At 37.7% G+C, this 144,179-nt stretch overlaps 1 protein-coding gene across 4 annotated transcripts; it reads left to right on the top strand.

The window, feature by feature from the left end:
* The first annotated feature begins 25,380 nt into the window (after positions 1-25,380).
* Positions 25,381-143,317, top strand: syt2a (synaptotagmin IIa). 4 transcript variants are annotated; one of them, XM_066703567.1, is made up of 11 exons: positions 25,381-25,635; positions 25,848-25,911; positions 89,893-89,932; positions 122,600-122,825; positions 124,090-124,256; positions 128,043-128,174; positions 131,805-131,972; positions 134,840-135,007; positions 135,543-135,660; positions 136,803-136,936; positions 137,192-143,317. In XM_066703567.1, exons 4-11 carry the CDS (start codon positions 122,627-122,629, stop codon positions 137,405-137,407), a joined length of 1,302 nt encoding a protein of 433 aa, XP_066559664.1. In that variant the 5' UTR covers positions 25,381-25,635; positions 25,848-25,911; positions 89,893-89,932; positions 122,600-122,626; the 3' UTR covers positions 137,408-143,317. The 4 variants fall into 4 exon arrangements, with proteins under 4 accessions (XP_066559664.1, XP_066559668.1, XP_066559665.1 ...); XM_066703571.1 differs by lacking the exon at positions 25,381-25,635 and having other exon boundaries at positions 25,672-25,911; positions 128,052-128,174; XM_066703568.1 differs by lacking the exons at positions 25,381-25,635; positions 89,893-89,932 and having other exon boundaries at positions 25,672-25,911.
* The last annotated feature ends 862 nt before the right edge of the window (positions 143,318-144,179 follow it).

Raw genomic sequence — 144,179 nt, 5'->3', positions numbered from 1 at the left:
AGGGGTCGTGAGGAATGAATCGTATAACTCCATACAAAGTCAATGAAGATTAAATCAATCTTTTTTAAAAGCAGTCATTGTTTGTAAAGGCAATGTAGACTATCTTGTACAGTCTTGGTTCAATTTAGGGAAGAATTCTGCTGCATACATTAGGAGCTCTGTGTGTAAATTGACTCAATAGCAAATGTGGAGTTTAAAGTGTGCGTTGAATACTTATCTCCTAATTCCTCTGGGATTTGAATGTTCATACAGACTCCTGGACATTTCAATTTAAAGTTGAAGAAAAGGTGAACTGTGGTTTGGCTGTAAGAGCTTGCATAATGGCTGAATGAGGAATTGCTGAGTATCCCTACAGTAGCATTTAAATGGAAAACAGCAGCTGACCTTGATTACCATTTTTTAAGACATATTTGCTTTGTTAGGTAAGGGATGAATATCCTTATTAGTGGTTCATTAGCATTCATCTAACTGTGTCATATTTCTCTCTGCTTATGTGGTTTCAGGTTTATATTTAACCTTACCTGATTATACACTCACCTAAAGGATTATTAGGAACACCATACTAATACTGTGTTTGACCCCCTTTCGCCTTCAGAACTGCCTTAATTCTACGTGGCATTGATTCAACAAGGTGCTGAAAGCATTCTTTAGAAATGTTGGCCCATATTGATAGGATAGCATCTTGCAGGTGATGGAGATTTGTGGGATGCACATCCAGGGCACGAAGCTCCCGTTCCACCACATCCCAAAGATGCTCTATTGGGTTGAGATCTGGTGACTGTGGGGGCCAGTTTAGTACAGTGAACTCATTGTCATGTTCAAGAAACCAATTTGAAATGATTCGAACTTTGTGACATGGTGCATTATCCTGCTGGAAGTAGCCATCAGAGGATGGGTACATGGTTGTCATAAAGGGATGGACATGGTCAGAAACAATGCTCAGGTAGGCCGTGGCATTTAAACGATGCCCAATTGGCACTAAGGGGCCTAAAGTGTGCCAAGAAAACATCCCCCACACCATTACACCACCACCACCAGCCTGCACAGTGGTAACAAGGCCTGATGGATCCATGTTCTCATTCTGTTTACGCCAAATTCTGACTCTACCATCTGAATGTCTCAACAGAAATCGAGACTCATCAGAGCAGGCAACATTTTTCCAGTCTTCAACTGTCCAATTTTGGTGAGCTTGTGCAAATTGTAGCCTCTTTTTCCTATTTGTAGTGGAGATGAGTGGTACCCGGTGGGGTCTTCTGCTGTTGTAGCCCATCCGGAGGTGGTTGTACGCGTTGTGGCTTCACAAATGCTTTGCTGCATACCTCGGTTGTAATGAGTGGTTATTTCAGTCAAAGTTGCTGTTCTATCAGCTTGAATCAGTCGGCCCATTCTCCTCTGACCTATAGCATCAACAAGGCATTTTCGCCCACAGGACTGCCGCATACTGGATGTTTTTCCCTTTTCACACCATTCTTTGTAAACCCTAGAAATGGTTGTGCATGAAAATCCCAGTAACTGAGCAGATTGTGAAATACTCAGACCGGCCCGTCTGGCACCAACAACCATGCCACGCTCAAAATTGCTTAAATCACCTTTCTTTCCCATTCAGACATTCAGTTTGGAGTTCAGGAGATTGTCTTGACCAGGACCACACCCCTAAATGCATTGAAGCAACTGCCATGTGATTGGTTGGTTAGATAATTGCATTAATGAGAATTTGAACAGGTGTTCCTAATAATCCTTTAGGTGAGTGTATATATGATGCACTTCCTTTAAATGGCTCTGCATTTGTCTTGCTTTGCTGTTTATATATACAATATATATAATAATATTTAAAACAAAAGAGTTACAACAAATTGCAAACTCAGCATAACAAATTCATATTTCCCAGTGAAAACGTGTTATTAAGTTTATCATTGGTAACTGATGGGATGGTTGATGTTTTGATCTGTAGATTAATTAGTTGCTTTGCTATTCCGGTGTGCTGATACATAATGAAGAGATGTATTGTACAGCTTGTATTTGAACAAAATATATTTGATGAATAAATAATTACTTGATAGAAATTTGAAAATTGTTTGCTTTTGGTCTGTTTAATTAATTGTATTTTGTAATAATGACCAAGAACAATATCTATGTATATGCTCTTATGTTACAAAACCTCTACTATATTGGTCAACAAATATTATTGCAGAATTTTGTCATGTTTTCTTGCAGTGAATACAATCTCTGATATCTGTCAGAAGATGGCAGTATGAGTTCAGTTCCAATCATCCATTCCTTGTGAACTACAGTACACAGACCATCTTTACATTATTAAAATGAATTAAGAATGCAGTATCAAGTATATACCATTTCAAAATTTAACAATTACTTCTCTCTTCTAAATACAAAATCAAAATCATAAACACACACACACACACACATACTATATATATATATATATATATATATATATATATATACAGCTCTGGAAAAAATTAAGAGACCACTGCAAAATGATCAGTTTCTTTGGTTGTACTATTTATAGGTATGTGTTTGAGTATTTTATTTTATTATATAAACTATTGACAACATGTCTCCCAAATTCCAAATAATTTTTTTTGTCACTTAGAGCATTTATATGCAGAAAATGACAACTGGTCAAAAAAACAAAATAGATGCAGTGTTGTCAAACCTCAAATAATGCAAAGAAAATAAGTTCATATTCATTTTTAAACAATACAATACTAATATTTTAACTTAGGAAGAGTTCAGAAATCAATATTTGGTGGAATAACCCTGATTTTCACTCACAGCTTTTGTTTGATGGCGTGTGACCATCCATCTTCCTCTTGATCACATTCCAGAGGTTTTCAATGGGGTTCAGGTCTGGAGATTGAGCTGGCCATGACAGGGTCTTGATCTGGTGGTCCTCCATCCACACCTTGATTGACCTGGCTGTGTGGCATGAAGCATTGTCCTGCTGGAAAAAACAATCCTCAGAGTTGGGGAACATTGTCAGAGCAGAAGGAAGCAAGTTTTCTTCCAGGACAACCTTGTACATGTCTTGATTCATTGCATCCTTCACAAAGACAAATCTGCCCGATTCCAGCCTTGCTGAAGCACTCCCAGATCGTCACCGATCCTCCACCAAATTTCACAATGGGTGCGAGACACTGTGGGTATAGACAGAGACCTGCAGAGGAAATGTGTTCTTTAATGTGACACAACCAAAGACAAAGACAATTCTTTATTAGAACACATATGTTCCTGATTTTCTAACAAAACAAAATCTAATGTATCCCCTGTATGTATTTGAATCATTTTGCTTGTTATAATAATAATAATAATAATAATAATAATAATAATAATAATAATAATAATAATAATAATAATAATAGGCCTTAGGCCTTCCAGTAAGAGTGAACATTAATTTTCATCTACATATGGAATATATATAGATTTTATTGTATTTCTGGAGATTAGTAGTTCTTTTCCAAAACCCTAAAGTGTAATTAACTGTAATGTGGATTAGAATAGAATCAGTTCAAGGCCTTGTAGGGTAGCCCTGAAATGTACAATTTCAATAGAGCACAGAACACAGTTGGGCATTATGGTGAAGATAGTTGTTTAAGGATGAATAATGGGAGAAATATGGTGTACATCTAAGGGACTGGGGATACAACAGGTTATTCAGGAGAGAGACACCTGATTGTGGAGTTAAGTGGAGCCGCTCTCTGGTCTCTGAGGCCAAAACCTTTAAAAAAAAGAGATTTTCCTGAATTGATGCAGAATCCTGAGACCCACTCAAAGCCTTTTGCTGTATTCGTATGAAAAGATGCAGCTATAGCATAGAAACAGGGGGATATCCACAGTATATTCAATTAGGTCTGGTTTCAATATTTTATAAGAAACCCTTCATAAGAGGTCTGAGTAATATTTACAAATTATACATTGCTGAGGATGGTAGCCTAAGGCTGCACCCGTTTGAGCAGTTTGTTTACTGAATGCAAAGATAAATATTGCTGTTACTCTTTATTTATTTGTCTGGTTGCTTTATCCAAGGCAACTTTACTAGAAGCATATAAGAAAGCATTGTTGGGGAATAGGTGTGATCTCCAAACTTAATATGAATAAATGCATTCATATTTCGTTTGAATGGATTTTAATAGACAAATGAATGCCTAAATATACAAAACAAATTAATGGTATCTTAAAACACTTAAAACAATTTTCTTCAAGCAATGTATAAAGTTCTAATTCATTGTCTTTTTTCAGTGTAGTTACCATCCCATGTTCTTAATAAGTTCTTAACGAAGTTCTTCGTAATTGCGTTACAACAAACATTTAATGACTAGCCTGAAATTGTATGTTTTCATTTTAATGTTCATGTTAATGAGAGACAGAAAGTGAGTTTTATTGAAAAATGTTTGATATATCTTTTTTAACATTTACATAATCAATGCGTATTACCTATTACATATTCATTTTTTAATTTATTATTTTTAATTTTATTAAATTGAATTACAATTTCTGATATATTTACATATTTATCTATGAATATATATATATATAAATATGTTGTTTGTTATGTATCGTCTCTATGTCAACACAGCTCATGTTGAATTTGAATTTAAATCTGAGAGCGAGAGAAGGGATCACTATATGATTTACTTTGACAGAATGGAAAAAACTGCACTCTCACTAAATTGCTTTACATCCCATTGCCTCCCTTGATGTAGCAGTAGCATTTAATAGTGGTCCTCACTTCCGAAAGCACAGGGAGAATCTTAACTAGGAGGTGAAGATCAAACTGTTTTAGTTTCCCTAGATTGGGAACATAAAACATACATTTGGAACATAAAACAAATGCTCTCCCAGTATGCTTTCTCATATCTCCACCCTCTTCCTTTACAGTTGGTTTCCACTTCCACCTCCTCTCCCCTCGGGACCCATTCCACAGGCAAGGGGAAGGTGTATTAATTCAGTTCCCCAGCTGTCTCCCTTTCTCTACTCTGACCCATCATCTATATTTTGTTTTTTTTTAATTGTAGACCACAGATTTAAAGCTAAACCACAGCACCAAAACAAGCAATAGATGCACTATGCCAAAGGACTTGCTTACACAATCCTGAATGTCTGAGGGAGGCACCAGAACAGACTCAGGCACACATTATACATGTTAGATGAGTAGAGACCAGACCCATAAGTACAGGAATATAGCATGATCACACATGAGCAATTGAAGTTTTACAACCAAATTGTTCTTAACACATGCTATAGTAATTTGGATGTCTGACATCGACTCTAAACACAATTCGTCTGTAATCCAATTCAGCTGGGCTTGGCTGGGGTCTATCCCCTAACCCCTTAATACAGGATGTGTATATAATTATATTGTTATTATTTATTAGAACACGACCTCACCCAGTTCATTCAAAATATACATAATTCAGAAAAACATGTTACAAAAGGCCAAAGAGTGCATCTAATATATTCCAGGAGGTGCTTTCAAGTTTGAGTATGGTCCAGGAGGGGAGGGCTGAGGTATCATAGCCACAGCTTGGACAGGTATGTCATGAGCAAATGCCAGGAGGTGGTCAGGTATTGGGCGGTTCTGACCTTAGTGTCACAAAATAACGTATTATGTTTAGTGATCACTGGGAGGAGGAGGGGGGAGCATTTTGATCAACAGCAGCTCTGGCCTTCTGAAAATCGTTGTCTACAGAAAAGGTCAGACTTCTAGCTAATTGTGGACAAGTGAAGGAACAGCCCTGGGTTAGGGAGGCTGAAGAAGGTGAGTCCCTGACGACCTCCAACTCCTATAAAAGTATTGCTTTTCCATCAGATTAGATGATAGTGTAGGTCATTCTTCAACTTGGGGGGTAAGGGTGGAAGACAAGCAAGCTCTGGAGTCAAGGGTGTGAAGTGTGAGCACAGTCTTCTAACACTGGAAGACCTGAGCGGTCGGCAGGGGATGTAGGAAAGATGAGAGTCTGCAGGTTGCTGTGTGCAATCTGATCCAGCCAGCAGTAAGCAGGAATCACAATCTTGATTTGGATGTGAGCTGTGATTGGGAGCTAGTAATAGAGTGGAATAGCAAGAGCTAAAGGGGGCCTTGAGAACAGCAGGGAAGCAGCAGAGCTGTGCATGAACTGTGTGTGTGTGTGTGGGGGGGGGGGGGGCATGTCATGTCAGACGGTTGCTGACCTCAGGCAAAACACTCCTGAACTCACTGGGAGCTGAAATTGTGAAAGTGAGTGCACAGGAGTGAGGCATGTAAATACTAGGGGTGGGCGTTACTGCCAATTTGCACATTGATACGATACCACGTAATACTGGCCGAGTATCATCAATACTGATTACCATACTGATTATATATGTATTATTATTATTACCCTGCAGATATTGTTTTACTGGGATAGGGTGGGGTTGGGCAGGGGAGGGGGGGTGAAGAATCAAAACAAAAAACATATTTCTTTAGAATTACCAACTTAGCTGTACCTTTTAAACTACAAACATTTGTTTACAATAGTAAAATATATATTTACCATTTAGCACATGATATTAGCTTGCAATCCACTCCAAGGGCCTGGTGCACGTTGATTTCAGAGTTTTATCCCCATAATGTTAAGAGACCAGATGTAAAGGTAGGTTATTCTTAATAATAAACAATACATGAAAAAGCAAATAGCTTTTATAATAATTGTTCAGCTTAATATAGCAAAGTTACAATAAGATTGCAAACAAATACACAAACAACAATTACATACTTTTATTTGGAATATGCATGTTTGTTTGACAAACCTCTGGAAACGAAATACATAAACTAACATAAAACATGAATAATTATATTACCGCAATAATAGCATTAACTCTGGAAACAAATAATAATAATAATAATAATAATTAGCCTGTTATTCAAGATGAACTAATGATTATACTGGAAGTTCAAGTCCGTCGGCATGCCCTAGGGGGAAATCTGTAGTTTTTGTACTTTTTCAAAAGTGGTTTTATGTAATATTGAACGCCTGATGAAGGCACGCATGCTCGAAATGCGCTGTTTTCCTTGTTCTATGCAATATGAACTCTAAAGATCATTTGTAAAGCGCGGATACATGTGCTATAAAAAATCAAGCAAGAAGTAGTATACTATGCACCCGTCATCATAAAACTCGATATACTTTAAAATCATCAGTTCCAATATATTATTGTATTTCTTATTGTATCGGTATTACCTGGATATTCATCAGTTTCTCAATGTTACAGCAGAGGCACATTCTTTATCTTGCATGTCTTTTTGTGCCTCAAGTTCAGCGAATTGTGCGGGATGCTTCAGCTTTACATGCTGAAATAAATGACTCGTGTTTCCCCTGCTGGGTTTTGCTTTGCAGATATTACAAACCGCTTTGCCCAACTGGCTTGGCTCAAGTAGCTCCACACCACACCTCGCTTTCTTACAGCCATGATGATGACGATGCACACCATTTATAATTTATCTGACAGAACAGACTTATAAGGGTTCTACTTTTTACTTCTTTTTTTTGTCCAATTGAGTTTACGGAATAGCTGTTTCCTGTCAGAACAAATACCGGCATGGCTTACAGAGATAGAAATGTGTATTCTGGAGCTTTCAAAAGGCGTTGAAAGAAACTTATAAACTTATAAACTTATAAATCTAAGAACATTGTTTCATTTTCTAATTACTGGCATTTCTGAGTTTAATTAACAAAGCAGTTTGGCTCAAGCTATTTTAGGCACATGATGATATAAATCTCCAAATCCAGAAGCCATACTCAAGGTAATCGAAGTAATCGGTACTTTTGCCAAAATATCGATGCCAAAAACCAGAAAGTAATATTGAAAGTATCGATTACTTTGGTATCCATCCGCCCACCCTTTGTAACAGCCAGATGAGATGAGATGACGGAAAAGAACAATTGCAAGAATTCTACTGCAAGCTGTGGCAAATACATTTCACTACTTCTTTGCCATTTATGTTACATTAGCAATTTTCAACTAGAGATCCATGTAGTCAACTTTGAGCCCCGGTACTGGTAGCCAGCTAGGGCCACCATGCCATCTAATCTGACGGAAAAGCAATACTGTCATAAGAGCTGCAGGTCATCCAGGACACATCTTCAGCCTCCCAAACCCAGGGCTGCTCCATCACTTGGGCATAATTATCTAGAAGTCTGACCTTTTCTGTGGACACATATTCTCAGAAGGCCAGAGCTGCTGTTGATCAGCACACCCCCCTCAAACTTATCACTAAACATAATAAATCTCTCTCATATCTGACCTGTGCAGCCACACAAAGTGAAACCAAACCAGTGGCAGGAGATGCAATTAGTCAACACTTTGTTGCAACAATATTGAGCACCCCAATGTGTCACGATGCTGTGGACTGCAGCAGGATGCACCATTTGCAGGCAGTGCTGGAAAAGTGCTATATTGGTTTAATTTAATTAATTGCTTGGTTGACCTAATTAGCGAAGCTATGGTTCACTGGCAAAATCTGCACTGTCTAATTACTGTAGGCTGAGATATGCTCCTTCTCTCTCAGACCTTTCAGTATAGGCTGTTGACCGCTGTTGCTATGCTGAATGAAGCTTTAATCTGTCTCTTCAATACCCGAAACCCATAATAGAATTAGATTATTATTAGTATTTTTTTGAAAAAGGCTAATTGTTTGTTTTATTTTTCTATAATACAAAAAACTATTTGAATTAAATAATTTAATGGGACATTTTTTTTTGTTTTCTTGCACACTTTGTACTTTAATTTGTGTTATATTTTCAGTGAGATTTACAATGCATGATTTGAATGATGCGCAAACGAAGGTAATAAAGTTTGGTTTGAAAATAACCAGCTTGATTGACACATATCTGAACAAATCAGTTATCAATAATTCAAACCAACCACAACCCACAGGTGGGCTTAAAAAACTTGAACTTCTGTACATTTTCAACATGAGTGAATACAAACAATATAAAATAGTACATTTAAAAACCAAATACAGCTATATCATTATTATTTTGTTCGATGTGCAAATTATATTGGATTCAACTGTAAAAACAGTCCAACAAAACAAGACCCAAGTGCCACGACACAGCGAGAGGTAAGTGCATTGATACATTGAAAATACTTTTCTTATTGCTGCCTTAATTAAGTAACAAAGTAACAATATTAGTCAAATACAAATATAAAGCTAAACTTTAAAGCATTCATGTATTTCAGTGAATTGCACAATTCAACGCGTTTAACAAAGTTTGGGCCAAGTCGTAAGGTGGTTGTGTACGGAGACTGGTCAGATGTTGGAGGGAAAAAGGAAAAATTTAATCAAAAAACACATTAAAAACTAGCGTATATTCAGTATTTACGGTTGCCTTGAACACTCTGGAAAAGGACAAGTATGAATCACTTTGAATTATTTAACAACCACTCTATTGAGCATATCTGGATGTACTATTCATTTTAATGAAAGTGAGCTGCCGATCCTGGCTTTATGTGCCAATGGGGGCAATAATAAGACGCTATTGCTGTGTGGTGGCGACAGCAAAACAAATGGGTATATAGGACCAGCAGAGCCCGCAGTCTCCAGTGCTGCCTGCCTGCAATGCTCCTTCAGCTGGCAGTAAATCAAAGCCCAGAACAGGCCTTATTTAAAGGAGGTTACTTTATTCTAATCACCACTAATACACCTTTGCTGCTGCGTAAGGATATCTCCGCAGGGACGCAGTGGCACAGTCTGGGACTCTGCCATGCTGCCAGGGTCCTTGGCACTCTTCCCACTGTGCAATAACCCTAATGTTAAAGCTGGCAGCCTTGGCGCTTGTGCCCGTCTTCTGCGGCCAGGGATCATACGCTTGGACTAGTCGATGAGGGAACCGCATGACCCCGTGTCCTCCCTCCCTGGGTGCTGGGGGCATTTTCTTGATTATGAAGAGAGCTACTGTAATGAAAGGGTGCAGCAGCAGGCACGGCTCCTCTCCACTGTGCCGAGGCCACCACCCGCATGGAACTGGCCACCCAGTCACTCGAGTACGAATGGCATCTCCACAGAGACAGGTTGCAGTTGACCTCATTTGAATGGTGTGAAACAAATATTCTTGAGACTTTCTATGCGGTTCACTGAAACGACCTTTGCTTGGTGCCCTCTCCGCACAGCGTAAATATCATCCAATTTTGCTCCCTGTCTTTAGAGCATTGATTTAATTAAAACGAATACAGTGGTAATAAGTAGTAATAAGGGACTGTGACGTGCCCCTGCCCTTCTGTCTCTGTTCCTCCAAATTGCCATTTTTCTCAGGAAAATAACTTGTTCCTTGCCTTTTAACATCTTCTGAACATTATTGGTATATAAATAATTACACTTTGTATTTTGTAAATGTAGAACAAATACATTTTAATTTCTTTGGCTATAAATGCTGGTATTTTTGTACACCCTAACTGTTCTTAGGTACAGGGGGGACTTACACCCCTGCTTCCCCAACCTCAACCCCCCCAACCCCCCCCCCCCTTCATTTTTTTTTGTGTGTTTGGCTGTTATCTATTGACAAAAAAAAAAAACCTTAATGTAATAAGATAGCAATGTCTGCAGCATTGCCAGTAGCAAGAACGTGTCCAATTTTAGGATCGTTTAAAACAGCCATTAAAGCATCACATTTCAGACTGTGGATTTGCAATAAGAAATGGAGTGCAGCAGAGGGAACAAGGAGGAAAATATACACAAAATACATGAATGACCTCTGACCTCTCCAGCAACAATCTCACTTTTACAGAGCGCTCATTTAGATGACATTAACACCTAAGTGCTAGCTTCTAGACAGTGTATTGATTGCAGTTTCTGGCAACACGAATCCGTAGTGACTCACAAGGAACAATTCCTCAAAGTGCACCTCACCTTTCCACACCCCAACCAGTCGGCTCTGATTAGGGAAGCCCAGCAACACTGGGTACTGGCAGAGCAGAAGAGAGCTCAAAAGCTGCTACACAGGCGATTGCTGGAGTGTCAGCTTTAACCGGCATCAATACACATTTCCAAGTTATGGTTCTTCACTTCCCATTTTATCTCTGTAATAGATGAGTTTGAGATTGCAATTATGTTCATTTATTGTGTATTTATTTATGTTATTATTTCCTTTATTTTTTGTTTTTATTCTTTTTTTGTGTACATAAAGCTGACAAAAGGAGATTTGTAAAGCCATAGTGTTGTCAGACACCAATAGTTTGTGAATATTGCTACAAGTTAGAATTTGGTAAGGTCGTAAATATTCTTGAATGCAATTGCTACTCGGAAGTTGTTTAAAGGTTTAATAATGTGTGGGTGTCTACTGAGTTGTTCATATAACCTATACAGATCCAGACAGAGAAAGTATTTATTTGACAGTATATAGTGGTTGTATTCAGTTCAGTTCAGCTGCTGAGTTGGTTTAAGTAAATAGGTTGTAGAAAGGTGATTTAGTCAAGGACTAGTAGGAATTCTGTTCCAGGTGGTGCCAGGTGGAGCCAGTTAGGTGTGAATTGGAGGCAGGTAGACAAAAGCTACTTAAAGCAGCTGTTGAGACCAAGAGGTGAACAGAAGTATACAAGTTGCCACAGACAGACACAGGAGAGTACAAGTGAGAGGCAGCCATCTTGTTGTTTGACTTGTTTCAGACCAGTCTTAGCATTGCTCATTTTGTTTCAACTTTGCCTTAATTGAAGTTAGCATTGTCTGTAGTTTGCCTTTATTGAAATCAATTCAGTTCAACTGAGTTGCTACTGAGTTGGTTTAAGTAAATAGGTTGTAGAAAGGTGATTTAGTCAAGGACTCGCAGGAATTCTGGTCCAGGTGGAGCCAGTTAGGTGTGAATTGGAGGCTGGTAGACAAAAGCTACTTAAAGCAGTTGTTGAGAGAGCTGCGCTGTTTCTCTGTCACAAGAAGTTAAGCAGTTGACAAGGGAACCAAGAGACTATAAACAAATGTAACATTTAGAAGCAGTGTCAGGTTTGCAGAATGATTGCCTTCCTGGATAAACTCATCCAAGAAGATTTCATTTGTGAACATTGTTGGCATGTTGAAATCCTAGAGATCAAGGTCTGTGATCTTGAGGCTCAGCTTGTTGATTTGCAGTGTATTAGTGATATGGAAGAATTTGTCAATCAGCCCATGAGAGAGATGGTGTGCATGCAAAAACCTAGGAGAGTTGAGACCTTAGAGCAGGACAGCATAGAGAACTGCTGGGTTGCCGCGCACATCCCTTAGAGACACCCCAAAAGCTAGAAGTGCCCAACAGGTTCCAACTGCTGGACACCGAATTGGACAGTGACAGCTCAGAGGGTGATGGGAGGGCAGTTGAGCACCAGAGCACCATGTTGTCCATTCCCCCCCAGAAGAGGGAGGTACTTATAGTAGGAGACTCAATTCTTAGATCACACAGTGCGTTCTAGTGATAAGGAGACCCGCATGGTATCTTGCCTGCCTGGTGCTCAGGTTGCAGATCTCCCTAAACTAGTAGACGGGCTACTGGCCAAAGCCGGGGGGAATCCACTAGTCATGGTCCACATTGGAACAAATGACATAGGAAAAGATAGGACAGAGGTTCTGCAAGACAAATTTAAAGACTTAGGAAAGAAACTCAAGAGCAGAACCTCCACGGTAGTTTTCTCTGAAATACTTCCAGTACCACATGCATGGGCAGGGAGACAGGCAGAGATTAGAAAGTTTAACACGTGGTTGAAATCTTGGTGTAGGGAAGACGGTTTTACATTTATGGAGCATTGGTTTTCTTCTGGGATACAGTAGATGGATGGTCTACATCTAGACAGAAGGAGGGCTAATACATTGGGAGAACATGTGTGCAGAGTAATTGAGAATCTTTTAAACTAGGGTCCAGCGGGCAGGGAGCTCTGACAATGGGAGATGTTCCACTAAGGAAAGTAAACCAAGGGAAACTGCTAGTAGGAAAGTCCTGAAATGTTTGTACCTCAATGCCAGGAGTATAAGGAACAAGATTTTAGACCTAGATACCACAGTTTTGGTATGTGACTATGATGTTGTAGGAGTGACGGAAACATGGCTTACAGCAAATGATGGGGATGAATACAAATTGAAAGTTGTTTAGGAGAGACAGGCAAAATCGAAGACGTGGTGGGGTAGCATTATATGTCAAAAATGACACTGAGGCAGAAGAACTCAAATTTGATCCTAGTAACGAAGCAGAATCTTAGAGGGTTAAACTTTTGAACAAAAGATCCAGAGGATTAGTGGTAGGAATGTGTTACAGACCACCCAACTCAGAAAGTTGGGTTCAGAAAGATGTTGCATTGTACAGTGTAATCAGGATTGCATGTAGCAAGGATGTGGCTGTTGTGATGGGGGATTTCAATTTCCCAAACATAGACTGGGAAAACCCAGTTGGAACTACAGAAGCAGAAATAGAAATGGTTGAGATGGTAAATGACTGCTTTCTAACTCAATTTGTCAGGGAACCAAAAAGGGAGAGCACATGCATTGACTTGATCTTTTCAAATGACCAAAATAGAGTCAGAGGGACACTAGTTAGAGAACCAATGGCAAACTGTGATCACAATATGGTTAGCTTTGAGGCATTCTTTCAAAAAACAAGGATCAAGTCTAAAACAATGGTCTACAATTTTAGAAAAGTAAACCTTGAAGGTATGAAGCGGCACTTAGAAGAGGTAGACTGGAGCACACTGGAAACAGATTCAGTTGAAAATGGATGGTTATATTTTTAAGAATATACTACTTGAGGCTCAGGAGAAATTTGTACCAAAACTTAGCAAATTGAGGACCAAAAAACAGTGGCCAAAATGGTTTAATAGAAGTATGCAAAAAAATATCATGAGAAAAAATGTTGTATAGCGCATACAAAATGGATAGAGATTAAAAAAAATACAAAGAATATTTTGAACTGCAAAGAGATGTTAAGAAAGGGATCAGGAAAGCAAAGAGGGAAATAGAAAGAAACATAGCTCTTGGAGCTAAAACTAATGCAAAGAGCTTTTTTCAATACTACAACAGCAAGAGGTCAATAAAGGAGGAAGTGAAACAAATAAAGGGCAAACATGGAAGTATCCTGGAAAACGAACAAGATGTGGCAAATGTTCTAAATGAGTATTTCACAGAGTTACAAAACAAAAAAACAAAAAATAAACAGATAACATGCCACAAGTTAACAACCAGTCCAGTCAAACCCTAAGAGAGATCAGGATAAATGAGGAGGAGGTACTAAAGGGACTAGCAGAATTAAAAACAAAGAAATCACCTGGGCCAGATATATTTCAGTATATTTCCAACAGTAGTTGGAGTTCGCGATTCTGTGATTAAGTGACCGCACATCATTGATTGTGGACAGCTGTTACCACCTCCACCATATCCATGCAACTGATCATGTACAGTTCATGTAAAGGAGTTGGCATTAAACTAATTGCACTCACAAAACTGTTAAAAGCAAGTATACCACTCTATACCTGCACGCCATTATTTATTTAACTTCGGAAGAGTCGTTACATTTAATAAGCTATGTTTTGTATGCAGTCATTGACAAAATAGATCCGTGATAAAATTGCTACTCCTTCCCGCACACTCCATGTCTTTGCCTAGTGACTAAATAAGGCGCAGACGCAGTGGGCGAACACAATCGCTTTTCTAGAAAATACGATGGCTACTTTGGGAGCAGGAGGTGAAACTATTGCGCTTGAGATGCCCCCTGCTTCTTTGAAATCAGCAGTATGGCAACATTTTGCATTCCATATGAGAACAATGTTTGTGTCGTTGATAAGAAAACTACAGTTTGCCATGTTTGCTACACGCGGATGTCTTACTCCGCCTCTGGTAACACATCAAACATGGCAGGTCATATGCAGAGGCATCACAAAGAAATTTATATAAGTGGAAAGAAAACATTCACTCAACCTACTATCCCAGCTACATTTAGAGCCAAACTACCAATAAAATCTACTCGTGCTAAAGAAATAACAAATGCAATAGTGAAGTTTATGGCAATGGATCTGCAGCCTTTTTCGGTGGTGGAAAACACTGGGTGTAGTGCATTTCCAAATATATGCCAAGGTGTAAATAGTTATATTAAAATAGGCAACAAGTGCTGGACATAGTTGCCACCAATTCAAAAAATGTTACATTGTTATTGTTGTAAGTGTTCTATTTTTGAGAGTTGTTCCAAGTTTAAGTGTTAATTTAAATGTTCAAAATTTGATATTTTTACATTGTATTTACATAAAAGTTGTTTTTAACAAAAAGCAAATGTTTTTATTTATATAACTGGGCCAATATTCTTAACAGTGGTGTAATCAGCACTGAAAAAAAATATGTAGATAATCAAAAATTGAGTCGAATCATGACCTAAAAATCGAAAGTGAAATCGAATGGAGGATCGTTACACCCCTATATGGCACTAAAAGTGCCTTATTGACAAATACTGTATCAAAATTACTAGAAAGTGGAGATATTTTTCAGTTTTGTTGAGATGCACACAGCTGGTTCTTATCAAGATTGGCAACAGTAAACAATAAAAATGTACTCCTGTTCAACCACAGAAGGAGCCCCATGTGTACGCTTCTGTTGAAATGAACACATTGTCTGTAAAAGAAGTGTATCGCTGTCATTGCACACAAGCGCTGTCCTTCTGTCTGTACATGGGAAATGACTGGAAATGTAATCACTTAAATTGGATGCAATGTTATGATATTCCAATTTCACAGTGCCTTAGTATAGCAGGTTAATAACATTAATCATTTTCATCATTTATCATCAGTGATTTGTGAATTAAATCTCATAACCCATTAAGACAGAAGTCAGAATCTTTAAATAAAATGTTTTAGTGTGATTGCGTAGGTGTGTCATTCACTTATAATATGTTATGGATTTTTATAGGGCTTATTTAAGGAGGGAATTAAAATAAGTATAATAAGTAACATGAGTCCTTACAGAAGATACAGCTAAATAAGAAATAACAGTAACACCTGAGGCTTTACCAGCAATTTTAGAAACATAGAAATAATTTTAGAAACATAGTACTTAGATTTTCAAAAAGCTTTTGATATGGTTCCACACCAAAGACTGATCCTCAAATTGGAAGCTGTAGGCATTCAGGGTAATGTAAGTAGATGGATTATGAACTGGTTGATGTATAGGAAACAGAGGGTGTCGATTAGAGGAGTTGCATCTAACTGGAGTGAGGTTGTTAGTGGAGTTCCACAGGGATCAGTATTAGGACCTGTGCTTTTTCTGATCTATATTAATGATGTGGACTCTGGGATAGTTAGAAAACATGTCAAATTTGATAATATTGAGTTGTGGGCTGACACCTGGCAGATGGAATTCAATGTGGACAAGTGCAAGGTATTACATGCTGGTAACAAAAATGTCCACTGTAATTACACTATGGGAGGAATGGATCAAGATGAAGTAATGCATGAGAAAGACCTAGGAGTCTATGTGGACTCCTCACTTTCTCCATCTAAACAATGTGGGGAAGCAATAAAAAAGGCAAACACAATGCTAGGGTATATTGTCAAAAGTGTAGAATTGAGAACAAGGGCAGTGATGTTCAGACTGTACAATGCACTAGTTAGAGCTCATCTGGATACTGTGGACAGTTCTGGGCTCCACACTTCAAGAAGGATATCGCTGCTCTAGAGGCAGTTCAGAGGAGAGCAACCAGACTTATTCCAGGTCTGAAGGGAATGTCCTACTGAGAGACTGAGGGACCTGAACCTTTTCACCCTGGAACAGAGGAGAGTACATGGGGATTTGATTCAAGTCTTAAAAATCATGAAAGGCATCGGCCACATTAAACCAGAGGAGCTTTTCCAGATCAGCAGGGACACACGCACCTGGGGACACAAATGGAAATTGGGCTTCAAGGCATTCAAGACGGAAAACAGGAGACACTTCTTCACACAGAGAGTTTACACAATCTGGAACAAACTCCCCAGCGATGTGGCTGAAGCTGAAAATTTGGGAACATTTAAAAATAGACTGGATAGGATCCTTGGATCACTTAGTTATTAATGGACACCAAACGAGCACGATGGGTCGAATGGCCTCCTCTTGTTTGTAAAATTTCTTATGTTATAGTACTAAGTACTAAAGCCTGGAACAAATCAAAATGTTGACCTACGTATACTATTCCAAGTTTTGATTTTATATATAGTAAAAAGTGGCTTCTGTCAATAAATACCACTGCTATTGGGTGCAGGTTAGTACTTTGTGATTCACAGGTGGATCAAAGTTTTGATTTGTTCTAGCCCATAGTTAATGATTGGAATTTCAGTGGCTTTCTCTTGATTTGTCTGATGCAAAATCATGTTTTGTCATGCAAGTTGATTCAGCAAGTATTTCCTCAAATGTTTCTATTGAAAGAAGATTTTGAGTTTGATTGTTGGGTCTGTTACCATTTTTGTTTTTATTATAGGTGCGGAAGAAACATAATTATACATGTCTATTACAAATAAGAGATTTTTTTTTTCCCCAGAAATTAACACATATATAGTATAATTTTAGAAGGTTATATTTAATGAATATTTTATACTTGACTCCTGTTTTACACTCTTGTCTTGTAGATGACTGAATTTCAGGATTGACATCTTTTACAAGATCTACCATGGAAGCTTTAAACAAGTCTATTCTAGTGTACAAGGATTTTCCCATATCTTCTCCCTAAGCATTTACAACTGTTTTCTTTCATCTTTCACTAAATGTTTTTGTTCCTCTGTAACTGCTTATGAATAATAATTCAACTTATAAAATCCATAGCTCAGAGAAATTAAATAAGAAAACAATCCTTTGAGATGAGATTCATTATGCCTAATTTTGTGCAACTGAGCTGCTGCATTATCTAATAAAAAGGCATTTCTGAATATAAGCTGTAGAAGGGCTTGTATGACTCTGCCTTTGTTGGGGTTTACAGTCTAAAGAGCATATGACATAAGAAAGTTTACAAACGAGAGGAGGCCAGTCGACCCATCGTGCTCGTTTGGTGTCCATTAATAACTGAGTGATCCAAGGATCCTATCCAGCCTGTTTTTTAAATGTTCCCAAATTTTCAGCATCTACCACATAGTTTTATCTAGCTAATAAAGTGCATATTTAATCTACTCAAAAGTAGCCTATTCACTATTGAGGCTGGTCAGAGAGAACAGCGTATCAGTTTGCCTAACATTAAAACCTTTGGTATCTATATAATAACATTTTGTGATGATGGCAGTTATGACCTACCAACTTATTTTGACTGGTGCCAGCGGGGATTCGAAATAATCGGCCCAGCATAAATATACATGGAAAGAGACTGTAATTCATTTAACTGACTTCACATCCAACAGTTGCTGTCATTTTCAAGATGTGTTTGGTTACTGCATAGGATTTAGTTTTCCAAAAGATGATAAATGGGGTAATCATATGAATGTATTTTATTTTATTTTGCATGTGAGATTTCTGTGATTCTCTGCTGGTCATATTTGTATCCAATTGATATGTGTAGGCAATCTTTGATTTAAACATCCCAATACACATAAGTCAGTCATGTTTGTTTCAGATGTTTCAGATTCCAGCAGACACATTTTCCATATAATCTGTAAATGTACACTTACTCTTCACACTACACAAACCTCTGAAGGCAAAGAGGTATAAAGGATATTTAAATCTGTTGTTTGTCTTATATTGCATTACTTGACTTGCAGGGATGTGTGCTGTTTATTTATGTATTTATTTGAATTCTAACCATTCTCTCTATATAATGCAGTGCTATGTAAAAAGTATTCTTTGAGTGTTTTTGTCCTGTGGCCCTAAAACTAAGAACATGAAAATTACATTTAAAGGAGCACAAAGAGGCAGTGCACCGTAGCTGTATTCTGAGTATTAAAATCCACTTGATTAATCAAGTGGTATATTTTTTCTTTACATCCATATTTGAACAGTCGGGCAATTGCTATGTCTGCGGAGAATGAATCACCCCTCCCACTCCAGTGCTAATACACTCATCTGTGTCTATAATCATTGATTATCTCTTGGGATCTGCCCAGGCAGCTGCAAGACAGAAACAATGTGATTAATTACTTTGAGAGCAAACATCAGGGCAGGCTAGGTTTTAAGCTAAAATCATATTTAAACTTGTACTTTCATGCCTGATTCAGTTATTTTGGCATTACCTTTTCTTTTCTCATCTTATGTATTTTTCATACAGCAGTTCCAAAGCAAGTCTGCAGGATTGATGTCGAGGTCTTATCTTCGATCCTCATTAAGGGGCGGTCTGGGAATGATACTGCCTATAGGCGAATGTAGAAACGGCATGAGAGGTATTGATGTTTGTCACAGCCGAGACTTGGGGAGATGTGATGCATTACAATGGGATAAAGAGCACATTCACCATATCCCTGAGATATCTGAGTCAACAGGAGATCGGCAACAAGTGGCTTTGTTGGTCAAATAAACCCAGTGCTCCGTGACAGATGGCCATTTTTATCTGTCAGTACTTCTTGAGTATTGCCGTTTGGTAGCTTAAAGGTGCTAACAAAAAATACCTTACAAATTATGTAGAATCCTAGTTTTTTGATTGCTCCTGTAAATTAATATTTGAAGACACTTTGTTAAAAATATGAAGAACATTATTATGATTTTGCATTGGGATTTGATTACTTTTTTCTGTTTAGGTCACTGGGTTTAGAGGTGTGAAGGCATAGCAAGATATATACATGAATAAATGAGTATTACATGATTATATTTTGTACTAAAATATTCCAAGGCATCATTAACACATTAGTGACACTTTGTTCATTTCTCCAAACTTCCTAAATTATCACATACACCATTTTGTTGAATGTGTGTGGGCAGTGCAGATTGTTAAGACTGAAAGAGAGAAGAAGTTAAGATTGATAATGTTCATCTCCTCCACTAACAATGTAAATTTTTGGACTCAGATCATATTTGAAAGAGAGAGAAGCATAAAAAAGAATGGAAAACTAATTTAACTGTGGAAATAATTCACAAAGTTATGACTGGAAGTCATTTCCCCCTTGTATAGTCATCAATTTAACATCCTTTCTCAGCATAATTTAAACCATGTTGAGTTGTAATGTTGTAATATCCCTGCTCTTTGGTTGCTTTGAAAACTTTAGGTAAGTCATTTCAGATCCAATTAGATGAATCCAAAGTCTACAATTTTGTCTGCACTTTGCTTTTTGTAGCAGAAGAACAGAAAAATATCACCCAGAGCTGCTTATATTAAGCATGTATAAATACTCAACTTTCTCTGAGGTCAAATTAATATCACTATATTTGTGAATGGTTGTTAAGATTAGTGAGAGATGGTGTGGTATACAATTTTATGAACAATGAACTGTTGGGGTAAAATTGCCCCCTATGCATTTTGTATACCCACTGTATAACTGTTAGAAAATATAAGAAACTTTCCAGTAAGTTACTAGTTAAAACTTGTTCACAATTATGTTTTCCCTGTTCAGACTTATCTGTGCGGCAGATGGAAACAATTTCTGCTGCCGTGGCCATTCTTTGGGTGGTGACCCAAACTATCTATAACACGTTCTTATCAGTACAGTGTGTACTGTGTTCTTGATATCAATGCCTCCCTTTCTGGACTAATTATAAAGAATACCTTATGAAATATTGTTTCCTGTGTCTCAGAACTGCCCCAGGACATGTGCCAAGAAAATATCATCCAGGTTTGGGACTGCCCCGAAACTCCTGTGAAATACTGCTTGTAAATGTATAAAAGGCTGTGTGAAACTTTCAATAAACGAAGAGAAACAATTTGACTTCAGTGTCGGTGACTTTCCTTCCTGAGCGCTCATCTCCTGCTGAAAAGTCTCCACTGTTGCTGGAAGCGCTGACTGGGGTGCCTGATTCACTGGAACCCGAAGGGTTGCTTCAACTGAAGCGTTGAACCTTAATTCAGTGGGAAAAAGAATTGATTATTACCAAATATGTCAAAACAAAATATGATTTCATATTCTCTCTTTTTCGTGTTCTCTCTTCACTCAAATCAAATGGTTCAAGCCACATATTGTCTTTTATTAGAATTATGTTGTTGTTTCTTCTTCTTAGCATCACAGCCCCAGGTTGTTGAGAGGACAAAAGACATATGGTGTGTAAGTGGTTTAAAATAACACAATTTGATGACTTTCCCAGCTAAATTTGTGCATTAAAAGAGGCCTGTGCTTTCTTTCAGGATTCAGAAATAAACCCTAATTTGTATTTACCTGAGCTTACCTGTCACTTATCTCTGTGGAAATGGCCTGTTAGATTGCAGCAAAGCACAAACTAAACCTTTGATAAAATATAGATAAAATAAATAAAAGTGCGAACAACAAGTAGTGCTTATTTTTATTTGTATTTTGTTTAGCACTTGTATCTAGAAAACATCATGGAGGTTCTGTTCTGATACATATGGTAAAACGGGCAGTACTATTTGTAATGTATATACAGAAAAAAAAAGGCCATTTCTGGCTGTCCCATGTGTGAGAGGGGGAGACTGCCAGAGATGACAGCACTTCTAGAGAGAGACTGGGAATTTCATCTTTTGCACCAGTGAACTGAGTCATTCTTAGCAGCCGCAGCAACATATTGTTGGCTCTCCTTGCCCAGCCCTCACAGCTGTCCTTGGCTTATTAACATGGTCTCGGAAGCTTGTCTGGTGAAAGGCCACACATACGATCTCTTCTCATAGCACTATCGGATTCCACAGTTCAGCTATTGATCTGAACGCTAATTGAATACCTTACACATCTCCTTTGAGGGGACGTTGTCTTCTCCCCCTCCTTTAGATACCAAAATTCTACCCACTGATCTTAACCTCTGCTTGGCAACACAATGCTCCTGCAGGTGTGACTACGCAGTCATAAGCAGATTGGTCAGGTATTTTCCTTATTGCCATCTGGTAAAGACAATGTGGGTCAGACTTGTCAAAGAAAATAAGAATTTAGGTTCGGAGTTATTCAAAGCATTTTATTGTTCAAGCAATTGCAGGGAGAGGCACGCAGGCAGAACTGAGCAGTTTATATAGATAATAACGTACACAAGCTTGATTCAAATATATTCCTTATATGGTGATGGTTGCGAAATGGAAACTTTCAGCTGCGACATATTTACAGAGTTTGAAGGTTGACAGTTACACTTATCCAAACTGTCTCACTCATTTACCAACCCCTCCCATACCCATCTGTATGTACTCAGCTTGTCTGAGGCCTACTGACTTCGACTCCCAACAAACTACCTGCATTGTATTTTAATTTTATGAAATCATTTTTTTTTTCAGATCCTCTTTGGAGGAAATGTGAGCCCTCTGAGGAAGACGGGTGAGTGTCCCAAATATCTGAAAGAGACATATAAAAATTGAAAAATATAATGTTCCTGTTCGATTATAGAAAAATATATATTTATGCAAGGGTGGATTTTGAAATCATTACAGTTCCTTAGAGTAGGCATGTAACACTGTTAATACAGACAGCTGCAATCAACCACAAGCTATAATGCAGTGACTCATAGTAAACCACTAGCTTATTCATGGTGAGCCACACATTAAATGCCTTTGACACTTTTTTCTAAGCCATAGCACCATTTTGAAAAGCATTCTTCTTGCCACACATTGATTTTCTATGAAGATTGAGCCTTTCCTTTTACAATACACTGAGAAGTAGCAAAGCAATTTTAGATTGTCTATTAATGTCACTTTAACATGCTGGGATCTGGGTGGTCTGAGCATGTTGCTGATAACTTAAGGATCAGGAATTTGGTCTGTGTCCACTTGCATATGTCAACCCATGTAGCCAATCATATCTACTTCTCCTAATAATGAGGAGATCTTTATCTGTCATAGATTGGAAGAAGCTTGTAGATGATGCTGATGATGCCGACCTTAAATTGATTCTTTATTTGCACAGAGATACCAGGACGTCTTGCTTGTCATGTTTTCAGATACGGTGTAACAGCATACCTTGTCTCAGGTTTGCATGGATTCAATGGAAACTGACCCACCCACCAACTGCAAATTCGAAATCCATTTCTTGTGAATGGATTTCCATTGAATTATAGGAAGAAGCCTCTGACAGATAAATAAGCTGCTATTAAGTGCTGTGTTTTTATTTTAAAAGAGGAGGATGGGTTAAAGTTCCGATTTGATCTGGGTTTCTAGTATCACCTTATCTCACTCTTTACATTTGTTGTGAGCCACTTCATTTACTGAACTAGGGTAAATTGCTAATCCTTATGCAATGTTATTGACTTTAGAACGACAAATCAATGTGCTGTGAAGATTTAAGGCCTTTGCACACTGGATCCGATGGTGCGTCCGATTTTTACGCGTGTGAAAAGATAAAAAAATGAGTGTGTCTGATCCAATTTTACATGTGTTAAAATTGACATTGACCAATAAAAAATGAGAGGAAAACATATGGATTGAAGGAAAAGCTTATGATCTGCGTGTCTAACCACAAAGAACTATACAAAGCAAATATAGACAGACAATATATGGCAAGTTATCGTGGAGGAGCTGGGCATGAATTCTCCTAGAATGTTACTTACATTATTTACAAAGATTTGCACTTTCAAATAAACAGTTTAATGTTGATCCATGCACTCTGTTTTTGAAGTGGCATAGGTGTAGTTAAGTTAACAGATTATATTGGTTACTGAATAATCATCAATATAGCTGATGAGTAGATATGTCAAACCCTCTGGTTCATTTCCACCTCACCACTTCTGTAACCTTGTGGACAACTCAGAAACAACAGGAAGGTATGTTATCAATATAGCCATTTTTACCTCATCCCCTGAAAGTGTCAAGGGAAGGGAAATCAAATGTTTTGAAAACTGAGTGTCTGCCTGCTACAGATGTCTCAAGAGCAGGCACCGCAGGCACAGGGTTAAGATCACTTTGTGTTCTGCTGTAGTCCAATCCGTCATATTTGTTGTTTCTTTTTCCAGTGCACATGTCCCCTGAATCTCATCTAGTATTTTCCAATGATTTTAATGCATTCTGATTCAGGATCTGTGCCAGGTGATTGATGTGCAATCGAGATACCTAAATTCTAATAGAATAAGAGAAAGGTCAATATGTCCACAGCAAACTTTCCATTGTCTGGTAGAACCACTTTGGAAATAAACAAGGGAGAGGCGGTCATAGCGGTGATTCAATAATTTGTCTTTGTTTTTGCCGATTTTCTTTATAGTGTTTTGCTGCTGGATGCTTTGAGACAGAGCTATCTAATGAGCTCAGAGACATCTAAGCAGTTTACATCAGTCCTGACCTCATGGATAACAATCCAAGATCTGTTGCCCCAAAAGCTTCTGATGTGTGTATAAAATGTATCCCGGTTTTCCATTCCCAAGGATTTACATTATGTGAGGTAGAGATAGCAATCCAGTCCTGACATGTTCAAAAGTATGTAGAAAATTGTGTCGTGTGTTGGCCATGACTTCTGATGATGTAATTGTGTATTTCAGTTGGTATACATTACTGTCCTTCATACCAGATTGCAAAGGCACGTTATAGAATTCAAATGATTGTAATCTACTAATTCAGAGACTAAGCAAGACTGTGTGTGCTTATTTTGGATACATCTACACAGTGTTTTATAAAAAGGTCAGGATTTTGATTTTGAAGATGACAGTTATGAACAAAAAAATGACCTTGAGTAAATCGAAAAGGAAACTGAAACTGAAAGCATCCCAAACAGGAATGCTGTAACTGCCATCTTAGGAATTACATAAAGACATAAATGGATGAATGAATAGATACTTAATTAAATATATAAACAGGGATGAATGATTAGAACTAGTACCATATCGCATGCCTCCTCCCAGAGCATCTCATACATGGGGAGGTTCAGTCGACTGCTGTACTGTACCCCCTGAGCTTTCTACGGGTAGCTTTTAATCATTCTGAAGGCAAACGCATTAGCTGCAATTGCCGCTGCTGTCTCCAAATCCCCGGGCCAGGAGGCAGCTTCGGCATCACTGCACCTAGCATCTAAGAGTCTTCCTGTACGTGTGCTACAACCAACTCGGCTTTTGTGTTATAAAAAGGAGCAACAATCTTCATGCAGAATTTATTTTCCCCCTCTCCACCCCTTCATTAAGTCCCAGTCCCTAAGACTGCAGCATGGCACGGCACAGTGGAGGAAAGCCGTGCCGAGTCCCGTTCCTCCATCCCCTTGCACCGTACCGAGCTCTGCGTCTGTGTTTGTCCTACCCGCTCATTGATTCACTTCCTCTACTCTCCTTCCCCCCCTCCCTCTCTCCCTCTCTCTCTCTCTCTCTCTCGCGCTCTCTCTCTGTGTATGAAATTGCAAAGCTCAGCATTCCTCTCTACAGGCACTTAGATGGATCGGCAGAAAAAAAGAGAAGGGATGGAGAGGGGGGCTGGGCAGCACTAGTGTAGAATCCGGGATGCACCATAAAAAAGGCCCCCTCCCAATTAAAGATGAGGACTTTTATTATTGAACAGCAGCTCAGCCAATTGGGTTGCAGAGCCAGGAAATACAGCAGTAAAACACCAGAGGGGCTAGTGGGAAAGAAACTGCAGTATATATATATATATATATATATATATATATAATTTTTTTCTACTCTCTTTTTTTTCCCTGATCTAATCAATTTAACACCACAGTCCCAAGGTTAGTTCTCTGGTGTGTGTGTGGTTTTGTGTGTGTGTGCATGCAGTGTGAGAGTGCAGTAAGGGCAAAAGCAGAGGTGGTTGCAGGGATTATGTGATAGAACAGGATTCTCTCTTTCTTGATTGCATAGAGAGGAGGGGGAGAGGAAAGAAAAAAAAGTACTGTATACTGAGGGATCCTGAAGTGCAGATTGTCTTTCTTCTTTCTTTAAGAGTCCCTCAAACTGTCCTGAAGGTATTGCAGAAGTTTCTCCCATCAAAAACAACTGAACACACGGTAAGATGCAGTTTAAGATTTAAAGCTGAGCTGGGTCATGCTGGTTTTGGTTTGCTTGTCTTTTTATTTTAATTTCAGTCGTTAGGTACATGCATTGAGGTAATTCTGAGATCTGCCTATGCTTACTCTATCCCTTCTGTGTCCTGTTAGATTGAGTGCACAACAGAAGAGCTGTTATTGTTACTGTTATAATTAATAGATTTTTTATTTCCAAGCATAGGAAGCAATTCAGAAAAAGAGCATCTCAGAATGGGATAGCTTTTTTTTTCAGTAGCTTTTAACTTGTAATCTTTGCAAAGTTGTTTCTTCTTCAGAGTGTGCTGCAGTGTCTAATGGCCATATAAAGATTATACATTCTCATAAGCACGAGATATGAGGCTTAGTTGGTTTTAACCCTTTCGCTTAAGCGCAATAGACCTAAATTATTTCTCACAGTGGCCAGACGCAACTGCTGCAGGCCAGTCATGATGATCATGTCCTGCAAAAGTGACCACAGATAGGCTAAAGTAAATACGTTAATGTATTATAACTCTAGGGAGGCATGCAGCATGAAAAGGTTTAAAAACTTTATACTGAAAGAAAACCACACTAAACGGCTCTTGTGTTTCAAAGTACTCTCCTAAATAAGTTAAGCTTTTAAGACATGGGAATAAGACAAACATTGTAATGCCAAGATCAGTCCTTTAAACATAAATACAAATTATCATTGATGAGCACAAGATCATAAAAAATTGTTGTATTGAAAAATGTATTTCCAATCTAAAACGCACTGACTTTCTTATTTTTGTTGAGCAAATCTAGCAAAGGAAGGATGTTTAAATAGAACAAAGGGGAGAACAAAGTGGTGCTTGAGATCGAAGCATATAATCCATGTTTGTTTTGCCATTGTATTGTTATTTCACTAACAGTCCACTACATGGTAAACGGAGAGCATATTGATCAGTCAAAGCCAGTCTATTTCTGTTTACTTTCCAAAACATTTTTTCTTGCTTGTTTTGCAAAGCTTCTCAGTGGCAATCCTTTTCAGCCAAAGAATAGCTGGTAAGAATGCGTTTGATCTTGACAGACTATCTGGCTGCTGAACCAATAGGGTTTTCCCCAGAGATAAGGGGTACGCAAATCTGAAGATCTCCCCTTATCCAGAGGAGCAGGGACTGAATTTATGAGCTGTGTCTCCCAATTTCTGAGTCTCTTATCCAACAGTGGGGACTTCAGCAAAAGAAACATCCCAAAGCCATCTGGAGGCAGTTATCCCCCAGTTGTATAGCTTCAAAATAGAATACTGATTATATTATTAATTGTAGACTTCAATGTTACCCACATATTGATTTATTGGATACCTGTATAAATATGGTCCAGTTGGCTTATCAGCATTTATAATCAGCTTATTCTATTTTTGCTTTGAAGTATACAAAATATACCTTAATTTCCATGCATTTTAAGACATTATTAGTTCCTGTTTCACCCCTGTATTAGAGAACCTTACAAATGATGAGAATCTATGACCTTCAAATGATCCTGTGAATGCCTTCTACTAGCCAATAGGGTGTGCCATTTCATCTTTAGTCTCTGAGATCAAGTTAAATAAAGTAACATCCAAACTGTACATCGCCCGGGATAAGGGCATCTGCTAAGTAATAAAATGTGTTCTAGAGGTGCAGAACGATTTCAACCCTACACAACTACACAGTTAACAATTAAAAATGTAAAATGTATATTTGCTGTTTTAGTGAACTGAATATACTGAGCTCTTTGCTTCTCCCATGGGAGATGTTATGCAGAATCATCTCAAAGACAATCAAATAAATTGCTTAATTTCAGTGCAATAAACACAAACATTAAAGTCATTGCGCATGTACCTTTTTCATGCACAATTTGAGGTGAGGAGAGCAGAGTGTTGTTGCATACCTAAAGGGTTTTGAAGAGGTGTTGTGTTGCATCTGCAAAAAGAGAAAAATCTGGAAGGCCTGACTGGGAATCCAGCCCTCTAGGGGAGGAGGAGAAAACATGAGAGAAAAATAAACCATCCTGAACGGTGAAGCTTTTCTGGTAAATCATTGTCACTGAATAGAGCGTGGTGCCACAAGTCAAAGTTTCATGATGAAAAATAAACCTCATTCAGGGCTTTTGAATAGCCATATTATCTCAGTGCTCTGAAAATAATGTTGAGTTGTCAAAGCTCATAACTCAGAGCGGCAATTGCCCAAGACTGATCGCAAGATATAGTTTTGTCAGACATTCTGTGTTGTTGTTCTTAAAGAAAGAAATTGTTTCTCCTCTAGGCATGTATAGTTCAAGGCCATGGCAGAGCATCTCTAGTCTATAGGGTGAGGTGTGATTTACATTTGAGCTCTCAATTACTCAGTTAGACCCATTACATTTCTGATTATTGCATTTTAACACTTTATCTAGGTCTCCATTTCATGAAAGTGGAGACATTTTTTTGTAGAATCTTGATACTGCTTGTTTTATTTTATGTATTTAATGAACATCCTAAAAGCTCTCTAGTGTCCCAACAGAAAGCTTTATGATAAATATACTAGTCCTTGTCAACTGAAGGGTAGTTAAGTGTTTGTTCCAAAAGGATCTCAATATTATGGAATTTGCCAGAACATGTACCTGTCTGATCAGAATGAAACATGCCTCAGTTTGTATAAATTAATGCTTGGGGATCTTTTACAAACCTGCTAGACTTGGGGGCTCTTGGAGACTCTGTCTGTACTGTAATAACATGAGCTGTTTGCTGCATTATTAACTATTGCAATTCTTTCAAATTTAGATTCAAACACGGTTCCTTCATTTTGTTGACAGAATTTTTAAAGTATTAAGAGATTGCAGCAGATTTATTATTGTTTATTTTTTGAATGATGATGATGATGATGATGATGATGATTATTATTATACTGGTTTATATGGAGATATGGACAAGTTTGGATAATTATTCTTTGGCAGCAAAAGAAAATAAACAACCCCCCACCCCTTCTGAAGCAGTCTTGTATTTGGACTCTTTGTTGTTAAGAAGAAAAATCCTCTCTGACAGAAAGATGCTACTGATTCTGGTTACCATCTTCCTTGAATCTTGTCTCTTAGGTAAATAAACAAACTGCACAAGAAAAGTAAGACAGTGAAAAACCTGAAACCCTCTGAGAGTCCTCTTTCAGACTCTAAATATTTTACAAAGCATCTTCTTTTCTTTTTTTTTGCTGATGATTGCAGTGTTAGGCAGGGAAACCATAATTATTTATATATATATATATATATATATATATATATATATATATATATATATATATTCTACAGCATGGCAGTTCTTCAAGGTAACTATTTTTGAAACACCATTATGTTATTTTTTTTAATGACTCTTACATAATCTTCAAAAGGCCAAACTTGCAGAGCATTAAGAGAGAACGAATGTCTGTGTGATGGTGCGAGGTGGAAATTACTTTTTTATTATTATTATTATTATTACTTTTTTTCTTATCATGCTATCCCTCATTTCAGCTAGCCATGATCGTTCAAAAGCCCATTTGGTCTTGTCCATGATAATCTTCAAGCTTCAAGTTGTAGAGGAATTGCAAGAAACAAAACACAATATTAGTATGTGTTCAGTTTGTTTTTGCTTCTTTTTAGAGACAACCTTCCCATGGATGGTTTGTATTCCTCTCTAAAACACTGGTAGTTATGCATAAGCCTGTCCTTATTTATTCACTCTTGCTTCCCTGTTTGTTTAATTGATCAGTTTAAGTTAGTTTTTCCAGCTACATAGTTTTGATTTATGTGCTATGCAAAACAAAAATCAGGAGCTGGCAATTCATTTGAATGATATACTTTAATCTTTAGCAAGTGATTCAGCAAGGAACCCTTTTTCTTCCTTCTACTGAATATAAAGTCATTGCATAACAACTCAAGAACCAAAACGTGTGCAGTGCTCAGAATACCATATCACTGCTCCGTAGGTTAATATTTATTTGTTTTGTTTGTCAAAGGTTTTATCAGTTGGTAAAGGAAACCCTGCAATACTTCTGTGTCAACATAGACATCAAAGAAATCAGGGAAAGTAAGGGTGATTAAGTCTCAGGATGCCTGCCTGACTGTATTAAAAAGCTAATGAATCTGATGGTAACACTTGGGCCACTGAACTCGACTTCCTCTACCATGAGATTATGGGGCTCCCCCATCTGCATAGTTGAACAGTACGATTCAGGTATTGCAGATGTAGTGTGTGGAGCTCCATGATCTATAGAAGATCATGCTGGGAAGCTGCTGTGCTCTGCAAACCATATTTAAATACAATTAATTCTGTAATGTCAGACTACTTTTTCTAGTTTATTTTTAAGGAGTGTAGTTGCTTCCCAAGTCCCAGTTCAAGGGGAACTTAATTTTGGCTCTGTTGAAGGGAAATCGAAGGGGCAAAAATGCTGATGCCAAGCTGTTGATACTGTGCTCAGCATTGTGGTTCCCCAGGATTGTCCAGAGACAGCCATTAAATTAATGTTCCAAATGCATCATCAGTGTGCTTAGGTTTATGGGTAATAAAAAACGCTGCCATGACTCATAGAAAACTGATGGCCTGCTTTGTGCATTCAGGGTGGTATTGTTATAGCTAATAAATTACAATCAGGCACATCACTCCCCCAAACAAAACTCCATTACTAGTGTACTGCATTTCAGAAAGTGGAGGATCAAATCAATATTAACTTTTTTTTTTAAACAAATTGCTATTATACAATTATAACCTTTGTTTTGTTTTTTGTGAAACGTTATCTATGTGGGGTGGGGGGATCCAGGAAAAGAGTGAACACACATTTGTATGTCTTTAATCATGCAATTCAACGTGCATCACAACAAAAAAAATACATTAAGCAACATAGTACATAGAATAGCATATATTGTAGTTGTCTATGACAGAAACATAGATGGTGCACAAATAGGAGAGTTAAATGAAACATTGTGAATGAGTATATTGTCTGACCAGTGACCAGTAAACTTCAGTGGCACAGCACAGGTGCATTAGGTGAGCACATACGACAAGATAGCATGAAGGCAGACCGGTAATGATGCGGTTTGCAAGAGCCTAATTAAACCAGTCTAGGCAAGTATATTATCTAAGTCAAAACACCTGTAGCAAATTATGTCATTACCAATACGTTAAGTCCTTCAAATTCAGCATGATTGTAGACACCTGGAGAAGCAAGGCACATTTATAACTAGTGATAATCTTAAGTAGGTATAATTCACATTAGTAACACTCAAAGTTATTGACTCAGAACAACATACACTTTTACAATTGTATTTCAACACTTTTTTTCCCCTTTTATTGGTGGTACAGGCACCAAAAAGCAGCCAGAGATGTGGTCACTGTAACATTAATAAACATTAGCAATATGCATAATTTAAAATACCAAGTTAATCTTTTTCCATCTTTTATTTTGCACATACTTGATTTTCGGAATAGAAGACATGAAGTTCTTGAAGTCACAATTAATCATTCATAATCATAATATGTGGGAGTCAGAAATCAAATTAAAAACGGGATTAGTGGTATTTATGTGGGGATTTTCAGAGTTTAAAAATAAAAAAGAATAACTTTGCAGACATCTGTAAGCATGACATGGATTAAAAGCAGTAGAATATGATAATAATAAAAAAAGTTAAATGTTTGGAGGCAAAAAGTACAAATGTCCCATGATGCACTTGAATCGGGGTCTCCTCAGTTCAGTACACACCCTTTCACCCGACCTCTTATCATGCTATAGGTGTTTTGTTTTTCTTGACCAGGTGTGTAGTGCTGGTAGTTGGTACTTCATTTACAAGCCCCCAGAGAGACCAGTCACACTGAGGTATATGCTAGCGTGTGTGCGTGCCCATGTGTTTTTCTCTGTGTGAGTGTGATTTGATCTATTGGTACTGCAGCAGATTGCAGCTGCCACATCCTGCTGTGTATTCTAGAGAGGAATGTGCAATTTCACTGCCTTTCCAATGTGCAAACTGCAAAACAAACTCCATTCAGACCTACCTATTCTCTCTTTGTAGTTCTGTAGCATGGGGCAGAATAAGGTGCTATCAACTATCGCATGAGACACAACAGGCTTCATTTTCTTTTTGTTGTGTTGGTGGAATCCTGAAACTGCAAGAGACAGGTTATCCCCCAGCTATCCATATTAATCACTACCTGCTCCCGTCCTCATCATGTCTCATGTTTGCCAAGTCTGTAGGTACCCATTTTATATAAAATATCATAATCAGTCGTAACCGAGCTGTGGAAAAAGAGATACCATATTCACAGATTGCTCTATCCACTAACCACTGTTTGTCCTCTATAACAAAACACAAACATGCTGATAAGCACCCTTCACTTTGAATTTATAGGCCTCAGATCAGCAAAATACAGCCTGTGTTGTAGGATTCAATCAGAATTCAAGGTTCATTTTCGAGGACATTTATCAATGCAAGAAAGCCTGTTCTACTTGACTTTGCAAAGAAAAGCTGAGATTATTTATTGTTGGGTTTCTTGTTATTTCACAGAGACTCACATAACCAGCAGCCGTGACACAAAATGTATTCTAAATTTGATCTTCAAAGGTAATAATATATATACAGTTTTGTGTATGTGAAGTCAGATATATTCAGCATTGTTTCATGGTACATTGTATATTCACAGCTCATAGTTTATTTATTGTTAATAAACTGTTGTTGTATAGAAAAAATAAGTCTCTTCTGCAGTTTTTAGAAACTCAGTGTTGAACCCATCTTGGAAATAGTTGGAAAAGTTGTTGAGATAAAGCAAATAGAAACAAGCTAGCTTGGAAGCACCATGTCAGGAAATTCCTGTGGCCGTTCATCCAATCAAAAGCTTCAAAAGGTGCAAGCTCTGCAAAGTTTGTAGGACACTCTTCCGGATGGAGGGGGTTATCATGGAAGCAGATGCCTTCCTGTTATGACATACAAACTGCCCGATCTCACAGTTTTCTTTAACAATGGACAATGAGGTCCATTCACTATAATGTAACATCTTCAGCCTTGATGAACAGGAAATCTACAAATGGATACTAAGCAAAATGGCAGAAATCTGTGGGTTATACATCCGTGGGTTATTCTCTTATCATAGATAAACAGAAGTGGAAGCGGAAAGAAGAATTTCAAGAGGACGTATCTTTAGCAACCGCCTTTTTGGCTTTGCTAGTTTGATAAATCCAATTTGCTATTATTTCTAATGCTAACATTAATATAAACATTATACAGTTAATATAAAACACTTTCCTCAACTTTACAATACAGGGTCTTCACTCAGTAATACTTGTATTAATTGTTTCTGGTAAAATATTTTTTAGTAGGTGGCCATCAATGGGTTATTAAAAAATATTGTTTTGGGGAGGAAAACCAGGCAAGTGATCCCTCAAATATGACAGTGAAAATAATGTAATTCTTACTGCTTTTTATCGAATGATTTTCCTTCTTCCTTCTCCCCTCAGGGAATTTCTGTTCCTCTCCACTTTCTTCTGTTGTTATTGTTAATATTTGTCTTGTCTTAGTCTCCTCATGACGTTAAACGCAGGCAGTTTCCTTAAGAAAGAGACCCAGTGAAGTCAAACACCAGAGAAAGTATTGCTTCTCAAGACAGGGACTTTCTCTTTTGCTTGTGAAGATTTAATCACTGTACAGCTAAGACTGGACTAGTCAAACAGCAAGACGTGTAATCATTGATGTTCTCAATCCTTATTGGTAATGCTTGTTGTGTGGAACGGTCTTTTAGGTGGCTCAAAACTCCCATCTAGTTTCAGTTAAGTAATTTGCCGTCCAATATATGTTTATGTGATAAAATGCTTTAGAGAAGAAGAAAAAAATACCCTGTCATTTGTTTGCAAGGCAGCGATGTCTTGTAAACTCTTCTAATCAGTTTGCGAGTTTGTTTTTCTTCAGTGCACTTGCTCAGTTCTAGTTTCCAGTTTTACTTTTAAAAAGCCGACTGCATCTAAGGGTATTTTTTTCAGTGTGTGCAGTTTAGTATAATAGCTGCTTTGCTTTTACAACTTCACCCATCATTTTATTTAGTGTTATTCTTCTAAATATGCAGAACCCAACAATATATCCTGTTAGTGACGTTTAATATTGATGTGGCATTCTGACAGTCCTTAGTGACGGAGCAGTACTGTACCTTTCACAGTAAGTAGCCTTGATTTATACTCCGACTGCAGGTCTTACTGGTATTGAAATACCCCTGGCAGGACTGTGTACATATCCATCATGTCAGTTGAACGGGAAATCCTATGCCAGGTCAAAAGTTACAATAATTGATTATATTCACCTGTCAGTAAGCAACATTAAACATGAAAGTGGATCACTCAAAAATACACCTATTAGCATTATGCTCGAAATACCACAACTTGAGGATTAACTGTAATTAACTGTAATTAATTAAGAATTTTAAATCCTCTAATAACCAGTGTAGTATGTTGTGAATACAATACTTGCATACAGAATTATGTTATTTCTTTGTAATGGAAGATAGTCCTGATTTAATTAACCTTAACATTTATTTAAGGGCAGTTGTATTTAAATAATCAACCAAAAAAGTGTTCTCTTGTAATGTTTACTATTTTTGAAAAGATATTGTCACACAGGGATGTTACAATTTGCACTCTCTGTGTTTTAAGTTGATTAATGTGTGTAGTTCTTTGGAAAGATTTTGACTGTTATTAAGAGGTCTATTAGACTGCAAGGCATATCAGAAGCTTCTCTTTTTGAGTTTTTTTAAAATGATCTTTTGTTTACGGGATTAATCTAACTCGTCTAGTGAAAAATTTGACATTTGCGAAAATTATTTAAACTGTTTCAAGGGCTCAGGTTAAAATCTAGATTTAAGTTATCCATTTCATTACAACAAAAGGTAAAAGCCCAGAAATGGGTTATTCATTTAAAGGAAAAAGCACTCAGAGAAAAACATTTCAGATATTTTAACTAGTAGTGTATAATCGGGTAGATTATAATATAATTATAATAGTATAATTCTATAAGATCATTTGTTATAGCACAAAATCAAGTTGGGTTTTCAGTAGCTGTGTGTATGAATCAGGGCAGACCAAACTGGATGCACTGCACTGGTTAAAGACGAGTTGAAATCTGTTAAAAAATCTCCTTAGCGTTTCCTGCAGCTCTCAGGCTAATTTGCTTCCCTGGGACTAGAGATGCTCTGAGTGGAAAGCAATGCATGTGGCAGTAGATGCACTACAGTATGCAGAAGAACTAGGAGTAAATTTCCATTAGAGTCACTCAGCCTGCCTTGAGTACGGAGCAGCGTGCCGAGCACATGGCTTGTAGTGAGATGCGGTTTGTCTCAGTCACGATGCAGAGGAGCAGGGATCTGGCTGCAGCCTGGCTTCAGATTGCTGCATTGAGCTGCATAATTAATCCAACGGGGAGGGGAGAAGGAGGCAAGAGGCTGTTTTGGTTTCTTGTTCTCTTTTCAAAATGTGCCATTCCATGTGCTCACAGTTAGCTGGTTCCTAAGCAGAGATTCACACATAGGCAGCCAGCATACATACCTGTGTACATTTACAGCGTGGTTTTCCAAAAGAGCAAGAGAAGAAAGTGTCAGCAATGTGATTTTTCATGCCTGACGTATGTAACCGAGTCACTTTCTTTGTAGTTTATTTATAGACTCAAAAAGCAGTTACATAATACGTTTCATATACACTGGGCTGTCCACTAGGCATTTTCAATTGAGGGCCACATGATTAGAGATCCATACGAAGTATAGCCTGCTAGCTAGCATGTCACCTGGCGGCAGTCAGTTACATTACAGTAGCAGTGGGCAGGTGGTTAGACCCTACTAGCCTACTAGCTCATTCAGTACAAAAAAAAAAAAAAAGCTAAAAATCTCAGGCGGGCTGCATTGGCCCCCATACTGTATGTTGGACACCCATGATATACACCCTTGGAAAGCAGTTTATTAGGTGACCTAAATGAGGTTTTTGAAATTATTTGGCAACCAACTTGTTATTTAGTTTTACTCCATAGTTGACTTCATTAAAATACTGCCTAGCTGACAGTGCTTCATCCTTGTGGTTATGGTCTTGAGTGTCTGTGCTGAAAGGGTTTATAAGGATGGGCAGTCTGGGTCCTGGAGGGTCGCAGTCCTGTGGGCTCTGTAGGCTTAATCATCATTTGGTTCAGTCGAGAGTCAAGGTGGAAAAAAAACCACGAGAGCCTGTGGTGCTACAAGAATCGGGTTGACAATCTTGGCTTTAGATTCAACCTTTTGTTCAAATGCATTTCGCAAATACTTTAACATGGTTTTTGTGTCTCTTCATCCCTCTCGGACTTCTGAAAATTACATTTAGTCAAACTCGCCTCTTTATGACTTTCTCCACCTGGGATTGTGACAGTTTGGAAGTGGTTGAAAAGGTAAGATTGATTTAGTTTGTAGGATGCTAATTGGTGCAGCTGTGATTAGAACATCTCCTCTTCTTTAAAGTACATGAATATTTCCCATGCCTTACAGTTCATGTCTGTTCAGAGCTGAGAAGGACATTGTGTAGGAAAATCCTCTGTTATTGCAGAAGAAAATACAAAGTTAAAGGAAACTGACTTCATAGAACCTATACCCTGTAGTTCAACATCATGGCTGACGATGGAGGGCTGGAATACTTATTCAGCTGTTTGTTTCTGCCCCAACAGTTTCCTCTTCCCAAACCAATTCACACTTCTCAGAAAACGAGTCATCCCTCCATTTCCCCCCCCTCTTAATGTGAGAGATGCATAGCAAGCAGGTAGTTTTTTAATGATTTCTATACCTGTTAAATTCCTCCTTACGTTGCTGTTACAGGGATTTGTCTTTTTAAAAGCAAGCCAGGCGGGATAATTTATTTCTGTTAACCTTTGGGAAAGGATACACAAGATCAATGTTGAATCTTTAATGTCCTGAGAGAGAGGACAGGACAGCTTAACACAGTTATGCAATGAGACATGTATGCATGTACAAGAGGGAGGTTGTTTCTGAAATACAGGGGAAGTGAAACTAGCTTCTTGTCAAGAAAATAATTATATGGTTGTTAGATTATTATGGTTATTTAAGTATTTGTTTTAATTGAGTAAGAGTCTCTTATTAAACCATAGAAAATGAATAAGAAGTGTCAGTTTGCTTGTGGTTCAGTGCAGGTAACATAGAAGATCGAGACAGTGGAAGGATGTGTGGACCATCAGGACTAGTCAGTCTCTTCTGACAAGCTAACTTGGTTGACACATCCATCTGTGAAAAAGAGGTGACCTCTGTTTTCACCCAGGCTGTTCTGCTTTGTTTAAGAAATGTCATGCATAAAGTTCTGCTGGAAGGCACAGTTCTTCTTCAAAACAGCATCTCAAAGGAAGCTGACACAAATTGGACGTTATTTAGACTCGCGGCTTGAAATAATAACATCTCCTAGATTCAGATTTTGGAGTGCTGCTGTTGAAACATAAAGAATTCTTAGACTTTCATGCATTTTATTTTGCGAATATTACACAGGCATCTGAAATGGGTACGAAAATGACTTTGCCTCAATGTTCAGAAACCGTTCTGTGGATTTGGTCTTTCCAGGGTTAAGAAACGGCTCTTTGGAAACTATTCCCTGAATGCAAAAATAATATTCAACCTCACTGTTTCTGCTGAATGGAAGCATTTTCCTGCTCCCTCCACCCCAAAAAGAAAAAAATTATGAAAGCAAAAGTAATCAAAGTCTGTCCTTACTGACTGAAGTCATAAGAGGGTATTGACATTTAGGGGAGGGAAGGAATTAATGATGTATATAAGAAACCTAATTTATTTTAGATATTGCAGACTTGTTCACTTAAGAGAGAGGTAGATCAATTGTAAATAGGCAGTGTGTGCCCTCTGAGGTATTTGTAATGCACTGTGCATACAGCCAGTAAGTCTAATCACAGCTTGGAAAGCCTGTGATGTTTTCAATTTAATTTTCCTCTCACTCTGGGTGAAAAGAGGGACTTAAAGTAATTACAAAGTTGTTTTTTTTACTCAGGCCAGTACTGCAAAAGCCTGGAACAGTTACCGTGGGGGGTGAAGTTATGAATGTGTAGAATAGTTTCACTCAATATTATATACGAGTATGATCAACCTTCCCCTACCCACCATTATTAACTTGTTAAAGCTGCTGATCTGATTTCCTCACCTATTTTAGTTGTTGGAGCATACGCGCAAAGGCTCTCCATTAATGTAGGACCAAAAGGGTCAGTAGAGAATTGCTGTCATATTACCAAGCTGCGCCCCTGTGTTTCGAATCAAATCATAGCATTTTTGGGAGCTAGTGCAAGAAGGTCTCTGTCTGGGTACCATTAAGACGCCACAGAGGGAGGCTGGGAGTGCAGGAGAAAAAGCCTTTACCAATTTCAGCAGCACAATGCACAAGCCTATTGTTAAGTGTGTTTGATGTCCCTATGTGTGTCCCTCAAGCACAGAGCAACAAAACCCTTTTAAACTCTTATTCCTTCATGTTATACCAGGCAAAAAAAAACATACAGCAATAGCATTATCCATAGCATTGCTTCAGTGACCAATGCCCCCCCCCCCACCCCATTCGGTTCACATGATCATTTAGAGAGATTTTTTATGAACACCAGTGTAAAATAGATAAAATGTATATATAGGCCTATGTATTTTGTAAAAATTGTAGGGGTATTTGTATTAAACATCAATAGCATCACACAAGGAAGTGGTTCATTCTCCTGAAACATTACAGAATATTTTTTTTACATGTCATTCTCTATTATATTCTTGTGTTAAAGTGTTATATTCTTCTTAAAGACATCTGTATTATAAAAGCTAATCAGCCAGCTACATTTTGTGCTAGTCGTGTGTTTCTGCCACCACCCCCTAAGGTCTTGATTGGAACACAGACACCAAACAGGTGTACAAGAAGTATATAAATAAATAGTATCTTGCGTTCTTGGTTGTTTGATATGTTAATTCTAACATTTCAACAATATCTGAATGAGTTCTGTGGGTGTTCATGAGAGTGAATGGGTGGATGTCACATTTTTAAAAAGGTGCAGACTGTGGCTATGTTTGGTATGTGTTTCATTCTCTGGCACATGGATTCACAAGGAAACCGAAATGGACACATACCTGACTGCAGACAAGTCAAATTTATTTAGCAAATATAATTACAGAAACAAAAAAAAAATGTAATGCTCCAATATACTACTAAGACACACATTTGTGCTCTCAGGATGATATTTTTGGCTGACGGAAGTCTGTCATAACCTGAATCACAAATGAGACGCCTTGAACAAATTTGCACATTACACTCCTGACATATAGTAACCCTTCTAAATTTATAAACTGTAATTTTCCTTCCACCAGTAGGTTATTTATAAATGCAGAATAACTGCTCTTATTGGATGCAGACTGCAAGAAAATATGTCCAATTCAGGTACCAATCGAACATGATTTCAGGACACTGCACCCGCAGATACAAATATACATTTTTTATTACATAACACTAAACATTCTCATCCACGTTTTTATGAAACCAACCTTATATCTGTGTAGTTTTATGCATCTGATAGTATATCAAGACTCTGTAGTTTATATTCAATAGTATAATGTGCAAAAAACATGTGTGCTATATAGAAAAAAAAGTAGTAAATAACCATCTAAACATTATCACAATAATATCAGTTTAAATTATGTTTATAATGAATAAGTAAGGCAGACAATAATCAATTTTAATGGAAACAAATGTGTGTGTTGACTACAAAGCATGACAAAATGGCATCTAAATAACTGCAACTTTCCGTGATCAAATTATTAACTACACGAAAATGGTAAGGATGTCACTATTGAAAAATCATATTTATTTCTGAATTTTGTATGCATGCTAACAATGTATGTTAAGATATATATAAATGTAAGGATGCACCGATACCACTTTTTCATTCCCGATACCATTTCCTAGTACTGAATATTAAATATCTGTACTGATCTGATTAATTTTGTTGACATTGTACAGCTGTATACATGACCTCTGAGTGGATGTGTTATGCTTGGCATCATTCATGTACATATAAAAACAGTAAACAGACACCAAGTTAAAACAGTAACTACTACATAAACTACAACAAACCAGTAAAAACAACATGACTGAATTGTATGCCATACAACTTCTTATTAACAACTCAATCTTAACTGAACATTTAATATGATAAGTAATTCATAACTTTGCAAGTATGTATAAACAAAACCATAAAGGTGCAATTTTGTCATAAACGGACCATTCACATGGGTATTCTCCTTTTTCGAGTGAGGCTCTCTCAAGCTGTTGACCAATGATACAGATCTATTATGCTAGAACACACCCCTAGCAGAAACTGGGAGGTGTTAAAAAAAAAGAAGTACACTAATCATGGCATTGGATTATTATAGGCTCTAAATGCCGATACTTGATCCCGTATTTTTGGCCAGTATTGGCTAAGTTTCCGATGCCAGTATCGGATCGGTGCATCCCTATATAAATGTTTTGTTTTTTGGAACTATTGCCAAGTTGGTCATCCTCAGTGGTGCCCTTTCTGTAATAAAGTCTCAAGTAATAACTGTTTTCAGTTGGGCTTCTATAATTGTGTATTCAGCTTGGTGCAGCCAAAATGTGCTTCTTCACTTTACTTTCTGACAGTCCGTTATAGGAAGACTTTTCGGAAAACATCCACATTACACATATTGCTTTTGGCCTTTTATTAGGACGCACTAAAACAGATGGTCTAAGAACAGTCTCTGCTAGGAGAGAGGCATCTTCCGGTCACCTGTACCCATGTTAATTTACAACAATATCAGTTGACTGAGTGAGTCTGTGGCTTAAATTAATTATTTCAGTTTTATTATCTGGTTTGTACTGCTGACGGCTGCCCACATCGAAAAGAAGCACAAATTGCATCAGAGAGGGTAAAGTGGTCTGCAAAAGAGATTTTTTTTATTGAACTGGCATGTTTAATACCATGCAATTCAGTATGACTCATATGCAAATAAATAATTCCATAATTTTAAATAAATACATCTTCAGCTGTGCACACACTAGAAAAGTCCTTCCTCTCCTCTTGCATTTTCTATTAGTATTGTACTGGATGTTATGCCAGAAATCTGTGCTATATGATGCTCCTTCTTTGTTGTTAAGGTATGCATTATCTATAAACATCTTTATCAGTGGTTTGAGAGTTAACGCATTATGGCAACTTTTTTCATTCATATTTAAAATAATAGGTTGTGCTTCCCAGTTCCAGGCAATTTAAAACTGGTAAACTTGAATCTAACATAAAAGTAAAACACTTCAGCCATTTTTTTAAATGCTTGCAAATAAAGGGTACACATTAACTACGAGGACCAATGATTCATATAACCCAGAAATATTTTATTGTTGAGCACACATTAACTTTTATTAAATGTTCAGAATCTTAATCACACTGAGAAAGTGTCAATATTACAGTGCCCTGATGTATCAATGGGTAGCAATGCATGCTACTTCTTTCCCATTTGCTACCTTCGGTTAAACAGTCCAGATGGCTCAATTTGTAAAGTATCCCAATATCAGTAGAATTTTATGAGCGTTATTTAAATAACTGCTGATGGTGTGATTGCACAGTAGGGACAGTGAATTTTATTTTAAATGGCAAAGGAAAGGTTATTAGACAAGACAGTACTGGCAGGAAGGCAGCACCTGAATCACAATGAGAAATGGCCAGTTCATGTTTGCTGTAACTTTGAATGAACTCAGACTCGCAAAAAGTCATTAGAAAACAAAAGATACAAAATGCTTGTTTTGCTTTATATATATTGTATGTCATTTAGAGCATTTGAACCTTTAAACCACCTGAAATAGTAATCTGTGTCAAGACTGCTTCTCTGAGTAAAGTGTTCTCTGTGAGAATGCCCTCAGAAACGTAGTTGAGTAGATTTGTTCAAAGATGCTCCTCTTTGTGGATTTCAAGTAGAAGTGAAAGGGGTCTGGGAAGAAAAAAAGGGCCGGCCTGTTTCTAATATTATATCCTGTCCCACTTCCTTCAGGGCTAGTGCTGGGCCAGGCTGTCCACTTGTAATTGTCCTCTAAACCCACTGGTGCGTTTCGTGCGGAAATTGGCTGTGTTGGGCTCGGAAATTTGTAGATGAGGTCGGGAGCCTGGCAAAGGTACCGTAGTGAGCTGCGGCTAATCCCATTCCGCACAATAACACTCGGAAGGAACGGATGCACCTTATGCAGCTTCTTGGACAATTTATTACTTGTGACTTGTTATACAAAAAGGTTCAATAGCGGGCTACAGATCAGGTAAATAGATGCTGACACATTTACAACACTGTCACCGCTCACTGTTGCTGCCTTGTGCCACGTTCCCCACTTACAGCCTTTCTTACATTCCTGCAGTCTGGTGCAGGAAAAGGTTTCCATAGTATTCAGTGCTCGGTTATAGCAGTTGTTTATATTTCCTGCACAATCTTGTTACTTTATTCCAGAGCCGAACTGAAGGAAATACCTTGAGGATGTATTTCAGTCGCACACCTTAATTTGTTAATAAACAGGGAGGCATGGCACCATGACAATTAAGTTTCACTGTGCACTCCAAGGTATTTTTTACAGAACTTTGAACTTTGTAGGAATGTTAAGCAAATCATAAATAAATAATAACTTAACTCACAAACACATATAAAATATGCAGTAAGTTAGGGGGGAAAAAATTAATATAACAGCTGCACACCAACTGACTTACAATGGTGAATAAATAGCTGAGATTCGTGCTCTCACAATCTGCTGTTTAATGTAGCTTGGGTCCTGACCCGGACCTGCCATAAAGCTATCAAATCCAAAGTATGTTTAGCAGCATCATGCTCCAATGGAAGACAAAAGCATTTTGAGTTCAAAAGCTTAAAATATTGTTGAGAAGATCTGTTATCTATGCCTTTTTTATTTCTAGCTCCAAACCCTGAAAAGGTACCCATGAAATAGTTTTGCTAGTGATATTTAAAAGTATCTTCCCCTCCTTATCATATCTGCTTTATTGACCCTCTTTATTATAGCCCCAGTACAACATACAAAACAATTCAAGTAGGTATCTAATTATCATAACAACAATAATAATAATAAATAATTAAATGCGTTTGTACATATAACCTTGATTATGCTATAAAGATGTGATTAAATAATAAAGTCCTAAGATTAGTTTCCTTTTGATTTGAACATAGATTTCTCTTTGGTGTGCCTACAAATCTCTAAGTGCAATAGATCGGTACAGGATGTAGTCTTGAACACCAGCCAGGTAACAGTAGAACTATAGCCTAGGGCAAAGATGTGTTAAAAGACAAATCTTGGCAATGTGTGATGCCCTTTATTTCTGAACAAACTTTTGTCTGAACCTCCGTAGGCACTAGGCTGATAGAGGCCTTGAGGAATCTTTGCCTCTTAGAATAGAAACAAAAAGCTGGTTGATAGACACTGGTTTGTGCATTTTTAACCAATTCACATACTAGAGCACACCTTTTCACTGAGGTAACACACCATGGGGCAGGATGACGCTCAAGGCATTATATAACGCAAGCAGATAGTTATTTCAGTTGGATACAACAAAATTGCTATTATACAATACAGTAGCATTCTGCTCATGTCAAAGCTAAACTTCGGGTGATGTTTGGTTGATTCAAAATTAAAAATCTTGTGAATGCTATTTCATGTTGGCTATAGGATTAGATAGACAGATAGATAGATGGATGGATATGTTAATTTACTTATGCACAAATGTAAACAGTATAATGTAATGTAGACATAAGGGTAAATGCAAGTGTGCTTGGTATGATAACATTGGAAACTAATGTGTGCGTGTTTATCATTGTTACCCAACCCCCTCTGTCTCCCGTCTTTATAGTTTAGAAATAACTTTTTAGAAATCAAATTGCCATTTCATGCTTGAATCCTCCGCTGAAATGAGCTGTAATAAAACATAAAGATGCATAGTGCACAGCAGGTGTCTGAACAGAAACTTTCACAGCAATGGGGGTGCATGCTGTAAGTTTGCATCGGCTTTTGAAAGTCTGGTGGATTTGACTGAAATGCTGTTGATATTCATTTAATACCTACTAAGCAACCACATGCCCCATTTTTGAGCAGCTTCCTTGCTGTGATCTCTCATTAGAATAAGCTGTTACCACTTTGTTGTTGTCATCGTCGTTGTTATTATCAATCTCAAATATAAAACAATAAACTGAGTGCTGGAGTCACATTAAACAAATGGGAACAATGTTCTTTATGGATTTTTTTTTTTTTAATCGATCCCTGCTGAGTTGTGTTTTGAGGATGAAGTCAGTGTAGGAGCTCACACAGTAAACCTTTTCTGACTTCTCTTAGGGATTTCAGCCTTCACTGCCTGCATGTTCAATTGAAATCAAATGCATTGAGACTCCTGTGTAGCTCGACAAGAAATAACCTCTATTCAAAGACTGCTGCTGGTTTGAGTGTGGGCTACGTTATAGCCGAACGAGTCTGGGATTCCCAAATGTGGGGCTCTGTTAACACTCTTTTGGCTTGCCTGTGAACCTGCAGAGTTGTTGGTGAGTGCTGCATTGGGTCTGCCTGTGCTGTTTGCATTCTGGACTTGCAGTGCAAGGAGAAACAGATGCCCTAACAGCACATTTTGGAGAAGGTGTCTGTTGAAACCTCACCCATGCTAAGGGCATCGTAGTTGTGATCCAATATGATTAACCTTTGACTACTAACAATTTGGAAGATGTAAAAATAAAATGACTGTAAAATAAAAATAAAAATATACATATTTTTGTATTTTAAAAAAGTGTTCAGTTTTCCTCTTTCTTTGCCTAGCAGAGAGAAAATGAATTCTTGCTTTTCACAGAGGGACATTTCTCACTGCTCTCCTGATAAAAGAGGCATCCATAAAACTCCTTTCAGGGAATCATAACTCCTGTGCTTTGAAGTAAACATTCACACTGGGCCGTTTCACCTGCACAGTCATCAGTTTTATCCTACAAACCAGTGATGGCTTTAATTAGAAAGCAACTGCAAAAAACATGCTTGTACTGCTAGCTTCTTTAATTAAGTGTAATACTGTACCAGTGTGAGTCCTGAGGACTAACAAGTAGCCAGAGGCTGATGATAAGATTAATAACTTTGTAGCATAATTTCCACTCCACTCCAAACCTCTTGTACCATTGTTGTCAGTCATGACTCATCAATCATTCCTTCTTGTACTTTAATTTAGATTTTGATCAGCTATATTATACAATTATACAATATGAACACCGTTTTTCTGTGCATCCTTTTCGCAGACCAGGCCAAAAAGTAGCCAAACTTTTAAAAACACCTCAAACAAATCCCACATTCATCCATTTCTAACAGGATCCGGCTGTTATCAGGAGCCTAGGTACTGCTAGGAGCCCTCTGAGAAAAATAAATAAAAGATTAAACTAAAATATACCAATAAAAATAAATAAAGCTGAAAGAGACTTAATGATTGAATGAATCTCAGTGTGCTTTTTCGCAAAGCTGTTCAGCTCTGTTGGCGTTTTCAGAGGGAAGCACTAGAGTCAATGTCAGCCACGGGAAGTTCACACTTAACGGGCAGCGACTCGGGCAGTCCAAAACATTTGCTTCTTACGTCCTGTCGCTTTGGATCTTGTTTGTGTGCAGTTCACCGTGGCCCAACAAGAAACTTGGCTATGTAGAGCAGGGACTCTCAGCAAGTATTTGTGTCTCATGCTTATTGCCATTATTCAATTATTTAGGGGGAGGATTTCTTCTTATTTCACTTCAGTTGCACCAGTTAGAATATAAGAAAGTTTTTCAAAGTTTACAAACGTGAGGAGGCCATTCGACCCATTGTGCTCGTTTGGTGTGCATTGGTATCTAAATGATCCAAGGATCCTATCCAGTCCATTTTTTTAATGTTCCCAAATTTTCAGCTACAGCCACATCGCTGGGGAGTTTGTTTCAGATTGTGATGCCTCTCTGTGTGAAGAAGTGTCTCCTGTTTTCTGTCTTGAATGCCTTGAAGCCCAATTTCACTTTGGGGCGCCAGGTGCGTGTGTCCCTGCTGATCTGGAAAAGCTCCTCTGGTTTGATGTGGTCGATGCCTTTCATGATTTTGAAGACTTGGATCAAGTCCCCAGGTAGTCTCCTCTGTTTCAGGGTGAAAAGGTTCAGGTCCCTCAGTCTCTCAGTAGGACATTCCCTTCAGACCTGGAATAAGTCTGGTTGCTTTCCTCTGAACAACCTCTAGAGCAGCGATATCTTTCTTGAAGTGTGGAGCCCAGAACTGTACACAGTATCCAGATGAGCTCTAACTAGTGCATTGTACAGCATTACTTAATCTATTTCTATTCCTCCCATAGTGTAATTATAATGGACTTTTTTATTACCTACATGTAATACCTTGCACTTGTCCACATTGAATTTAATCTGCCAGGTGAAATTCACAAAGATTCTTAGTATTGATGCTAACAAATTGGTTTCATTATACGTTCAATACTGGGAATAATTTAGGCCTAGATTCTCAACCTGTTCACCAGTTGTATACTGCATGCACAATTTTTCATGGCGGCTTCCTATTTGCCAGACATTTTTGGACTCTACTATTGGGTTTGCAGGTTGATCAAAATGTTGATTTTAATCTGGGCTTCAGTTTAGGCAGTGACTTATCTGACTCTGCCAGAATACACTATAGCAAGCATTTTATTTGAAAAGATTTAGTTTGGGGGAATGCCGGTAAAATACAATACAGAGACATTATTATTAATAATATTATTACAGTATGCAAATATGCTTAATGTGAAAAATATGTGTGTGTAATTAGTTTGGAAGGGATGATTTTGACTACTAATTTTGACTTGATAAAACAGAACAATTGAATAAAACAATGTCTGTCTGTTTGCTTAAGCTAAGGGAGCATTCCAAAGGGCAACAATTTAACATTCCCAAAGTGTGATGGAGCAGAATAAATTAAAATGCGGGGTATTGTCAGATCACTTGTATGCACAAAGGAGTGTGATAGCATTTTCTACTGATTTAATTTGAAATTAAAAATTGATAGCACTGGAAAGATAGTGTACATAAAAGGATCAGCCCAAGGGATTGAAACCATTTCAGATTTCCATTAAAACCTACAAATAAATATAATATTAAACTACAGCTGTGCACTCGAAAGGGACACTGGCATATACCCAAACCTAATTTTTGTCTTGTTAAAATATTAAAAGAGTTTGCATATATGTTGTTTACAATTGCTGAGCAAATAAAGAAACTTGAAAAATAACATGAAATGTATAATAGTAGCAGTGGTGAAATTTGGACGGTCTGTCTTACTGATAATATGTTTAGCTTTGGGATTGTAATCCATCCATCCATTTTCGAAACTGCTTACCCTGGTGAGGGTCATGGGGAAGCCGGAGCTGATCCCGGCAGGCATAGGGCGCAAGGCAGGGATACACCCAGGACGGGACACCAGTCCATCACTGGGCGGGATTGTAATATCTCCTTTCAATATCTTACATTTCATTGTAGACCATTTCACTGTATATGGAGAGAGAGAAAGAGAGAGGTAATATATATACAATTAAATGTTTTCTTCAACTAAAATGAATTAGTGAATGACATTACTTCAAAAGAAGGGTTCCAAGGCTTTTGTCTGAAGATCAATATTTGTGTGCATTGTGTTATACAATATTCTTTGGTTCTAATTAGGATTAGCTGTGCTCTAGTCTGCCTAAATATAGAAATGTTCAACATAACTGTTTCCAGGGGACCAAAATGCCAGGAATTGAACATTACTTGGTGTGCAAATGTGTTCAATAGAATATGTATCATATCTCATGAATCTTCTGAAATTTCAGTGTACGTATTTTTCTTTTGGCGGCAATTATCTGATTAGCTCAAGTCAGTACGTCTCTGCCATATTGATTTAGATAATCACATTGCTGTGTAATCCTTATGCTGGAAGTAATTGAATGTAATGAGGACAATTGGAAGGTAAACAGGTATCTTAATTGGGGGTTGGCTGGGTGCTGCTGACACGCAGATTGCTGTAATCACATTTCTGCAAATCTCATATGGTTTGGGGATGTATTCCCCAGATCTCTGTAGCAACTGCATCCAAGGGCTTTGTTTACAAAAGCAAAGGCTGATTTGCTAGGATATAAGGCTAGTGGAATAGTATTAAAGGTCTACTGACCTTTAATACAATATATATTAACATTAACTATGAAAGAGAACGATATAGGAGGGAAAGAATGTAACACTGACTTCTCGCAAAGACTGTTAGAATCAACTGAAGGAGACCATTTCAGACATCAAACTCTTTATAATTTTTAGGACATGTAGCAGTCAGATTTGCACTAATAATTAAGTATAATGGAGTTAATATAATATAATATATCATTTTTTCTTTATAGGCCTATAATCCTTTCACACTATAGCAGTTCTATATTTCAATTATGTTTTCCTGCGCATTTGTGATATACTACAGTCCTTCCTCATTATACTGCCAAGTCTGAAACAGGCATTGAAACTGGCAGTGGGTGGGGTTCGTATAATATGAGTGGTGGTATAGAGAAAAATTACTTTGTGGAAGAAACGTTCAAAAGTTAAAATGAAAGATATGAGAGGGTGGCATACCCTGTACTTTGAGTCCAAGACTGACGAATGACTCATGAGTTCCAAGGCACAGCCTCATGTCATTCACTTAATGGATTGCATTTTGATTAGGAATATGATCACATTTAATTTTGTGCATGAATCCCCAATGCTTTTTTCCACTTCAGGATTTGAAGAAAAGTCCTAAGGTCACTTGCACTTCAGATAAAAGTGCTCGTCCCGATTGAATATACAGATAATGGCTTCCAGAAAACCCAGCATGGTGCTTCTCTCTCTCCGCTAATTCTGCCCCACACTGAGAGCAGGGCTCCCAGTGTGTCTTGCAGACTAAGGCTGCTTTGAGAAGAGAAGCTCATCCTTTTCATGTGATTAACTAAGGAAGAAAATCTATACGCTGGCTGATCAAACTGTTTTCGTCGGCCAAAGCTTGCCTACTTTCAGAGTCACTGGCTGCACTTCACAGCGTTTAAAGTTTAAAAGCCTATATCAAATGCTGTCAATCATGGCACCCATAATAGAGGCTGTGGAGGATCTTTGTGGTAATTTGTAACTAAAAAGGTTTCTGCTATTCCTCCTTTTCAAAAGAATAAAAAAGCAGGTCGGCTTTTTGATGGTAAGCCAGCTGTTTTTCTTCCCTTCTCTTGTTTTTCTCTATATATTCAGAAACGTGCAGATTTATATCAGAAGGGGGCATAAACAAGACAAGACAGAAACCAGGGATCAGGATCTGCTGGCAGCTTTAGCCTCTCTACAATATTTATAATATCGAGTACATTTTGCCCATTTCATGTGCCTGTTGTATTGTTGAAATAAGCCTATAACACTAATGGCTTCCTTGTACACTGAGGGAGCCGTTTATCTCATTCCTTTTTTTCCTGTAATTAATTTACTTTTGTTATTGTTTCAAGTGTGTTTGTACTAAATGTTTTTATTTATTTATTTGTTATAAAAATGGCCTGCTTCTATTATTCGCCACTCTGAAATTGCTTTTGAATTGAGTCCTCAGGGCAGAATGTGTTGGAACGTGATGTCAGTAATGGACAGACTTTGTGGTCTGCTACTGTCTCAATCTTGTTATCTCTTAGCTGTTCTACTTTACCTGTGAATTTAAAAGGAGAAAGGTATATTTTAACACCTATATTTCCAAAATACATATGTATAAATTCAACACAGATTTTTTAAATTTATCTAAAGGCTTTGCTTCTTATTTCCTGCACCGCAAATATTAACATCAACTTGGAGGGAAAGCAACAAAATTAGTATTTTTTTTAACTTTACAGTTATGTGCCTTTAGCTTTGTTTACTAAACCATTCCTCTTATTGAGTTGCAGACATATTAAATAAGGCTATTGAGGATATTATTATTATTAATCATAATCATAACTAATAGTTACTTTGCAGCCATATCTGGTGACTGGTGACAAGGGTTTAACAAACACCACATATAAACGGTATTACAATAGTCACGTCACAGTGCATGTTACAGTGAGTCGAATTAAGCAGATTGCAGAGGTATACCGCTGTAATCTAAACAGATGCACCTTAGAGACATACCAAGGTGAGGGCATACTGTATATTTATAATGTTCACAGGCAGTTCGTTCCTCCACTGTGGGGCAAATGAAATGAGAGAGCTGGTTAAAAAGTTAAAAAGTTAAAAATAGAGCGTCACAAAGTCTAGCCCTTATTGGCTCATTAAGATGGATTTGAACATAAACACTATCGGCAATCTGAAAGGAGCAAGACAAAGCAGGTGAGACATTTTGTTTCCCTCCCTTGGTCTTTTTTTTTCTTTCCTTTGGTGGTATTCAGTCAAGGTAACCTAGATCTGTTGAGCGGGAAGTCTGTTTTCTGTTGTGTTTTATTCTTTATTCAGTGTTCAGGGTATGCAGTTGTGAAATGGTGAGGCTGAGTAATGATTTTCTGACACCCAGCCTTAACAGCCGCCCTGGCTTGCTCAAACCAGCGAGCTATTTTAGGTGCGAACAAACGAGGGAGAGAGAGAAAGATAGACTTGTGTATCTGTGAGCATCTGGGGCAGAGTGTCTGAGTGGCCTACTTTCTATGACCTTCGACTGGGGTGGCAAAGACACTGCAGTGGAACACTTCACAGCAGGGTCTGCAAAGCAAAGCTGGTTTCGAGAAATCATTACCATACAGATGACAGTCTATTAGTGTTAGTCCTGCACTTACGCACGGGACAACAATTTGTTTCCCTCCTGTTCGAAAATTTCACCTTCATGCCCATACACCTTACCTCTCCCACTCAAGCTTTTTTTTCCCTTTGAAAGCTAACACATTATCGTGTTTTATGCAGCAATTCAAAAGTATGAACTGGGTCTATTTTAGTTTTTTCCTTGTTATTGTTGCTAAATTCTATTAAAACTGAAAATGACAGGTTGGAAAATCAATCTTTCTTCTTTTCTGGATTTGGTATCAAAACATTTGACCATTTTTGTGTTAAAATGTTATATATTCAGTTGAGAACCCAAACATGATATTCTTTAAGCTGTCACATATTTAGTTCCTTGAAATAGTATGTGTGTACTGAAGGAAAAATAACTCTTTACACATGGGGAGGAGGTCAGGTTTTTCGGTATAAGGTTTGTCTAACCTTAATAACTCCTGCAGTCTTGAACAAAAGTAAATGCTTGTATCCAATGCACAGAGAAGCAGAAACTATAAAGCAGCTTATGACCTAAATCAGACTGAAATCAGACTGAAATCAAGGCTTCTGGAAATGAAAGACAAGTGGATCAAACCAGGGCACCACCTTGTTTCCTGCTTAACCTTATCTTAAGTAAGCATCATGCTGCTTTAAAGACACAGCCCTGCAGTTCTCACTCGACACTGCGTCCGCCGGTCTTTACAAAAATAAATGGCAGCAAACAACATTGGAAATGGCATCTTGGATGGGAGATTATCAACATCATTACTGCTGAGTTAGAAAACTGTCTCTGAAGTTTCCGCTTGACACATAGCATTTAGATTAAACCCACACATTTCTCTTTTATATTTATTTATTTATTAGATTTTTTTTTTGCTGAATTACAGTATGTCGATACCATGTCTGAATGTAAATTAATTTCAAGTACTTCAAACACATCATCCCTGATTTTGAACAGTTGATCTGCTGCACTAACAGAAAAGATTACAAGTTCGAACCAGTTTGAGAGAGGAGGCCATTAGTTCTCTCTTTCATTTCAGCATACTTTAAATTGGCAGCTCAAATTAAAGATTATCATCATTTTTTTCTTAAATCATAATTTCCTGCTAGATTACTAGCTCTCTAATTATGTAAAGCAGAAAGCTTATTGGCTTATTGGATTCATAACTGTTTTTGTGGCTGTTCTGGTTAGAAAGCTTCTCCAGATTACTTTAAGATTAAATGGAACTTGATTAGTAGAATTGGATTATGTTGATATTGATCATATTAATAAACATCACCATATCAAGTCAATATTTTAAAAGGGATACTATTATAGTGAACACAGGGAGCCCTCCTGTGTTCTTTAAGGACTTAAATTTGGGAAAACAAAAATCGTATTTCCTGTGTTTCCAGTTATACTCCAAATAGTAGGAGAAATTGACAACTGTTTATCCATTTTGCTAAATTAAATTACCGTAACCCTTTGTAACCCTAACCCATGTAACATCTGTCTCATCAAAAAAAATGCAGCCTAATCATTATTAATAACATTACAGTTTTTAAGAAGGATTTCCCTGCTTCTTTCTTTGAGCATGGTTGTGTATTATAGCGCAAGATCCTGGCTATGATAATGCAGGTATAACCATAATGGTTGTATTGCATCCATAATTCAAAACCATGAGTAGCTGCTCTGAACGTGTGCATAAATACTTCATTGACTGCTGAATTGATGAAGGTTTTTGTATGGCTTACCATGTGCTCTATGTCATTCCAAACAACCACTTATGTACACAGGAAATATGAAGGAGCACTGATCAAATGCCATTGTTCTCTGTTTATAATGCATTTCACTGTGCAAAGCCGTAACAGCTAGGGATTTATGTAGTATGATAAAAACAAGAAAGCTGAAGTCCTCTGTTGTAACTATAAGTGAGAATGATCGAATACTTCTAATAGATAGCTTGTGTGTTGTGTAAAATCTTGCTGTAGACTACAATCAAATGTATATGTCACTCATAAGTAAAACTAGTGAATTTCGACAAGACCCAACTGTATTACCTAAGGCTGCTTCTGATATGTTATACATGCCAGCATTTGAATGTTTAGTATTAGTCTTACAGCTTAATCTTTCGTTCATATGCATGTACGTATGCACACACACACACACACACACACACATATTTCAATTTAGCTTTTTTACAACTGTGCTGATGTTTCTTTTCTGCATTAAAGAGATGCATCAGTAATGAGAGTGTTAGCATTCAGATACTGTTCATTCTGTTACAAGGAAACAAATAAGATTCCTATTGCATGCAATTTGTATTGGTTTAGGGGTTTTGAGGTGGCAGTTTCTCGTACAGTTTGTCCTGTTAAAGCGGTCATCCGCGTTATGTGCTTTAAACATAAAGAAATAAATAAGAACTTAGAAACTTAGGTTAAATACTCAGTAGGAACGATACTTTGTATGCTTATTACTGACACATGTATTTCTGCTCCTTTCTTTCTCACAAGCAGATTCATTTTCTCTTAAGGACACAGTCAGTCTACTCATTAAAGGCTGCTGATTAAATCAGACATCCCAAGAGCACTGTGGCACCCAAAATGTTATCTGTTAAGGCTAGAAAATTATTTTCATATTTTGTTTATATAACAAAATAATTGCTGTCTGCAAAGGTGACTCACCAGATGACTATTACAGCTTATCATTTATATATACAGCTATATTTTAAATGGGAAATACCAGTAATGCATCACTCTTCACATCTCATCAAAAAAAGAAAAAGGACAGTAAAATACATAAAAACAGTAACTGTACATTTGTACAGTTGAAAGTATTCGCACAGTTACTCTGTAATTCATTTATTTGATAAAATGTATTAATACACAAATTATACTTATTTAAAATTGATACATTTTCAGAGTTTGTTGAACATGGATTTAACAATTAAATGTTCTTTTGTTTGTCTATGTCTGTAGGAAAAACAATGTTATATGCAGTCCATTTGATTTTTCATCCTCTGTGTTCATTGATCCATAAATACTGTTTGGTGTTTACAACAGTATTGTGTTCTGCATTTCTTAATATTTTTTAAGATTAAGATTTAATGATGGTCTGCCTCATTTACCACTACCACTCTTCAATAGCTAAGATCTAAACTTGGTCTCAAAAAATATAAATATTGATACCTGTAACAGGTCTACTGCTCAGCAAGATTTGTAAATAATGGAAACATCTGTCACCCTAAATCATTATTTTGCCTGCTTGGCAGAGTATTAACAAGGGCTTCCTTCCCGATTACTGCACTTGACAAATTGGCATAGGGAGAAAGGTATGAGGTATAAAAATACAATATCAAGATTTTGACATCTTTGCCAGCACAGAACAGTGTGCCCTTGTCTAAAATGTTTTACAGTGGCTATGTTTCAGCTATCCAATAAGAGGCAAACAATAGGAGACAACCTCTCTCACACCATCACACACACATTTATGTATATGTATATTTAATACAATGTCAGAGCTGTAGCGTAAGGTACACTTATACATTTCAGTTAAAAAAGTGAATTTAAGTATCACTTTGTCAAGAATCCTAGAATCTTGTAGAACTCAATTTCTGCAATAATTGGACACAGACACCAATTCCAAAGATATAAATTCTCAAATTTATTAAAAACAAAGATAAAATGTAGCACCATACTAGTTATACAAAAAAGGAAAAACTAATTAAAATTCACTCAAGATCAACAAATCAAAGACAAATCACTTCCGTGACCAAATCAAAGACCATGGAATGGCATATGATACCACACAAAACGTTACACAAAATTAAGAACACATTGACTACAATACCAGTTAGTAAGACGAAGGTGAGTCTCTCATTAGTATAGTTAGTCGGACATTAAATAACTAATGCAGATTAGTATTTAAGTCAAATAACTTCTCGTTATATATATATATATATATATATATATCAGTCTCATTTACGTTTGGGTGCCGAGAAAGATCCTATCATTTCTTGTTACCACAATTCTCCCTAATTGATTACTGTTCAATGATTAAGGATAGTGTCTATTAACGTGTGTCAATTTCAGACTAAACAGTTAAACAGGAATGAGAAGATATTTCTCGGCGTTGACAGATTATATTTCTAAAATTGTCAAACAAAACAGTTTAATGCAGCACTCATTTATACTTAAGAAAATACTAAATGATATTACACATTCTAAAGTTTATGACTCACAGAATAACATTTCTAATGGATTTCTCAAATGTCATGAATAATAAACTCCAAACTGTTAACTTATCTGAATTTCATCACAGAGAGGCCTCTCTGTCTTCAGGCTCAAATAAAACACACAGCACGAGGTCCGTGTTGGGGTGGAACAAAGGCAGTCCGGTTCGGCTTTTTCCGATAACTACCACTCAGTCGATGCACCTGGAAGTTGGGGTTTCGCGAAAGTAGAGTCTTTTCCAAACAGATTTTTCACTGGTTTGAAGCAGGATTTTCCACCGTAGTTACTTGAAGACAAAGTCTTTGAGGAAAGCAGGGCCCTGTTTGTTTCCGGGTCAAGTTTCTTAAGACTCAATAGCTATTTAAATGACTGAACACTTTCGTATTGCAGATGACTTAGTCAATTGTCCAGCTGTAAAACTCCACTGATCAGATGGGCACAGGCGGGCATGCGCAGTTTCTAAAGTTCTTTACTTAATAAAGTTCTTTAAAGAATTCTTTGTACGGCTCAATCTCTTTCTCCCAGTTTAACTCTTCTGTTAAACAAAGACTTAGTTGGTTTCTGGTTCCGGTTCTGGCAAAAGAGCTACAGGTTGAGCTGTGGCAGCGAGTTACTGGTTCAGGTGAGAGAGAACAAGAGAGATGCCGTGCACTACCCTTTAGATGCCTGTCAGATCAATAGACGATTGCTTCTTTAGTTTGTGAGATTGGATTTCGGTTTCAGCCCCCAGTATCCTATTGGAGGGGGGCTTGATTTATGACTGATGTCAATCCATGCCATCTTTTGGAAATGCCGGTTGGCCTGGGTTCGTAGCTCTGTGTCGGGATTTCGGCTCTCATCCACTTCAAAGCGTTTTATTACCTACAGGCCCTATTCCCCAGACATTTCACAGCAGGGATTCCAAGCCATTTGGCCCATTCTCGGTGCCATCCACCCAAGACTGCCACTTTGATATAGAACAGTTCACATGCCGATGAGCTCAGGAAATCTGATAACTTTGGGGGAGAGGTCTCAGCTTCAGCTCAGAGCTGAAATGCTCTATCAAATGCCCCCCCCCCCCTAAATGCTACAGAGCTGTGTAATTTGGACAACAGCTCTGTATCAGAATTCAAATACATTTTTTCTTGGTCTATCTAGAAGTACAATAGTGCCATATTGCAAAACTGGGAGTGTAACACCATGTTGTCAAAAAAAAAAGGGTAGACAGTTTTCCCCAGCTCTCTCTGAGTTCTGACCTCAAGGCTATCCAGCACCTCTGGGAAGAACTGCAACAGCAAATCCAGAAGATATAGCTGAGACCAACTTCTCTCACTGCATTCAAAATTGCATTGTGGGAAGAATGGTACATTTTTTCTCTTTCCATCTGTTAAGACATTGTAGCAGATATCAGGGATGATGGTAAAACACTCCCTGTTAAGTACTATGAGGAAAGTTGCATTTTGTTATTTTGCTGATGTTAAAAACACTTGTTACTAATAGTAACTTGCCATTGAAGGCTGACAGTTGGCAGTTATGATTTTTATACTTTATTATAATTCACTGATGCCCAATCTGTCTTGTCTGTCTGTCTTGCATCCACAGCATCGGGGCTGAGAGCCAAATCTGTTATTGGCCAGTGTTTTGGTTTCTCTTTGATAATGTTTTCCTTTTTGCTTTCAAAGCCATTCATGATTCTTGATGTCAGTTCATCCCTAGCAGCTGCTTGACAGATTTGCTGATTCAGAGCATTTGGAGCTGTAAAATCCCTTTAAGAAGCCAATGATTGGGCAGCCAAGTCAGCTTTATTCTGTTAAAGTGTAGGTACCTCTACAGCAAAAGCTTGTTAAGGCTAAAAATTGCAAGCTTCTTGCTATTTGCTACCTAAATATGTACATGGTTTTAAAATATGTACACACACCCACACATTTTCTAATAAGCCTCCAGAAGCTAAAACAGACATGAATCTTTCAGAGATTATTTCACAGAAATAAAATGTTAAGGTACTGTAAATACAGATTTAAATCAGTAATTGTGAGGTAAAAAAGTAATCTACTCCTGTGCAGCATATTTGGTGTTTCCATTTGAAATAACTTAGGCACAAGAAAAGAAATACAGGAGCAGATGGTGTCAGGAAAATGGATAATCTCTTGGTTCGGTTACTGCACACGTTTACTTCTGGTTGAGTAATTTGGAGTGTGTGTACCAGAATGTACATGCATCTCCAGTTTTCTATTTGTTAACTGATCATATTGTATATCAGGTCCTATACAGGCAATTCAATTCAATCTTTCTGATGCTGTCCCACCTATTTGCAACCATAGTACCTTAGAGGGTAGATTCTTGCACTTCATATCTCCTTCCTGCTCTACCAGCCAAGTCTGATGTGATTACATACTGTTAACTGTATCCCAAAAGGAAGTGATCTGTGAAAGCACTCGCACATTCACAAAATTGTAAGGTGTTCATAACTAGCTATCTGGAAATCTAAAGATCTCCCCTCTATCAGCCTGAGTCTGTCTTTAGGGTAATCCGAAATGCATACCTGAAAAGTTCACATGGGGTCCCCTGTGGAAGCTAATGATAACTCCACAATTACCAGCAGGTCTTTTGCTGGGGATCAATCTCTCCCGTGCCCCTCTCCCTTACTTTCCTGTATTGATTGTTGATGTGCTTCTCAGATTGTCTGTTTGCGTTGCTTCTCAGCCACACTGAGCTGTAATGAGTGTAGGTCCAATCAAGACCAGCCATAGCTTCCTGGTTAATAATGTAGGAAAGAGGGTTCAATGAGAGCGTACTTTTTAACGCTGTCAGGTGGAAGATATTTAGTCTAATGTGATGTAGAGGTCAGAGATGAGATTGGCCCTAACTTAAATGTATCTGTACACCACAGCCATGATTTTCACTTGCAGTGTGGACAATATGTATAAACCCATGGGAGCTACTATAACACTTAAGCCTTCATTAGAAGTATTTCAGCCTTTTATAATACGGAAGTCATTCCGGAGACAGTATCTTTTTTTTTACATATGGCATGAATGGGTCATTGTTTAAAAGCTGATGGAATATTAGGAAAAGCATCAGCAAGATTCTTATCGGTTAGCTGCACCTCTTTAATGTTGTTAATGTTGTATGCATTAAAATGAAAGACTGTGCATCGCACTCCTGGACACAGAGATTTTCGGGGTAATAAAATGTAAAATGACAGGCTCACAGTTTGGAGTTTGGAAGATAGCATAACTCGATAATAAAAATGTAGGTTTACAAAGATGTGAGGTTTGCAACTGTCTCATCGCTCCTCCGTAATAATGATTCTCACTCGCACTCCTGAAGTAATAGCCTTGCACAATCTCTTTCACATCAAAAGCAATTTGTCACTTGGACTGTGTTGTTACTATCTCATGTGTTTGCAGAAATTATCAGAACCATTATATTAAAGGGAGTATCCTAATAAACAAGTTATTTTATGGCCAGGTGAGATAAAAATAAAACTTTTTTTTTAACGTACTAGAAGATTACGGAATTATGGTGTAGATGCATGGTGTTTGTGATTAGTTTATTTGCAATAGAGAACTGAAGTGGCTACTGCATGTAGGAAGAAGGAAATCAGAGGGAAGAACCAAGATTTTGTTTTTATTTTTTTGTCAGATCGCTAGAGGTATGATGAATGCTTGGCATCAAGAAGAATACATTGCAATGCATTATACACTGGCCACATCACATTTTCGCCAGTGTTGTTGACCGGCCTGTATTTTGACATGTGGCTTTCTGCATTCATAACAAAACAAACATTTTCCAAGGTCCTCATAAACATATCCCAGTTTCAAACTTCCTAATTTTAATTTTGCCTGGTCACAAGCAATGAGAGGAGACATATGACCTGTGCATCCATGCACATTCAGGATACACAATAAGACTGGCAATAGAGGTTGTTGCATACTGTGTACCCTACACACATTCACAAATAATATACATAACAGAGTATTTCAGACATCCGTAATACATATATGAAATATTTCCAAAGTGTTTTTATTGTTTTTCCCTTTATCCATCAAGAAATAATGTTAATGTTGTCACAGCTAAGGACATTCAGGTTCTATACAACTCTCTTTGAAGTTACATTGTAAATCTATGAGCTTGTTGAAAGTGAAATTTTAACTAGTGGTTCACAGATGTCTTAAAACTTTTAAGAGGCTGAACTGTGACAATATATAACCAAGGAATATGACCTTTTATGAAGTTTAAATGAGCACTGTCCTGGAATCAAAGGGGTGTCAGAGTTAAAAGCACTGTTACTTCTTTGAAGTTCTCTCTGTCTGTGGTCAGGTCTTTGCACAGCTGACCTCTGGCCAAGAAGGTTCTGAGATGCTTCATGCACTTCTTCACAAGGATTTATCTAATAAGGATAACCATTAATTTTTTTACTGTTATCAGTTTTGGGAGAAGCTTGTCTTAAAATGTTTAATTTTTAGTTGAATTTTAAATCTAATAACTTTCTAATTGTGAAAATTGTATGTGAAATAACAATCATGAATCACATCACTCTTGTATTATTGATGACAAATTGTTAATCCATCATAATGGACTGTAATGATCTCAAATTAAGCTTAATGTAAATAATGATAGAATAAATGTATTCATTATAAAAATAATCTGATAAAGACTGCACATTTCAAAGCTATTTTAGTTGCAGTATACAATAGTGGCACCTGTATTTAAACCAGTTTTGACCACAGTGTCTTTTATACTAGATTAAGTATCATGACAATAAACATCTCTGTCTTGTTTTTCTTTTATTCTTGCTCTGGGGTTTATTTAAACTTGAGCCTCTAATCTACAAACATAAGGATTGTTATGTTTTTTTCCCAGGAAGACTTTGAACTCGATGATTCTGTGATCTGAGTCTGCAGTATGATCAAACCAATTTCAAAATAATATCCATTAATCCCAGTTAATCCAAAAACTAACTGCTATTCTTTGGGGGGAGAGTCATTTCCTCCTCCAGGGCGTAAAGTTGCATAAAACACAATTGAAAAAGTAATGAAGACTAAGTTTTGATAGAATATGTAGTCAAATGTACTTGAGGTGTTTAAACATGTATTTTGCATGATACAGCTGATACATGCTAATTGTATTTGGCCAGTCATAACTCCATGAGAGCCACCAATAACAAAAAGAACAGCAGACAGCAGAATTACTGATTTTAGAGAGAACCTTGGGGACAAGAGATTTAATTAACAATAGAGGCCTTAAGATATCCATTTCAAGGTGTGTGTGATAAACAAAACATCAAAACATGGAGAGGACCTTGAAAGTAATTACATCACCTGTAACTCAAATCACAGTCGGGTAGTACATTTTTTCAGAATGAATCCAAAGCTGAAATACAGAATGGTTCAGTGAACACTTTAAGAAATTAATGTATAAAGTTACTTGTTCTTCTCACAATATTAACCCAATAATTTTGTCATAATACATTCAATTAAATGAATGCATGATGTTTTTTCAATAGTCATTACACTTATAATATATCTATATACATAGAGATAGATAGACAGTCAGGCATATTGCTGTACGTATACAATAAATACAATAATGCCATGCAAGTTCATTCCAGTGCAGTTTCTCGGGTTTAAACCAGTTACTACCCTGTCCTCCTGGATCGACTAGTAGTAAGCTTGTAAAGAAGAGGAAACCAGAGGAAATTATAAAGCCTGTGAGCAATAGAGGATCACCGCCACGGGGTTATATATATATATATATATAGGCACACAGACGGGGTATGCAAATGCTCAGTTATCCCGACGACTTCCAGTTGAAGCGAGGCACTGCAGCATGTAATGCAGATTTTGTGCGTCGTTTATCAAAGCTGTCAGTGCAGGAGCCGCTGCGGACTGTGCAAGGCGTTTGTCGCAGTGTGGAGAGAGAGAGAGAGAGAGAGAGAGAGAGAGAGAGAGAGAGAGAGAGAGAGAGAGAGAGAGAGAGAGAGAGAGAGCACAATTCCCGTGAATTGGCAGCTGAGAGAAGATCCCGATTTAAGCAGATTCAGGAATAAACGACCAGTATAACCTTGCATTTCTATAAAAATTCAGCATTTTCTGCCAGGTCCCGCATAGTGAAATATAACAGAGCAGGAACGCTCCACCCTACGCAATCTCAGGGAAGAAACACAGGCAATAGCTACCGTAATTGAAATATGTGAAGCAAATAATTATAATAATGGTAGTAAAATATGCGTTTTAATATATAAGCAATGCAATCATTATACATTTAAAAGAAAAACGATGCTTCAATAATATCCCCCTGAATGCGAAATGCACCAGGCGATGCGCAGGGGAGCTGTCCACGGTGCGTGGTGCTGAAACTAGCACTGTCGCATTGAACTACTGTACCTGGTTGCAAATTAGAAATAGTGAATTGCTTATAAAATGTTTTGACAATGGTTCCCAGTACACTCATGCGCATTAGACATTGTGTAGTTGTATACCTAACACTACTACTACTACAATTGAGTGATGATGATGATGATGATTAGTAGTGTAAGTATTATTCCAACATTGAAAATATTCATGTTAATTGTGGATGGATAACTCAACACTAGCGGTTTGAAAACGATATACAGTTGAAGTACAAAAAGTATACTAGTATACTAGTAAATGTTTTGGTTCTTTTTCTGTAACTTGTACAGTTCCCGTGTCCCGCACAACTGAAGGTATCGTTTTCAAGAAATGTTATAAAACGAAACTGTAGACAGATTCAGCGTGGATGGACATTTAGTTTTACAAGAGACACATTTTCCCACGCCCAGCTTTGAGACCCTTTGCCCTCATTCATCCTGTCTTGCTCTGGCAACAACCATTAGTCTAATGTTGTACTTTAACTAACCACTTTGCCCACGAAGACGTAGTACTTAGTCACTCATGCATGCATTCATTCATTCATCAACTTTATATTTTATTTTATCTTATTTATTTATATGGGTGTGTAGGGGGTGGGTAGTTACTTCTGCTGTATTGGAATTGCTAGCATTGTGATCTGGCATTTTAACAAATTTAAAGCGGTTTACTTCATTTTGGGATCCACAAGTGGGATCCACAGAAACATCTATTTCTCAATTGCCTAGAACCAGGGCAACAATATAATATAACAATTATAAGACTGAAATAACAACATCAACAACCAAATAACAATAAGTCAATGTTTTGATGAATGGTGTGAAATTGTATGTAGTCACAGCAAGTTATCAATAGGCTAGTTTAATAAAATGACAAAATACCATATGATTCCTATGGCATTTTATCATGAAACACAATGAATACATTATTTAGCAGATTATGTAAACAAAAGGATCTCACTTAATCATTTTTTCTGGTGGTGTAGTATATATTAATTTTAAATCTTGTATTATTATTTTTAGTTTTCTTTCATGCAGTTTTCATGCATGCTTTTAACCATGCTTCACTGAGAAATACTGATGATTATGTTAAATTATTGTGATCTGCAAAATACTTTTTCACCAACAGAGGGAGTACAAATATGTGCAGTAAGCATAGATCTAGAGATAACCTCTGACTGTACTTAACAAATGTACTTTTAAAACCTGAAGTTGTTTTATCAGACTTGGAACAGCTTGTGCATGTTTGCACTGTGTATTGGAGTTGTATTTATTATTATTATTATTATTATTATTATTATTACAACATTGAAAATATTAACATTTATTGTGTATGCAGAAAACAACTAATGTTAAGAATGATTAATCATGATAGATCTAACTAACATATATATTGGTGATGATTATTTTATTTAGCAGAATGGAAAATATACACTCACCTAAAGGATTATTAGGAACACCTGTTCAATTTCTCATTAATGCAATTATCTAACCAACCAATCACATGGCAGTTGCTTCAATGCATTTAGGGGTGTGGTCCTGGTCAAGACAATCTCCTGAACTCCAAACTGGATGTCTGAATGGGAAAGAAAGGTGATTTAAGCAATTTTGAGCGTGGCATGGTTGTTGGTGCCAGACGGGCCGGTCTGAGTATTTCACAATCTGCTCAGTTACTGGGATTTTCACACACAACCATTTCTAGGGTTTACAAAGAATGGTGTGAAAAGGGAAAAACATCCAGTATGCGGCAGTCCTGTGGGCGAAAATGCCTTGTTGATGCTAGAGGTCAGAGGAGAATGGGCCGACTGATTCAAGCTGATAGAAGAGCAACTTTGACTGAAATAACCACTCGTTACAACCGAGGTATGCAGCAAAGCATTTGTGAAGCCACAACACGTACAACCTTGAGGCGGATGGGCTACAACAGCAGAAGACCCCACCGGGTACCACTCATCTCCACTACAAATAGGAAAAAGAGGCTACAATTTGCACAAGCTCACCAAAATTGGACAGTTGAAGACTGGAAAAATGTTGCCTGGTCTGATGAGTCTCGATTTCTGTTGAGACATTCAGATGGTAGAGTTAGAATTTGGCGTAAACCGAATGAGAACATGGATCCATCATGCCTTGTTACCACTGTGCAGGCTGGTGGTGGTGGTGTAATGGTGTGGGGGATGTTTTCTTGGCACACTTTAGGCCCCTTAGTGCCAATTGGGCATCGTTTAAATGCCACGGCCTACCTGAGCATTGTTTCTGACCTTGTCCATCCCTTTATGACCACCATGTACCCATCCTCTGATGGCTACTTCCAGCAGGATAATGCACCATGTCACAAAGGTCGAATCATTTCAAATTGGTTTCTTGAACATGACAATGAGTTCACTGTACTAAACTGGCCCCCACAGTCACCAGATCTCAACCCAATAGAGCATCTTAGGGATGTGGTGGAACGGGAGCTTCGTGCCCTGGATGTGCATCCCACAAATCTCCATCAACTGCAAGATGCTATCCTATCAATATGGGCCAACATTTCTTAAGAATGCTTTCAGCACCTTGTTGAATCAATGCCACGTAGAATTAAGGCAGTTCTGAAGGCGAAAGGGAGTCAAACACAGTATTAGTATGGTGTTCCTAATAATCCTTTAGGTGAGTGTATATACTACATTTCTGCAAAATGGGAAAATGAAAAAGGCTGAAAGGAATAATGGAACCATGAACCATTGATTTCAGTGGCATGTGTATATTATTTTTAATCGAGTATATATGGATAATCGATCATTTCTGGAACAAAAGCACAAGCAACCTACTAGGTTGCTGTAGAGTCACTGTACTAAGTTTGGTATGTGTAGTGGAAAAACTGGGAGGTGTTAGTGATTGTCCTAGCAGAATAAAAATATTAAAGATCCTGCAAAAATATATTTATAATAAATATAATAACAATAATAATAATAATGATTACACTTTACTATAACCAATTCTTAATAAATGAATGTATGAATCCCACAGGAATAACATATGAATGACTCATGCCCTTCCACTGAGTTCTGATGTTGATGACATGTAAAAGGACTAACACCAGTCTGTAACACTCTCTCTAATCCTAATCCTAACATGCGATTAACTGCAAAATGTACAGTACATAAGGTATTAATGTATTCTCCCTGTGGTTTTCATACATCAGTTCATTAAGAGTTGGTGCCCGTTATTGTAAAGTGTGACCCTAATAATAGTAATAAAAAGTAAGCATATTCTTCCCTCATGTTACTCTTCCCCATACTCATATGTTTTTGAGGTCAGTTTGTAATTTAGGTTTTAATGAAAGAGTAATTGAAAACGACTCCCTTTATTTCACAATTGATCTCTCAGTTAATTATCACAAAGCTCTCAGGTCAATAAATTTAATCACAGCTGGGGAAAAGGCAGCTAATGAGACGGAGGAGACACCCATCACCACTAAAACAGCAGCAACTTTGAAATGCAAATAGAGAAAAACAAGGGAAATCTCTCTGTTAAAGGAGACGAACCTCAAGCTATGGCTCATGTTGTTGTCTTAGAGGTGGCCAGATGTTAGGGTCTTTTTGATGTCCACTCATCACTTCAGTTTGATGGCACATTGTCTTAAATAAATAAACTGCTCTCATTTGGCAGACCAGCTATGTATTATTTTGGAACACACATGATCTTGCTGTTCTTTCAGCAATACATGTTGTCTGCTCATTGCTCAAGGTTAAATATAGCTTGCATTTTCTCCAGCTTTGAGACACAGTAGATCTTCTGTGTAGGAGCAAGAACTGTGCAATCTCTTCACACTCCATTAAGCTCTGCCAATTGTTCAGACCAGCTCTGCTGCTATAGAATATGTGTCTGTCTCTGTGCTGCTGAACAAGTCCTAGGTATTGTCCACTGTCCAAGAGTGTTTGAGTGTTGTCTAGGGGAGCTCGATAGTGGAGCCCCAGTGCGAGTAATTAAGCAGGTTCTTACTCAGTCTTAATGAGCATGTTTACAGTTCAGGCAATTCGAGTATACATCCTTTTAAGGAATAAACAAAGACAAAGGATTACAAACGTGGTATACAAAGCTCTTTTCTCACCGTGCAGTTTTGCTAGTTTTCAATTTACATGTCATATACAGTTAAACGATTATTAGAAGCATTCAGATATATTAATTTTCAAGTCTATTAAAACATAACTGATTACAAGAGAGTCAGGATAACACTATGTTGTAATGTGAAAATTATCAGGTGATTATCTTTAATGAGTGTCCTGTCTTCCTATTTTTAAATGAGAAAAAAGGGTTTATACAGTGTGAGTGTGTGTAGTTATACATCTGACCTGCTCTCCCAAAACCAGACTTTTCCACATTAATTTGTATTAATAAGTTATTAATCTTACTGACAAGCTCTAAAGGAGAGGTTTAAAGGAGCCACAGCCAACATTTTAATCTTTATTAGTTGTGAAGATAATGGCCTCATAAAGTCAGGATAATTGCAAGAGCAAATTTGCTGGCATCATGAAGCTTGGTGTTTAAGAATCAACCTTAAAAAATCAAGTCGTGGATACATACACATTCATTTGTATTTACTTCAAGAGAACACCCTGTTCATGTAAAGTGTATTTAGATTGGAATTTAGGCTGCTGATGTTTGACACCTTTTTTGGATCTTTCTTTGGTATGCTGTAGAAAGCAGTTTTTGCTTTATGCTTCTTTCTGGGACCCATAACTAAAAATCAGTATTGTTTTCAGGTTTTTGCTACATCCTGTCATCCTGCCTAAAAATGTGATTAGGCTGCAGGAGACATTTTTCTGTTCTCCACAGATTTCATCACTTTTCTTTCTTTTACTTTCTGGCTCTAATGACATGTTGCACGGCACAGTTGTGCTCCATGATTTCTGATGATCTGTTCAGGCTAGAGGGCCCCCAGCTTGAATGGGAGATGGATTGCAGACGGCTGCCATGTTCTTGCTCCTCATGGCTGTTTTTCCTTTTTGTTTTTCATCCCCCCATTTTTTTTGCACTCTCAAATGGTCAAGAAAACAGAGATTATCTAAGTGTTCCTTAGAAGTGTGCTGTGATAATATAAGGTCCTCTTATCCAGCTTGCAGTAATAGATTATGAAATTGTGACTCATAGCTTTTTGAACTTTTGCTTAAAACATGGAAGCATTCTCAAGAGGAAAGATTAATCCAAAGATAGGGATTCAATTTCAAAGAAACCTCAATACTGATGGCAACAAGGGATAAAGTGTCTTTATATCCTGCTTTATCAGTCAGTTTGTAAATAGTTTTGGGTTTCTATTAGTTATCCACCATAAATTCAGTTTCAAACCACTCAGTGTCATGTGTTGTGAATTTAATGAAAACGCATTGTATGCTGTTGATTCAGAAGATTTTAACTTTTTCTGACAGAATAAAAGGACCTTCCTGCTTTTTTCTTTAGCAACTGCACAATACTGTGTAATGTTTTGTGCTTATGTGATAACCCCCAAGAGAAGGTACGTGATTGTTCTTGAAATGTGTGTGTGAATATACTGACCTTTATCTTTTTTTAATTTTATGAGTTGTGAAGCATAGTATTTTACATTAAATGTAGCTCAATAACATATTAGCAGAAATAAAATGCAGGGTATATGATTTAAATACAAATAATAGTAATGATGCATGTAAGTATGCATGCTACATTCAATTATATAGAGGAGCAAATCCAGTGTAAAATATCTTAAACTGCAAAACTCAGGATAAATATCCAAATCTATAATTTATCTGAACTATGTAGAGCTAAAATTAATTAGTTATCTTTCAAAGTGGGTAATCATACTAGTTCCATAGAAAGATAACTTCACAGTCAATACAGTAATACAATTTATTTCACTTATTGAAGGGCTATACAGATGGATATATGCATGAAACATACATATTTTCTCTAGTAACTCAAACAGAAGTAGGGTATTTACATTCAACTGGTAGTATTAAATATTGTATTATACAATATTTTACCCTTATTTGCATTTAGATTATATTTTAAAATATGGAGACTGGCTACATTTTTTTTTCTTGCATATACAGGAAGAACTTAGAAGAGAATTGTAACTGTAACAGGTTCAACTGTTTTGCAGAAGTGTCAAAAAGAAAACTCAGTTTCACAGAAGAGTTTATATTATGAATGCAGGAAAGTGGATAAAGTAGTAAGCCATCTCAGCCCGCTTTGGTCTGGAACTCAGACCCAAGCTGAAAGGTAAGTACTCTTGCTTGCAACACCACCTGCCAAGTGTAACGCTGTATATTGTGTGGGGTCCAAATAAGGGCTACAATTCAAAGCTGCTTGCCTTTGACAGTCATCAGATCCACAGATCTCAAACAATCTGCACATCAGCCAAAACCTGAGGAGGGCAGCAGGGCATCCAAATACGTTGGCTCCAGTACAAATTGGGTCTAATGGAGAGCTCATTGCTGCCATGTTGGACATATCGCCACTGGCTCCCTCATTATATTTCCTTCTGGCAATGGAGTTTGGCAAGTGCCAGGGACTTAGAAAAGCCAGATGTTATATAGGGGAGCCACATCATGTCTGTATGGTGTTTAGAGGAGTGTTCTTCAAAATCTTGTCCTCAAGGGCCAGAATGTCTAGTCTTCACACCACCCTCAGCTGTTAATTAGGCCAGCAGTCAGCAGCTTGTTTTGAAAACACAGAGCCCGCCCTCGCTTCAGAGGCGTCTCCAAAGCCACGCCCCCTCTATCACACATGCGCACACAGAGCGGAGTCTCAGCGCCAGGAGGACAGACGTGCGGGTGGAATCGAGCGCAGCGGTTTCAGATTACCGCACGTCTCATTCACAGGTTAGACATTACAATAATAACCAGTGTAAACATTTATGTACGGTTATTATGTTTTTAAAAATAGTAGCTGCGGCTCGCCTTCCATTCTCGTGCTCGCTCTGCACAGCGTCAAGGTTCCCGCGCTGATGACGTGTGATTGTCTGCGCGAACAAGTTGCGCGGCAGTTTGCAAATATAGATTGACAGACAGGAAGGACATCCTATCATTACATTCGGACCGAATGCAATGATTGGTCGATCCTTTTTTAGTCCTGTCCCTTCCACAGAAGATATATATATATATATATATATATATATATATATATATATTTTTTTTTTTTTTTTTTTTTTTTTTCTTTTTTACGTTTGACAACTTAAATTATTGATTGCTATCAGGATGTGAAGAGACTTTCAACCAGTATAACAAAAAATGTTTCTGGAAACCTTTAATTTAACTAATTATTCACTCAGTCGACAAGCTTAACCCCTTTCCTAGGCCTTGTGTGGGTTATGGTTTTCAGAGACCAACAGAACGTGCTACTGTGGCCCCCCAGGGCTGGACTGGACTGACTTGCATTACCTTGACTGAAATGTCATTCTATATTCCTTGTCATGGGGAGTGTGCTGGTTTCATAGTGCAATCCTCTGTGCTGCAGACCTAGAAACAATTCTAATTCAGACCAAAATAAATAATTGATTAATTCAGTTTTGTCATTAAGAGCTGAGGTGGAAGGGAAACTGGAGAACCCTGTGGCCTTTCAGCACAAGGATGTTTACCACTTTTTATGTATCAATTCTCTAGTGGGTAAAGCACTCAAAGACATCCCAAGTGGGTATTGAGAATCATCTCCATTCTATTATTCTGTGATTTTCATACTTGAATGTGCTCTAAAACAGCTTTCATCTTCAAGCTTAAAGTGTTTCCATCACCTATGACTAAATTGGTGCTCTTCCTTCTGGGTTGATGCACATCTTTGTCCAACAAGATAATACGTTACTCATCTTAAATCTATTCAAGTAATGTGCTGCACCTCCACTGAATCTTAACACACCCTGGATTACTGTTGTTTTTATCTCACAAAATTATAGTAGAAGATGTATTTATAAAAAGGGTGTGGTTTTGTATATTAATGCAAATCTAGGCTTTAAGTCTCTTTCTAGGTAAACACTGTGAATAAGACGAATCACAAGTTCATAACATTGCCCTTTTTTGAAGTTACAATTCCTTAAGATTTGATCAATTTAGATTGAATTTTGTTGTTTTGTTTTGTTTTTTTTCCCCCCATAAAGAGCTCCAGTGTTCAGTTTTTATGCTACATTAGTTAGCAATTATAAACCATGGTAATTAATTAGAATTTCTCATTCATTAGTTCCAACTGATAGTAATTCGTTTTCATCACAAGGCTGATTGATGCATTTTCCCTGCAACATAAACAAGCCTGTGTGTCTTCTGTGAAACAGGTGGAGGAAAACAGGTGCTTTGCAGCAGAAATTAATCACTTGGGCCCTTTTCTCAATGAAGAGCAATATGAGAAATACAAAGAGCTAAAAGCACACTAAATGTCAAACAGTGTTTTACAAACCAGTCTTCAAGGGCTACAATCCAGCCATTGTCTCCTTGAACCATGACCTGCTTTAGAACTAGGAAAGGGGTTAAAATAATTAAGTGAATAATTAGTTTACTTAAGAGCTCAGGTGGAATGAAAATCAGAAACTTTATAGGACTAGATTTGAAGAACACTTGTGAACAATCATGCGAAAAATTTAAACATAAAATACATTCAACAAACTGCAGAACTGTTATTATCACGCTCTCATACACTCCTATCACTGGTGTTTTAATAGCTAACAACAAGACCATATACGCCAAATAGATTCAGAGCTACTTTTATTAATACACTATCTGTGTAAGCTTGTGCAAAACCAGCTGCATCACCAGGTTGCAATATCCCAAGCTATCTATTGATTCCAGCCATTCAATAACTTATTAAAGACTGCTAGATGGACTCTATTCCCAATACGTATGTAATGCTAGAAACAACAAGGAAACAGAATGTTAATATGTGGAAATTATTTGTACAATACAGGAGTGGGGTAAAGACATTTTCAATTGAAACCTCATCTGTAGGGATAACCCATAATCATGCTGCAAGAGAAAAGTAATTATGGTTTATTCAATAATGTCGGAAATACTGTTAAACAGATATGGGAATAGTTGCCTCCACCTAGATATTCATTAGCCCTAAATTAATTATAATTATTAAAGTATTTATCAAAAGTAGCAAAGCTGGTTGTCGAGATAAAGGCTTGCCCATGTTATTCTCGGTATAATCAATTTTTGCTCTAAACATATATAAATAAAGATTACAGATTGGGTAGGGTATGGAAAAGATGTTAGATGCTTTCTCTTTTAAAATGGCCCCATGCACAATCCCAAAAGGCTTAGTCCCTCAGCTGTCCAGACACCATTTAGGACAGGTCAGTTTCCTAATGAGGGTCGCCACTTAGTTTTATTATTAAACACGTACTGTCTCCAGAGCTAGTGTCGAGAGGAGGATCTATTTTAAGCTATCCAGTTGAAGAGATGGTTAGAATAGGTGCATACATATGGCACCACAACACATTTTTTCCTATACACCTTGTTTGCTAGTTCCTCCAGAACTGGAAAACATTTACCAAGATTTTATTTTGCAGTTTACAGTAAGGAGGAAGAGACAGTAAACTTAAACATTCTTATATTTGCCCAAAGCCTTTATATTGCTAGAATTTTTACCTCTGTGGAGTTTAATATTCCTTTATTTTTCTTGCTTACCTATGGATTGACTCACTGACCCAAGGAAAATATGTGAAGGTCATTTTGATTGATCCATTTTCAGTATTCATCAGGGACAACAGCAAGTCTGACTGAATTGTGTAGTGTCAAAAACAATAGGCAATACTTTAAAGAGAATAAGACACAGGCCAGCATGGTATATTTTCATTAGACTGTATGTATACAGTTTCCATGTGTCCATTTGACATTATTTTCTTTAATGCTTTCTAACACAGGAGTTCATGGCTGTAACTAGTGTTTATGCACCTTGAACCAGTTGTATTTAATTTTGCTATAGAGACATTATGGTATAATTATTCCTTTTGCTTATGGGGTGGCTTGAAATGGGTTTAGCTGTATTAATTTCAGCATGACTCGATGCCAGGGAACCACTATTCAATTCCACACAATAGGGGGAAATTTCAGGGTCCAAGAGGCCAGCAATGAAACTGACCAATCTTTTTCTCTCCTCCAGGGCATCTGTTGGTAAGGCAATTATGCAGGGCTATGTGGGGGAAGGTTACATTATAAGCTCATGTTGCAGCTACACTCAATGGAGGAAATAGAGCATTAGTATATCTACAGGGTGTACCCTGCCTTGTGCCTTGTATCTCCAGCTCATTGTGACCCTGTATTGGATGAATCGGTTATTGAAAATGGAAGAACATTGTTCAACTCGTTGGAGATGCATGTTTAATTAATTCAAATTAAATTTAAAATTGTAATTGTTAAAATATAAACCTTTATATTTTAGTCAGTTATATGACTTAGAATACAGCCTAGATGCTAGAAGAAATAATTCTCCTCTTCAATTCATCTGGTGTAATGTAATTCATTATTTTTAAACCTGATATCATTTGTTATCACAAGACAACCCACACACGGGAATCTCAGTATGTCTTTTGACTCACTTCCGTGGAAAGGATTTAAGCAATCTGCTGTATGTAAGAGAGTCAGGTTCGTCGAACAGTTAGCAGGTTTTGCTGTGGCATGGTTTTGGATGCACTGTGGCCAGGATTTGGGTGCATTTCAGTGTTCATTCACACAACTCTGGGGATAAAAATAAAAACATATACAACTTTAAAAATATGTTTTGTGGCAGATTACTGCACTCAATAAAGAACGGTTTGCTGACAACATTACTGTTTATTTGATATTCAAACATTACTTATACTTGTATCTAACATTAACACATGTAATCCCTAATACCTCAAAATGTTAGATTTGTATACCATTTTGGCATGTTAAATTGAGGTTACATTTATTTCCAAACCATATGATTCAACCTGTCCTATCCATATGTTTGTTGTTTTTAAGCTCTGAATATGATAAGAACAGTAGTAAAAGGATCCAAAGGATATTTGTGTCTCTATAGAATATGATCATTTTAAACCTGAAAGAATATGCTATAGACAAGCACTTATGAGCCCTGTTTGAAGTGTGCTGGTAAGATGCTCATCATTTATATATCACTACAATCACAAATAGGCTTTGTTTCTGTATTTCAAAAGGAAGAACATCAATAAATTGCAGCAACACACTGGATGAGATTCGTTCCTGAATAATAACTCTTGTAGCCTGCAATCTGTACATCTTAAATACACACACACATATTTGTCCTAAAGGATGCCTGCCGTTCTTTTGAAATCCGATCTCTCACACTCTCACTCCCTGGTAAGTGAGGCAGACAATCTTAGCTTCTAGGCTTACAGATACCCTTTTCCTTTTGGGATATACTGGCTATCCCACCAGTCTACTTCTCTTTTCTCACCCTGTGTATAACTCTGCTTCAGTCACTGACCATTTTAATGTGACGGGCAGGGGGATAAAGCCTGTTACTTAGCAATTCTTCAAGTTGCTTCAACTTTCTGGCTTTTTTCATAACTTCCATTAATTCCACATTTTGTGTTTGTGCTTCTCATGAATGGAGATTGAAATGCACTTCATTTTTGTTTGTGAGATTACCCCCCCCCGCCCCCGTCCAGAACGATTCCCTGCCACACAAGGACAATAGGGGTCATTTTGTTTCCATGCCTATCAATCCCAAGTCTCTTCTCTCAGTGCTGTCTGTGCAGGTGCCTGCAGGAGTCACAGTCCTGTTACTTTGCTTTATTTCCACTCGGGGGCTGGATTCACATCAGCTATCTTATTTTCAGCTGTGGCTGTGGTTGGGGCTTTGCACTAAGAATGAGAAACTGTGAAAAGCTCAAAAGGCTAGTAAATTAACCTGCGGTGACATTGTGCCTCCCAGAATTGATGGGCTCACTCTGCTTGGCTAGCTGGATGACTGCGTTTCTTTTTTCTTTTACGTACCATAGGCAGATTACACGATCAGCAGATGAAAGGGAACCTCCTATTACAGAGACTTTCTGCTGACTCCAACCTGCACCCCATGGTCAGCAATCTGCCACTGAAATCCACTCATTCTGTGGAGCTGGCTGTCTTCCACATCATTCGTTTTGTGTGTGTGTGTGTGTGTGTGTGTGTGTGTGTGCATGTTTGTGATTATTTCTAGACAATTGCTGCAATCAGATTAATGCCACAGTTTCTGTTGTTTTGTAGTCATGTATTTGTTCGTTTGGTTTTTATATTATGCTGAAGCCTTTATTCGAGGCATAACACTTACAGGTGAACTCACTTGAAGACCGTGTATGTTTAGACTATTGTAATCGTGATAATCCATAATGCAATCGATCAAACAGAAAAACAAACAAAAAAAATAGCTGCAAGCAACAATGTAGGGGGCCAAGCATATCTGTATGGATATGGCATAAGGTAATGCTTGTTTAAACATAAAAGTAAAAACTGATCTGTGATTTATGATTTCTAAATATATATGCAAAGTGATAATTAGGTGTTATTTGATTTGCTCATGGTGGCCATCTTGTTTTATGAATGAACTTACAAACTTGATAGAGGACCTAGCCAAGGTCATTTGTGCCACATTTTCTTTCACTCTGCAAATGGTTTCAGAGAAGATAACTGAATATTTTTAATCAATCCGATATGGCTGCCTAACCATGTGACTGATCGACTTGTCTTGAACAAATCTGGCTATAGGTCATATCATAACTTCATGCACCAAGTTTCACATGTGTCCCATAAGCAGTTTTGGAGAAGATAATGTTTGAATATTGTCTAATACTTAATCCAATATTGGCACTAGACCATATGATGTATGTATGTCCACTGTAGAGGGACAACTTCATATAGGTATCTACCACCATACAAATGTTTGTGAGTTTTTGTTCAGTAGTTTTCATTTTACGGTCCTTTGAAATATGCGGTGGAAAAATAATAATAATCCTACCAGTTAGATAAGGTGATCCAGCCACTTTTTTGCTTTTCCCGCTAAGAAAACATTTCAAGCAACTACAGCCAATTTGGTAAAGGAATTAAATACAATATATTTAAATAGTGACCATGTAGAAAAAATAACAGGAATGCTGATCAACTTTAAAAGCTTAAGAACATAAGAAAGGTTACAAAAAATACCCATTCAGTCTATCTTGGTTGTTTGGTTGGTAGTAGCTTACTGATCCAAGGATCATATGCTTCCATTTCATGACGGATCTCAGGGAATCTAATATGATGTGGAATTAAGTATAATATAATCAAAATTTCTATCTTATGTCAAAGCTATACATTTACTCAAAATGTGTTTGTTGACTATGTTTTACCCACACTGTTTCTGTGAATCAATCTTAACGTGTGCCATTGGTTTCCTTTTGTGGGGCATGTCTTTTGCTCCACAGCGTGACCGTTCTCACTTCCATTTACTTGATTCTGTGTCTTTTTTATGAAAAGGCAGTCAGACATAAACGGTAAGTAAAATTGCAGAGACTGAGAGTTGCTGACAGAGCAGAGACTGATGTCACCAATTTTACAGGCTGGTCGGAAAGTGTAGGAATATATCATTTCGAGCATTTCTTTTTTTTCCTTTTTATTTTTAAATTGGCTTGAACAATGCGTGAGTTCATTTCTTTAAAAAGGGGACAGAAGCACGTTTGGTCACAGGTCCCAGCAGAGGTTTGGGATAAAGAGACATCGACAAATAATTAAATAATTGTTTACAAGGGCATTGTATTATGTGTATTATGTGCATACTGTAAACTGTCACAACAGGGTTCATTTGAGAGAGAATTTACTCACATTCTCACACACAACACCCTTTTATTTAAGGTGGAGATGAGTAATTAACAAGGATGAGTATGATGTGAGAGCAGTGTACTTTTAAAAACATGCAGTTTTTTTCCCCATAAATATGCCTGTCCACAAAATACTTTATTAACATGTAGAATGACATTTTTTTTAATTAAATATCTCCGATTGTGTAATCTCTCTGATTATTAGTCATACCTTTATATGTCTATATATTATCTGAGCTCAGTGGTTCAAAATGTAGGGATCAGTACAGAATGTAGAGTTTCAGACTGGCTTTCACACTGTCAGATCAATGTGGGTGGAGTAATATCTTTATACAGCTTTCAAGTATAGTGTTGAATCATACTCCCAAGTATAAGGCTACATGTGTAATTCCAGTCTAAATTACTTGAACAGTGCATGTGTCACGGCCACAGACCAGCAGTCTTCTCCCAGTCCAAGCACTTCCACTTTTCCCCACTAGATTCCCCATCAACCTTCCTTACAAGTCACTCCCTTCAATCAATCAATCAATCAATCAATCAACATTTTTGATCACCATGTGCACTTGTTCAATCACCCTCTGCCCCCATTCGCCATGCACCTCCCTAACCTGATTCCTTGCTTCCCTCTGGTCCCCATATAAACCCCTCAGTGGTTGTTGTGAAGTTTTGTTTGTGTAAACTACATTTCTGAGCTGTCTCCCTGTGCTGTCTCAGCCGTGTTTAGCCCTGACCTCCTGACCACAACTTTGCTCTTCCCCTGTTTGCCTGATCGCCTGACTCTTGCACCATGACCACGTATTTGCCTTGCCTTGTTTGTACTGTCCTGCCGGTATCCCACCCCCACCTGTCTTGACGATCCCACCAGCATCGACTGGATTCCCCTGTTCCCGTGCCCGCGGTACGTTACAGCATGACTCTGTCAAGAACTCTGGGGCAGCCAGGGAATTTCATTTCAACAATGATTTGGCATTGAATTGGCATGAATGCTATCTTAATGTTCGTCAGACACAGCTATGCACGATTTACCACCCGATGGCTGAAGTTCTTGTTGAGCAGCTATGAATGCAAAGCTGCTGCTGCTTCAGCTTCTACATTTTTGACACAAATAATTAATCACGGATCCATTCACAAAGGCAATAACGATTAGTTGATGTTGCCTAATGTGAACTGCTGATCATAACCCTTTGTGGAGATCTTTGAATGCTACCATTTGTTAAAGTAAATATCAGTAAAATCCCGTGTCCAGGAGAGGGATCCATTGCAGCTCTTCATTAGATCAGATGCATGTCATTGTACAGGAAAACCCATATTAATGTCGGGAGTGGCCCCAATAGGGTACTGTTATGGTATGATACATCCATTCATTGCTGGGAGGGGGGGAAGGTGCACACTTCAGTAGTGTAATGGCTTATACCAGGACAGTGCAATTAATAAATCAACCTGCAGTACAGTACGCTGCCTGTTTGTGAGCAGCAGCTTGACTCTGCAGCCTGCCTCGGCAAGCTGAATGACTGCTCACTTCATATCTCAATGTTAAACCCCTGCAATGCAGTACTGCCTGCAGGATCTGATAGGGTGCAGTTTTCTTTGTTTCTCCCTCTATAGAATGAGGAGAAATTAATGATATTACAAGTAACATATACATTAAGCCTCTTTTCCTACGCAGTTGAGATGGAAGGCTATTTCTGTCTCCTGTCAGCTAATTTGTTGGCATTTCAAGGTCTTCATTGGGATCTCAATAAGTGTTGGGGGAGGGGAAGGGAGGGGAAGGGGGGGTGAAATTTTAAATCTTCCGTTGTCATTCTGACTAAGCAATTTAATTTTTTTTCAGGGAGGTTTAAAAGCTGGGCTGTACTGTGAAAAGCAATAGGATTGAGTAGCTGACTGGATTTATTACTGGGCTGGTGTCTGCAGCTTATTGGTTTAATTTCAGGGCTGCATTTGAGAAGCTACTGGGTTCAGTAGTTCCCTTTTCACACTACTTGGCTGCAGTAGAGAAACACAATGGCATGGAGACACACAGTACCTAGCTTTGGGTACCATGTGTTCTTGCAGAGTGTTCATAATTCACTAATTTGTGGGATGTCACCAACTGATTTTTTTTTTACTGCTACTATGATTGGAATACAACAACAAAAAAATACATAGTGTATGCATGTGTACATATATATAATGTGTGTGTGTGTATATATTCTTGGAATAGCAAGAATAGATAGAAAAGTGAATGGATCTGAGAACAAACACAAATTAGACATCATTGAAACAGTGCAGATGTTAAAATGCCAATGGGCTGGACACATTGCAAGAAGGACAGACCAAAGATGGACTAAATGAAGCTATCAAATGGATCCCAAGATGAAAAAATACCTAGAAGACGACCACATAAAAGATAGGAATGAAATAATACATTTTGCAGCCGTGACATGGATACAGGAAGCTATAGTTCGAAGCAAGTGGAAACATCCTGGGGAGTCCTTCATCCAGCAGTGGATCGATATAGGGTGCTGCTGATATATGTATATCTTTTTTTGTTGTGTTTAATACTTATAATTCTTATAATACTTATAATTAAAGGGATGTGGAGGTGGTCCCCTCAGTAGCCTTAACAAGACCACCGTCTCATTCGTGGCCTTTTCGATAATACAGCTGCATAGCCCCGGCAGCACCTATACCTATCCAAGAAAGACAAGGCCCATCCATCTCTCAAGACAGTACTGAAAATTAGGGTGGACACCTCAATTACCACACAGCCCCTTGAGTATCAACCCAAAACGTGTGGCCATCAGAGGTGATGTCACATCAATGACATCCTTCCAATTATGTCAAGGCAAAATCAAATGGGACGGGCATTCCACCCACAAAAACCTTCCATCTGTCTTCAGTTGAAATGGAGAGAATGAAACCTAATGACGGTGTCTTAATCGTTTTGTAAGAGACGCAACAGAAGGAGTCACTGTCATGCGGTCCTGCCATGATTATGAACAAATTTGGGGTAGAGATTTTAGAATGGTGCAATTTCCTGAAGTGGGAGGGAACTTGTTTTAAATGAACAGAAACAACCATCATTTATTGATTTGAGTTAAATTGTTGGCTTTTTCATAAAGAGGATAAAGTGCCTGAGAAATAGCGCTTGGTCATCAAAGTGAAAGAACGCAATAGCTACTGGCTGCCAGTCGACTAATTACATAGCAAGTAAACTTTTTCTTTGTTTCCACTTGGTTTCCACTTCCTTAATTGGTTCGTAAATCATGTCTGCGGAAGCGCTTTTCTTGCAATGGACAGTAGTGGAGGAAAAATGTTTTCGTCACAAAGAAACCAATTAAAAAGAGAAAAAACGTTTCCAGACCATCAGTTAGTTTTGCGTTGCTGTGAGGCTGCAAACAGAGAGCATCCAATTTATCTGTAGCAGCTAAGAATGAGAGAGCTGTCCCAGCACACTAAGCTGTGTTTTTCAAGGGCTATGTAGCCAAACAGAAACTTACATCATTACATCAGGTAACATTTAAGCTGCGAGACTGTGTTATAAATCCACAGACCATGGCCGATGTCTTTCCGTGGTCCAGGTGGGTGTTTCTGAGAATTTATTCGACAAATTCTCTGAGCTTTCTAACATAGCAAAACTATTTTCAAGCTAAAATAAGAAATTGGATGCGCCTTAGGAATCCTGTCATTCTTTTAATGGTCAATGTTATTATACACCTTCCCCTCAGTGCCACCGGCAAGTGAGAATGACTTTGGAATTTGAAAAGATGATGTCTTCAATGTCTGTGTTAGCAGCCACTAGCAGGGTTCACAGCCTTATAATTCAGTTTGCTGGGCTGCCGCTATCAAGGTTGTAAGGTCCATAAACACTGGAGGTAATGCATCCAACTAGAAAAGCAAACAAACCACAAAAGTGCACGGGAAGAGGAGTGATGCCAACATCTAATGAAAATGTTTTGCTAGGCAGGGAAAGTGGAAATGTACGGTTTGGAAATTAATATGACAGAATTGAAACCTTTGGCTTGTTTGTATGTTTTACTGCAAGAGCAAAAGGACAGACTAAAACATTTTGCCCAGTTGACTATTATTTTTAGGGAAGAAAATGCAAGACCATACAATAGAGGGCTGTGTTGTCCCCTGTTGTTGGGCAGGGGAAGCTTAATTTGGAAAGATTAAAATGTAGTCTTTCTGTGTGTGTGTGATTGACAGTTTGATTAATAATTTGTCGGCTGGAAGATGCTACTGCCCAAGGTGTGTTACAGAGATTAGGGTGCAAAAAGGACACCGCCAGCAGCTGTGAATCACTTACAATAGATGCTCATTTCACATTTTATCTTAAGGACAGAACATAATTAACTCAGGGTAACACACAGTGAGTCCATGGGAGAACTGGGGCTAGCCCTTCAACTTAACTACAGCTCCACCTACCTCTATTGCTGGTTTCACAGACCCAGACTAGTGCTAGTCTTGGACATCCTTCCAGGTAAAACTATGCTAAACACAGTCTGTGAAACCAGTATTTAGACAATCACTTGCTTGGTTATTATGTATGTGACTGTTTGGTTCAACTAACTCATTCACCTCCTCAATCTAAAACTTGCTAAAAATCCTAGAGATCTAAGCAATAACTAATGTTTCTTGACCCTCTTTTTCCATTTTCTGAGATTGCTGCTATGAAGTAGATTGTGTGCATGACTAAGCAGGTAGGTACTACAGTCATGGCGATGCTAACTGCAGGTTCAAGAAAATGAAACCAGAGGATTAATTGTTTTCTCTTTGTTAAATTGACTTCATAAGTCTAAATGAAAGCATAGTCTTCAGGCAGCTCTCAAGTTTCTCTTCGACAAGACCATGTTTGTTTTATTTATATATTTTGTTGTTACTGTCATCTGGTAATTTATCAATATTAAATATCTGTTGTATTTTTGTTATGAATACATTGAGTTAAGTAATTGATTACTGGGTAGGGAAAATAAATCTGTAGGCTACATGGAATCAGTAATTTTGTGTGTATGCTTTCTCAATTTTGACAGTAGTAATGATATTTTATATACTTTTGAAAATTATTATTATTAATTATTAAATTATTAAATTAAATTATTATACAAAAACGAGAGATTGATTAGTCGGCATCCTTTAACTTGTCTTGTTAATTTAAGAAGATGGAGCTTTTTTTCTGTTGTGATCAAATAACCATAAAACACAGCAGTTCCATTGACACTTAGGTGAAAGCAACTGAGATTTAATCACTTGTGTCAGACTTGATTGACAGCATTCAGATTTGTTGCTTGGTATGTGGTACTTGCTCCAAGAGGTTTGGTCCAGTTTTTGACAGGCACAATTACACAAATTCCATATATTTTCTGCCAATAAAATGGATTTCGTTATAGACATTATACTGTGATGCAGTCTTCTGCATTGTTCTCTATTAATAGTCCTACAGTGCATCATGAATTGTAGTAGTGACACATGGTTTTCATGGGATTTCATGGGATCATTTCATTGCATTTGGTTCATTACAAACAACATAGTGTGTGTGTGTATATACATATATTTCTATTATTATTATTATACATTTTGCCCAGACAAACATATATAACATATGTGAACAGGATTTTATTTCAGTGTGGGGAAATTAATATACATCATGTAATCAGAGAAAAATAACTTGAAATATTATGCAGTGGGTTAGATTTACACATCTGACTGCGACAGAAAGCTGCAGAAGGATTTTGAAAGACCACAGGATGCCAAGTTCAGCACAGAAGCAACTGGGGGGTATTAAGAAAAGCATTGTGTTAAACTTAAGTGCATTTTGCCAAAATGCAGAGCCTGAGAGGGCGTTTTGGAGCATCCCTACTGGGTTCTCATTTTTAAGTGGGTGTGGATTAATCGCTGTCTTCTCTTCAAATACTGAACAAATTCTAAGCAGTCAGGGTGAGATTTGTTTGTACATGTTCTTTATATCCCTCCAGTGTCTCAATAGGATTCATCCTTTTCCCATGGATCAAGGCTATTCAACCTGGCCCGTGAAGGCTACAACACACACACACACACACACACACACACACACAGTGAGTTTCAGGTTATATAACTGGATAGAGTCAGAAGAAATCCATGGGGTTAATAAGTTTCTCCGCTGGCCCAGAACATGGAGGGCTGGTTTATTGCCTCAGTTCAATTAATTTCTCTTTTTAATTCATTATTCAAAGGCAAACTGGTTTGTTTACACAGAGGTGTGCAGGCTCTTGAGTTATTCGCTTTCTTGAAGGTGACGTTCCTAACTACAAACAGGAGAGAGAGAGAGAGAGAGAGAGAGAGAGAGAGAAACCACTTGTATCTCCTACAATCTTCTTCAATTCGTTTCAGTCACAAGCAAATAAAGACAATACGAGTCAATGGTTTTTTTGTGTGTGTGTGGCAATGTGCAAGTTGTTTCTTATTTACAGTTGTAAAAGCATCATGGGCATGTTCTGTGGGCTCTTAGGCCCCACATTCAATCAAAGCTGATGTCTTAAAACTTAACATACTGGACTTCATATCTTAGCTGAAAAACTTTTCTCAGTGACAGAAATAAAAAGGGAAAAGGACAGTCACCTACTCTGAGAAATGAACAGCCAATGGTGATGTATAATTCATACTGATATTACTAATAGTAACGTAACATGCACCACTTTTTAAAATATTTTACAGTGTTACAGTTCATATAAGGAAATTAGTCAATTGAAATACATTAATTAGGCCCTAATCTATGAATTTCAAGTCTCAAGTTTTGCGGGAGCATGGAATTGGCCACTGACTGCAGGAATGTCCACCGGAGCTGCAGTCGGGTCAAAACCCTGGTGAGGATGACGAGACGCAGAGGAGCTTCCCTGAGACGCCTTCTGACAGTCTGTGCATGGTTACATGTGGTCTGTGGTTGTGAGGCCAGTTGGACATTCTGCCAAATTCTCTTAAACAACATTGGAGGCGGCTTATGGTAAATAAATGAACATTCAATTCTCTGGCAACAGCTCTGGTGGACGTTCCTGCAGTCAGCATGCCAATCACAAACTCTCTTAAAACCTGAGACATCTGTGGCATTGTGTTGTGTGACAAACTGCACATTTTAGAGTGGCCTTTTATTGTCCCCAGCACAAGGTGCACCTGTGTCATGCATTCAATCAGTTTCTTGATATGCCACACCTGTCAGTGGGATGGATTATTTTAGCAAAGGAAAAATGCTCACTAACAGGTATGTCAACAAATTTATGCTCAATATTTGAGAGAAATAAGCTTTTTGTATGTATGGAAAATGGGACCAACACTTTACATGTTGCGGTTATATTTGTATTCTGTATAATATTCTTCAGAACAGTGTTACTTGCTCTTCAAACTGAAATGTAACATCATTTACTACAATGCTGCATTTGAAGTGGCCATCATGTTCTACTAAAGGGACATTGTAGCTGTGACAAACAATGACTTTTGGTGGCTGCGTCAAAGTGAGTCACCGGAGGGCTGCTGTGTTCCACTAACAAAAAGATTACCAATGCACCTGTCTGGTATCAGTGGGGTAGAGGCACCCTGGGGAAGCTTTATAAGAAAAAAATAATTTAAAGTTAATTTAATTAAACACAGAAGACTCATTCTAATCAGAGGAATTAAAAGCTTCCAGCAGAATTTCATTATTCGCTTATTCGCATTGCAAAATGGCCTCCAAACATTCATCAGTCATTCGTGAAGCAGTGGAACAACAGTCTTGCTTAATGTGTGCCTGTCAAAAATAAAAAATAAAAAATAGAGCTCTCTGGCTTTGTTGAGATTTGTGCTTAAGAATTATAAAGCGGCTTATTTGACTGTCTGAGAAATAACTCACCTACTCTCTCTCTTTAATCTTGGCGTATATCCTTCTTTTGTTTTTTTTAATTGAAATGAAAAGAGATTTAAAGTCACACACCATTACTTGGGTTTGTATATATATTTGTTTTGATTGTTTGGGTAACCTTAATAAAAAGGTTTCATTCTAATATAATCTTCTGAGAAGTTGGGACTCTTTTTAATGGATTTGTGTGGATTGGGAAGTGTTATTGTTCGCATCCAAGGCTGCTTGTCTCAAAGTTTGTTTTTCTGTATTGGGCGACATATTTCACATCTTCTATATCTGTTTACAAATGCTATGGGGGCAGCAGCTGGACATTTTTGTGAGATGAAAGCGTTTATGCCACAAAGCATTCATATAGAGGCCAGAAAGAACAAATGCCAAAAAATAAAAGGTGTCTATATATTTGGTGTAGCACTTTAATATAATTTAAATTATATTTGCAAATGAAGAAAATATATGCTCACATGACTTGGCTTTTTGACCACCATTACCATTGAGATCTTTTTTTTGATGGAAGAATTTAGTGTAGTAGTGTGTCATGCCTTGGCTGATAATTATGGCTTATTTAAAAACAAAAATTTAGCGATATCCTCCAATGAGATATCTGAGTTGCTTATGTCATTAAAGCAATGTCATCTCCATGTAAATTAGATCAGCAGGCAATCAGGAAAAAGGTTCACATTTCCATGATACAGAACAGTTTGGTATTCAAGTAGCAGAAAATGGTAGCCTTCTTGCCAAGTACAAAGATGTAGGCTGAGCACGTTTCTGGGAGCAGATGTTTTCCTTGCTACTCATGGGTGACTGTTAGATTTCAGAAAGAAAACACATTTACTTACATTGTTTCCCTTGCTTAATTTGGAAGCTTCAAAGCTGGGAGTGGCTATGGGATTGTGGGCTGTAGTTGGCCAGGAGGAGTGACAATGAGGGTTAGCAGGAGTCAGCTGACTTTGGGTCAAAGGGTTCATCTCTTTTTGGTGGAAGTAATGATCTTTCCCTCAATACCCATCAGTCATCCAGCAGCGCATCTGATGTCAGGTTAGCTTTGTTTGGCGATGGGAATCCCTGTGCATGACTGTATATGAAAAATCAAGCATCCACCATTTTGAAAACAATATATGGTTTATAAATATATTTACAGGGCACAGGTTCTTTGCCGTGTGCTGTTTTGTCAGGATTTGGGCTGCTATATTCATTGAAATAGTTTGACCTATGAACAATCCCTAGGAAAAAACATAATACAAAAACATAATATTCCACCAATAATTTAATAAAAACTGAATAATGAATACATAATTTTTATATCTGATGAACTAATATAGTATATATTTTATATATAAAGCCTCATTAAATAGTTGTGTCACCTTAATTACTGTGCACAAATGGAACAAAGACAGGTTTATCTTTTAATGGAAAAAGCATTTGTACCCAGTGCTTCGATGTCATCTACCAATGCTTTTGGGGATCTTTGACAATGTTTGCCGGAGCAAGCTGGCAAATATTTACGCTCCATTCGAAAAGGCAATGATTTCAGTTGATTTGCTGCAGTCCAATCAATAGAACTGTAAAGTAAATTATTACTGGTTCCTGCTGGGGTCTGAAGAGGAAAGAGGTGCATTTTTGTTACTGCTTTGTGCTCCAAACAGCTAATTTGGTATTTTTTCATATGATAGAGAGACTGCCAACATATACCAGTTCATACTGACTAAATGGAGAGTTGCTCTGAATCACCAATTAGTGGTTTTTCAAACAACAGGGGAGTCGGGAGGTTTGGGAGTTTAAAACCAGTCCGTTATATAGTGATGATTATGTCATCCATGTCAAATGGAAACACCTGATTTGTGAAATCTGAAAGGACCTGATAAAGAATTATGTTGTACTGCTAACACATTCATAGTCACAAATTTATACATTTGCGTGTAAGCAAAGACTGCTTTTGAGGTTAACTGCTTTAGAATCTAGTTGAAATTGTAGGAATGTCTTAATTAAAACAAAAATGAGGGAATTAATTAATAATTTATCAGAAGACAGGAAATACTCGTGGGAACTCAAATGGAATTAAACCCTTGCCATTTCAGTACCTGGATTATAACAGGATTAGGCAAACAATTTTGTACATTTAGTGTACTCAAGTGCATACAAAGTTGTAGCCTTTATAAATCAGAATAATTTGGAATGAAGATTTACAACTATACAATTCAGTAACTCAAAAATGAAATGCTCAGCCTTTTAATTGCTGTGTTGCATGTTTGTTTTATGCCATCGAAGTAGCAATGTGTACAAATGTAAAGCCTCTGTATTGTATTGGAAACATTCAGTCTCATTTAGTCTCATTCTACAAATTGCACAAAACTGTAATCAAGGCTTACAAATACCAAAAGCCAGTGCAAGACCTGGACATGGTTTCTTGAAAGTAGAAATTCACAGTCCCCTAGAAGAAATTATACAAACTTCAATCAGCAATTAAAATACTTATTACTTTGGCTGAAATAAACTCTACCCAGACTTTGTCTAAGGAGAGAAGGCTTGGCTGTTAGGATGAAACTCTAGTGCAGTTTTCTGCTTGGCCAACTCCTTAACAGTGAAGATCGTCTGTTATTACTGAAAAAAGCCAGGAAGCTCTTTCATGCAAATAAAAGCTGAGGGTCAGAAAGAGGGAGAGAGAAAGAAAGGAAGAGAGATAATTGAAGATCCCCAAATCATCATTTCCCATTGAGAGCACCTGCACATTCAGATAATTACACTTCCTCAGATTAGTACCCTGGGCTCTTCTAAGCTGGCATCTTTTTACAGGGCACAATGTGTAGAGGGCTGCCTCACTGATTAGAAAATAAGAAGTTTGCCAATATAATAATTCAAAAGTGCTGAAAGTGCTGAGTCCTAAAGCTAGTTTAAGCCTTGTGCAGTGAAGCAATAAAGACTTAGAAACTGTTGTCGTTCTCAGAGCTGCCACCGTTGCCACAGAAAATGTAAGTGTTTAACATACATTTAGGTCCATAAATATTTAGACAGAGACACAATTGTCATCCTTTTGGCTCTGTACTGCACCACAATGGATTTGAAAGGAAATAATCAAGATGTTCTTTAATTGCAGACTTTCATCTTTAATTTGAGGGTAGTTACATCCAAATTGGGTGAACGGTGTAGGAATTACACCCATTTGTATATGTGGTCCCCCCAATTTTATGGGCTGAAAACTATTTGGACAAACTAACATAGTCATGAATTAAATTGTGAATTTCAATACTAGGTTACTAACTCTTTGCAGTCAATGACTGGAGAATGACTCCAAGTCTGGAGCCCATAGACATCACCAGATGCTGGGTTTCTTCCCTGTTGATGCTCTGCCAGGCCTGTACTGCAGCTGTCCTTAGTTCCTGCTTGTTCTTGGGGCATTTTGCCTTCAGTTTTGCCTTCAGCAAGTGAAATGCTGCTCAGTTGGATTCAGGTCAGGTGATTGACTTGGCCATTACAGAACATTCCACTTCTTCGCCTTAAAAAAGTCTTAGGTTGCTTTCGCAGTATGCTTGGGGTCATTGTCCATCTGCACTGTGAAGCTCCGTCCAATGTGTTTTGAAGCATTTGGTTGAATCTGAGCAGCTAATATACCCCTAAACACTTCAGAATTCATCCTGCTGCTTTTGTCAGCAGTCCAAAACAAACCAATCAGAGAGATAGCAATTACATTAGGTGTGGCCAAATCAACTATTTGGTACATTCTTAAGGAACACCAAAAGGCACGGACGACCACGGAAATCAACTGTGGTGCTCAGGATCCGAGGCATACCATCTCATCTGTGAAGCATGGTGGAGGTGGTGTTATGGCATGGGCATGTATGGCTGCCAAGGGAACATTGTGGTGGCTTACAGAGCCAAAATGATGACAATTGTGTCACTGTTATCTGAGCAGATAATATAGCCCTAAAGTGTTTAACTGCTCAGATTCAGCCAAATGCTTCAAAACTCAGTGGACGGCGCTTCACAGTGCAGATGGACAATGAGCCGAAGAATACTGCGAAAGCAACCCAAGACTTTTTTAAGGTGAAGAAGTGGAATGTTCTGCAACGGCCAAGTCAATCACCTGACCTGAATCCAATTGAGCAGCATTTCACTTGCTGAAGGCAAAACTGAAGGCAAAACGCCCCAAGAACAAGCAGGAACTATAAAGGCATGGCAGAGCATCACCAGGGAAGAAACCCAGCATCTGGTGATGTCTATGGGTTCCAGATTTCAGGCAGTCATTGACTGCAAAGGATTTGCAACCAAGTATTGAAACTCACAATTTAATTCATGATTATGTTAGTTTGTCCAGATAGCCCCTAAAATTGGGGGGATCACATATAAAAATGGGTGCAATTCTCAACTACCCTCAAATTATAGATGAAAGTCTACATTTAAAGCACATCTTGATTGTTTCCTTTCAAATCCATTGTGGTGGCATACAGAACCAAACTGATGACAATTTTGTCACTGTCCAAATATTTATGGACCTAACAGTAACTTATATCCCAATTCCCTAACTTTAATTATCCATAGTAAACATTTCAATATAAACACTACATTTTAAGTATTTTGTGTTTGTGAATGTATTTGAAGAGGGATTTTAACTTGTTGTGCGATACTCTTACACAGGTCGTAACGGTTATACAACTTAATTCTAGAATTGTAGTGTTATTCTTTTTATTCCCTATGAAGAGGCTACATAGTCATAATGTTGTCAGGTCCACCATTAATCCCAGACACTATAACAATCTTCATTACAATTAATTGGGATTTTACTCTAGGTAATAAGGTGAAAGTCTCGGCATGGTTGTGATCTATAGTCAACAGTAAACACTGAAAAGGCAGCTGAGATAACCGTTAATATGATGCAGTCATACTTGGCACAGTTCTAATAACATTTAGATGCCATAATGCAATTAAGGTAATGTACTGCCTTTGCTTTTTAATATTTGCAGTGTTCTAATAAACCAGTATGTCAGTGCTAGGTTAGCCTGTGAGACTGAGTGTGTTAGGTGGTTCCCTGATGTAAAACTTCAGGCTGTAATTGGTGCCCCAGTGAAACTTTTTGACTACCCAACAGTGTATTTGGTGTTAATCCTTACAGATGAAAAGATTCCATTGTTGTGGATTAAAATTCTGCACTACTTAAAGTTAGAAATCATACCTTTCTTTATTTTGTTTGTAATGTGGTTTTACCTTGAATAATATACAGCATATGTACAGCTATGACAAAGCAGATTGTTTCTGCTTTAAAAAAAAAACGATTCTCCTCCTTGCTGAAGATCATCACTGGTTCACATATATTGACCGATAACGGATGCCTTGTATCTGATACTGATAAACCCTGGACAACATTAAACACATTTTCCTTCATTAAAACACCATGGTCACAGAGTCTTGTTCAAATCACTCACATTTTACGTTGCGTTTGCCAGGATTTTCACCAAGAGTAGGCATAAACATGAACATGTGTAACCTTGACCCACGGCTTGAGGTTAAAGATTTTACACCCTGGAAATCCTTGTGCTAAGCACTGCTCTAGATGGATTCAAGCGCAAGAAAAATGCTAACTGCATGTGTGTATGTGGGCCATAATCCTGATTAAATGTAATATGTTTGCCAAGCATGACCTTGCAAATTTGATCTGGCTTCTAGCCCGTCAGTAATTCAACATGAAGAGAAATTTTTCATAAAACTGCAGCTCACGTCAATAGTTATTGACGGCGCTCAAATCTCCAAAGACTATTATTTTTGCTGCCATTCATATTGGGGTGGGAGGTTAATGGTGGTAGCCATTGTTACTTAAATTTGTGATGCATTAGTGGATGGAGTTCTGTTGTCCAAATAGGTGGACCCGGCTTCATTTGTTACCAAAATCAAAAAGCTAAACTGTTTCTTAGTTATATGTATGTTTTGTTCGTACCAGCAACAAGGTATTACATTTTGTTTTCCCTAGCACATTGTGTCAATTTCTTTGGTAAGGTTATGTAACTTGGTGTGTTAGGTCATGTCACAAACCTAAATAAGTTGGTAAGGTTCTACAGAGGGAGAATAATTGCAGACTAAAACCTAATAGGAAAAAACCTCCAAGTGTTTCCAAATTGAAAACTACAGCTACACTACCACTGTTTCCAGTTTTTATTTAAATGTAAGCAGTTCAAGTCCAGTGAATAAACTGAAATGGTACAAAGGTAAGGAGTAAACTGCCACAGGTTAAACAAAAGTTTAGGTTACCAAAAACTGATAAATAATGTAAATTTCAGAGTTATATACTGTGTTACTACACCCTCTTAAGCATTATTTGGCAGTGTTACGCACAGCTCCTGTGCATAGAAGTTACACTGTATTCCTACAATGTGCACATTGTTTGAAAGCTTATTCTCTTGGCTACCAGCGCATTTCATTCTCAAACACATCCAATTTACAGTGTCTGTGTCATCCGCTGTCATTCAGAGCCCGGGGGGGTAAACGCTCGGGGGTCAGCTGGGAGTTTCAGCTTTCTTGGGATACCAAACACTTGGCAAACAACACAATAGTGAATAGTACACATAGGATTAAAGAGAAGAGAAGCACATGGATGTGTTGCCCTTTTGAGGGTACCAGAGAGGTTTGTCACTTTAAGGGATTCAATTTTGTTAAACAAAACAATTCCATGATTTCTTTATCTCCAATTCATTTTTTTCTATGCTTTAATTCCAGAGTAAATTGAGACATTAAACTGTGTAAATTTCAATAAAACCTGGAAAAATGTATGCGTTCTAAAACTTTTGACTGGTTGTGTATGTTTTTAAGAATTTTCAGAGGAAAGAAGCTACTTTTAGACTCAATATCCATCATGTGTCAGGTGAAACTGAGAATATGGTCAAACATCTGGTGGAAAACTCATAATTTCTCCATAACAGACTTGAATGATGAATCCACTCAAAAATATAACAAGCAATGATATTTCGTCCTTGGTGTTTATTTATTTTTTCTTTGTCTTTTGCAGACATTACTGTGATATCCTGTCACAAGGAATCAATCTGACTGTGAGTACTTCTCTTCAGAACTGGTTGTCACACTTATGTTAGTCTAAATGTTTTGTTTAGTCTAAATGATTAGCTTTAGCGTACAAAAATGCTAAATTGTTTAAGAGAGGTTGTTGGAACACATTGATCTACATTAATGTAATATGTTTAATAACGGAAAGAAAACGTGAGCCAATACATCTACAGTTAGGTATAAATATTTGGACAGTGACACAACTGTCATAATTTTGGATCTGTTTCAATACTTGGTTGCAAATCCTTTGTAGTCAATGACTGCCTGAAGTCTGGAACCCATAGACATCACCAGATGCTGGGTTTCTTCCCTGGTGATGCTCTGCCAGGCCTGCACTGCAGCTGTCTTTAGTTCCTGCTTGTTCTTGGGGCGTTTTGCCTTCAGTTTTGCCTTCAGCAAGTGAAATGCTGCTCAGTTGGATTCAGGTCAGGTGATTGACTTGGCCATTGCAGAACATTCCACTTCTTCACCTTAAAAAAGTCTTAGGTTGCTTTCGCAGTATGCTTGGGGTCATTGTCCATCTGCACTGTGAAGCTCCGTCCAATGTGTTTTGAAGCATTTGGTTGAATCTGAGCAGCTAATATACCCCTAAACACTTCAGAATTCATCCTGCTGCTTTTGTCAGCAGTCACATCATCAATAAATACAAGGGAACCAGATCCCTTGGCAGCCATACATGCCCATGCCATAACATGCTTCACAGATGAGGTGGTATGCTTCGGATCATGAGCAGTTCCTTCCCTTCTCCATACTCCTCTCTTCCCATCATTCTGGTACAAGTTGATATTTGTCTCATCTGGCCATAGGATGTTGTTCCAGAACTGTACAGGGTTCTTTAGATGTTTTTTCGCAAACTCTAATCTGGTCTTCCGGTTTCCTGTTTACATCTTGTGGTAAAGCCTCTGTATTTACTCTGGTGAAGACTGATTGTTGACTTTGACACAGATACGCCTACCTCCTGGAGGGTGTTCTTGATCTGACCAACTTTTGTGTAGGGGTTTTTTTTCACCAGGGAAAGAATTCTTCTGTCATACACCACAGTTGTTTCCTGTAGTCTTCTTGGTCTTTTGGTGTTTCTGAGCTCACCAGTGTGCTCTTTCTTTTTAAGAATGTACCAAATAGTTAATTTGATCCACACCTAATGTTCTTGCGATCTCTCTGATTGGTGTGTTTTGATTTCTAAGGCAAAACCGAAGGCAAAACACCCCAAGAACAAGCAGGAACTAAGGACAGCTGCAATACAGACCTGACAGAGCATCACCAGGGAAGAAACCCAGCATCTGCTGATGTCTATGGGCTCCAGACCTCAGGCAGTCATTGACTGCAAAGGATGTGCAACCAAGTATTGAAACTCACAATTTAATTCATGTCCAAATAGTTTTGAGCCCCCAAAATTGGGGGGATCACATATGAAAATGGGTGTAATTCCTACACCGTTCACCCAATTTGGATGTAACTACCCTCACATTAAAGATGAAAGTCTGCACTTAATGGACATCTTAATAGATTGTATCCTTTCAAGTCCATTGTGGTGGCGTACAGAGCCAAAATGATGACAATTGTGTCACTGTCCAAATAGTTATGGACCTAACTGTTTATCACATTCCATATTGCTCTAGTCCATTTGAATTCAAACAGACTTACAGTCATACATTCATGCAAGTGAATATTAATAGTGATTGTTGCTGTTGTTTTTTTAATTGACTCGAAACAGCTAAAATCAGACACTTTGAAGTTTTAAGGGCTAGGTTTTGACTGCATGTACAAAGATAAGAATACAAAAGCCATTGGCCTGGCTGCCTTATCACTGGCTTTTGGTAAACAAACTGTTATTAAAGAACCCATATTTCTTATGTTCCTGCATTGCATAAAGAATGTCATTATAAAGTATTTTGCCTATGAATAAAATATTTTTAAAAATACTTATTTTAATTTGCTGAACTGAATGCCAGTGGTGAGAGGTTCACTTTCATAACATTTGAAGAGCAGCTGGCACTTCAGGTACCTTAGGTTGATACTGGCAGTAGAGACTGGATAGCGAACGTCTGGTTCCTCAGCAGACACACTGACGGTGCAGCTGAACGATGCAGCAACCTCTGAACCATAAGACAAGGAGTGCAATGCAGTTCAACTTTCGAATCAACAGACAAGAATGTCTAAAGTGCTGACTGTTGTGTTGTGTTCGGACGTGGGGGGAATTGTAGATCACTGCCACCTTTGGAATTTATGCCAACAATTGAATAGGGGAAGGCATTTGCTCTGAATTCACTTCTGTTGTAGTCCTTGAGCATGTCTTCTGTCAGTACCTAAAATATCCTTTTCTTTAATGAGAGTTATTTTGTGATTGTTTCCCTGGAATTTCCTTATTCAGTAAGTGTTAAGTCCAGAGCTCTGTACTGCAAAACAAAGCACTATCTTCTGTTAAACAGGTCAAACAGGTCTGTGCAAATGTTTTCTCAAGAATACCTGCCACACGTAAACTGTGCAGCACAAAATGTCAGCTTGGAAGACTTGAGTCTTGCTGAGTTTTGTCTGTTTTTGCTCGTTTTCATGTTTATTTCGAAGAAGTTGTTGGTACATCATGTAGTTATGTGTCTTGTAAAAACAAATATAGAGATCCTTGGGAAATTAAGACCTTCTTTTTAGGGGAACAGTTTGGAGATTCTTCTTGGCTACTTGCAATTTATAGTCTGGCTTTCAGTGAAAACCCTTATTTTTATTGTCATTGCAGCAAGATTAAGTCATGAACCTCAGAGGGCATAGACATACTTGCAGTTTGTAACAGAGTCATGAGGCTGGAAACACCAACATTCGCAGATTATAAATCAGCCTATACCAATCCATAGGATCAGAGAAAGGACACAGGAATATAACCAATAAAGCCTTACACCACTTACAACAATGGCACAGCAGTGTGTAGGGTAGTGTTGCCCAGATAAATTATTGGACTATTCATATAGTGTTTTCATGGAGGGGTGTAGAAAATTGACTGGAGGGATTAAGACTTGAAGTCGAAGAATGGCGGCATGAGTGTATATGTCGATCAAAGTGAGAAGACGTTCAAGAAACCTAACGGAAAAAATAAGATAAACCCTGATAATGTGGTTAGGTGAAGAATTCCCCTCCTCTCAGTCTCCCTCATTGCTTCCCACACTCGACCTGATGATGCATCCGATTTTTACGTGTGTGAAGAGAAAAAACGAGTGTGTGCATCCCTATCTCAGCTTGCACACTGAGTCAATTATTGTCCTACGATGGTAATGCGTCAATTTTGGAATCAAAATGATTTTGATTCAATATGATTTTATGTGCGTTAAAAATGACATGGACCAATGAAAAAACACAGGAAGATGTGGATTGATGCACTTCGTTTCTGTACTCTGGAAAAGCTTATCATCTGCATGTCTAACCATGAGGAACTATACAACAAATCAAATAAATATAGACAGACGATATATGGTAAGTTATCGTGGAGGAGCTGGGCATGAATGCTACCACTTTCAAATAAATAGTTTAGTGTTGAACCATGTATTCTGCTTTTGTGCCTTTATGGTGAGGTGTTTATTTTTTTGTTTTTTACATAATTGTAGATGAGGAGGTAAAGAAACAGTGCTGTAGTTTGTGAGACACACACCAGTGCAAGAAGCAGGACAGACTGTGTACCTGGTGCAGTTTTATATATTCAATGTGCAATATGCTTGAGGGACAACTTTTTGGATGAAGGTCTACAAATGACGTATCGCGGCTAAACACCTCAGTCATTGCCATTCTATACCATTCCCAAAAAACACCAACTTGATAGTCACTTGATCTTTTTTGTGCAGCATTGATACAGCACTGATACAGCACGGAAAAGGAGGAGTCAGTTGTTGTCTTTGAGTATGACACCTAAATCTCCGCTCCAGCAGAATGGCAGTGAGGTGACGTGGAGTGGGTGGTGTATTTACAAGTTGGGCCTATTTAGTAAGAAGAGAGGGCAAGAGGGTAGCGGCTGTAGCTCTGCAGGACTAATGACGCAGAGCTGAGTGCTAAAACATGATTTATGAAGTGGTTTTATGCGCTGGGCTCCAGCAACAGCACATAGCCTCAGCTTGGCTGATTCATTTAAGTAATTTCCCTGATTGATTACTGCTGGGGAGACTCATGAGTAAAAAAAACAACAAAAAAAAACAGACAAATACAACCTCAGAATTACTATCCTCGCTTTGGTTGTGTTTCCGTGCCTTTTTTTATGTTCATACCATCATTCGGTCCCTGTTTGTGTGTGTTCCTCGGTGTGCAGTGTGTCATCTCAATAAATGGACTTGTAGTGTATGGCTGTTTGATGTGTAAAAAGGGAGAATGCAACTATTACTACTATTAGTATATGAGTAGTAATAATAGTAGTAGTATTTACTTGGTTGACAGCTTTACCCAAACTAAATATATATGGACAATTGCTGGTTAGTTGAGAGATTTCAGATACACCAGTCCCTATATGAGGTCATTGATTGTACATATTGGAAAATACATTTTTGCAATGGAAATGTTGACTAAGGTTAATATTTATTTTTTGTGGAAATATAACTGATTACCAGGCAAAACCTCTAGACGAGTACATCACAATGGATTACAGTTTGTGTGATGTGCATATGTATACATTGAACATATCAATGTCCGTTTTGCTGAATTAAACCCTTTTTTGTGTCATGATCAGTTTTATTCAACAGGAACTTGCTGGGGATGCCCAATCTAACCAGGATTAGACGCATAAGAAGTCTTACTGGTGTGACAAGCTCTGACAACTGCAGGATTTTGGGCAGCAGTTCTGCATTCATAGCAAAAGTGACACCTTCACCCTCCCCCTTTCACAATCTGTTTGCTGGATGGGCTTTCAGGAGGTATTCCCCAAACAGATTGGAGAGAGATTACTGGGCTGTAGAATTGAAACACTGCTCTGCAGACATAGTGGAGGCAGACACCGGAATGCTAATGGAAAAATCCGCTGAAGCCAAGAAAAGGAGTGTGTGCGTGAGGTATAGGTGGCTGTGGCGGGAGCCGGGGGGATAATTTGAGGATGCTTCGGTCCTTGAAATATGTAAACTTGCTGTTTTTGATTTGTTTTTTGTTTTTTTTAATGGAATTTTATTTGGAAGATGTAAGCGTCACTCTACATGCAACACTGTTTTGTTCCCGTGGAAAATAATTGACCGTGTATTATTAAATTCACTGCATTTCCCCAAAACACAAGCAAACGCAGTCAGGCTTCACACAGAATTGATGTTTTAAATGAAAACATGTGCAGCAGCGAGTCGATGAGAGAGAGGGAAAGAAATATTGTTGGGTGTTGTTATTAGACATCGCAGATCTCTTCATCTGCTTTGGATTTTCAATGCTTGCCATATTTACTTTTATGCTTTCAGAAACAAACAACATAAAAACACTTTGCTGTTCAGTAGTAATTTGCTGAAAAGTGGTTTGATTCATGTTGAGGGTACATTTCTTTTAATTAAATATCAGATGGGTTTTGAAACACAATGAAATGCTTTATCGGGAATGTTACATACACCATATAACACAGTGTTCTGCATTGGTATATTTCTATATTGTGAACCATAATATACCATAGTGTACCATAGCTGACAAATTGTGTGATTGCTGTTTGTTTGGTCTATCAGTTACAAAATTAGTCATCTCACAGTATTTCCTGAAATGCCAATGGTATAGCTTCAAAGATTCCTCAGCCCAGTCCATATGAAGATCATAGTCTTGTGATGCTGCATAAGCATTCAAGTAGAATTGCACACTAAGTCCCCAGCCCTTTGAAGTCAAGCTTCAGAAAGTCAAAGTAAAATTTTCAAAACTCAGCTTTTGAATTGATAGGAAAAAGACGACTAAGTTGAAGGTACATTCATAATTGACATCCTGTTTTTGTTGTAACTTTACAAAAGAAAAATGTATGATAGGATTATAAATCTGCCTTGGTTTTGCTACATTAATCTGGTCTGATGAATTTGAATGATCTGATTCAGATGGCAATTAAATCTCTAAATGAGTTGACTCAGACTTTAAATTAATGTGTATACTTGGTGCTTTCTTGTTAAATAAGGCTTACCTCGTGAATATTATAGATACCAATCAAATATCAGTCTTTGGTCCAAAGCACTTTGCTCACATTTTGTTTTGTTGGTTTGTTTTTGCTTTTTGAACGAAAAGTCTCATTCTCTATTTCAAATCTGGTTTTATTTCAGTATTTTTCATCAAGAATATTGATAACCATGCAAATATATATATATATAATAATAAAATGTGTGAACAATAAGAAGTATGGAATTGCACGGCAGGGGAAAAGGTCAAAGAGACTTAATGGCACACTTTATCTCTCTATATCTGTACTGCAGCAAACGTCACAGGTCAGGGCACAACCAAAATGTGCACAATGACATTGGTGACTCCCTCAAGAGGTCACCCACGTGAGCTATAAATGTACCAACAATCAATAAGGTGGTGGCTGATGGTCAAGGCATGCAGAATCACTTTCCATATCTCAGGTCATTGGGTCAGAAGCCCTTTGAAGATTTTTCTCCAAGTGTGTTTTTTGTAATTTGTAATGCAATACACTGAAATAACAAACATCGAGTCAAAACAGGTAGGGGGATGAAATCTGTGTATGTTTAAGCTTGTGTCTGAGATCATCAAGAACTGAAGAATATTGTGCATTTCATGTTTTATTGCATTGGTAAATGGTTGCTGTAACTTTTAATGTAGCTGTTGGAAATGTATTGAAAAATAACAAAACACATCAAGATTAAAAGCCAAACATTTGTTTTGCTTTCTTTATATGAAGTTCTAAAGAAATCATCTGGGAGCAGGAGTATGGCATTTTTAAAATTTTGTTTTTGTGGCTAGAATAGGACAGATTTTTGGTAGCAAATCAGAATTTGCGATTCCCTCTTGGACTGGACTGGCAGCTTGGATTGTAAGTAGTCTGTTCAACACATACTAGACCAACATAAATCCAATGCTGCTTATTAATATTGATTGTTATTATTTTCTCTTTGATAGAAAACCGATACCAATGGTGAGCATCCAGACAGTAGTGTTAATTTGCCCTGAAAAGCGTGACCAAGACTGAAAAGGAAAATAGTAGGGATTGAAATCCTTTTGAATCCTTATTATTAATAAATTAAGAATGGCGCCATGAACTGATCTACCAAACCAAAAATGATTGGTTTATTCCAGAATGCCTTTATTACCAGCCTGCTAAGGGAGAGGTGAACTCAAGGTACAATAACTGAGAACCAATGAGTCACAAACGTTCAAGGTCTCCAATTGGACCTTCACATTCAACTTTAAAATACAGCCAGCTATTTGTGTGGTAGTTTTTGAGGATGGAGTTAATGAGATTTGGGGGGAGGTGCTACCAAATATATGCTGTTTTGTAATCGAATATATAGATGGCTAATACTGATTTGGGAGCGGGTGTATCTGGGTGTGGGTTTGAATGTTTTCCAGAGATCTGGCCTGATGCTCAGACTTTAAAAAAGGCCATCTGTTTCTTTTTGCTCAGTCTCAGTGCCAGAGTCCTTATCGATTCCACTCTCAAGTGCTCATTGCTGGGACGCTGACAAGGCAACTGCACTCAGAGGCAGATGATAATTATCGATGACAATGAAACCCTGACACTCATAGTTGTCTTCTTCAGTCACAGGTGTTAATAATGTGAAACTGGTGCACCAAACAGAGAGGACAAACACATACAGTGGGGCTTTGTATCTGTCTGCAGTATAATAACAGAAAGGAATGGTTTAAATTTCTTCCTAAAATTGCAAACATCTTATTCAATTCAATTTCTATTTTCAGTTGTGTGTTATGCATTGCTCCCTGTTTTGTAGCAATCAGCAGTTGTATATAAGCCCCACATTGTGAACACAGCATTGCCAGAAAGGCACAATTCCTGCAGTGATGGAGTTAATGTGCATTTGTATATTGTGTGGATGTATGTTGTGTTAGTTATGTCAGTTAATGAAGGGAACAAGCATAAATTGCTCTGGATACATTTCCCCTTAAAGGCATATTTAGCGCTAGCCATGTCTGTAATTCATTAGTCCGAATTGGTAACATTCAGTTAGCAATTAATTCCTTTAGCAATTGACACCCTTTGAATGAGCGCTTGCCAGTTGGAATTGATGCCTCTAATTTGTCAATGCCAGTTTGAGTATTATTGTAATCGTCCACGATCCTGATTCTAATTATCATCCGCAAAAATGAAACCCAAGATTAGATTTAAAGCACAAAAAGATCAAAAACAATTATAGCACTGAATCTGAGAGACCAATTTTCAGGTGTTTTAGTGATAAGAAGATTGTAGAATGGTTCTGCTTTAAAGTAACTGCCCATTTTCCATAACAACTATTACTATTAATGTGTTTTAGACCTTATCTTTTATTTTAGTTTAAATTATATGAAAAATATATTAATATAAGGGAAATCTGATTCTTTCATAAACGACTGACTCCAAAATATTAGTGTTGTCATCATGTTTACCATTTGTAGTAGTTGCATTTGTAATAGTAGTACAGTAGCATTGTAATAGTAGTAGTAGTAGTAGTAGTAGTAGTAGTAGTAGTAGTAGTAGTAGTAGTATTGTAACATATGAGTCTGTGGTGAGAGAGCGAAGTACAATAAAGCAGCTCAGCAGTTAGCATTACCTGCAGTGCCTGTGATTCATGTTCAGGTTAAAATACAGTCTGCTGGGCTGTAATAGGGCATTTACTCATATTGCCAAGGCGTGTGTGCTCCCTCTGCACTGCAATCCTGATACGATCTCCTGAACTCCTCTGTTCACTGTGGAATTTGGAATTAAGACCTTGGCATGATTAGGGTGATTGAATAACGGCTTCCCATCACCAATGTCCATTCTAGTCCCCATCTTTTCCTTTTTTTTCAGTCCCTCTCCCCCTCCCTGGTGTATGGAAACTTAATAATAATAATAATCTGAATAATAATATTCTAAAATTGCAGAAACAGTGGCATCATAATGGAATGCACACAGTCATCGCTTCACCATGATTAATCAACTTGTTAACCTGACATTGAATAAAAACAAGGTCCAACTTATCTGAGCTCGGAGCTTACCTTTCATTTGCCCTTTGTAATTGTTATATGTTCCTACGCGACACTTAGGGGGAGGACATTTCTCCAGCAAGATTTATAACAAACAGGATTTGTACCGAACCAAACCCTGACCGATCCATTGAGATTAGACATGTTCATGGTTAGCCCAGGCTCAAAGATCATGACAGAAAAAAGACAACCCTCTTTTCATATCAGTCCCTAGCCAAACATTGGTTACGCTTGCTCTGACCCATCTGTGACTTTTCACGTCACGTTTTTGTTGCTCTGGACACAATGGACTGTGTTGGTGTTTTTGTGTATGTGCGTGCTCTGGAGCCAGCTGTTTAAGATTATACACGTGAAAAGTGGCAGATACTGTTTTGGGGGCCACTCTATGACTGTGAAACAGCAGGGAAACCTCTTTCTCTGTCCCAAATATCCCTGTATTCTGCTACTTAAGCCACTTTGAAGGCATTAGTTAGAAATGGTGGAATCTGGCACCAATTGTGTTGCTCTTGATGTCCCGGGGAGATAGAAAGACTCATATATTGTACATAATACATCAATAGAATATCTAATGTAAATAGCAGTGCAGCAAAACACGTGGCAGTGATGATGATAATACAAATAATAGTTGAGTATAAGGCTAAACGTGATATATGTAATGGTACACCACATTTTAGTGTGTGTAGCAAGATGGGACAGGAACAGCACACAATAGCTGGCTCTAGAAGAATGATCCTATCCTCAAAACGGAGTATCTGTCAGTCCTGTCACTTACTGAGTGGTGCGTAGCTCGGTTGCTGCAGTGTGTGGCTCAGAGTTCAGTAACAGTGTGTGTGTGTGTGTGTGTTTTTTTTCCTCTCCCCGTCGTCGTTGTCTTCCTTTCCCCACCACTAACGCAGGTTATAGTGTATCGGCACGAAGTCCCCCTGGGGAGCAGTTTTGCATATTGATTCTTTAGGATTGCCCTTGAATGTTGGACCAGGGCGTAGAGTACTGCATGCAGCAGTCTGTGAGCAGCATTGCAAATCAGGAGACGGAGCAAGAGATGAGGCGAGGAGGGGAGGGAGGGAGGGAGGGAGGGAGGTTGGGAGGGGGATGAAGAGAGAGAGAGAGAGGGAGAGGGCGAGAGAAAGGCGGGGGGATGTGTGTTGAGAGAAAGAGAGGGGAGCCGAGAAAAGAGAGGAGGGGATTGAGAGAGGGGGGGTGAGGGAGAGAGAGGGAGGGAGAGAGAACTAGGAGCTTGTAGTGCTGCAGTGGAAAAGAGTGAGGGGGACTGCAGTTTCTGAGGCTGATGGGAGAAAGACCAGGGGACGTTACTACACGCTGAAAACATTAACCCTAAGTGCCTCACTGTTGGATGGGTTGGCCTGTCGGGGAGAACCGGACTGAGGAGATATCACTGGTAAGGGGAACCCCCTCCTCCTTTTAACTCTTTCAAAGGGGGGAAAGCAGAGGGATGGATGCTGGCAGTTGACCTAAGCAGGTCGGTCGTTTTGATGGAAGTTATGAGTTACGGGATGAGGAGAAATGTTGTCAGTCCGGTTGTGAACTGCAGAGCTGGAAGCGGTGTGTGCATGTGTGTGTGTGTGAGTGTGTGTGTGAGAGTGTGTGTTGCGCTAGGCAGTGCTTGTTGAGAGAAGCTGTTCGAAATGCTGTTTTCTGAAGGAAAATTAGGGACGAATTAGAGGTGTTTTGGTCACAATATGGGACAATAGTGTGGCTTAGGCTCTCTGGGTGGGACAGCTGGGATTCCGGTTCCTGTTGGATAAATAATCCTGTCTGAATATTATATATGAAGATTTTTATAAAGATTCTCTTTTTTTTTTTTTTTTTTTACTTTTTCCCCTTTATTTGTGAATTCCAGACCAATGCACATTTTTAGGCATTTGAATGTTAACCTTCTTGGATGCTCAGTATAACAGTGCTAGTGGACATGGTGCACATGTACATGGTGGTCTGAAATATTAATATGATTATGTCTGCTTTTTGATTTTAACAGCCAACTCAGTTTTTCACTGCACAACAGAATGCATTACACAGGACCTGTCCCAGCAGAAGGGCTGATACAGTACATGTCAGGCAGATTGATGTGCTTGTAGCTCACCGATGGAACCAAAGTGGTCTGAGAAAGCTGAGCTGAGAATATGGAATTATAATGCACTTTAAGTTTAGTTGAAGTCTAAGAGGCATGCAGTAGGAATAGTGATTGCCAAATGTACGGACACTGTAGTAATGTAATCATGCGGTGTGTGGAAAAATGTCAGGGACATTATTTCTCTCCCAATCAACTTATTTCAGTTGAATGTCTTTCTGAGAGAATATACAGAGTCCCATTGACATCTAAATGGACAGCATTGATGTATATGCCTATGCCTGTTTGTATGTCTGTTTGTATGTGTACTAAAGGATCTATCCATCTCTTCATTCATTAGAAATAGTAAATTAGCTTATTGTAATATGTGGTAAGGAAAGAACTTGATTTTTGTGAAAAAAACATTTTAGTTTTCTATGCATTTTCATATTTTACTGTCCAACGTGTATCAATACGAAGAGGCTGTCAAGTTACAAATACAACAGGTAAAAAAATCAAAAAATCAGGGAGACCAATGATCTTCCTAAGGTTAACAGTGCGAGTCGCTGTGATTTCCATTAGAAATCTATCCTGAAAGGATACAATGGAACAAGAGGACAAAACCAAGGACAAACCTATTTTGATGCTGCTTTCCACTTTCAAACATGAACAGTTTATGAAACCTGGTCTCACCAGCAATTCACATTCGCAAAGTGTGTTAAGCATGATTATTTAAATATACAGCGATAATTGGCTCATAGGTTATGGTGTCAATTGCCAGTTGAAAAACACTCATTGGTTAATAACACCGAATGTGAATTCAATAGGTACTATTATTTTGATATTTATTTCTAACATAAAAATAAATAAAACAAAAGTACAATAAATATATTGTTCTAACGACAGATTGTAATAATACAACATTAAATTCCCAATAACATGCACCATTCCAAAGGAGGATAAAATGGCTCTGTCTTTTACATCCAGAGTCACATGGTGTCTCAGTCAGCTATTTTGATGTGTATGCTCAGCATATCCTAATGTATTGGTTCACTGGACCTTTCCTCTCGTTTTGTTCTTGCTTTTGGTGCTGGAACACACTAAGCAGGGACTGTGTTGTTTCAGACCACACAGGAGACTTATAACTGCACTTGCCACTTGCAGATCAACCATATGTGTTGTACGAATTATTGCAAAAAAGGACCATAATTGTACAAATGTAATGAAGCCGGTACTAAGAGTAAAATGATTCGGAGCCCTCTTGGACCCCTTGTCAAGCTCATCTTTGCCAATTTTACAGCAGAGCCTCAAAGGCCCACAGAAGGTTCAGGCAGTAAGCTTATACAGCAAATAAATGTCCAGTAGTGAAAACCAATGGACTCTTCCCAAAACCATGGTGCATGTTCTGATTAACCGTTTTTACTGCTGTTTCTCCTGCTAAATTGTAATACATGATATGAGTAGTGCAGTATGATTAAGTAACTTTAATTATGGTCGTTTAGAACCCCTGAGAGAATAAAACTTACAGCAAAGGTAAATTCATTGTTATGCATTCTGAATGTGTAATTTTCTAAACATGTTAAGACTAGCTGAGAATCGACTCAGTTTGTTTGATTGACAGTGAGTAGTGTAGTTTTCATGCACCATTACTGGATTGACTTCCCCCTTGTGCTTGTATTAAATATTCTAGTTTCTGCACACATTGTGATTTGCAAATTAAGGGCCTTGGGTTGGTCTAGCAACCTAAGAGATCACTGTACCATAACTATTTACGAGAACTGATATGGTATGTTTCATTTTTACCTTGACCTGTGAAAGGAGAACGTGCTTCTCCATATCCCCTCGAATATTGTGTGCCTTCCTTCATTTTTGTAGTTTTCTGGAGGACTTCCAAGAAAAATTCTGCCTCAAAGTCTGCAGGAATGACGCCTTACTCAGTCTCAAAAGGTTATCCTTCCTAGATCTTTCTTGATTTTCGGAAACTTAAGAAGCTAGACAGCATCAAATTGTGTGACAGTGGCAAAAAGTCAAATCAATAACACTTCAAAGGTAAAGTGGTTAGAAGCACTCAGGTGGTACAGAAGGATCTGAGTCATGATGTGTTTTAGCCACACCTAATAATACGGACAGTCTACAAAACAATACATATATTAGACCCAAAGAGAACTGTTTCCTGTTGCACTGAAAGATCACTGATAGCATAAATGAAGGGATGTTCAGCATCTTTTAGAGTTGGCATTGATTGTATTAGTGTTTGGAAATTGTGTGAACCTGTGTATGTTTTATTTAACCAGTTTAAATCCAAAAACAAGCCTACAAAAGACACACTGTGTCAGCTGACCAGATAATAGAATCCCCAGACTGCACTGACTCCAATCAAGGGGCTGGTAACCAAGGCTAAACTGGTCCTTCATCAGGCATGTAAACCAATTCTGTCCAATTGTCTTGGTTTCTCATTCAGATGCCACCTTGAAATTGCCTGCCTGCCAAACAGAGACAGATTGTTTTCTCTAACGGGCTCTTAAAGGGAGATAAAAGACCCCTTTTAAGCTGACTACATTTGCTTTTGTAATGCAATAACTCGGCCTTGTACATTTGTCATATTTCATCACTGTATCATTATAATTTCGTTGCTGCAGAAAAGCATGCGTCCCACAGAACGCTCAAGAAACAACAGTTTAACTAAACAAGTGCCCTTGTTCCAAGGACTGCCCTTTGTTAACCTTAAATCCCTAGCTTCTGCACCCTTTCGGGTGTTTCTCTTTAGTGTTGTCTGCAATATGTGTGTCCCCGCGTGACTTCTTACCACGTCACATCCAGAAACACCCATGCACAAATAAAGTAAGATTTAATAGGGATTAGAGTTCCTTTTGCTGTATGATAAGCAAGCAAGCAGTATTCTGTAAGATATATATATATATATGCTCGTCTGGAATTAGACATTTTATTGTTAAGAGTATACTCCTTCCTAATGTGTCCTTCAAAGTGCTTCAGCTGAGTTTATGAATACAGATAAGTGCAGTGTTGGCATTGATTCTGTCCTGCCACATGTAGTCTTTCAGTATTTATTTACTTTTTTCTGCTCTGAGGTAAAACGAACTGCTTTACTCAACATTCTCAGAATATCTTATGTCATAAACATGTTGCGGTAACTCTTACTCTGTTTACATCAATGATATAGTCTGGTTCTCCACATATCTGTAAAATGAATTTGCATTACTTTTCAGTAGGTTTTTGCCAAGCAAACCCTGTCAGTCAAAATCTGTTCTGGTTTATTAAATGCTGACTGACTGTTGTCTGCTGAGAGCTGTACTGGATCTACCAGACTCATATTAATAGCTGTTTTATGTACGATTTAAAGTCAGGGAACTCACTGTATGTTTCTTATTGTACGATTCCAGTTATTGGGAGGTTACAATTTAAATAATTTTACATTCTGAATGTAAAAATACAATCAATCATGCATTTATTTTGCATGCATTATAATATGTAGACAACTGGAATTGAATTAGGGGATAAGAATTGCCTCATAATAAATGTTTGTATAATTTAATTTCATGAACCTAGATCAGAACATGTATTTTAAATTACTGATGACCTCTTATTTCTCGATGTTAAATTGTTTCACATTTTGTTTAATGTTTTATAATCATTATGACATGCAGCTCCAAATTCACAGAAACACAAAAACAGTCACATTAATTAAAAAGGAGACTAATATATGTGTGATTAAGTGGGATTAACAGATGCTGTTAACATAGTTTACATGGTTGTGAGCAAACAAGGGATTTCAGTAAATTAATGCAACACACAAATAAAGAAGTTTACAAAGTTGAATTGTGGCACTGACAGGCACCCGCTAGTCAGACGTGATACTGTTTCACTGATCTGGCAAATGTGTATCAGCTTGGGATCCCAATTAAGAAATGATTGGAGGAAATGCTTTTCATCAATTATAATATAACCGTTTCAAAATGCTTCAGCCCTACACAGCTACAACAAGCTCACATCTTACAATTGCTCTTTTGATCCGCAGCAAAGTTAAGACACAAATGGAAAAGATGCAAAACAGATCAGTTTAAAGTGACTTGGATGAGGATTTTTCAAATGAGTGCTACTTAATGGGTGCATCAGTTCTTTGATAGCTTTTGTAGTATTCATAAGATGGAACGCATAAGGGCATGGTCATCTATGTAATTAGAAAGACCTCCTGTGGTGTGAGCTGTAAGCGTAGTTCTTGCGCAGAATATTTGTGTGCAGTGCTAAAATCTTTGGTCATGTATCTCTGCCAGGCGTGTGAGTCCCTGATTTCGAAGACTATGAATTCAAAGACACAGTGAAAAATGTAGCTGTAGCTACCTTGAGATGTCATACAATGCTCTCTAAGGGGTTTATAGGACAGAGAAAAAGTTTAAAAAGTCCCCAAATCCATCTTGAAGGACATGACTGTCATATGTCATTGTGTTCATATGAGGTTTTATTTATAAGTACTTCAAAGTATGAAACCACGTGCTTTCCAAGCTAGTGTGTCCTCCTTCACTTTCTGTGCCCACACCTTGCAAAAGCATGCAGAATCATCCAGAAATTGTTGCCATGCATGTTTGTATATCCTACTGTTATCAGATCAGCTTAGAAGTAAACACAGAGAAGCAAGGAAAGCCTCTCGAACACATCCAGATGATTTGGTACAGCTAGAATGTCCTAAAGCAACTGTTAACCATCACCGATCAAAATCTTCCAAGAGTGAAGACCTGATGTTCATTACTGTATCACTTTCCAAATTGGTTTGCGTGATTAATTAGTCAATGTCAATAAATGAGTTTACCGGCTGAGGAATGCATAATCCTTTCCTGTCAAACATTTATCTCCGTCTACGCAGATTGTTGCCGTAATAATGACTGCAGCTGTGAAAGCTGAAGAAAGGAAGCTACCAATACTAACAAAAGATGGACACCGGATCTCCCGGTTTCCCTGTATTGTCCTGCCACATCAGGACATAACCCCAGCAGTGCTGACGCATCCAGTTCTGTCCTTTATTGTAAATTGGATCATTTGAGATGTGTCCACGTGAAACCTGCATAGACAGTTAATTGGATGAATTTTGTACTCAAGGCGATGCTTGTCTTACTCTAATGTACATGCTAATTAAGACTAACATGTCACAGACTCTGTGATGGGAGCTGTGATACCAGCTTGCTGATGGGCCAAAAACCACGAGCAATTTGCAAGCCTTCTCCTGGACTCTGACTTTACTCGTTAGCCAACTTCTGAATCATGAATGACAAGCAGTGCATTTGTATTAAAATATTGGAGAGAAGCACACAGCATTTCAGCATTCTGCATTTAACCAGGAGCAGGTGTTCTCACTTCTCGTTAAGGATTTGGATCTGTTGTATACTTCAGTCACAGTAATGACTGTGGAAAAAAACATTGACTTCAGCCATATTGGATATAACAATAAATTAAATATCCTCTCTCACATTACTTAGTGCTGCTTGATGCAGCTGCTGAATGGAAAGCAATTTTACATTGCATTAGTCTCAGACATACCAGAGACTTATTTTAGTATGCTAATGTGTGTAAAGCATATCAATAATCAATCGCTGGAGAACATCCCTCGTATTGCAGTATTACATATATTTCTTGATTTACCCATCTCCAGTTCTCATCAATCGCTGGTTCAGATCAGTGAGATTGCTTTGAATGGTGTCCTCTGGCCCTGGTGGTTTAGAAATGGCTTGTAGATTGTGCCACTTGCTCATAGCAGTGAGATTAATTTGGCTCTCTGTGGGAGAAATGGCAGGTTTAAGTGTGACAGTGACTGCTGCAAATCACTTCAGCATTGACTTCCGATGCCTATATCCCAGATAACAGTTAAGTCACGATGCCTCTGCAGGCGTAGCCATTGTTGGACAGCTGATTTTGATATCTGCTCTTTAGATTATGGGTATTTAAGGTGGATGATACATCCTGATGGGCTTTTCCTTATCCCTTCTGGTAAAATGTGTGCCTCCTAGTTGACTCAGTCCCCCTCCTTTAGAAACTGTATTCAAAGCCTATGCTAAGTTTGGACACTGCATATTCAAACAACTGTATGATTTGTTTCTCTTTTTATAGTTGTATTACCAATGAGCCTGCTTTATCTAGCTCTGATCTCCTTGACACTATTTTCAAGTTTGCTGTTCCCTGTGTCATTGGAATATTTCACTGTGCATAAGTCAACTGTAATGTTCTGGTAATGCTAACCTGGCATGTGCTCTCTCAACTTTATCCACAATTGATTTGTGTTTGTGCATGTGTGTGTGTGTTGGGAGTGGCGCATCATCTCTGTGTTCCTCTGCAAATGTCCCCTCCTGTGAGACCACTCAACCCTCACTGATCGCAGAGCACCGGCAATCAATGACATCGTGGGTCAGCAAATGCCACCTTCCTCCTCCCTCCTGCATGAGCCACCTGTACTCCATAATGATGAGGGAGGTGGAGGAGGGGGACAGTTAACCCCTTAAACTGCTCCATTTAAAGGTCGCCCTCTCCAATATGACATTCAGATAACTTGCATGTGTCTGTCCCTGCACAGTTCTGAGCAGGAAAGGCTAAAAATGGGGTTGGTGGAAAATCCTCAGTTGGAAGCATAACATCAGGGGAAATGGGATTGACAGCCAACCTCTGTTAATTATTGTTGTTTAAAAGACCACTGTAATACATTAGCAGAGTACAGCGGGAAAGAAACCAACATATCAGTCTGTATGGTTAAGATAAAAAAAATATGAGCCATGTCAGAACTAAGGGTCTGTTCTAGATTTTGTTATTGTTTTATTGTACTGGACAAATAACATGTGCCAGTCTTATACAATTTGTATGTTGTATCTTAAGAAAAATGCTACTGTTGAAACAGTGACAAAGAAACAAAAAAGCATACAAATTGTTTTTTTCCAAGGCATAAATATGATTTGAAATATTTTTATTCAATTGCATTTCTTTCTTTATTTAGGTTTGTTTTTGTCTCTACAGTACTGCTGATTGATTCGCCAGGGCCGAATCGTTGCTCGCTCCGCAGCGAGAGCAGTAGAATAGGCTGGTGACTGATTGTAGGGACGGGGAGGGGAATACGAATCAGTTACTGCAGTCACAGCGAATCAGGGTCTCCTCAGTAGCAGCCTGCTGCACAAAGCCTTATAATTTAATTACATTGATTCATTAATTAAAATGACTCTCCTATAAATAACAGGTTCTGCAGCAATGAGCTAGACTTGTATGTATTGTTCCCGACAATGAAATCTTTGCATGATTACTGCGAATCAACACTTAAGTGTAATAGTTATGCTCTGCCAATTCCATAGAAAACAACAATATAGATGATAAGGGATTTCAAAGCATTTTTTTGGTTGCATTATTTATGTTTCTATTATTATTATTACTATTATAATTAATAATTATAATACATTTCAACTTCTTGTAAGTGTCCCAGTTCTCACTCACATATAGAGTTCTAGTTGTAAGTTCTCACAGGCTTCATTTGAAACTATTTTATTCAGTGAGTATGTATAGTTTAATAATTAGTGTACATGATACTTTTCCATCAATGGAGTGGCAGTCAAAAGTTTATAGACCCCAGATCAATCAACTGGAATGTTTAAGGTAAGTAAATGTCAGGATTGGAATATTTTACCCAGATCACCAGCTTACTCACAAACGTTGGAAGTTGTTCAACATCAGAATTCTGTTTGTGAACTAAACCTACTCTAAGGGCATAGCATGACCTTCTGGGGGCTTTTATGAATGAAAACCTGCCTTATTTTTTTTCCCAGGAAAAATCATGTCTGGGGTTGCCCTAGGGGCTGCCCTACCACATGTGAATGGTGGTCTAGGGGTATTACCCTGGGGTTTATCTCACCCCTACCTCCTCTCTAGCTCACAATGTAGAGAAGCTCTGGTTCTACAAGAGGAACTATTATCATGTAGGACCAGCAATTATTTTTTAGGGGATTTTTGTTTATGCATGAAATACCCCTACTGATGAGGGCTAGCACAGAGGCAATGAACAAAGGGCCCCCTGCTGCTAGAGAAAGAGTATTGTCTGCAGGTGAAAGAGATGGTTCACAGCTGGCTAGCTCTAATTGGTATTGATAGTGTCTATGCACCCTATTCAGTTATGTATGTGTGTTTTTAAGATACAGTGGGTTGTATGTTTGCTGTGAGACTGATTGAATCATGCTACATAATAATATATGCATTGATGTTGGTAATATCTCTTGATTCTTAAGCCTCATCAAGTCACTATTTTGAAAGGCTAGTGCATCTGTATCCACAGCCGGTGTCCATTTGACTTGTTTCCTCCATCTTCCCAACTATTTCAGTGCCTTCAATTCCTAGTGCTGAATTGTTCTTCACCTTCATTAATATTAAGCTCACCCCTGAGCTGAACTTGTTAACATCACGCATGATATATGCCTTTGGCCCTTCCAATCAACACAGAAGTTGAGAAATGTTTGACGCATTACATTTTTTTGTGGGGGTTGGGATTATAAAATCTCACCATCTCCCATTATAGTTAGGGAAAAAAAGGAAGGGAATCCCATTAAAATCACTAATGCCGTGGTGAGATTGTATAATCTCTCCAAAAGCAGAATTCCCTTTGCTTTTCTTTCTCTAACAGTTAGGGAAGAGGTGGAAGGGAATTCTGCTTTTGTAGTAAATTGCTAAGCAGGCTTTAACCTGGCGCAGAGTGATAGCAGGGTCCCCTACTGCTCTCCTTCCTGGTTTAAAGGATAGTTCAACTTATTATAATTTACTGGGTTTTTACATTTCACCCTGAGGTAACAGTTATCTCTAGTCAGTTTGGTTTTCCTCAGAGAGAGAGAGAGTGCAGGGGCCTGCTGGGCATCCCAGCACTCCAGGGATTATCCAAGCATAGGTTGGGTTTTAGTTTGCTTGTGGAAAACTGTCCGAAGGGCACTTTATTGTATACAAATGACAATTTCCTTATCATTTTTAAATTAAAACTTAGTAGTCTCTGTGCAGTTTTCAATTTCATTACATGAGGTATTGGTCTGGCACAGTACAGACACAGCCAGCAGAGTGAGCTGAACTGTGAATTGACTTTATTCTCAGAGCAGGCTACTAGCAAGCTGATGGAACTTTTGAATGATTGGAACACATGGCACAGATACCTTTTTGAATTACTATTTAGATTTAGTACGCTTGATCAAGTAAAATTGACAAAAACATAGAAATGTTTATCAAGAGCAAGTTGTGTCAAACAATTCCATATCTTAATACTGAACCTGTGTTTCACCCAAAGTTCTGTATGGCTGAACTTCTACTCTTAGTATTATTTGATGCATCATTATATTGAATCTGCAAATGGAAGTAAATGGAAGCTCACATAACAATGTAGTTTACTCTGGTCATTCTTTTAAGAACGAAACCTGGGTCTATTTCTGTTCTTCCCAGTTTGTATTTAAGGATGGAATCCCATTTACTTTGGTGTTATGGAAAGCAATAGCTATTCAGTTCCTTGGTAAGTGGTCAGAACTGCTACATTTAGATTGCAACACACTTAAAAATGCCAAACCTCAATCATGCTTTCATTCTCTCTCAAATCCTGAATCAGGGGAAGGTAGAGGCAATATTATATCTGCAGCAGTCTTATTAAACCCACTTTCATGAGGGGAAAGAACATTCTTTTCATTCAGCAAAATAGAAAAAAGCATGTACAGTTAGGTCCATAAATATTTAGACAGAGACACAATTGTCATAGTTTTGGCTCTGTATGCCACCACAATGGATTTGAAAGGAAACAATCAAGATTGAAGTGTAGACTTTCATCTTTAATTTGAGGGTAGTTACATCCAAATTGGGTGAACGGTGTAGGAATTACACTCATTTGTACATGTGCCCCCCCCCCCCAATTTTAGGGGCTCAAAAGCATTTGGAAAAACTAACATAATCATGAATTAAATTGTGAGTTTGAATACTTGGTTACAAATCCTTTGCAGTCAATGACTGCCTGAAGTCTGGAACCCATAGACATCACCAGATGCTGGGTTTCTTCCCTGGTGATGATCTGCCAGGCCTGCACTGCAGCTGTCCTTAGTTCCTGCTTTTGCCTTCTGTTTTGCCTTAGAAATCAAAACAAACCAATCAGAGAGATAGCAAAGGATTTGCAACCAAGTATTGAAACTCACAATTTAATTCAAGATTATGTTAGTTTGTCCAAATACTTTTGGGACCCTAAAATTGTTCACCCAATTTGGATGTAACTACCCTCAAATTAAAGATGAAAGTCTACACTTAAAGCACATATTGATTGTTTCCTTTTAAATCCATTGTAGTGGCATACAGAGCCAAAAAAGGATGACAATTGTATCTCTGTCCTAACCTAACTGTTTTGCTAAAAGAGCTCCACCCCGGGCTGGGAGAGTCCTGAAAAAGGAGAACATTTGCACGTTATCTTAAACTGAATATCCCTCAATTGCTAATTTCCCAAAGTCCATCCTTTAAATCAGATTAATTTTCAGAGGACTGTTATAAGTTGGTATTTTTGTTTCACTTCTATGTCTTCTAAGTTTAGGATGTTAGCTGTTTTATTGGTACAGACATCTCCCCTACAGAGAACTACTAGTTGCAAATGGCAAAAAGCAGAAGAGTTTGCCCCACTCAGTCTGAACATGTAAAACCTCAAAGCTGATTAGGGGCTGATCTGTTCAATCTCTCTCTGTCCTGTTCAAATCAAACTGGGCGCCACTTATTTTTTCTTTAGTAGTTTTGGGAAGCAGTTACATTTTTACAGAGATATCCCTATGGAAATCAACATGGTCTGTCAGTATCGGATCTTATTACAGTGTATGGCAAAATATTCTCAGAAGATCATTTTGTTTAATCCTGGAATTTAAAAGAATGAAACGCTAAGGGAGATCAAATCAACAATACAGATTTCCTTTTACCATTTTGTTATTATGGCTTTGAAAAAGGGTTTGGAACAGAATTCTATGATCAATTATTCAATTAAGCAATGCCACTATATAGAGTACTACTACTAATAATAATAATAATCATAATTTCCTAGTAGTCCCACATTGATCTCCAATTATTTATTTTTTATAAAAGCCTTTTGCCTTTGTCTTGCCTTTTTCAGAGAAATAGATTACTCTGAATAAATGTCTGTTATAGGATTGTATATGTTTTATAAACAGCACAATATAATCCTGGAAATTGATCTAAAAACCCAGGCTGAGTGAGCTTTTGAAATGTGCTCAAATCCTGCATTTCCAGCATTTTCATGTATGTATTTACCAACACAGAATTTCATGGCAAATAAATGAATTTCACAATTCAATAAAAGGTCAGCTGGCATACATTGCCATTTCAGAATAGTCTTATGTACCTGAAGTCTGAACCGTGTCTTATGAATATTGCATGTAAGGCATTGTAATTCCCTGTTTCAAGTAGAGGTCTTGCACATAAAATGTTCCATTTTAATGTTAAAACAGGTTCTCATCCATTTAAAAATTCCATTAGATTTTCCCATGTCTTGCCTTAAGTCTGTGTTAGTTGTTGCTCCTCCCATGAAGCTACCCTAATCCCTTGATAGCTAAGGAGAATCGCATTATGCTTCCTTGCTTTTGGCTTTTTCTCATATTCTGAATTCTTCCAACATAAAGTTTTTGTGCCAACTAGAGAACGGACACATCGCCTGCAACAAGTAAATTTTCCATGGCAATCTAAAGATGACCCACTAACTCCCATTAACTTCAAGGAGACCAGTTTACAACTGCCACAGTTAACTATCAGCCACAGTCACAACTGGCAATACTTTGTTATGGACTTCCATAGCATGAGTCACCTGGGAGATCTGAAACGTTCTGACACATTTCTGTCTCTATTCTCCTTTATTTCAGTGTGTACGGCTTAATGTGCTAATTTTCTGCCTGAGCAGAATACCAATATATCTGTCAACTCCCCCAAGGCTGAGCTAACCTGGTAGACAGTGGCCAGAAACAGTGTACCTCTAAGCTCCTCATCAGAATACCAAAGTAATGTGATCAACGTGCATTGAAACCAGGTAAACATTTGTCTTTTCAGCAATTAGACTAAATGAGGCCGCTTGGCAGTGTGAAGCGGAGCGGGGGAGCGGACAGCATTATTGGCGTGCGTGGTGACGGAAGAGCGGAAACAAACATCCAGTTGCCATCGCCCGTTTCTTTACTGTCAGGGCCCTGGCGAGCAGCTGTGCGAGGTAGAATGGATGCAGGTTGTCAGGCTGGAGGAATACAAAAGAACTTGGCCGTCTGGCGATGGAGTGTTAATTATCCTTTTGTCAGGATACTTGTTGTTGTATAATAGAACAGCTGCACTGTGATTCTTCATTCTCCAAAGATTATTAATGGGATTAACTGACCAGGATACTAATCAGGTTGAGGGAATGAGGTTGCTATGATTGATTGCTGGGGTGTTGCCCAATTACAGCGGTGGGTTTATGGGATTGGAAACCTCTTCCTGGCCCAGAAGGTTTTGTCCATATTGCTGATTGCCACACGTAGAACCGACGTCCAATGCAACATCCTTCTCTTCAGATTGCATTACATCTTCCCTGCTAGGTGTTAATTAAAATCCTAATTTTGACATCTAGATATGTCTAGTTTTTAGAGCACGTAAGGCAACATCTTCAGTGGACTGGATATTTAAGTGTCTCAATTTAATTATTGTAAAAAGAGTTGCCTTCCTAAAAAGGAAAGAATTTTGGTGAATTGCTTGGCATTTCACACAAAACAATCAATGAAGCCCATTTCATTACTGGACGCTAGAACTGCACAGACACATGTATGTCAAAGCAGAAGGACAATCTGATGGTAACAGTGATCTCTTGGGATCTGGTTGTATGGGTTAATCTGTTTTTTTTCATAGAGAGATTTTGGTTGTTACAATGCACTCCTTAGTAGATAAAATCAACCATTAATGCACCATTCATGGTTTCATACATAACAAATGTGTCCACTCAAAGACATTGATTGGTTTCATGTAAGGTCATGATCGGCAAAGGGAATCTTCTTTCCTTTTTTTCCCCGAAATCTCTACCTTAGAAATTAGTCTCTTGGCTAAATTACGTGGTTATTTTTTTAATTTTTTTATTTTTTCTGTTACATACCTGCCATGGTACAGTGATCTCAGTTATGGCAAAGCTTTGTTCCTTGGTGTATTGCTGTGATCTTTTCAAGCAGTGTTCTTCTGTGTATGTTTTTGAGGGGCTCGGGAGAAATCTTGTTTTTTCTATTACAGTAATCCTACACACATATATTTTGTTCTAAATGGAATGCTTCTTGTGATTGTACGTGTACATAAACAACTTGTCATTTTGCGTATTCTAGAGTTATCTTTTGCATTTTGTTTAGTTGTATTGTTCATTTCTAAGCCACTCAAGCCAAACCATCTTCTTTATCTGTAACACCAATCACATAAACAGTTATAGAATGTGTCTCATTCAAAGAAAATGGTAATTTTTTAAAATTTGATAAGAATAATTTAATTCAGGGGTCTGTTTTCTCAATAATTGTACCCAATGGAATCCAGACAGACAGTCTGTTCCTATTTCATTGCCTATAGAGCACAGCAAAGCTTATGTCATAAAAATAAAAAATATATGCATTGCTACCATGTCTCTACCTTGACCTATTTTTTGTATTCAGTAAAGTTTGCTATTATTTCTCAGAATATGAGAAACTTTAACATACTTAATCCCAAATAGAAAATAGGATGCTCTGATAAATTATTCACATTATCATAGGCTATCATTTTATCTGATGATCCACATTTTTTACTTGCAAGAATTTTAATGAGCTCTGCTAATGGTCATTCTGTGCACAGGCATACCACTCGATATGTGTTTGTTGCTCCGTTTCTATTATAACTGTAAACTGGATAAGTCATTTCATAATTTTAATTATCCTAAGCAGTAGTTTTACTTGGCAAAAGAAGAATGATCATATTAATGTAGAATAAGTAAACCCATCTAGTTTATATAATGCAATTTGACATTACTAAACAGAAGCCATACATTATCTGTAAGAAAGAATGTTATTGCTTGATAAGAAATCTACTATAAGGCAGCCTAAGTATTATATTAATCCAAATTTGTCATAGAATTATAGCATTTCTCTCTGGGTGTGGCTTAGGAGTATTTTTCCTGAGGTGCAGTATTTCATCCAGTACAGAAATCATGGGAAAAAAATATTGTTAACCAAGGAGATTGGGCTTCAAAGAAACAGCCTGTGAAAGACAGTAAAGATTTAATGTGATTGATTTATTTTTGCTACAAAATGTTGCTAATACTCTGTTTCAATTGACAACAGAAGGCGTTTATTTACCCCATGTAACTACCATCCAGCAATTGCAGACAAGTAATACTTTATGTATCTACCTAAGCACTGTTGACTTACTAAAGCTTCCAGATACTTTGCTGTTTGTCCATGCTTGCTTGCTTATCTTAGACTTTGATTAAGAATAACAGAGATCCTTTCAGTAAAGAAGTCTTGTAAATCAAGACACAATGTTGTATCTAGAAGTTGGTACTGCGTGTGCATTAATAGTGATTTTCTTTTCTTGCAAAAACTGTGGTTGGCATTTTTCATCAATTGAGCCATGTTGAACAGTGTTATAGCAAATGGATTTTTAATGTATGTATGTATGTATGTATGTATATATATAAAGAGAAAGAGCGTGACAGAGAGAGGGAAAGATTTTCCTAGGATATATATGAACGTGCCCACATTCATATGTGTCCATTGGCAAGTATATATTCAAAAATCTCCTCATTAGTTGATTTATGACTCAAGGCCATATAAATCAAAATAAAAAAAAACAATGTAGCTATAGCACATGGGACAGTAGTGCTAATACTCATTTTTTGTTTTTGTTTTTTTAAACCTATAGGGGCTTCTGTGACCCTTTACACAGAAAATACATTCATTTGGAATAGATGGCAAAGAAAGAAATCAGTACAGTTCTCCCCCAAAAATACAAAAATATGTAAATGTCTACTGCTTAAGTAAGGAAGCAAGCTGGCAGGAAACAATTAAGGGATCTCCACTTTAATATAAGTTATGCTGTATGTTGGTAACCTGACAGTGTGTCCCTGAAGGCCGGGGCTTGCAAATGAATGTACGCTGTATGGGAACGGTGCCTGCGGTGATATTACATGGCTGTTCCCCAGTGAACACCACGAGCATTGTATAAATGAGTATACGGACCCTAAAAATGAAATTCAAGCAAGCCCAATATGTCATTGTTCATTAGTACACAAGACTGACCTGTTTCAGTGTGTGATACAGTCGGGATCATTCACACCTAACTCCCCATAACGAAGCAACTTTTTTCAGTTTTTTCTTTATGTGGGTAGATCTTTATTTTAAACCTTTGTACATTCATTCAAATCCATTTAATGGTAACTCATTTAAATGAAGGCATATCCTGCTTGAACTTCCAATAGAATGGATTGTACTTATAAGGATTTTTCTGTTGCAGGAGGACAGCTATTGACGTTGTTTTGAGAGGCTTTACAGCAGCCGTAAACCACACCACACAGCCTGGTATAAAATAACCAGGTTTATTGATTTAAAGGGAATGATAACTACAGCAGTCATAAATAAACACCACTCACCACTCTCAATGACTTTGAGCAGCCATATCCCCTGCTTTTCCCATGGAATGAATAAATCATGCCATTTTATTCTTTATTAAGTCTTTGTCTTTCTTTATTTAAAACCTGGAGCTACAAGCCAGTCTCAAGGACTCTCTACATCAAGCTTCACACAGAACACCACCCCTAGATCAGTTTCAAACATATATACCCTTGCAGATTCTGTCAAAAAGAAAGGGAAAAGAAACCTCCTAAGTACATTTCTGCTCCTTTTTTAAGTATCACGTACCTCGGTATATCTAAGGAGAGCGAAACATGCCTGGCTTTGCCCCTTAATGACTTTGCGATCATTAAAATGCAGTTCCCAAAGCTTTGAAAACTACTCATGACAGTTTTTAGTGAAACTCATTGACACAGAGGCTTGCTCTGCAGTCACATGTTCTTTAAAAAAACCTTCTATGCAACTATACAAATTTGACCTTGAGAAAATATCCTCACCTCCATCATGTTTCCATGGTCCTGTGTATTGCAGATCACAGTGGTCCTTTTTCTTTAATTTTACATTAAACTGTTTAACTTGAAGTCTGGCCTCATTATCATCACTGGTGAGGTAAGGCCAGCAGAGGTTTTTAAAAATTAAAATAAAAACTATATAATTATATAAATGATAACAATCTCACTATCTCTCATTTTCTGTGTGTGTGTGTGTGTGTGTGTATATATATATATATATATATATATATATATATATATATATATATATATATATATGCCCTTCATTTGAATCTATTATTCTGGAATTCATTTCCATTTATTAAATATTGTTCATTAAACTATGCTTACTTACAAAATATTAATGTTTACAAATTGATTCAGTCTATAGACAACTATAGAGTCCATCTGGTTGAAGTCAATGTATATGTCCATACATAATGCATAATGTATATAAATGTGTATGTGTGGGGTTTTATTCCAAAGTACACTTTGACAGGAATTATACATCAGGTTTTAAGAAGCTCCAAAAATAAAAACAATATCACCTTCAATGATGCAGATATGCAACCTGTATAGTGCTGTAAAGACATATGAATAATACTTCTATTTTTCTTCCTCCTCTCCAAAGATTTACCATTTTCTTTAGACCCGAGCCAGGCTTATCAAGTAATGCGACGTTATTAGCTTAAGAGCCACAATGGCCAGCCCCCGTCTCTCATTGAATATTGATTAGGACTGCCACGTTATCAATCCCTCCCCACATGCCTCAAGGCTTCTCTGATTTGATTTCTGGGGCATCAATATTTCAGAAATCATTAATATTTCATGCTGTGCAATTTCAACTTCTGTAAAGCTATATTGCTTTGAGAATGGGTAATAATCTGGTTATTCTTTAAATCATGGTGAATTTTTAATAGCTCTTCAGGTTCTCTTCATTTTTTGCATGTTAAAGAGGAAGGGGTGTAACTGATATATCGATGTCTATATAGATAGATAGATATTTCATACAAGCTCTCAAAAGCTGAAAATTATGAAGCGAAGTGAGGATTTCTTACAAAGGTATATGGATTCCTCACTCACTTTTTATCCCCCTTGACTTTTGAGCATGGTAAGAGGTTATATTTTGACATATTAAGAGCTACATTAGGTGTTCTTTGTACCTTTCTATCTTAATTTACTTGCTATTTATTGCTTTTAAAGCTGATAGACATGTTGTTTAGCTTTTGGCTATTTGCAGAGATTGTGTTTGTCAGGAAAACTCCTTGTGTGCACCTGAATGACCTCTACTCCACAACCTTTAATTTCAAAGCTGAAACTTTCCCCTGAAGCAGAAAAGATGGTGTCTAAGAGGAATGGCTGATTAAGAATAATGGCCACTGGGTGAGAATCACGTCATGTGTGTTTATAAAATTAAAAAGCAAACAGATGCATCAAGCTTAAATAATAGTCTGTATAAAAAGGAAAGCTGAATCATCAAATTCATCCTTGTCCTAGGAGCCCCATAAGACTTCCTGGGTGTAGATTAAATCAAATGGACTGCTACAATAGTGCTGTAAACTTTAATTCAATTTAGCCCCCATGTTCACTTAGGGGTCTCACCAAGAATAAATCTTTAGAGCTCAGCCTAAGATGTGTGTAATTATCGTGCTGTTTCAGACCAGGCTTTCTCAATATGATCTGTACATCCTGCCCTTAAAATGCCTTTAGCAGATATTTTTTCGAAGAGTTGCTTCTATTGTAGTGTGGCTCTATTTCTGAGGTAAAGGGGGAGGTGGAAATACAAACGTCACAAAGATGGGTAGGGTATATATTACTGTTTAATGTGACAGTGTTTCTGTAAAAAATCTAATCCAAATGTTTCAAGCAGTCCATCTTATTATGTCCAGAGGTTGAACTCGTGAGACCCTTATTAGCAAGTTAGAAAAGCAGCAAAGTGTTGCCATTTGTATTGGTTAGGTTTTATTATACCTCAGGACTGGGCCTGTCAGCAAGGATAGCAAAGACTCGGTGGTGCGTGAAGTGCTATCACATTGTTCTGCGTAAACAATCCCAATTCTCTTTATCAACGTTCTGCTGCTCTGAACACCACACTGTTGTGAATCCAATAGAAAGGACAACAGTTGCAGAGACTGTGAAACAAGGTGATCCCTCTTTAAACGATTCCAGTGGTTAAAATATCCCAGCGCTTTAACACTGCACTGATGTATGACAGTTCAAGCACAAAATAGCCCCAGTCTGATGCCTTCCCACACACATGTTTTATCACGGGAGGAATTTGTTTGTTCTTGGGATGGTACAGTGTCTAATTTTGTATAATTCATATTCCAAGTCTGAATTAAATGAAGTACTTCAAATATTATTATGCTGTTGTCCTGACAAATGAAACGGGGGGGGCTTCACGAGTTATTTTCCTGTTTTATTTTTAAGTCTCTTTTTAGATGTCTCTACACTGGAGTATAAGTACAGAAAATATTGTATTTGCATTGTAAGATGTACTTTCATGCTTTTTTTGGTCTTTCATGTAAGCATAAGAAAGGAACCCCTAACTGTGTTACACCTTGCTGAGGTTCAATACTGTTTATTTCTGCATTTATGAAATCAAATAGGAAACATTTCTTTACACAAGGAGTAGTAGGACTCTGACGAACGTAAACCCAAACAGATTTTTCTTCAAGCAAGAGCAGACAATTCTAATTTGATCAGTACATGATTGAGATTCTAATTAAATCAAATAAACAAGATGGGCCAAGTGGCATCCTCCTGTTTGTAACCATATATATATTATATAGATGTCTGAAAGTGCTTTGTTACAGAACAAACTCATACATTATCCTTCAAACCATGTGCAAATCTTCATTTCAATATATTTTGTGTTTGGACATCATTTGTCTGTGACATTGAGGGGTTTAATGGTTACATAATGTTGAAAATCTAGTTTGTGCCAGAGTGTTTGTATATACTCTTCAAATACATTTGTTCTGCAATATCCATAAGGCTTTGATTTGCAAGAGAGCAGCAGTGCTTTCTAACTATAGCCAAGTGTTGTTATTCTAGACCTCGGAATGACCTGCACACAACTTTCCTGCAGCATTGCAATCAGTGCAGACCAGGAAATGATGGCCTCAAATCAGTCCCTTCAGTAAATAAATGAAGGTGTTGTAAAGAAAAGAAAATTGAAGAAAAGCTCTAGCTTGTGCAACCGCATACGTTGAACACGTTATTAATCAAAGCTGCAATTACTGCAGTATTACGAGCCATTTAGTAAAAACCTCCTGAAGGGAACATTTAATGAAATAATTGAGTCTCTCCATGATTATAGCTTTGGTTCCTTTCCATTTTTTTGCTTTTGGGGATTTCTTTATTCGACTGTAACAGCAAAATAGGAGTGTAGAAAAACATTCACGTTTGTGTGGAAGATATGAAAAGCATTCTTGATGAAGATACATGCGGATATGCATGGACTGCGGTGATACGGCTGAAAGTTTTCTAGGGGGGTGGGTGGGTGGGAGTGGGATTGTATCTGTTCAAAGACGGCGGAAATTTCTCAGTTAATTATTGCGTAGTTATTTTTAACCATTCTGTTAATTTCAGCATGGGGAAATGAATCATTACCATTACAATATAAATTGTCCGAAGCATTCCCACAGATTTGGAAGCCATTTGGAAAGTATATCCCCAGAAATATGTTCAGCTCAATACAGTGCTAATTACTGCTCTTTTAATTTTATTACATACTTATTACATGTGTGTGACATGGAATGTTTTTTTTCCACACACTCTATAACCACAAATAAGGTCCAGTCCTCTCTGTACCAGACCCCATGTCCTGTGCAGTGTTTGAGAAGGTCACCATGACTTGCAGCACATATTGTGATAGTTTGGACAAAAGTCTGGATAGTCTGGATTGGTAGGACTTTGTGTATAAGGCCCATATGCATACAATAGCATGATAACACAGCACCTGGGAGTAGAACGTAGTGCTGCAAGTGAAATTGAGCACATTTCCTAGCCATTTCAGAGTCCCAACCTCAATCTCAAAGGACACCTCTGGGATGTACTGCCATGGCGAAGTGTCAAGAAACCACAGAGACCAGCTTCTCTCACTCCACTAGAGACTGCACTGCAGGAGGCTTGGCACAGTGTTCCTCAGGCTATCTATCAAGAAAATTGCAGCAGTCATTAAAAGCAAGGGTAGGCTTATACCCTATTAAACACATTGTGAACAGCTTTGTTTTGTGTTTTTTGTCAGCAGCCCCGATCCTTTGGGTTGCATAGTATACATAATGCATCTATAGCCCTTGCTAGTTACTTTGGATGGAGGGATAAAGTTAATAAATAATAGTAAAGATAATAAATATGCTTTGAGTAGTTTACTGGAAAGGAAGCTGAAGGACAAAGGCAGTTTGACAACCAAGGTTTTTTTTCAGCTCTCACCCATTAAAATGGCAAACTGTCTAAAGACATTCAAAATGACACTCAAACGATATTTTAAAGCAGACCTGCAAATTGAGTACTGCAGTCATAGTGACTACATGCTGGAGGCATCTTCATCTGTTATGAATGATTTGTCAGGGATATACAGGAATTCCAGGACTGTCCTGTAAATTCATGTACATGCGCTTGTGTATGTGTAGTATATGTGCATGTATATGTAGGCATGCCTGTATGCATATGTTTATATATACAGTATAAATGTATATACGGTTACATTTTTACATTTTTACCTGAGCAATTATTCTTATGCAATATCTGCTTGCAATAACGTGGGTGAAAGTTATTCTAGGATGGAACATTTATAACTGCTCTCATCTTCTGAATTATAAAAAGGCTTATCCTTGTGTAACGTGCAGCAGTTAATTATTAACGACCACCGACAGAATGAAGCAGAACGTTTGAAACTGGAGATGGATTAGGAGGTGGAGCAGGGAGAGATTTTTGTTTGGCTCTATTGCTGTCATTTAACTAAATCACATACAGGCATCTTTTCTATCATCTTTTGAGTTCCCTGGATGGCATTCAAGCACTATCAATCTAGCCTGTTCTAGCCTGCAAAAAAAATGCAACAATTAAAAACTCTTACCCTTTTCTGCAATCCAGCAGATTGTGACATTTAAAGCACTTGAATACAGGTAGAAAATCCAAATACTGGCTTTACAGAAATACTTTCATAGGACAGTAATTAAGAAGATCCTTGGAGATCTTTAATTTATTCAATGTTTTAGTTGTTTTTATTTTCTTGTAGAGTTCAGTGTTGAGTGTTTGGGGTCTGTCAATGTTTCAGTAACTACATATAACTTACATATTACAAAAATGATATGGTCTCTAACTGTGGCTTCTTGTCTCCCTTTCTAGGGACTGTCTGTTGCCTAGTCGTTCAGCATGAAGTGGAACTTGTTCAAGAAAAAGCCAGAGCCCATCGTGGGCCCGGAGCCCACCGGCACGGTTACGGTGGCCCCAGCCCAAATTGTCTCCACTGTGGCCGACAACTCCACAGAGTCAGAGGGGCCCATTGGAAAAAAGAACGATGTCTTTGAGGAAATCAAGAACAAGTTCTTCAATCAGATCGAAAAAATCCCACGTGAGTCTCAAGGAATCGGTAGTTGTGCATGTTGAAGGGGGGAGCTGATAATTGGAGCGGTCTTGGAAGAAACCACCTCAGAGTATGTTCTCTGGTATGGGAGAGTATTCACTAGCATCCTGTGGCTTTACAAAAAATAAGTGAAAGGATTTACGAGTGTACTGAATCTGTCTCCATCTAAAGTGTTTGCACCCGGAATGGACATTTAAAACACAACTACAGTTCTTTTGTATAATGTGAAAGCTTTTGTTTGGGGTTATCTTTCAATTCGAGAACACTAACCAAAGGAGGGAGGGATAAGCAGTATGCAGTACCATTATAACTGGCTTAGCCTCTCCCCCTTTGGGTAGTGTTCTCTTTTTCAGGTAACCAGGATTGCATTTGCAATCTATCATTGTTTTCTAAGAACATAAGAACATTAGAAAGTTTACAAACGAGAGGAGGCCATTCGACCCATCGTGCTCGTTTGGTGTCCATTAGTAACTAAGTGATCCAAGGATCCTATCCAGTCTATTTTTGAATTTTCCCAAATTTTGCTCTAAGATCAAATAAAATAAATTAATATATAGTTTTTCTACACATTTGCTATGTGCAATTCCATTATTCTGTTGGACTCCCCATTGACCCAGAGGTTTTAAGAAAAGTCTACACAATCTGATATTATGCCATGTAATCTAATATCATGTTTCTTATTGATTTTACTTCAGGTTTTGTGGTCACTGATATCTATTCTATAATTACAAAATGTTCATATCATCTGTAAGTAGATTACTTATTAAGGAAGAATGACTGCTTGCTCAGAAGCATCATAGAAAGATACTGTAATATGGTGGTGTTGGATTAATGATAAATGGAAATATAACGATCTAGTACTATGTACAATGCATTTTACTCAGTGTAGACCTAACAGTACCTAACATTGATTAAAACACCAGCCTATATATACCTACATATATAGTCTTAAATAAAAATTACGATGTCAAGAAGAAAATCATTATGTTGCCCAAGAGGAGAAAAGCAATTACTGTTTACTCCCAATGTTCACATATGTATACATAGATTCACACATCCATGAAACATGCATCACCAAATACGCACGTAAAAACACACAGGGGGAAACATTTCCTCACTCGACTAGTTGACTCTCATCTTTGTTCTCTTTCATTGTTCAGTGAGATGTTTAACCTTCACTCCGGCCTTATACCTCCTCCTCTTTCTGAGTTTTCGTTTCTATTTTGCTTCCCTCTCCCCCCTTGATTGACAGTGCCTCCCTGGGCTCTCATCGCCATCGCGGTGGTGGCTGGCCTCCTCATCCTCACCTGCTGTTTCTGCATCTGCAAGAAGTGCTGCTGCAAGAAGAAGAAGAACAAGAAGGAGAAAGGCAAGGGCATGAAGGGAGCTCTCAACATGAAGAACATGAAAGGGGGCGAGGTATGACATTCAAGTGCCAGCTTAGGTCTTAGCGACAGCAATGAGGGACATCCATCTTTAGCTCTGTTATCAGGTTGCTCCCCTTCACCCTTATTCCCTTTCTGATAGGCACTGACTTCACATTGACATCTGTCGTAGGGACCACATTAGCATTAAGACTGATTGAAAAACGGTCGTTTGATTCAGTGATCAGTGATTCTGTTCTAATTATAAGCGACAGTTTTTCAGTACTAAAATTCGATTTAAAAAAAGTTGTACCGGTTTTTCTTTTCTCCGCAAGTTTTTCCTAAATGAAATTGACATATATCTAAATCTTAATATTTCAGTGTGTACAGGTTGTTCAAATGGGACCTGTCTGTGATCGTCCAGGCATAGATAATTAATGTAACCTTCTTACAGGCTTACAATTGCACTATAACGATTCCACCACATTAGGTCTCATTTCAGATATCAGATTGAATGGATCCCCAAACATGAAACATTTCTGTTCCTGGAACAATATGTTTGTACTGTTGGGTAAATTAACCCCAGTAATGATGAGTTCCCTCTATTCCATACTGCAACTGAGAAGGAGAAAAGTGTAATTTGGATAATGGGCTTTTGGCTTTTATAAATAGTAGTCATTGAATATGTTTTAAAATTCATAGAGTTTGAAAGATTTAGGACCTCGTTCTAAGCCGGAGAAGTATGAAGTTTCGGGAAGGAAAATGTTCTGTACCCTCCAAGTTTCTTCTGTTATTATATCTTGTATTTGTGAAAAATGTGAGTGCTGTATTTTTTGTGCTTTGGGACTCATGTGAGAAATGACACATCATACTGCACAAGGGAATTACAAGTTAGTTTTGATGGAATGCTAACATTTAGATTGCTTTATTGAACTGGGTACAATGTTTAAGAATAACACTAAATGGCACATTAGCAGACAGCAAAGACTTTCAAAACCTTCAGTAAAGGATTAATGAATACGTTAAAATTCAATTTTAATATGAATATATGATAATATGAAATTTGGCTGTAATTGCTTTATATCTTTTATTATCATTATTATTAATAATGCAAATAGAGATCTGCCTTTAAGTAAAGAATACTTTACTTTAGAACAATAAAAATACACAATTTGCCCCAGAAAGCAGTGTGTCATTTCTCCATTCTGTTCACCAGTGTTGTTGATTTCCTGTTGTATTTTTCTGTGTGTCTGTGAGTTCAATCTCTCCCTCTCTCTTTGCCCTCCTCTCCTGCTTTGTGTCTTATCTGTCCACCGTGTATCTTGACTTGACTGTCCTGGACGTCTGCTTTACGGTAGGTGTACGGCTCAAAGTGCCTCTCAGACCATTTGGGAGGTTGATTATGAATGTGGGATCACTTCCTTTCTTGCAAGTTCAGTTGCTGAGGGGTGCTTGAGGGCTAAAAGAGGAGTTAAAGCTGCTTACCTCTCAACTGGTTTGATTTACCGCACAAATTGATGTGTCTTTGGGAGTAGGGAAGAGTTAACAATTTTTGCTCAAAAATCTTGGCAGTTTGACCAAAAAAAAAAGCGTAATTCTTTCAGATTGCTCCACACTATCAATCACTGAAAATATGCATGTTGAAGCATATGGCGAGGAATGATCACAACCTGACTTGAAAGTAACTTTCCATTCGGACACATGTATGGAAAAAGCTTTTTAATGGCAGATGCCCAAATACTTTACTTACTGTATATTGTACACTCAGTACCAGAAATTACAAACTAAGCTTAACCACACATGCATCTATGCAGTATTTCCATGTACCGAGAGAAATAAAAAATCACAAATGCTACACAGTTGACAGAATTGACAGAATTACTTATGTATGTATTCATTTTAATGTTCACACATTCTCAAGTATATATGCACAGAAAAGCATTATGCTTTATCCTTAGCTTTCATTGAAACCTTCAACACAAATTGTAATGAGCTCCCGCTCTCCCTAGACGTTCATACAAGCAATAAGAATCAATATTGTAATTAATGCCTAAATTGGTTATTACAAAAGCTCTGCGTAACCCATTGTAATGGGCATGAAAGGACATCTTTCAAGGTTGTCTGTAATGTAGTATAGTACGTTAGATGTTATACCGGACTGTGGATGTATAGCTCTGACAAATATGTTTTAAACACATATTGTGCACACAACGTGGTGATGTTATCAGCAAGCTGCTTCATTACAGCAGAGATAGCCAATACAGGAAGAAACAGGGCTTTTGAGTGGTTAATTTGGAAAAGTAAGATAGATGTAGGTTCACCAGTCACTGGAAAATTTGAATCAAGTCTGTGCCTCACATTAAATGTGGGTAGGATTTCTCAGGGTATTGCCGGGGTTGGGAAGTGTACATTCAGTCAGTCAGTAGACCCTGGGATCACAGACCATCAAAGCAACTCTTTGACAGTCGCAGGACTGACTCCCACAGTTCCCTGGTTGGCACTAAAGCTTTATTGGTCTTTTTAGGCATCACAGATAAGACCCAAGGTTGAATTTTTGTCTTTGGCCATTGTAATTAGTGTTGAATTAGGCTGAAAGGCTGTTGCATTTTTTATAAAACTCACTTTAGATTATATTTCTGTCACTTACAAATCCCAACAAAATATAAATAAGAAATATACAGTTTTGCATAAAAACACAACTTATTTTGTATTTTATGTTATTTTTTTGTTGTTGTTGCATAATTTGTACAGTTTTTAGCTCTCAGCTGTTGTAGTTTTTGAAAACCTACTGATGAGAAGACTACTACCATATCGGATCTTCAGGAGAACTATAGACTTATACAAGTTATTGAGAAAAGGAAAAGAAACTCAATTGTATTCAGGATATCTGCAGACATGGAAAATGTCCTTGTAATCCCTAAATATTGCAACCATCAAACCCACCCTCTGAAAGCATTCATGCTGGAGTCAAATGAGGATGAAAAAGTTGAGTTCAAGCATTCCCAATATAGACATTTCATGTTTCCTCAGAAATTATGGAAGTTATATTGATTTAGAACAAATTAACATTGATTTGTACCAGTACTGCAGAGCACACTCTGTAACCCTAATTTGTTTAGCCTCTGACAAAGGATTCAAATCCTCAAAGAGTATAGTATGTTTTTCTTTGTAGGCTTCTAGGGAAGTGATAGGTATCTCTTTATATCACTGGTAAACAAATTGTCCTGCTTCAATGCTGATTATATATTCACTGACATCTTTTGTTTCTCTTTATTTCATGAGGAAAATCGAAATGATACTTGTTAGCCAGGTTATCTGAATCACTGAGACAAGTCAGGCACACACTACATTTTGTACAGTTTGTGTGACTGCCAACAATATTTTTTTTTCTACTTGAATCATTTTTATGGAAACACCCTCCTGCGCTCCAGTGACTAAGTGAGAAAAAAATAAGCATTTTCTATAACAATAACTATAGCAATAACCTTCCATTTTGATTATTGATTCCTGTCTGCTCTGCACGTGAAAATGGAAGTGTCAAAATGAGAGCTTTGCAAAATGTGTCACGAAGGAAAGGGGTGAATCAAGTCATGTTGCCAATGCGTTTCGGGGAATGATTACATTACATATAGTTTCTGTGCTGAGAGTCCCTGGGGTACTCGGAGAGAAATGCAGGTAGGTGCCGTGCTGACTGAAGTTAAGGAATCCTATTTACGAGCCGCATGCTGTTGTACAGACTGTGTCCGGCCTTGGCGTGTGGATTTGCTTGTGTATTCAGGTCGGCTCTGACCTCCTGTCTTCTCTCTCCGTCTCTCTCTCTCGCTCTCATTCTTCGCTGCAGAATAAACAGGATGATGACGACGACGATGCGGAGACAGGTCTGACTGAAGAGGAGAAGGAGGAAGAGGAAAAGGAGGAGGAGAAGCTGGGAAAGCTGCAATATTCGCTTGATTACGACTTTCAGGATAACAAGGTATGGCCACCTGCAGAATAACAGCGATGCAGGGGATGAACTCCCTGCATGCTGACAAAGCACTCTGATGTCTTCAAAGGTGCCATATTCCTCTGTGTGATGCCCATAGCGTGTTCAAACACTACAGAGCAGCTGCGGCATTTTGTGATGAGTTTTTTTCACATGATTTGACTATGCAATTGTTTTCCCTCCTCTTTCTTTCTATATCTATTAAATTGTATTATATTGCAAAGGCTGATTTTGCGGGGGAATGGAAATGACAGACGTGTAATGCATGACTAAACACACAACTATTTCAAAATCTTTTCACATAAGACGACGGTTTTGCCAGTATTGTGTGGTACTTTGCTTACATGGGACGTCCCAAAGGCTTTTCAAGGTACTGTAAAACTGTCCAGGCAGAAATCACTTATCTCAGTGCTATGAGCAGATACAGTTAGTAGCCTATGCATATAAAAAGTGAAGTGGACATGCAGAGTCATAGCTTTCTTCATCATTTAAAAATACAAGTATGGGCCCGATTTTCAAACGTGCAATTTCCGCAAAAAATGTGTGCTGTGCAAAAATTATACGACTTTGCCAAAATAGGAGAGATATTCAAACATGGCGTAAATCTTTGCCTGGCATTGGAATATAGCATTATTTTCCTCTTGCGCAAACCTGTTTGTGCCTCACAAACCCACATCCGCCACTCCACAGTGCACTGTTATTCCCACTGTTTGATCACAGTTTTGCACATTTATTGGATGAATGCGCCCCGCAAACATCATGCAAAAACTTATATATATAAGTATAGGATATATTCAGTCTAATTAAGGCTTTCACACAATTCAAATTTGATTGTGCTATGTGCATGTTTAATGTCAGCCTGGAATACATTTGCATATCATGAGTGGCATGTTTCACGTTCTGTTATTTGTACACACACGCACATGCACACACACACACGGGCGTTTCTGGCCAATCTGGCACCCTAGGCAAGATCTCTAAAAATCGCCCCCCAAAGACCTGACGTCCATGAATTTAAAGCGCGACTTCTAAATGTCTGTTGGCTAGCTAACTAGACACTAATCGCTAGCTGCAATGCTAAAAACATAGCTGGATAGCTGGATGGCGCAGCAGCTCTGACAATGATTTTTTTTATATAGTTTTTTTTTTTATGATCGATTAATCAATCAATCAATTTTTATTTGTATAGCACCCTTCGCAGGGTAGCCACAGAGCTCTACAGACTGGTAAATATACAACAAAGTACAGCAAAATAAAATACATAAATACAATAGTAATACAAAGTAAAATAAATAAATATAGACCTGTAAACAGTTTACATGATCTAAAATAAAGTAAGTGAACATTTAAATAAATAAACCATTTAGGCACGGAGGAGAGAAAAACAAAAAACTCCCATGGATGGCATGTAGGAGAAAAATGAATCTCTGGGGGTCCACTGTCGAAATTTGTCAAAGGGAAAATTTTTAGTGAAAACACTGTTTTTATAATACTTAAAAATACATATATATTGTTTTTTTTTGTTTATTTTTTGGGGGGTATATATTGTTTAGGGCGGGTGGGGGTGGGGTAGTGCCCAATCGGCACCCCCCCTGCAGGAGGCGCCCTAGGCGACCGCCTAGGTTGCCCATGCCTAAAAACACCCCTGCACACACACACACACACACATATATATATATATAATTCGAAATCACATCTGGCATCAGTCCACATTGTGCAGTGGACTCGAGTCTGGACACAATCCCGAATGCAGACCTCCTCGGTAATATAGTATTGCACACCTCTATGCCCTTGACAAACAGCGAGGCTCATAAGTGTAGTGTTGCAGCACAAACACAATATTGGGGACGTAGTAGTAATACATATTATCCAGTACCCATAATTGTCTGTATGTATGGAGGTCGCCACAGACTTAGATATTATCTTATTGGGTCAATTGCAACAAACTTGCAGAGTTAGTACGGAGCTCTGTACTAAGTTGCGTACTAGCTAGTATGGAAGTATTGTGGGATCATGCCCAGCTGCGAACTAAAGTTAGTACCCATTGCAATGAAAAAAGAGGCGGTGCAAAGTTGGAGAGTAGCTGATCTCCAGCTTTAGTACCATACTAAGGATTACGTTTGTTGTTATGCTATGAAGCAGGAAGTGAAGTCAGTGAAGAGGCCAGGCCTCGGCTCAAACTAGCAAACCTGAGCAGAGTGCTGGTTGTGACATGCTAATGCTGCTGCTCTTTGGCAATGCGAATCGAGTTCAAATGCGAATTCCATATAATACGAAATAATGATACATTTATTTTAGTACCATAATCGATAATACAATTTCTGCAGACATTTTTTGTGATTTATATATGTATATATATATGTATGTATATATATATATATATATATATGTATGTATATATATGTATATATATATGTATATATATATATGTATGTATGTATGTATATATATATATATATATATATATATATATATATATATAATGTAATAATTTAAACTCAAAACGCATTTATGGCACAAAGACATATAGCTAAAGCTAAATTCCATTTCCCATTGCACTTTATTTCTATAAACCCAAAAATATTATCTAGACTTAACATTTAATAATTTGGTCTGAATTATTTTGAAGAAAATAAGGGGTGTAATGCACAGGTGGAGGTTTGGACCTGGCACCTCCCACACCACCACCCACCCACTGTACAGAGCTGCGGTACAATACGACTGTAGCAGGAATCAAGCATTATTTCAGCCACTCCCCCCATTTTACGCCATGCATACAGTTAAAGGGTGAACGGTGCAGAATGGATTGCGCTGCGCAAAACGGGGTTTTGAATATTGTTAATAATGTGCATTTTTGCGCGATAGCCATGTGTGCCCCGAAAACCCCTCACAAACCCTACGAATATCTAGCCTCATGTCTTTTCAAAACTAAGTACTGGTATTGCATACATTATTCAGAATGCTAAATTTTTCCCAATGGGTTGCTTCATATCCTTTGGAAGCAAGTGACATTTTCAGCAGGTGTCAAATGGCATACATGCATTTGATTTTTGAGTGCTTTTTTGCTGCTACATTGCAGCTGGGCAAAAATAAGTCTCCCTCTGCTACTATATTCATCTGGAATATGAATGGTACCACATAAGTGCCAGATTTGTGAAAGATTTACTGATCAGACAAAACCAAATTGCTTCATTAGAACCAAACAAATTGGAGGCTTGGACCCTTCACACAGCTGAATTGGATGACAAGAGCACTACAAAATGCAGTCTAGAGAAAAAAATATACTCGGATGGGTTATGCCAAACGCTCTATTGTTTTCAATAACACAGATTGCAGCTTTGTGTTTGAGCATCTGCGGATATCTTTGTGCACTAGGTTTGGACTCTGGGATTGGCACGTGGGTTAAAGTTTGGAATCCATTTGGACCCCAGCACTCAAAGGAAATTCAATTATTGGCCACCGTGTGTTTTGTCTGCTGTGCGGTAGCTGTCTGCTGTAACAGTGCTGCAGTGGGATTTTGTTAAAGGTCTGCAGGCAGCAAAGGGGTTTTTATTGGTTAGTGTATGAGGGCTTTTCACTGCCCTTCAGCTCACCTTTGACCTCCCTGTTATTTCTGTTCAGCTCACCGTTGGCATCATCCAGGCTGCTGATCTCATCTCCATGGACATGGGCGGCACCTCGGACCCCTACGTGAAGGTCTTCCTCCTGCCCGACAAGAAGAAGAAGTACGACACCAAGGTCCACAAGAAGACCCTGAATCCAGTCTTCAATGAGTCCTTTGTTTTCAAGGTAATTGAATCTTGGATCTAATACAGTCAGTTAAAACTTGGATTCATTATACAAATGCTCAGGATAGTTTTTTCTTTTCCATATAAAGTATGTATAGAATGTTATATTTGTTTTTTGTTTATTTTTGCAGCCTTTTCCATTTCTTCATAAATTGGATACAGCAAAATCTCATATATAGAATCAAATGTATATTGATGCGATTGGGAATAGTGAGAGAGCCTTTCAACTGGTGAACAAGTCAGGAGCTAGTTACCTGAGACCATTTTTCTGACAGAAATAGCAGCAGTTGAACAGCACAGTCCTTTGCCACAGTTGGTTTGTTACTCTAAAGTGAGATTCCCCATCTGCCTGGCCTGTGGATTCTCAGCTAGCAGTAACTCTCCATTACTTTTAAGCAGCAGCAGGCTCAACACTTGATAACATTGCTCTGACCCTGCATTCTCTCTGCAATAGGGAATCATAACCAAGGATTTTCTATTTGTCTTGCTTCTCATAACTTCCCATTGTATTTCCCCATATTGTTGTGCTTGTGCCTTATTGTGTTTGTGTGAAGATTAAGGAGATCTGAGGTTTAACTGAGATTTGTGTGTAAGAACTCTGTGCATGATTTATGGTATGCAGCACAGAACAATCAAGAAACAGTGATTGTACAAAAATCTTTACTGTGTTATTATTATTAATAGTGGTATTAGTTACCTGAAATTGCTCAAATTCAGTCTGGAAATTCAAAAAGTTAACTTGTGATAAAGATACATAATATAGTGTTTAGTGGTATAAAAATACATAGATTACTTATGTATAACTAATAATTAAACATATGTTTTTTAACTGGTGTCCTGTACTGGACAGCTTTAAGTTGGGCTGTACTTGTTTATAGGATGCAAACCAGGGAAATGTAGAGAGAGAGTGTGTGTGCAGGTGTGGTCTGAAAAAGTTAATTAAATTTAAATATGGCAGTAGACTGTGATCAGAGATATATTTGGTAATGTCTTTAGACTACCATCAGTGTTGAGTTGAAAAAGGCTTGTGTTAAATTAATTACCTTAAAATCCCTAAGCTTTTCAGTTTGAGTACTTAAAGATTATGAACGTGAATATATAATATATGCATGAATTAAGATCTAGATCCAGGATATTTCCAATAGTTTGTTCAGTGGTGTCTCAGTGCATCAGCAGCTGTTTTGGTAGCTTCGTGATTAGCTCTTTTTTTGGTGATCAGTGCTGTGCAGTGCATTACAACCACTCTGGGATTGAAAAGCCTTGCTTGGCCAGCTTCAAGCAGAGAGATTTCAATCTTGCCTGAGAGAGAGAGAGAGAGAGAGAAAGAGAGAGAGAGAGAGAGAGAGAGAGAGAGAGAGAGAGAGAGAGAGAGAGAGAGAGAGAGAGAGAGAGAGAGAGAGAGAGAGAGAGAGAAAGAGAAATCCAGTTAAAGAATAATGTGCCTCCCTCTGTGCTGACACAGCAGTCTATCAGCGAGATCAAGTAGCAGATTTTTCAAGGACACCGTGACTGTGCTCAGCGCATAAAATGGAAGACAACGGGGCAAGTCTCACCTAACAGAGAGCCACTGTGGTTGACCATTTTATTTGTAGCACAGTTTGACTTTTGTTAGCGCTGCAGCACTGAGCCAGGAGGCTGCCACGGCATCTGACTCTCTTAGGTCACATATTCCGTATCTTGGAGCATCACTGACAAATATCCACTGACTAGATACCATGTATCAGTAAATCTGATCATATTTGCAATGTTATCCTGAAATGTTTACACATATATAATGATCAATCATATTCAAGTGTTTATTTTACTTATGTTATTTATTTATTTTAATAATTGGTACATAAGATAGCTGTATTGGTTTTCTCAGCATTTTTAATACCCAGCTAAGAAGGCAACTCCCCAAGCCATGTTTAATCCATGCTAAAGCCAAGGTCACTTGCTTGAATATTAGACAAATAACAGTCTGGAAATGTAGGTTTTGTCACACAAGAACACTAATGTAATAACCTTAGTCTTCACCAGAAACTCATAGAAATGTAAATGTGAATCAAACAATGGAGTCCTTAGGGATTTTTCCTACTGTTGGACCTCACTTATGATTCACAGGGGTTTCCAGACCCAAATTAGGAGTGATGAGGTAAAATAAAAATAAAAATCTCTGAAGAAAAATGTTAATCTTAAATGGCATTTAAGTGTTAAATGTGTTAATCACCTTCCAATTTTAATGTTTCAAACCCGATAATAAATTAGGCCAGTGTTTTCCAATTATCCTCGAAGTGACTTAATTAATATGTTGTTGGGTCTCATGGTGTGCACGGGTTCCAAGTCATCAGTTAAATCAAACACATATGCTAAAATAAGTATTTTAATTGGTTTATGCTACATTGCCAGAAACACCCCATTCATAATATTTGTTTCAGATTTTGATATTTACCCATGCATTTCTGTTTTATATATATATTTCCAATAATTATGTGTCATGCATGGGAGCATTTTAAAACCACATCCTCAGTGTTCTCCAAAGACATTCACCTACAGTGGATCTTTGAAACAAATAATTTCCATTTTCAAAAAAGCTCCATTGCTTTCACAGCATCGTATAAATCAATGCTGCACTGTTAACTTATTATCAGATACAAGTATGCCAGCCAGTGAACCATATTGCTTAATTTGATCTGAACACTAAAATTATTAGGTTGCTTCCAGGGGAACCATATGTATTTTCAAGTGTTTCAGTATTTTTCTTATTTACTATGATATACTTTCTGTATAACTTTCCCATATGAGATTTGGCAAGAGACATAAGCACAATACATTCTCCGGTGCAGTGAAGCTTTTTTAACCTATTTTGGTGATGCATTTCTCTTGCAGATTCCCTATCAGGAACTTGGAGGGAAAACTCTGGTGATGGCCATCTATGACTTTGACCGCTTTTCCAAACACGACATCATCGGAGAGGTGAAAGTCCCCATGAACACTGTGGATTTGGGCCAGCCCATTGAGGAGTGGAGAGATCTGGAGAGTGCTGAGAAAGAAGAGGTCAGTCAGCCTTTAAAACATTGCGCAACCCATAGTACTCCAGTAAAAGCCTTCACCCAAAGTACAGGATGCGTGCTATAGCCTGGATCAAGCTGGTCTCGGTCTGATTGCAGGGGCTCAGCTGTTTAAATTTATATTGAGTATCACGTCACGACAATTAAATTCCTCTCATGAGTGATGGGAACTGTTCTGCACTTATTTGTCATACTTAGTCACGCAAACATCTTTTCAGTTAAAGACATTGTTCAATTGATCGGCGCCTAGGAATAAACTTCAAATCAGTGTTTTTTAATTACAGTTACATTTTAATTTAATGACCTGAATGTTTCGGAAAAGCTAACAAGATCATCTTCATGGGGTAATAAATACACATGCAATTGTTCCTTGGGTGATGAATCTCGTTAGTTTTCGTTGACAGCCCTTTCAGAACAGGAAATAGAGCACTGCAGTGTGACAATGAAGTCTCAGGTTTCATTAGATGCGATTACTCTGTAAGGGCCCGTCCCTTTAACTGTGTGTTACTCTGTTTGCACAGCCTGAGAAGTTGGGGGATATCTGCATCTCCTTGCGCTACGTCCCCACGGCTGGAAAACTCACTATTTGCATTCTGGAAGCCAAAAACCTCAAAAAGATGGACGTCGGGGGGCTGTCTGGTAAGAGCCCAGCTCCATTATGATTTAACAGAATTCCAAGGAGATATATATATATATATTTATTTGTTTTATTAAAACTTTAATAAACTTTGTTGAGCCTAAAGTAAACGTGAAACAGATCCATAACCCAAACATGTAACATGTAACTTACATAAAGACAAACACTTACAAACAGCAATCAAGTCCAAAGTCTACAATTCAATCATTGAATCCAAAGCTCATGTGCCAGAGTTCATTACCAGTCAGTTCTCTTTCTCTCTTTCCTGCCTCCTGCCTCCTGCCTCCTGCCTCCTCACTCTCTTCCTTGCCCTCTCTTCCTTGCCCTCTCTTCCTTGCCCTCTCCTCCTTGCCCTCCAACGACAAAGTCTGCCAGCTTCCTGCTTTTATGCAGGAGCCAGCCAATGAGGAACAGTTCTGCATGTCATGTGCTTCCACATCCTACTGCATGGCCTTTGATTCTCTTTTGTATTGTTCCCATCCTGACAAGTTTTTCAAATTACAAGTCTTCTCTAGGCTGATGTCTCTCCCAGCTATAACAATGTTTATTTGTATTGTGCCAGAGTCTGGATTATTCAGTTTGATCCTCTGCGGACAGACAGTATTAATTAAACCCTAATCACAGCACCTTGTCTATGTCTGTACAAGCATTGCAGTTATTGAAGCAATGCACTGTTATTGTCATAGACACACACATCCTTGTGTGTCAGTGTTGCTTCTTAGCTCAAGGCATATAACATTTGCAAAGGTGAAAAACTTTTTGATTCAGAGAGAGACACAACTGTATATTATTACTGTAGTGTAATTATGTACACTTAATACTGTGATGTGTACTGAAGCCTTTTGTCCAGTAGTTACATATTACCCCTTGATACAGACGCCAGGCTCAGATTTCAGATCAATATTAAAACTATATAACTATATAACTAAAAGTATATATCAATACTACCACCCCCTCCCACTTTACACTATCTGGTAAAAACATTAATACGTTGGGATGCAGATAAAGATATAAATACTTGTGGATGTGATATTTGCGCAGTACATACAGTGGATAATTTTCAATTCGTCAAATTCCTCCATAACTGCCAAGTGTGTGACCTTTTCAGAGACTGAAGTTGTTTGTTATCTCTTCCCCAATCTAGATCCCTATGTGAAAATCCACCTTCTGCAGAACGGCAAGAGGCTGAAGAAGAAGAAGACTACTGTGAAGAAGAATACACTAAACCCCTACTATAACGAGTCCTTCAGCTTTGAAATCCCCTTTGAGCAAATCCAGGTATTTCACTTTGCTGCACATTCTCAATTTGTCCATGCAAAATCTTACCCAGAGTTTCTGCATTCCCTGGAGTGTCCAAGCATTTCTTACCACAACCACAACCTCGAACTCTAACCTTAAACATAGACCAAACATATATACAGACCAAACTCAAGCATACATACATACATTCACAAATAAATGAATGAATACATCTCAGATGATGTATATACAGTTGTTGCTCTCAACTCAAACGTTTTTTCTTTCTTTCTATAGAAAATTCAGGCAGTGGTCACAGTTCTGGATTATGACAAGATTGGGAAGAATGATGCTATTGGTAAGATCTTTGTGGGCTGCAACGCCACGGGCACAGAGCTGAGGCACTGGTCCGACATGCTGGCCAACCCCCGCCGACCCATCGCCCAGTGGCACCCGCTCAAACCCGAGGAGGAGGTGGACGCCGCACTGGCAGCACTGTCAGGGAAAAAGTAAATGCCTCACTAAGCTAAACTACTAACTAAACAACAATCTGACACTGCATGATATTAACAGACTACCGATACCACAGCCATGGTAAAACACTGAATCAAAACGAAAAAGAAAAGGAAACAAAAGAAAAACAACATGAATTCTAATTTTGAACAAAAACCTTGAGCAATTTCTGCAATTCACAACGAAATTCCTGTACAGTGAGCAGGTGAGATGGATATATCTGTTTGCTAGTGTACGTTTAAAATGCATTTTAATTTTGAAATAGTGAGTCACGTTGTTTATTTGTTTTCATTTGGCAACTGAGGCAGACAGATTTTATGCTAACAGAGAAAATAATATGGTGGGGAATATTCAGCTGCAGATGATACATGCATTTTATGGGTATAGCAGTAAATATGGCATCTTCACCTTCTTGCTTCTTGTGTGAAATATTATGCCAAATGTTCTAAATGCTTTATGATGTTTAGGTAAGCCATACAGGCATTTTCACTCAAAAGGTGTCCTTGCCAGGTCCAAACCTATGGAAAATCGACTCGTGTTCATGCAGAACCAGTGTTTTGTATCGGTGCTCTCCATCCGTGGGGGGTGGGTGGGGGTAGAGGGGCTGGGTAGAAAGAAATATATTTAGTTAAAAACAAAACCTTACAAAACAGTTAACCCTTTAACATATGAAAGAAACGTCAAAGGTAAATTCATAGTTTGCTGATTGTGACGGAAGCTTTGACTGTGTGCAGAACAGAACAGAACTCATCAGAAACCCAACAAGTAGAAGAAAACTTTCTCCGTGCATTAGTGAAGTATTCTCTTTTGATGCATTTCTCCACTTCTTGGTTTTGTCATACAGTGTGAAGATATTGACTTGCACAGATACGCTTAAAGAACTGTTCATATACATAAAACAAAAGGATCAAATGGTTTAATCACAATGCCAAGTATCTTCTCTGGACACTAGGTGGAAACTTTGTATATCCAGGACCGTCCCAACATTTTATTATTGTTCTCCTCTGAAAAGCCAACCCCATTACATAGGTTAAGTAAACCTTCTTGGTACATTTATTTTTAACTTGGTTGTTCTGTTTTAAAATACCACAGTTACAAGCAATGCCACTGAAAACAGGCCCAAATTTGTCCCATTGATCAAGTGCAACAGTTTTCTATAGGGTAGTCAAGTTGGAGGCAATATTTATCTGTATTTCCCAGCATCAGAAATATGGTTTGGGTTTTACGTATTAGAAAAACAGCTTATAAAATTGTATATTTTTTTAAAGGGGTGGGAAATTTATTATTTATTGTATTTTATTGCATAACCATGTCTTCCACACCCAGGCAGTATCAGAGTAACTGGGTGGACCCATCTTCATATGGACTTTTGCAGACCCTACAACCTAATAGTTTTATTAGGTGTCTATTTTACTGCCTGCAATCTACCACCTCCCTTTTCAACACCACCGGGTCCAACTCCATGGCTTTTACTTTACCTTTCATACAGCTTTACTAAACTAAGTTGGTTTATTGAAAAAACAAAACAAAAAACAAGCTAAACAAGTCTATTAACGTCACAAAATGAGAAATCATCATCTTTACAAGCAAGAGGGCTTTGCACATGGGTTTCAATGTTGATTAATTTTCCTTAAATTGTAAAAAGAAAATGTTTCTCAGAATTAAAATCCTAAATCCTTAACTTCAAATGACGTACACCTTTTTTAGGGTTCTTAGAGAACATGTGTTTTCTGGGAATAAATTAAGGAATGTGAGCAACAAAGTGTTTGTTGCCACAGCACTTTATTGATTTATTATTATTATTGTATTATTTATTTAGTAGGGTTGGAATATCCTCTGTGATGTATATGCTTGTAGATAAGGGAAGCCATTTATTTTGATAAGCATATAAAGAATGAACTATTACTAACCGAACTCAGAAGGCCAGGGAAAGATACACCTTTATGTGTGCTTTTAATGTGGATTATATGCTGCCCTCTTTAATATTTGTTTAAGCAAAGGTTAATAGTCTTCTTATTTTCAAATAATGGTTTTCTACTAAAATAATCCACATCTGAGCTGAGTGCAGTGTGTGCCTGTGTTTTAAGTCTGTATCAGAAGGAATCACTCCTTACTATAGAAACATCTTTGAATCTTTACACACTTCTAAAAGAAAAGGTGAATGAATTTGTAATCAGTTGTTACATTGACAGATTGGCAATAGGTCAGGAGAGCAAAGAGATATCCTTCTCCTCGGTAGATAATCTCACACAAAGAATACTTCATTAATTGTATCCAGTTGAAATAGAGAAGATGATGGTGGGTTTGGGATGTCCAAGCTTATCCTAAAAACCATCGGAAAAAACAATAAGGTTAATAGGTCAAATTCCATCATCCATTTTTGTTTTTAATAAAAATTGAAAACTAAAAATGTCTTTTAAAGCAGTGCATTTAACTGAAAGGACCCATGAGTATATTGAAATGTACTTTTGTGACGTTAAAAGCCATGATATATATATATATATTTATTTTTACTTGTATAGAGAATTACTGTCTGTATATAACTCCATGGCATAAATGGATTAGTGAGATGCAGACTTAGAACACTACTTAATGCGTAGATAATTCATTCTCAGTCAACCCTTCGTAGAGAGATCCTTCAAGGAAAATGTTTCTGGCCTTGAACATTAACTTTTTCATCGCGCTTCCCTCAGTGGTACTTATATAAGTGAACACCATAACAAATCCATGGACACAGACCATTTTGTTTATTCCCTCATATATTACTTGTCCTGTAAAATAGTATCATGCACCTTTTTGTTTTCTTCTACCAGTGCAATAAAATCCTTTCTGATAAAGACCAAGCAGAATGGCTGAATTTAGATTCAAGACAAATCATGGCACACCCTGGCAATATATTGTGAATAAACTGCCACCATAAATGTATTTCTGAATACTAAACTCACTATACCTTTCTAGATATGCTTACAAATAAATGGGGGTTGAAATGACAAAATACCAGAATATCTGGGACACAGGGTTCAAGCAGAGACTTGAGAAGAGATATATCCCCAAGAAAAGGGTAACTCAGCATAATTTGGAAAATCAGATGCAAGTATCTATAAAAGATTGGTGGAAACCTTGTTTTATTTTATAATGTGTTCCACTGAGGTGAGCAGAAGGTAACTAATAGATATCTTGCAGTTTTTTCCAGTACCAAGTCACTGTTTCACATTTAACGGAGGGCTCCCCAAAAGTAAGATGGCTTGCCATGAACTATATTTATAATTATGCAATACAGCCACAAAAAAATGAACACTAAAATGTAATAATGTATGTAATAATAATGTAATAATAATTTAGAATTTGGGAACATGTATTATTCATTTAATTCATTCATTCATATTTTATATTATTGTTTATTAGCCATGTGAGCCTTGTTTTTGTTCCAAAATCCAGAAAATCAATAAGTGAAAGACAAGGAACAAACACAAACAAAAAAAGATATCCAAATCCATTGGTGTGTAGTTTTGCCTATATATATACATAGATCAAATTTGTTAATACTTGCATGTTTCTATACAGTACTGTAAATAGCAGCATGTTTTAAAAGAAGCAAAAATCTACTGTGTATGTGTGTGTCATTCGTCATTTTAATAAATAATAAAAAAAGATGCACTGACTGTATATTTTCTATATGACAAAAAAAGAATCTGTATTTTCCATGAATGGGTACGGGAAAGAATGTAAAATATAGATGAGTAATACAAATATCCAAATTCTTATCATGCCTGTTGTACATGTGAAAAAGGGTGTTGTGTAGTGCAGTGTGAATTGATTTAGGAAGATAATGTAGCCGCATGCTTCTGTCAGAACAATTGTTCAGTGTGTTTCTTTTCTTTTCTGTTTGTCTGTAAAATATTAAATATTGAAAAATGTACATATATACAGGGGGGCTCCAGGTTCAAATAAACAATCTTTTCACATCAATGACCATGAAAGCAATACAGCAATACATAAGTATGTCCAGTCTTGTTTTGCTTTCCCAGTATAATTTATAGATCCACAAAACCATTTTACAGTTTCTATTTTATTATTTGAAGAGCTGACCATCACTGTTTCTTCAGATTCAGTATAAAAGACACTGAAGGACATTTCAGTGCTCAGTCACCTTTTTTGTTTTGATTGTTGGGCTTATTGATTTGACAACACACCCTTCATAACCTTTCAAGTGACTGCTGGAGGTTGTATTTGTTCTCCTTTTGAACTTGAAATTTTGACACATGAGATTTCAGCCTACTCCTCTGTCTCTGTAAACTTGGCATCTTGTATGTACCTGTATACTGTTCCAATATGAAGAACACAATTCATAAAAGAGAGGCATTCATGCAAGTTTTTGAGGTCAGAAAGTTAAGCTTTGAGGGCCTGAATTGAAGAGCCATGTTTTTAAGAAACATAAACTTGAAATAGTTTAAATGTCCAGTCCAGCACCTAAAAAATATTAAGTAATGCTTATTTGAAAAACATTACATACGTTAAATTGCTGCTCTGAGTTACTGGACAGTAGGCTTACTTTTAACCCTCTACCCAATATATTGATATTTATATTAATATGTAAACCTAGACAGTTCTAAAACTTTGTTAATGTATTATTACATATATATAATTTTTAAAAATAAGCTTTATATCTTTCTTCAAGTGTAAGCTCCCAAGAGATTATTACAGCCCTGTATTCCTCAAATTGTTTTCTCCTAGCTCTTTGATGGACAGATATGCTACATATACTAATATGTTTAATTCTATAAAGCATATAACTCTAATAGAAGATAACAAGTATAATTACCAAAGGAACAGCACAAGCAATCTACATAATTGTTCTGATTGTAAAAAAACATAAAAATGAAATTACTAATTTAGTATGAAGGCTGACTGCATCACAATGGATGCATCATGCATAATAACTTCAACAAAACTAACCCTGCTCTTTGCTTCTGTGTCTGATTTCATGCCAATACCTACATTTATAGAAGTCCAACTGGCATGAGGTAATGCAGTATGATTCTTTTTTGCTAGTTTTGTTTCAGCCTTAAGTACAAACCTTCTGTCCCAGCAAAGTGCTGTTGAAGTGCCACAGAGAGGAACAGAGGAGGCACAAATGTCCCCTGAAACTTGGAGCCCCCTCTGAATATCCTTTTCTAAAGTATTTGTATTGTGTGTGAGCTAAAATATTCTATTTCCTATGCTATAAGCCACGTTTTTCCAAGCTTTTGACTGAAAACTATATGTGTGTGTGAGTGTGTGTGTGTGTGTGTGTGTGTGTGTGTGTGTGTGTGTGTGTGTGTGTGAATGTTTGTGGGTATATACAGATTGTTAAATAAAAAATTTAAAAAAGCCATATGACTTGAGCACTAACAACTTAGGGCTCAGCAGTGTAGAGAAAAAATACTTGTAAAAGAAAAACATTGTTATCATGAATAGCTTCAATATTCACATTCGTTTCTCCTTTCATTTCTATGTTTTTGTAAGATGTTCGTATTTGGGGTAACAGCAGTGCAGAAGAATCGCAATGTCTTCTGCTTAGCCCAAACAAAGCATATGTGTGTGGAAGAGGCTGCTTGTATTTTATTTAGTTTTTTTATTTTATTATTATTTGATACCAAATGCTTAATTCCTGCCAGATGTAAAGACTATTTTGATGCTAATGTGTACAAGGAGGTTAAGTCAAAAAACAACAACTATGGAATTATATTACATGAAGTCCACTAAATGTTTTCCTTGAGAGACATAGATTGTATTCATTTATTGCTTGTGCAGAAAAACTGTGATGGTAGTATACTGCTGATACAAACAAAAAAGAATGACTGTATTACGCTTTGATGTATGTATACTTGTCGGGCTGAGTGCAATTTATAAAACATGGAACCCAATTGACTTCATGTTTGTCTGTGATTTTGTAGGGTAATTTTGTATAATTCATGCTTTGACTTCTTGGCTCATTCTAATTATGAATCCACCAACTGTGATGAAAATAGTCTCTTGACTGCAGAAATGAAATTGATGGCCGATGGATTAATTGACTTGTTGTAATCAAACTATATATATAATATAATATGCATTCAAGTTGGGATTTGTATATGATAAAATGTATTTAGTATTTATTAATATGGCTCCGTAATCCATATACAACCAAGAAAAATACAAGGCACCGATAGTTATTTTTTGGTTACAGTTGTTTCTCTGCATTTTCTATATTTGTCTAAAGGGAAGACAAGTTAATGGCCCATTTAAAATAACTGCCTGTATCTTGTATGGCTCTTTCATTTAATGTTATATCCCCCCCTGCTCTTATAATGTAAGTTTCAATAAAAACCTTAGGGTGGTTTATTAAGAAGATAAAAACTATGATGCTTTCTATTCTATTATTGTTTATGTATTGGAAAAGAATAGAAGAAATAGCTTATGAATAGAAATTAAAGATTGTTATCAGGTGTAGGCAGGTTAGTAGGCAAAATACATTTAATGTTTGTATGTCTTTGTACTAAGACACTAACAAAAGAAAGGTGGATTTGTTATTCTTATGAGCATGAAGTGTTTCATATGATGGAGTTGTATGTTAGCTTTTGGGGGGAAATGCAGCATAAGTCTTTTAAGATGTAGTCCCAATGTGAATGACTACAAAAAAATACCATCACCAACCTTTACTTCAGTTTCATCTGTGTACCAACAGCAAGTGGTTTATGAATGCCTGTGTGTTCATTATTGGTATTGTGAATGAGGATAAAGATGTTATATC

The sequence above is a fragment of the Amia ocellicauda genome, chromosome 5 (assembly GCF_036373705.1).
Source record: "Amia ocellicauda isolate fAmiCal2 chromosome 5, fAmiCal2.hap1, whole genome shotgun sequence".
Classification (NCBI taxonomy): Eukaryota; Metazoa; Chordata; class Actinopteri; order Amiiformes; family Amiidae; genus Amia; species Amia ocellicauda.
The sequence above is the reverse complement of the archived record's forward strand: the minus strand, read 5'-3'. Positions and strand labels throughout refer to the sequence as shown.

Coding starts and splice junctions, on each gene's coding strand:
- syt2a (XM_066703567.1), top strand. CDS start 122,627: ATGAAGTGGAACTTGTTCAAGAAAAAGCCAGAGCCCATCGTGGGCCCG. Junction 122,826..124,089: donor TCAGATCGAAAAAATCCCAC/GTGAGTCTCAAG, acceptor CTTGATTGACAG/TGCCTCCCTGGGCTCTCATC. Junction 135,008..135,542: donor AGAGTGCTGAGAAAGAAGAG/GTCAGTCAGCCT, acceptor CTGTTTGCACAG/CCTGAGAAGTTGGGGGATAT.